Source organism: Indicator indicator, chromosome 4 (assembly GCF_027791375.1).
Source record: "Indicator indicator isolate 239-I01 chromosome 4, UM_Iind_1.1, whole genome shotgun sequence".
Taxonomy (NCBI): Eukaryota; Metazoa; Chordata; class Aves; order Piciformes; family Indicatoridae; genus Indicator; species Indicator indicator.
The window spans coordinates 4,268,861-4,400,381 of record NC_072013.1 but is presented as its reverse complement, the minus strand read 5'-3'; the positions used below and the strand labels follow the sequence as shown (position 1 = coordinate 4,400,381).

Sequence of the window (131,521 nt, the reverse complement as noted above, 5' to 3'; positions counted from 1 at the left end):
AATTGCCTTGTGCAGATTCCTGCCTCAAGGTGGAGGGTGGAGAAGGATGAGATGTGCGACCCTAACTAGTCCTGAGAAGGACTGGGGATGCCTTGTCAAGAGATGCTGGGCAGCCAGGTGGGGAAATCTCTTTTCAGTAGTATGCCCACACCACCTGGCCTGGTCAAGGCCTGCCCACCCTAGTAATACCGCCCAAGCTCAAACCACACCAGCAGCTTCTGGAAGAGCTGAGGGAACCTAATGTGACAGTGGTAGCTTGGGAGAAGTCCCCAGGCTATGTCTGGTGGTGTAAGTGGGAGCTGAAGTTCATCTTTTAGGTATGTTTGCAGATGGCACCAAACTCCATGGGAGTGTTGATCTGCCTGAAGGGAGAAAGGCTCTTCAGAGGGATCTGGACAGGCTGGATTGATGAACTGAGGTCAGTTGTATGAGGTTTAACAAGGCTAGCTGCTGGGTCCTGCACTTGGGTCACAGCAAACCCATGCAATGCTACAGGCTTGGGGCAGAGTGGCTGGAAATCTGGCTGGTAGAAAAAGGACCTGGAGGTGCTGGTTGACAGACAATTGAATATGAATCAGCAATGTGCACAGGTGGCCAAGAGGACAAACAGCATCCTGCCTGTATCAGCAATAGTGTGGCTATCAGGAGTAGGATAGTGATCATCCCCCTGTACTTGGCACCCATGAAGCCACAGATTGAATACTGCCTTGAGTTTTGGGTCCCTCACTACAAGAAAGACAATGAGTTGCTGGACTGTGTCCAGAGAAGGGCAACAAAGCTGGTGAAAGGTCTAGAGAACAAGTTTTATGAGGAGTAGCTGAGGGAACTGGGGATGTGTTTAGTCTGGAGGAGGCTGAGGAGACCTACCTGAAAGGAGGTTGTAGTGAGGTGGGTCTTAATCTCTTCTCCCACGTGGATAGGATGAGAGGAAATGGCCTCAAAATGTGGCAGGGGAGATTTAGATTATATATTAAGAAAAAAAAATTACAGAAAGAGTGGTCAGGCATCGGAATAGGCTGTCCAGGGAGGTGGTGGAGTCACTGTCCCTGGAAGTGTTCAAACAACATGTAGACATGGCACTTTGGAATGTGATTTAGTGGGCATGGTGGTGTTGGGTTGATGGTTGGGCTTGGTGATCTTGGAGGTTTTTCCAACGTTAATGATTCTATGATTCTGTATGAGGCAATACTTGGCTGTTGTGTGGCAGAGGAGTTAGGAACTCAGCTCATGGCTCCTATCTACTATGCTCCTGCTACACTATCACATCAGGCACTGCTGTTCTGGAGTACTGTTTTCCTGCTATCATCAGGGAATTAAGCCCTCCTGCAGGGACCCACAGAGTGCTTTGAGAAGAAAGGGAACTGAGGTTGATTTCCTGTAGTTACATGCCAAGAAATGTGAGCATTTCTGTGAGTGAGGGTCTGCTCAGGAGCACCAAAGGACCTGACCACTACCTTCCCATGAATTGGCACTGCAGAGAGGCATTCAGTTTTGTAGATCAGTTTCTTAGGCACCTTTTCTAAACCCTCCCCTGGAATGAAAAAAAAAAAAAAAAAAAGGAAAACTAATGAGACAAAGGGGCATTTATTCCTTGTTCATACCACAGCATGAAGAGAAAATGTGTCCAGGAATAGACTGTGCAAGAGCTGTGGATAGGTGTTGTGGCAGGACTGTTGGGAAAGGGTAAGGCTGGTGGCTGTTGAAGCATGTGTTGACCTTGTACTTCTGAAGCACCTTAGGCCTGTGCAGCAGAGGGACCTGTAGTTGTGGGAGCAGAGACCTTAACCCTGGCTGGTTCTTGAGAGGTGGAGGTGATAAGAGTGGGAGAGAGCTGAAGGAACATGAGTTGCTCGGCCCATACGTGCTGGGTATCACGCAGGGGCAAGGGTGCTGTGCGGCAGGAGATGCAGCCTGCGTGTGTGGGTACACAGGCAGAGTGCTGCCTGTGCTGTGTGCAGGGCAGATGTGCTGAGAATGGCTGCATGAAATAACAACACAAGAGGCTACTTTGCAGTTAAATGAGGTGAAGAATTACCATGGTGACCACACTTTCCCTGCCTGGCTCCAAGGCAGTAGTGTTTGTGTGGCATTATAAAAGCCGCAAACTCACTCTTCCTCTTTTGAGAATGAGTGAGGACCATGTTGCCCCCTCTCCAGACTGGGAGAAGGGTAGATGCTGAGATATGGAGGTGGTTTCTGCACACTCCATCTTTCAGTAGAAGGGGGTCACTTTCTGGGTACCTCTTACACCGGTGGCTGCTGCAGTGCAAAGATAGAAGGGCTGTGGTTTGAATTACTGTGGTACATTATGGTTCTTCCACTCTTTGTCCACACAGTGCCCTCAAGAGCAGTGAAAACTGAGCAAGTTCCCAGTTCTTAGGCTGTGCAGAAAGCTGTCAGTGGACCTTGCACCCATACTGCAACAGAGGTGCTCCTGGGAGCATCACAGGAGACAACTGCAACCCTAGAACCACTCGGAGCTTGGAGCTCACCAGCAATAGGTGCGGCAAGACTCCAGAGACAGAAGGCAAATGTACACCAGAACATAAACCTTCCTTGTGCCTAGCATGCTCACACTTGCTGTTAGTGCTCACATAGAGTATGTTTTCTGTTCTTAGTCAGTTGGATCAAATCATGTGCTGGGCTGTAGCCCCTGGCAAACAAAGCACAGCTGCATCTTTCAGGTACCACAGGAGCTAAGGCGAGTTCCTCAGAGACCTTATTCCTTTCATTTTCAGAGGCCTTATTTCTTTCATCAGCTCTCTAGGTTTAGTGCTCAATGGTCTGTGAAGCCATATAAATCGTATCTCTTGTGTACTCTCAGAGATTTGGGGAGATGGTTGGTTTGCAGCCTGTAGGGAGAACTTGGAGGAGGAAAGGCTTTGTGTCTTAAAATGTTTGGGGAGGACTACTGAAGCATCCTGCACACACCCATATGCAAAAGCTAGAAAGGGCAAACCAAGTAGAGGGTCATGCTGATCCTGTGTAGGCTGCTGTGCCTCAGGAGACCAGAGAGGTACTGTACACCAGCAGATGTGCCATCATGTCAGTTCTGCTGCTTCTGGTGGTCTTCCTCACCAACTTGCCTGTTGCATCATCTTCCCTTGAGTGTACTCATCTTTTCCGTTCAAGGGTTTTTGTTTAAAGCACAAAAAACCATGGTGGACACTGACAAACAGGTATCATCATCTTGCAGAGGGCTGGCAAAAGAATAAATAGCTGCACTTCAGTAGAGGTGAAGCAGTATTTCCAGACAACAGAGATTTGCTAATTTGCACGATCATAAGGTCTCATTTGAAAGATATTTTTAAATGACAAAGCAAGGAAATTAGGCAAAATAGAATTGAGCATATTCCAGGAGATAGTTAAATTTTTCATAGTGAAAAACGATAATGTCTGTGTGCTGGGAACATCTCATCACAAAAATACATCACAAGAGGCTTCTGCTATCTATTCTTGGCTGAGCACTGACCTTGACTATTAGATCTCAATAAGCAAGTATGTGACTAATATTTCTCTCTCTCCCACTTTTCTGTTGCAGAAAATTAATCAAGCACTGAGTACCTGCACACTTGCACTCCAGATAGGAACTATGGTTTCTCAGTAGGTTCTATGTTACCTGAAAAAACATCATTTCTTGTGTGAATTCCAGGGAAGAGAAATATTAAGTATCTGTGGAGCCAGGGATTACAGCACTGAGCAGCCTCTTGTTCAGAACAGTGTGCAGTGGTACAGCTACAGGAAAGGAGTGAGTAGGCCACAGGGACCAGAAAGAGCATGCCTTAGCTTCACTTCTTTACACTTGCTCACATAGGATCAATCTTCTAATTTCTCATTGTCCTGGGAGAATGGAAGAAGTACAAGTGGATTAGACAGGGGTAATAGTAGGACTGTGTAGGTCTTGCCTTGCTGCATATGACCCCTGTATAAGCCAGGAGATGTCTCCAGACTGGTTCCACTTTCAGCCCAGGTAAACGCTGAAGCATCAAAACAATGTGCCGAACTTGTATTTCTCCTGGAGCACAATTACAGCAGTACACCAGGAAGGGCTTGGAGATCATATCTCTACACTCATATTTGACATCCAGTAGCAGCTCTCAATGACAGGAGCAGCCACAGAAACAGTTGTTGGGAGAGGTGTGCTTCTGCTGCTGACAAGTAAGGATAGGGCATGAGGAGGGGATGAAGAGTTCTCTGCCCACTAATTACCTGTGTTGTCTATGACTGGGATTCAGGCAGGGAACAGGTGACATAGCAGGATCTGAGCTGAGATACAAAGATGGAGAAAGCAACAGGGAAAGGACAGATTTTTCTTATTCTAGCAGCACTTGGAGGCAGGAGGAAGAGTGAGGGGAAAATTAGGATTGTGGACAAGGATGTCCTGTCTCCTAGAAACTGCCAGTCCTGTTGGATGTTGCTTTGTTACCAGCCTTGTTGAGGATTCTAAGCAGTAATATCAGTGTGAAGAACAGAAGATAGATCTCCCACATAGTGGGACAAACCCCTTGCTTTGAAAGGACCTCTGGCATGTTTTCAGCTGTCTGGGCTGAGAAGGGCTTATTTGCATGCAGCATTCAGCTGGGTTTAGAATGGCTACAGATGATTTGCAGTATTGATGCTTAAGTCTTTCTGTCCCTGTTGTAGACACCTGACAATGAGCATTTCTGCAAATTCAGATTTCATCATAGCAGTGAGAAGAAGCTGACAAACTCAAACCAGCTATTACAAGACTGGTACTGTTCTCTGACAGTCTTTCTGTGTACTGGCAGTATTTGACAAAAGATCAGACTAACATCTGATTAATCTTAGAGGAATGCTGTCTGAAAAGCCAAGGGGGAAAAGGCCAGTGTACATTAAAGTGTGCTAACTGGAGTGGCAGGAAGCTGTACCTAAGGTTGATCTCAGCTACTGGGACAAGACAACATCAGACCAATTCTTTCTGTTCTAGAAAAGATAGTGTGTGCTGTGCATTGAGTGGGAGTAAGAAAGGTGTTAGATCGTGGTGCCTCCCAGTGTATGTTGTTTATTTTTTCTCTTTTTCTCTGCCTGCTTGGCTATGCGCAGTGACACTTCATCTTTTCCATTATTTTCAACCATTATTTGTTACCACTACTGCTAAGAATTCTCAATGCTCTGTTCGGGTTTACTTTTGTTCAGCTTCATCCCATGATTCCTAGCTCCACAATCTCAAGATTTGTTTAAGGAGCTATGAACTAGGGAGTCTTTCCAAAATTTAAATTCTATCTGAAAATAAAGCTAACTCGGAAGCTTCAGCAATGAGCAACACCACTGCCTAGACTGATTGTTTTTAAGCAAGAACAGTGCTTTGAAAAATGAATCTCCTTTCCGAGCTGTGTGCTCTCCTTTGTCTCCTCCATCATTACAAAAATCAATATCTGTCTCTGATTGCTCCCCTCCAGACCCTGCTCTTTGCTACCTCATTTCGGTTTTAATTTGCCACACCAAAACTGCAGTCATTCCCCCCCCATCCTAATTAAGAATCCTGTCCATTAAGGAGAAAGAAACAAAAACAAACCCACCTTATCTAAGCCCTTAGCACAGAAGAGAGACAGAAATGATTGGTGAGATGATCACCTCTAGAAAGCCAAGGTCTTTATTGATTCTTCTGGCCTTCCTCAGTAAATACAGAATGAGTTTTAAATTCACCTAGAAGGAAGCTAAAAGCTAATGTCAAGTGCTGACTTCCCAAGCAGCAGAGAAGAAAGGCAGTATGTCTTCTAGGTTTACTCGTTGTTTACTCTCTATATATAGTTTCAAAAGGAGTAGGTGGAGAATGTTTCATTGTACCTCATTGAATCATTTAGGTTGGAAAAGACTCTTATCCAACCATAAACCTAACACTGCCAAGTCCACCACTATATTCCTAAGTGCCATGTAAACATGTTGAGTGCCACCTCACCTTACTTCCATTTATTTTCCCTCAATTTTGATATAATTTGGCCTTGCTACTTGACCAGGTAATAGTCTTGACCTACCTTTTGGAAAAGCTTTGAGATCCTTTGAGTGGCCTTGAAATAAACACACAATTATCTTCTTGTAATCAACTCATTAAGCTTCTTGCAGAATTGCTCCACCTGATCTCTTCTTTCTCTCCCTTCAGGTGGGCAGAGTAGGACAGAGAATCATAGGATGGTTTGGGTTGAAAGGGATCTTAAAGGTAATTTAGTTCCAACCACCCTGCTATAGGCAGGAATACCTTCCACTAGACCAGGTTAGTCAAAGCCCCACCCAGCCTGGCCTTGCACACTGAAGATGGGAGCATCCACAACTGTGGTTTGCTTATTTGTACTCTTCTGTGGTCACAGAATCAATGCTTCTGCTAGGCTGACAGTTCAGGAAATTCTCCCTTCTTAGAGTTGTTCCTTTGTACTTCCCCCCCCCCCCCCCCCCCCCCGTGTCGTTTCCCTCATGCCCATTTCTGGGTCACAGACTTTTCATTTTCTGGGTGTATGATACAGAATTAGATCAGAGCTGCCTCTCACTCACAGTGGCCTGACTGCAAATCAGTAACTCAGCAAATTCTCACCTCCCTTGCATTTAAACATAAGGCTTCAATGGACTGGATACTTGCTATGCCCAAGTGCTAGCAGTATTTTGCAGCATTTACTAGTTGCAAAGTGCGGATGATAAACAGCATGGTTTCTCATCCTGGAATCACAGAACAATTAACTGCTGGAATAAATGATTGCTGGTAATCTGTTACATATTTTTAGAGAACTGAAGACCTAGGAAATGAGAACCATGAATTTAAACCTCAGCTTGTGACAGGAAGAAACCAGTTCCAGTTCATGGTGATCTAGTTCCATGACTCCATCTTCTCTCATCTTCAATGCTGAATGAGTTGGCAGATCTTTGCTCCCCTCTTAAGAGTGAAGGACAGTCAGTCTGCCTTCTCACTGTTAAAATACAAACCAAATACTTTCCTTCCCTTATGCACCTTCAGGTGCCACTAAGGGAGCTTTGCTGTATTCTGGGACTTACTTAACCAACCCTCCTTTCTGGTCACATTGTAACCTCTCTGCATAACAGTATTCACTCTCCCAGACCTCAGCTGTAAATACACCAGGCCTAGGATACAGGAAGGACACATTTCTGTCATAGAATAAGATACTAAACCCCACATCCGATTATTTCAGACATGAAATTACTGAGCTCTCTTTGCAGTATTGTAAAAGGAATTAATTGCACACATACACACATTCACCTGCTATGAAATAAGCACACAGACATGCTTTCCCCATGAGGAAAAGCTGCCACTTACATATTAAATTGCATACTGCAGGCAACACCTCTCTGCCACTACCTAACAAATCCTGAACTGCCTGTAAGCAAAGCAGCCCTGCAGACACATACAGGGTTCCTCCACCAGAGGTGGCAGATGGAAGAGGCAGTAGATTCAAAAGAAGCCTGGAAGGAACAGCACAAGGGATGCAAGAGCATTAACAATACACTGAAATAGCTAACAGGAAAAAAGAAATTAAGAAAAAGCCAGCCCAAAACTGATAGAGATCTTTAATTTAAAACTGAGTAAGTTCATTCGTTGAGAAAGTGCAACAAAATACCCCAGGCACAGTGCATTCAACTCCAACAATTAAAATTGCATTAAAAAGCAGATAGGAAGGTCTGAGTCTTAAAAGAACCGGCACAAAAGCTAGTCCTTTTCTTTGTTTCAATATATCTTTGGGTGGCAGAGATAGTCACTGATTAATTTTTTTTAGGTATTTAATTTACAACTTCATTGCTTCTACTTGCAAGTCATTCTCTTCCTTAAAGATGCTAGCTTGGGAGTGGAGGACCATAATCTTCAGGCACTTAACTGGGCAGTTTTGAAAGGAGGAGGATGTAGGGCTCAGCCACATATTTACTGTTAGGAGGAGATTCAGCTGGGACCTACTACATACTGCAAGTAGATATTGCCCCCAGTTGTTTCTCTCTAAAATCTGAGGTATGCAAATGAAGTCCAGTTCCACTCATAACACTGCTCACCTTCTGCTGCAGGTGAGAGGGTGCAAGCAGGCAAAAGGCTGCTAAAGTAAACTTATAGCAGGTGTTGCTCATGGGAGCTGCTACCTTCTGATTACTGAACCAATTTTTGCTGTAGAAGTAATTCTGGAATTGCTGCAGGTAGATCTCACACCCATAGGAGCCTATGCTCATTGATACCTGTCACTGCACTTCAGCTGAGCTTTACAAGCCCAACAGGATTCTTAACATTGCAATTATAAATCTTTTGCTAGCATTTTCTGCCTGCCCAGTGATTACAGAACACTTTATGAACCAAGCTTACAATTCTGTATTTTTAAGGGAACAGAGCACAGTAAACCTCTGCAACAAAATACCAATGTAGTTCATATCCTGAGTCCTGGTCCTGAACTTCCCTTTCTTTCCTTTTAAATTCTCTTTCTTCCCCAACCCATTTCTTACAGCAAGAAGAACCACATTTTCTGTGCAGAAGTTTATTAACTCACAGACAGACCAGTGACTTCTAGTATGACTACTTCAGTTCCCAATTCCATATGGAGGTTGCCTGTCCAGTTTATATCAGCATGATCTCCCGGTCTCAGCTGTCTGTATTTGGTTTATGCCTCTTGGCTCTGCTGTTCTGCTGTTGGTGACTGTCTTCAGAGAATGCTTGGCTCTTTCCATACGTCCCAGATTCCTCTGGAAATTTCTGGCCCTCAGCCAGCACCTGCCGAATAGTCATGTTAATGCGGGAAGATTGCAAGTACTTGGCACAGACCTGCCAGTCCTCATCAGAGCTGTGCTCAATAACTGAGCCACCAGGAAGGTCTGAAGAAAGTGCTTGGTCCAGGCATGAAGGCAAAACTGTCCCTTCAAGGTTGGGGAGGACCCGGGGTACAGCATGGTACAGCAGGCGGCTGAAGCCAGACATCACCATGATATCTCCGCTGTGCATAAACATCGCTGTTGGGGCTTCTTCCCGCTTCAGGCCCCCAAGCAAAAATATTGAGGATTGCCCAAAACTAGAGATGGTATGAGCGAGGGAGAGAAAAGAGAAAATAAATGATTATATGTACAGTAAAGAAGTACTAGCAGCTAAAGCCCTTTATGAAAAATAATATAATCTAGAACGAGATAACCAGATGGAATCCTAGCAACAACTTTACAATGAGAACATGGAATATAAGACTAAGAGGAGGCCTAGTTCAAGGTATGAATAGTGTAAGCAGTTGCCTCACCAGGGTTGAAGCTCTGCTCAGGTATTTCATCTTTGCCTGATAGTACCCAATTGCCACTCTGCTGCTTTAGAACAGAATTGTGCTCTGTGCAAAAAGCTCTTCCACTCCAGATGCCACATCCATGCTGTTTAAGCAGTCTTCAAAGAAAAAATTATGCCCTTGAGCTACAGCCTCCTACTATTCAAATCTTCAGAGAGCAAACATTATATATCCAATTAACCAACTACACCATACCAACTTCCTATAACCATATGCAACCAGAGGAAATAAAAAAGCCAGCAATCCTTCCACAACACTTTCCTTGACTCACCTGAATGATAAAAGGGGCCGAGAATGGTCTAGTTCAGACTCATCTACGTGAATTCCCAGTGAAGAGTCAAAATGATAGTAGTTCAAGATTCCTGCTTGGGCTTGGAAACCTCGGAACCCACAGGCTGCGGCCACTTGTTCCGACAGGAATGCAAGGTCTGAGGGGAAAGGAGTGTGGTGATTTGCTGAGTACTTCTGGAGGAAGGAAAGTGGAAAGAAAAAACAAACCACACCCAGAACATCAGAGCAGCAAATACAACTGGAAGCAAACATTGAATGAGAACTCTAGATTGGCTGATAGTCATGGAGAAGGACTGGAAAATGACTACAACGTAGGCAGAACCACAGCAAGTTTATCTCTTGTCATTTAATTTTGGGCCTACACCAAGACTGCCAGGGAGTTAAAAATTGTATCTGTATGGCAAATTTGAACTCAGTAAGGTTAGTACCAACATCCTGAGGATCTAGTTAGTCACTGCCTAAAGCCACCAATGGATAGGCAGTTCTGTATTTCATCAACAGAGCTCTGAAACAAGCATCTTTGTTCCTTGAAGAATAAGGCAAACTGGAATAATTGCAAACCTACCTTTTCTGTCTTGTGTAAGTAATTCTGAGAGGGCTGGAAGGGAATAGCCAAGTTTTTATTAAGGCCACCCAACAATAGGCTGACCTGGTAAATATAAGGCTGCAAGCAGATTTATCAGCATATTGCAGGTACTGGACCAAGACTGCATATTCACTCTGCCATCCTTTCTCAGCCTCTATCGGGCTCAGTCTCATGAAAGTTTAATTTTGGTCAAGAGCCCCAAATTAGCTGTTGGTTGGTGAGACTGTACTATCCTGGCTTACTCTTAAGTTCAAAATCACATCAGCAGCAGTCTCCTCCTGCTCTCACTCGCCCCTCCAAAGAGGGGGTTTCTCATAAATAGCTGTCTCCAAGCTCTCAGGGTCATTCTCCCCTTAACAGCCGGATAAAACAGGTCTAGAGCCAAGTACGTGCTACCACACTACTATTCAAAGGAAGGAATGCAGCAATGAACTTTTGCTGTAAAACCCTTCACAGTAAGCTAACACAGATAAAAACGTTCTTACAAGCGTGGTTCGTTGATGCCTTTCCTCAAGGCTGTTTTGTACAATTGTAAGCATTTTATGGCATGATACCCTCCTGTTTGAGAAGAGAAGAATTTCATTTCAATACCTTAGTATCCCAATTATAATGGTACCCAAGGGTCACCCAGCGCAGCTTCTCCAGTAAGCTTCTGGGCTCCCGTTTACTGGAACCTTTCCTTCTGCAAAGACAAAACGAAAAGAAATCGGCTATGTGTTAATTTCTGAGTGGTTTTCTGGTAGTGCAGCACCCATGACAACCTATTAAAACCATCACTGCTTAACTTTTATTTTCAGTGCCACTACATTTTTCCTCTACAAGACTCTGAAAATTCAGTTCATGCACTTTGTGCAAACTATAGGGTCTGCTGCCAACTGCTGTCAGGCAGGAGGAGCCCTGCTATGGCCTGTGGAAAAGGTATATTGCTGTATCAAATCAGATGGAAACATGCTAGTGCCACATAAAAAGAGGAGGGTACACATCTATCTTCTAAGAATTTCAGCTTCTTTTCTCAAGTTATGTGTTACGATAAAGAAAGAAAAAAAAAAAGGAAGTGCACTCAGAACATCATGAGAAATAGTAGCATCAGATGGTTTGTTCTCATTTATAGCCTCATTACTTCAGTAAGACATGCTCTGTTACAAACCAGGTTTCATATTTGTGCTGCCATGGTCAAGCCTCAGCCAAGAATCTGCATTTAATGTGCATTTCTACCTGAATTTCTACAACTTTTTTCTGCCCTTCGCTTATACCATACTGATAGCTCCTATGCTAAAGGAGGAACAGGAATAAAAGACCAGTTTCTTTACCTTTAGTACTTTTTCATAGCTCACTGATTATTGAAAGAAAGTAATTTTTTCAGTTTCCATCTTTGTCATAGAATAATAGTAGCTGCAATTACCATAATGCAGCAACACAGTAACTGTCAAATACATGCTGACTGGAACAACCTATGGCACCCACAAGCAGGCAACACAGCATTTAGACAAGGGAGAGCCCATAGCTCATTCCTCTGTATCTTTGAGCTGACAAATTTAATGTTCATAACTAAGCATTTTTAGCATGTGCCTTTTGAAAGTGCCCTTTTTCTTTCACTACAGTGCTGGAGTGTTGGCATAACAGTAGGAGCCCTAACATGCTCAGTAGGGCCTTAGTCCCAGAACTTAATTTTGTGTGTGATTTCACATGTGAGTGCTAAGGAGAGGAAAGTCTGAGTGCATCTGGAAACAATGAGTTCCTAGAGCTGTAGCAGCAGGTTCTCCTACGAGAAAAACACAGAAAAATTCTGGTACAACTATACTAGAAAGAGAACAAGACTGAACAGCAGGGGTACTTTGGTCTGAAGCTTCCTTTATTCACTGGTACATTACTGCATCTGTAAAATCCCCCCAGCCTTTTCATTATACTCAAGGATATGCTTTTAATTGTCCCCAGCACTAAAGAAAAATCCCCAAACTCCTCTTTGTGAAGACAGCATAGCACATCACACATTTCTAGGAACTGTATAGACTTTGTGATACCTACATCCTGAAAAGAGCAGATGAGCCACAATGCAAGCATATTTATGCATCTTCCTGATGGCTTTAAGAAGTATGACAGTTTTGTCAAACCTTGGAAGCAGATCTCTTTTTAGCTAAGCACTCGTTTCTGGCCTCCCTGAAAGGCGCTCAGGCAAGTTGGCTAGTTTGATCCATTGTCTCCCAAGTAAAAGCACAAATGCAGCAGTCTGCTCACTTGAAGACTTAGACAAGTGCTTAATAAAACTGCCAGTGTTTCTGCCAGCCATCACTCTTCTAAACACTGTTTTCAGCTGCAAATTAACCTCTACTCCAATAATTCTCTGTGTGCACAGGAGGGACTGGTGAGAAACAACTGTCAAGGTGGAACAGTGCCCCACTTTTTCCAGCTGTAGGGCACAATACTTTCAAAGAACAATTTTGTCATGCTTGATTGAACACAAATAAGGTCTGAATTTCTGTTACTAATTCTGACTGAGCCTGGAAAACACAACGGGGGGCATAACTTCTATGTAGAAATATTTAGAAGTAGAAATCTTGCTTTTGCTGTTCCATATCTTGTAGATGTCACGAGTGTTTTTGAAGAAAAATCTCAAGCATCTCCATTTTACTATGAAACTGAGGTGGAAGATGAGAGTTGTAGGAAACTCTGGTCTCTCCATTACAACAACTGTTAGGAAAAATGAGCAGTGAAATTGACAAGGTAATGACAAATACCCAAAGAGCTAAAAGATTGTGTATTGCAAAGAGCATCTATCTTGTATGCATTTTAACAGGTGACTTCCATTAAAAAAAAAAAAAAAAGTCTTCAAAACTTTCTGTTTGAATTCAAAATTTGGACAAATTCTTCATTAACTTTCAAATCAGTTAGAGGAAAGGCAGCTATGTCTGCCACAGACCTCTGAACCTGTTGGAATCTTCAAAAGTAAACAGGATTGCCATTACAATGGTACATTTAATCACCATCTCAGACTGAATAAAAAAACCAAAAAAACAAAACAAAAAACCCACAAACCAACCAACCCCACCAAACCAAACAAAGACTCTGGAAAACAAACCCACAGGAACTATCTGGCTTAAGAAGCAAGTTACAGTATACTAGGTCTGACACCCGACTGGGAAGAAGAGCTAGCATGAGTAGGGTATTTGGAAAGATCTCTTTTGCCTTAGGAAAACTGAGGACCATAGGGCCTCATGGTTCCACTTGCAGCTGAGCTTAGGAAGCTTCCAAGCACCATGATACTAGCCAGGGTCACTATTTTACATCTGACTGATGGCTATGGAATAATTTGCTATGCAAAATCCCATTGAGAGTGTGAAAGCAGAGAGTAACAAGGATGCACATCAAGCCTTCAGAAATACAACTTTAACTTGGCATGTCTGACACCATCTGCATACTTCCACCTTGTACACAATCTTTTCCAGCTTCCCTCTTTCTGCTCATTTTTCTTAGACCTTATCAGAGCTGAGACCTTCTGGCCAAAGGTTATTGTGGACTTACTTCAGCTGCTCCTTGCTCTGTCCCCACAGGTCAGTGGTTTTCTCAGGAGCCATGTGCAGGTCCAGGTTGCAGACATTGGGTTTCTGGGGGTAGAGCTTGAGACACTGTTTCACCCAGTGCCGCTGGCAGCCCGGGAGGAAAGGGTTTAGAATGAAAATAAATCCTGATCACAGAGGAAAAAAGGGATAGGGGAGAAAGTATGATTAGGCCTTTCTCTGTTTTTGTTTGTTTGTTTGTTTTTCTTCTAGAACTAGAGCAAAGGACAGGGATTGGTGGCATAAAAAACACCTCAGATATAAAACCACTGCTGATGAAATCTAATAACAGGTCAAAATAATTAAGTTAAAATTTGTTGGGTTTTTTCAGTGCAAACAAATGGTAGTGACAAGGTAGGAAGCAGGGAGGGAAGCCAATGCTGGTCCAAATGAAAAAAATTACAATAAAGGAAGTATCTCTGTAAAGCACATGGGACAATAGTTTCAAACTAGAGAAGAGTAGATTTAGACTAGATGTTAGGAACATGTTCTTTACCTTGAGAGTGCTGGAGCACTGGTATGGGTTGCCCAGGGAGGTGGTTGAGGCCACATCCCTGGAGATATTCAAGGTGAGGCTAGACAGGGCTCTGGGCAACTGAGGATGCCCCTGCTTACTGCAGAGGGGGTTGAACTAGATGGCCTTTGGAGGTTACTTCCAACCCAAACCATTCTATGATTACAGGAAGATAAAGCAGTAAGACCTTGGAAAACCAATTGCTTTGAAATATAGTTGATCTTCAAATGTTTCAGCAAAATTCTTCTCTTGAACCCTGCAAAATTTAAGTAATTCTGGCCTAGTTTTTCTAGACTTCAAACTAACCTTGTTGCTGCCTGTGAACCTGTACCATCTTCTTATTGTTATGTAGTGTCATGAACTGCAGAGAGCACTTCGCAGGATGAGCAAATCTCTAGTATTGTAACTGTCCTCTCTTTTGCTTCATGCTTATTTTCAGGTAAGTCTCATTGTATCCATCTTTTTGGTATAGCAATACTCTGATGGGATGAAAGTCAAATTATATCCCAAGCTGCCTGTTGCTGACTGCAAATACTTTGCAGCCATTGTTAATTAACAAAAAATAAACACGTAGCTAGTCTACACTCACTCAGCCAGGCACCTCAGAAAGAGTTCAAGCAAGAATTCAGGTAAGAGGGTTAGCAGAGATACAATGGATTGATTTGGTCTCTATCTTAATGGACAAGAGTCCTTGACATAAGAGCCTCCATCACCAGGAGTGCTAGCAGGTTTCTTCACTGTAATTTCCTCCCTAGGCCAGGGCCAGCCATCAGTTATTGATGAGTAAGTCTCTGTCAGGAATATGCTGCTAATCTGTACTGTACCTACTTGGAGAACAAGGCACTCAAAGACTGTCAATTCAGTAAGACTCATCAAGACAAAATTTACTTACAACAAGAGATAAGGGCATAGGAGGAACAAAGGAAAAGGAGGTTTTGAGGTTTTACCCTACTGTGTCTTTTTGAACTTCTCAGTCACACGAAGTCAAATACAGACAAAAATAGATGAAAAAGGAAGAAGCAAGGCTAGAAATGTCAGTAGGATACAAGCTTGCCTTGTGGCCTTATAGAAGTGGTGATAAAAGCACATAAAATGCTTCCTGCCAGCATATCTCACAGACCTCACAAGACTAAATTAACTAGTTAGAAAGAGCCTTCAGTGTGCTAATAACACACTGTCATTCTTTTCCCTCCATTCCCTGCTCCTTCAGAGTATGGCAGCCTTCCGATAGGTTTGCTTACAGGAAGTTTCTTTGCCAGAAGCATTAACTGTACTTTCTTTTGGCCTCTGCATAGAACATAATGATAATATTGCCCTTCCTGTCTACAGCTTTTGATGTGGGATTCTGAAAGCATTTGACTACATTCATGAAATTATGCTCTACTGTGTATGTTTTATTTCTAGGTATTAACGAAGGAATTGAAGGCTGTACACACAGAACTGAGAACCAGAATCCAAATTTTATGATTCTTGCATCAGAAGCTCAGAACATGCTTATGTGTCTCCAAACCTTTTACAGTGTGCTCCTAAGAAAACCAGATCAGTCTAGATTTACAAAAGTGAGAACAACTAAAATGTGAATTACTGCTTTGTTTCTGATGTCAAGAAAGACAGAAAACCTTGAATTTCTAAGAGTTGCAGAGTTTTGCTATAAAATTCTACACTAACTTTCAAGACAAACAGTTCCTGGGAGGACCAATAGTGCTATTCAGTGACCTTCCACACATGGGAGGAAGAAGAGTGAGAAATGTATTTCTGTAGCAATCTTTATGAGCTAAATAAAGAATGCCACTGACAAGCACAATTGAACCTCTTGGTTTAGACAGAGTTGGTCTGAGTGGAATGGTCAAAAGTCAAATTCTTTGGTGATCTGTATACTAAAGGAATCTGTCTTGAGGAAGAAGATGCAGTTCTCTCACTGCAGAAAAATCTTGCAGCACACTAGGAATTAATTTATAGCGATGGAAAGTGATCCCCCTGCTGCAATGTAATTTCTGGGAAAGACGTTTAGACAGACATCAAATGACAAGTCAGACCAAGCAAGGGCAGCTCTAATATGACAGGTAAATGGAATAAAAAAACTCAACCCAACCAAACAAAAAGAGAGTTCTGTTGAAGCCTTTCTGCTGAAGTTATTCAGTTCCCCCTGTATTAACCATACCAGCTGGCTAGTGTGGCTGCCTCAGTTATAGAAATAGGCTGCCTTTATGCAACCCAGAATGACATTGACTGCAGTCCCAATGAACTAAAAGAAATGTGAGGGGGAAAAAAATTAATCTATCAGTTAATCAATTACACAAAAATCCTTGAAATAAGGAAGAACTGAGAACTACACACTCATCAGCCTTACTAACGCCCCTGGCAAGATTATGGAGCAAACTTTAATGACAGCCATTTCCAGACACAAGCTGGTTGAGAACACACAGCATGGATTTACTGAAGGGAAATTTTGTCAAATCAACCTCACTGGCTGCTACACTCAGATGCCAGAGAGTGGGGAATACTGTTTACCTTGGCTTTAGCAAAGTTTTCCAGTCTGTCTCCATCAGCATCGTGGCCAAACTGGGGGCTCATGGATTACATGAATAAACTAAAAGAATGAGCAAATGCTGGCTGGGCCACCAGGCTTAAAGAATAGTGATTTGATGGTTCAGTCTAACCAGTGGCTGTTGTGAACTGCATTCTTCAGTTTAATACTGGGACCAAGGCTGGTAACTATATCTACATCAACAACCTGGCTAACAGGACATTCCCTTTCATTACACTTAGAGATAATACTATCTTGGGACAGCAGTTGGTACGCTGGATACTACTACTGCTACCGCTGGGACAACACCATGCAACAGCACAGCCTGAGGGCAAGGAGCAGCTCTAAATCAAAGGACCAGGGGTAGATGAGTCTGTAGCGCACCCTTGCGGCAATAAAGGCTGATTACACACTGGCCTCTATCAGTAACAGCTACCTAAAGGGGCAACACAGGGAAGGTGGAGCCAGAGTCTTCTCACAGGTGCACAGCACGACTGTAAGAGGCGAGAGTCACACATTACAGCAAGGCAAATTTTGATTAGATGGAAAGTGGGAAAAAAATTTAAAAAGATTACAAAAAAAAAACCTGTAGCCAAACAGTGGAACATGGGGACAGAGAAGGTGTCTAAACTCTAAGCACATGGAGGAAAAAATTATCAGGAGTAGTCCATATGGATTCACACACATAGGGAAATGATGCTTGACCAATCTAAAAGCCTTCTGTCATGGTGTGACCAGCTGGGTAGATGAAGGGAGAGCAGCAGATGTTTACTACCTCGACTTCAGCAAGTTTTTGACACCCTCCCGTAACATACTCACACATCAGCTTAGGAAGCGTGGGCTAGATGAGTGAACAGTGAGATGGACTGAGAACTGGATGAATGATAGAGCTCAGAGGGTTGTGATCAATGGTGTGGGGTCTAGTATTGTGTCCAGTTCTGCAGTCTGCACTTCAAGATGGACAGGGAACTACTGAAGAGAGTCCCACAGAGGGCCACAAAGATGACTGGGGGACTGGAGCATCTCACTTACAAGGAGAGGCTGAGACACCTGGAGATCTTTAGCCTGGAAAAGAGAAGACTGAGAGGGGATCTTATCAATGCATATCAGTATCTAAAAGGGTGGAGATCATGAAGGATGGGGCTGGGCACCTCACAGTAGTGGGAAGTGATAGAAGTGATAGGACAAGGGGCAACAGGTTGTTTTTAATTTTTCTTCAAATCAGAATTACCTACCTGGATATCCCTTGAGGCCATAGGCTTTCCACTGGCTAACTGGCTGTAATCCTGCTCTGTAGGCATCTTGATCACTGACTGAAGAAACACTGAGCTGTGATCTGAACACCTGGTACAAGAAAATGGATCTGGTTAAAAAAACAAATAAATGCCCAAACAACAAAACCAAACCAAACCAGATCCCCACACTCCCAAAATGAAGAAATACTAAATTATCCAAAAAGAGCCCCTGTAAGGAAGAGTGCTACCGTACTCCAAGGCAAGTCTTACAGAAATGCCAACTGGATCACACAACTACTGTCTAAGTAGCTGTGACCAGAACAGGGCATGCTGCTAACAGAGCCACCATGTACTCAACACATGAATCAAAGAGAACCTACAGTTTTCACGGTACCTGAGGATCAGATGTTCTCCATTCATAAACAAAACCCCAAACGACTTATACCAATGAGAAAACAATTTTACACAGAACAGCCTTATCATTAGAATACATTCCGGTCATTATCAGCATCCACTAGAAAGCAATAATTGGTACCCCTAACACTTTATACTGTTGTAGAATGTTCCAAATAACAAGTTGGTCATGATTCCATAGGGCAGATGCCTATTCTTATCTGTAATTTAGAGGAGAAGTACAATGATGAAGTGGCCAAAGTTGTGTGATGTGAAGTACTGCTGAAACCCTGTAAATTCTGAATAAAACATCGCCACACTCTGCTTTTCAACAGCAGGGTCAACAACTCAAGGCTTAGCAAGATGTATTGACCTGATAGACTCTCTTGGGTCGCAACAATGTTTGTATTTAAGCTGCAATAAGCAACACTTGCTGAAAAAATCTCAAACTTACCCACTGTGTTCCCATCCCTTCTTTTGGGACTGAGAAACACCTTAGAGAGGGCAGGGTAGAGGAAGGTTCCCCAGTCCAGCTCTCCATGTGATTGTGCAAAAGCACAGGCTCAAAAAGGGAAAGAGCTGGCCAGGTATTGTGGGAGTAAGCAGGTAGAGACAGAAAAGACTTTATAATAATTTAAAGTGCTTATGAAATTAAGACCTTTGCACACAGACTCTGTGTAAATAAAGTCTCTTTGCAGGTTAACAGCTCTGGTTAATGTCTTCTAAGCAATAGGGTCTAAATTACGTACACAGAATTTGTAAGAAAACTCTACTACAGGGCAGAAGCTTCTGGCAACGTGCTCAGTTTTACCAATTTTTCAGCTTTCTGCCAAAGCAGCTCTGTGACTGCTACCTTTGAAGAATTTAGTTCACAGTCCTGTCTGCAGAACGTCCCCAGGAAGGCTCTTCCTTCAATTAAGTCTCTGCTACTTTTCTGCTGTCTCAAACTGCTTCCCAACCAGCTGCTGCCAGGGCTCCCGGAGAACAGAAGCTGTTTCTGCACTGAAGAATTACAAGTGCTGAATCAGTTAAATAAGCCTGGTAGCAGGGCAGCTGGGGTATGTCACACTTCACTGAAGAGCTCAATCACTTGAAGCACTTTTCTCAGAGAAAAGCGACAATTCTGAGCCAATCTGCCTGGCCTGCGGTTCTTAAAGAGAAAAGCCAGATGTTTTCCACCTGGGAGAAAGCTTTCACCAGGAAACCATCAACTGATCTTAGAAGGTAACAGGCATAAAAAGAATGCTATGAAGAGGAGACAGATACTTGTGATGCTTTCAAGTACTTCAGATTTCCCAGAAGAGCTGTAATGTTGCAATCCTGTATTTGATAAAAGACTGCTTTGATGCTCAAGAAAGGATAAAATGTTAACAACTACCTTGTTTAATGCTAACACCTTGAACAATGTCATATGGGTCTGGTTTTGTGTCTGTTAATATCAAAATTCTAGTCTGAAGAGCCACGAGAAAATATATTCTAACAGAACACTAAAAAGAAAAGCAAGCATTCGAATATGGAAAATTAGGCAAAGTTTCATTTTAACTATATTCCCTACTCTCTTCTTCCATATAAGCTCATACATAGAAAATCCCTGGTTAACAACATCCACTATCCCTTTGGGAGGTGACAAAACAGAAGATGAGTTTGAAGGATCACTTCTCCATCACTCAAGACATGGTACGTTACTAATTATGACAGCTACCACCTTCAGATGTGCTCCCGACATCATGCCCCAGTTTAGTGCAGTGCTTAGACGTGCCCTGATGCCAAATGTTTATTATATGCGAGTAAGGAAGATAAAACTTCACCAAGGGGGAGGCAGCAAGAACCCTGGGCACACACTGCACAGCAGGGAGCTGATCTCAGCTCTTACTCGAGCTCACTCAAGTAGTTCAGCGCCAAGACAAGGATTAGTAGAGCCAGGAAACAGCATCAGCTTCAGAAGTGAAACTTTTTTTTTCACCACCCAGGTGTTCCCTCGCTCCCAGTAACACGCGGTTCTAGCAGAAGCTTTGGAGATCCCTTGCTACCGTGTAGGGCCCCAACTGAACGTTGTAAACCTAAGCAAAAAGTGGTAAATCTGTGAATAAGGGACACGCTGGCCAAGGGCAGCTGGGATAGCGCCTGTGCCCTGGAGCACAGTCCCGTAAGCCCATGGCAGCAGGCCCAAAGGGACCCTAGGCAAGCCTGCTTCTAGGTGCTGCGGGCAGAGGGGCGCGGGGCCCGCAAACCCGCACGCCTCTGCTTCACTGCCGCACGACGAGTTTTTAACGCCATTGGGACCCAGAAGAGGCTCAGCGTTGGAGAGCAGCACCTTCTAGCTAGTAACAGAACGGCGTTAGAGACTTGACATTAAGCACAAGGGGAGAGAACAGGTTGCATCAACGCTACTACAGCACCACTCAAAGCGCAGGGCAAGCCCGGAGCGCGCCGCCCGCTGCGCCCAGCCCCTTGCCGAGAACAGGAGAAAGTCAGCATTACCTGACCCCCCGGCACGGAGAAGTCCACCACACCCCGCAAATCCGACACATCGCGTTGCCGGTAGAAGCGAAAAAGCCGGCGGAAGGCGTCCTCCCCGCCCTCTCGGGTCAGGGCCGCCGCCGCCATCTTGGCCAGGCCGCGGCGAGCGGCGCTGCGCAGTGCCGGGGCGGGGCCGGCCGCCCCGTTTCCCGCTGCAGCTTTCAAGATGGCAGTCCCTAGCGCGGTGCGGGCGGTGGGGCGCGGCTCAAGGAAGATCTTTGACATCTTCGTGGCTGAGGTTCCGTGGACGGTGTCGAGCAGTAAGTCTGCGCTGTCCTCCTCTTCCCTTCCCCGGCTGACGGGGACTGGGCAGCGCGGGAGGAGGCGGCCCCGCCGCATGTGATGGCACAGGCCGCGGAAACAGGGTCACGGCAGTGGCGGCTGCGCGGGGGTGCCGCAGCCCTCTTAACGAAGTGTGCGTTTCTCCCACAGAGGAGCTGAAGGAGTACTTTTCCCAGTTCGGGTCAGTACAGAGGTGCCAGCTGCCGTTTGTGAGTACCTGTTAATCCTCCAGGCCGCTGCTGTGTCTTCTCGATAAAACTAGGAAGAGCTGCCGGCTGGCTCTTGCCGGGTCCCGGCGGGGTGATCCTGTTGTTGGGGCTCGGACTGCTTTCTAGAAGCTTCTTCTTGTATTTTAGTCAGATTTTCAGTGCTCTTCACCCTTAGTTCCTTCTCCTAATGGGTGCCGCAGCTTGTCTGCGAGCTGCAGGCTTCACTGAAGCTTGGTGGTTTCCGTGGGCTTTGAAAGGGTTTTTAGAAAGCTTCTTGATGCTGCCACTTCTGAATAATTAACCCAAAACTTGAGCTTTTCTTCGTAGTGTTACTCTTTCTGACAATGAATAAGGTGTTTATGTGCCTGATCTCACTGGCCTAAAAAAAAAAAATCTAAAGGTTTGAGTATGAATTTAGAGCCTTCTGTGAGTGTTCATACTCGATCCAGAGTGCAGAAGCTAACACATAAACGGCAGCCTCTTCAGGGTGTTCCCAAGCCTCTGGTTCATGCCTCTCCTCTTTAAGTTAGTTATCTTCTGAGGTCAGGGATAATATTACCAAGTATAGTTTCTAAAAGATGAAACAGTCAAAAGTGTTCCATTCCCACTCTGAGTTTCAAGCTATGGCTGGTGAGTAGAGGTTCTCATGCCTGTTTTATGTTTCTCCAGGTGAAGTACTGGTCTGTTAAATTAGCCTCAGCATATAGTGAACTTCAGTTGGTGAGCTGATGGGTTCTCTATCAGTTGAGGACTAGCTTGGAAATGGAGAGATAATTTGAAACAGTTCATTTCTGAACACTAAAGCTTAGATGTCTGCAAGCCATGCTTTGTGCCTCAGGCCCAGGACAGAATGCGTTGCTTCACTGAAAAGGCTGGCAGCTTCCCATAAACTTGCCTCTATTACAGATTAAAGCTGAACTGATCAGTGATTACTTTGTGAACATTCATTAATACTTAAAACTGCCAGAGGTATAAAAATCTGCCAGTGGTGTAAGACACGCTAATTAAGACATCACTGGAATATTGAAGCAAGGTGTTTGGAGGTGCTGCCAGTCATGCCTGCTGATCAGTGTGGTAGAGCTGCTGTGAACTCTGATGGGGATCATCTGGGATAAAAGGCACTTGGGTAGACCTGGCTTTTCTTCATTAGCTTCTATTTACTGGCAACTGTCAATTCCAACTGGCAAATTAGTCTTAAAAATAACTTTCCCTTTTTGTAATGCTGTTAGTGCTTGTCATCTTGAATTGCAGCCTGCTTTCCTAGTATTTTAAGAAGCTGCTTTATTGTGCTGAATGCCTTTGAAGTACTGTGGCAGGCTTATTTTTGAATCGGACAGACATTTAAATGTCAGTTCTGTTGTGCCTGGCTTAATAGTAGGTAACAACTGTAGTTTGAAATAACTGGCTGTGCATTATTCCAGTCTTCAACTGTAACTTAAAATCTTGATCTGTTTTATAATCGTTGGACTCAAACTGAGACAGGGATGCAGACCAGCCTCTGCTAGGCCCCCATGCACTATCAGTGCAAGTAAATGTCTTAAGAGTATGAAAAAGGCTTCTGAAACAGTAAGTGTGCCAATTCCTGATAATTTTTGAATCCTTAAATTGTTTATCGGTATAAAGATTTTAGCAGCCTATGTGTTTCCTACAGTAACTGGATTTTCTTTTTTGAACTGGTAACTAGGACAAAGATACAGGCTTTCACAAACGTTACTGTTGGATTAAATTCTCGACTCCACAAGATGTTCAGAATGTGTTTCAGAAGGACATCCACATACTTGAAGGCGCCAAGGTAATGTGTTGATTCCTTTAATAAAGTAACGAGTTGAGCTCTTTAATTCTGCCTTTGGTTGGACACTGTAACATCCCAATAGTGCCACCCTCATTCCAAATGTGATTAAGCATTTTGACACTTCCATGTGCTTTTAGTGTTTCTTAAATCATTAACACTTTGGTTCATTCCCCCGTCTCAACCCCACAGGTTAGGTTCTGAGAGCAAATGGATACCACATAGACCATATACCAGAGATCAAAGCTTCTTGCTATGCTAAGCTAAAGAACAGAAATGCAGCATAACTGTTCAGGAGCTGCCATGTAACAAATTACTTGTAGTACAGGTTTCTGTAGGTGGATTCCAGCATCTGATGTGGATGTTGGGTGGCAGGAGGAAGATGACATAGCATAAAGCTTAAGCTTTGAACTTTAGCCAAAATTCCTTTGTTTTTTCTTTCAGTTGTCATTTCATACAGGAAAAATCAGCTGCCTGCTTTTGTGTGTTTAAAGTAGCTCTTCAGTAAGCTTTAGTGTAGCTTCTTCCTTGCCATCTCCAACATTGTTAATAAAGGAAAAAATATGATCGTGTCAATCAGCGTCAGTGCATTAGTGAACGGTAGCAAGAGACTGTTCACCATAAGTTAAAAACCTTTGGTCAAGTACCCATAAAAATGTCTGTCATTAACTAATGTCAGAGCCAGACAACTGTCTAGTGTCACTGCCACAAACAGAGCAAAGAAACTGGCCATCCCACCACCTTCCAAACATTTAGTGTGCAGTGATGTTGACAGGTAAGGATAAAAGGACAGTGAGTCAATGGCTGCCCAAAGCCATTAATGAGTAACAGGCCTCATGTCAAAATCAGTAGAAAGTCACATTTAGTATGTTCACTAAATAGGGGCAAAATACTGAGGGGATTTTCTTGTAGAGTTACATGTGCTTCAGCTGACCTAGCTACTCAGACCTAGTACCGAATGAGACCATGAGCCACAAGCAGGCTGGTTTCTCGTTTTGAGACTTTCAGTGCTAGGAGATGGCTGGAGTAAAACGAATTGGCAAGAGACTTCAGGGATGCAGTGCGTTATTTGTGCTAAAGAATTTGGCTTGACACTGGTCATACTACTGCAGAAGCCTTCATTGGTTGTGGTTTTCAGTACCTATTGTTAAGAAGAGCGGACCTGTGAGTTACAGCTGTGGTGAAAATAATGGAGTGGTTCGACAACTTCAGTCTTAAAATTATGACAAGCCAGGCAATAGGCTGAAGGTCCCTCAAATTGGGCTGAAGATATCTAGGATGTTACCTGTATTCAAGTATCAAAACATTTGTACTATAGATAGCATGAATGAGTGTTTAGCATCAACGTTGTGGAAATTATTTTGCTGCTTTTTTTATTCTTGAAGCTGTAAGACAGCCACCTTGTCTTTGATGCCCAGGCTTTGAGGACTGTACTCTCAAGAAGTACAAGAATTAAGTACAAGTGTTTTATATTGAAATAAAAAGCAGAAGGCAGACAGTATTTAGCTTTCTTAATTTCTTCAAAAATACAAGCTTCTCTAGAAGAAAAATATGAGCACTTCTCCCACTTTGTTCTAGGCTAGGTTTAGACAGTTACCTTCTTTTAGTTCCACTTGAAAGCACAAGCTTTTAAGATGCATTTTGCTGACACAACTAGCAATTGGTGTGCAAATGATAGTCAACTTTCCCTGGCAGGAGCTTAACGTGTGGGGTTATGGCTCATGATATGAACCCATTATAAACCCATCTTCTGCCTTCCATATCAATGTTTTAGAAGTCCAGAAGTGAAAAATACCAAACCTTCTTGCCTAACTAATTTGAATAATTTCCATTGTTTTCAGCTCACTCTCAAAAAGCAGTCTCAGAGAAGATACAGTCAAAGGAGGAATCCAAATGAGTGAGCAGTGGAAGGAGGCTTTATTTCACTACATGTAAAGAAACAAAAATAAAGATTGAGAAACTATGAATGTTTGTTTTAAAACCAAATACAGCTGTTTTCCCTCCTTGTTCAAACAAAAACTGTACAGCCACAGTAATGGAACACCAAATCAAACTCCCTAGCATCCGTTACAGCGTAAGACCATAATTATATACAGCAGGAAAGCTTTCAAGAGATGAAGTAAAGCTACCCACAAACACTAAAGCTGGAGGAAGGGGCTACATCCTTACCCCAAGATGCTGGGCAACAGGGAATCAAAGTCAGAGTACTTGCTAAAGAAAAATTCTCCTGTGAAATGTTTCAAAGTGGTCTCTCTTCCTCTACTCTCCAGGGGCAGCTGTCCTATGCAGAGCACTTTATGTGCGTATATACGTCCACACAAGAGTGGTGAACTGCTGTGTTACAATGCCGTCCCCTTATACACCTGGTCTTAAAAATGCCTTCTGTGTCAAGTGCAAGCTTGTAGTCCATTTCTCTACCTCTCAAGGAGCACAGGCATTCAGTCCTTCCTCCTCTTTTTACTATCATGCTCATGTTCTTTAGGACGGCTGCTATCTGATGGCCTTTTAGATCCACCGTGTTGCTTAGCTTCTTCCAGAAACTTGTCCAACCCAAAGGGATCTTCTTCAAATTGAACTGGTCCATCTCTGCCCCTCCCTCTTGTGTTACGATCTGAGTTAGAAAACTCTTTTTCAGAGACAAACCTGCAAAAGAAGAGGTGATACTGAGCGGATTGTCTCTTCAAAGTGGTAATTAAGAATATTTCTTAACTTTATTTTCTTACCTGTTGGTCTTTATTCGAGTCTCTAGATCATCACCATACATGTCCTTATCCAGATTTTTACTTGGTCTGTAGATACTTTGGGCCATATCCTTGCCACTTCTCCATGGCTGGTCATAAACATTATAAATTTCATCCTCTCCTCCAGCAAAGCCACTGTCCATACCCTGTGAAGAAGAACGAACAGCAGTGTAACACAAATGAGTCTGCAAAACTTCTGCTAATTCATTTTAACATCAAGATACACCGATGGTGTCGCAGATACTAAATCACACAATACCACTTAGTGTATCTATTTCAAATTAGTTGAAGCACGTAATTGGAATCTGAATGAGTCTGGGTCTGGGATTAAGTCCAGAGACCATGACACAATCATTGCAAGCCTCAATCAGGGCCACTCTGACTCTTCCAGAAAGTGATGGGCAGGATTACAGGCCATGTAATTACAGAATAATGAATCGTTTCAAGTCTTTCTTGCAAGTACAGCTGTATATAATAGCCAAGTACAACTGTACAGAAATGCGTATTATTCAGAATTTCTGGAAAACACGATTAAAGCTGGTTGATGCAGATGACACAGAGGCTTATGTGCAAGCAGAAGTGCCTGCTTGTTCACTTTTGATTCATCAGCTTTCCCTTTGGCCTGCAACTCTTTCACTGGAGATGTGAAAAAATGATCGACAAACTGCAAGTCTATTCAGGGCTTTTCTGAAGCCTAATCTGGGTTTTTCATCTCTGAATAGTAAAAAGTTCAGGAAAAACAAACATTGTGTTAACTATAGCTTCAGAAGGATTTTAAACATAAGCAGTAATGGGAATAGAAACTAGTTACTGGCTTCTGAGAGCAGATTTCCCTTATTCAATCAGTACTTTGTACAAAAGAAAGTGAGGTCACTGCAGCTTGAAGGCAGAATAGCCTCTTGTCACTCCCCAGTGAAGAAAAACCCACAAAAAACCACTTGAATTCAGTTAAACATTCAGAACACTTCTGTTGCATCAGCCATGGATAAAGGAGATCAACTGACCAATTAATGTAGAGACTTCTCTCAGAGTGTATCCACACCAACCCAAAGAACACTGAAGGGACCCTGTTCTGGACATACCCACTAAGGAAGGATGAACATGTTTTCATAGAAAGCTACACAGCTGTGGAAAGGTATTTTTACCTTGCTTTGGTTGAATAGCCTCTGGTCATACTGGATTTCATTGGATGGCCTGGGATTGGGTACCCCTAGGGCAATAACTTCACTGATATCTCTGTTCTCATTTCTCTGCAGCTTTGACCTGAATTAAAAAATTTAAGTCAGTAAATAATATTTGTTGACATACTCAACTGCAACTTGATCTTGCATTAGCTGCTAACATTTTCCTCAGAAGCCATATTTTGACTGTTGCCCTTCCTTACTGGGTAACATTTAAGATTTGTCTCCTGGCAAATGAAACATTTGGGAAAGTTATGTTCAGCTGGGCATGACATTTAAATTTGCTTTCCACTATCTGCAATTTACATCAAGCTGACTTGATGTAAAATGTCATATTTGTTTTTTTTGCAAGAACCAGTGTAATTATATCCTGGGAAGGCCAAGCAATCTAATTTGAAGATATTAAAGATTTTAAGCCTCCAGAAACCATTTGTGCTCAGAAATATCACTGTCCTGGCCAAGCAAGGTACTTCAGCCTCCATGCATAAATCTCAGCTTACTTCAAAAGGAACAGCTTCAAAAACCAAAGCCACTAATGGTACTCAGGTCTCAAGTTATATGATCCAGCTTTCAACCTTTGCTGTCAACATGTTAACTAAATCGGAATATACTAAAGTTCTGCTAAAGGAAAACCCACCCAAGCCCAAAAATCTGCCCCCCACCCTTCCTCCATTGATCTGGAAGATTCTAAATTTAGAAGAGTACTGCAGTGCACTAACACAGCAATACCATTTTATACAATGAATGAACAGTGCTTCATACCAGTAAGCATCTTTACAAGGTAAAATTCAGGCACTGACATCAAGCAAAAAGAAGCCCAGCGTAATAGTTGCCTTTGTGGGGAAGCCAGTGTCAGTACAGGAATAACACAGCTTTTTTGTGACTCACCTTTTGTCAGGGGCTGCCCTGGAAAGATTTCTGTCATGCTGCCTCTCTTTGCGCCGGTCATGTCTAATTTCATCTCTTTCTCTGGCTTCTCCATCCTCTGAACAAATCCAAGATTACTCATTATAGTTAATTCAAACATAAAAAAAAAATTGTCTAAGCCACAGATGTTGGCACAATGACTCTTTTACTGAACTTTTCAACAACTTGAACATGTGGAAAACCACAGCTTTTTATGCCACAAGTAATTAACTGCCCTTGACAAGCAGACATAGCCCACAACTATGTTTTCTCATTTTTCCATCTAGGAAATGGAAATACATGTCCTTCTAGGAATTAATATCCTAAAACACCTACAGATTATTCTATCATGCCTTTATAGTGTGGAAATACCATTCAAACACACAGGCATCTAAGTGCTTTGAAGAACATTCCATGACTCAGTATCAGAGAACCACTCAGGTTGGAAGGGAGTCTAGTTCATCCTCCTGAAAACAGGATCAACAAATATAAGCTATGTTGCCCAGGGCTTTGCCTATGCAGGTGGGGAAAACCTCCAAGGACAGAGTCTGCCAGACTCCCTGGGCAACCTGTTCCACGGCTGCTTGTCCTCATGAATGTTGTTCTCCTCACATGTAATTGGAATTTCCTGCTTTGACTTCTGACCACTGTCTCATTCTTCCACTGTGCAGCTTATTGAAGAGCTCTGAGCTCTCTGCAGATATGGGAAAGCTCCCATTAGGTGCCCACAAAGCCACACCTTCTCTTGGCAGAACGTGCTTCATTCTCTCAGCATCTCCTGACTATCCAGATGCTCGAGACCCCTGACAATTCTGATGGCCCTCCACTGAACTCACACTAATTTATCCATGTCTGTATTTTACCTAGGGGTCCGTAACTGCCACAGCATTCCAGATACAGTCCTACAGGTCACCGGTAAAAGGAAATGGTTATTTCTCAACCTGCTGGTTACACTTCTGCAGCTGTATCTTAGCATGCCCCTCGCATGACTGCTGCCAGGGCACACTGTTGGCTTATATTTAGCATACTGTCCCCTAGGACTTCCAGGTCCTTTCCAAGAGAGCTGCTATCCAGCCAGCCAGTTTCCAGCCTGTTGGGAAGAGGTTTAGTCCTTCCCAGCTGCAGGACTTGACATTTTATGATTACATCCTCCACCTTCTAGACAGATCATAACCGCTCTGCAAGTTCAGCATCTTGATTTTGGAAGTGTCATTTCAGTCAAAACATAAAACTACAACGGTTATCAATTAGTTCACTGGTTTAGGGCCTACCAATTGACAGAACTACAGTTTTGCAAGACCAGTCAGAACAATGCAATTACAATCTTTGAAAACTTAAAAGATACATCAGTTCTTGTAAACAAAGTTGCCACAAGCCTTTTCAAAAGACAACAGCAAAAACCCCAACACCCTCTGAAATTCTTAATAATGTCCTAAATCCGTATACACTGACATACTGCTGTGAGGTTCAAATCCAAATGCCATCAAACCAGCCAGTGAATTAATCAAATTCAGTGGCTGATCACATGAATACTTGGAAGAATAGATGTCATGCTTAGAAATCAGGTTACTTCTCCAAGCCCACACTTCATAGGGTGCTAGAAAACCCCACAACATACCTTTTTCAACATGGGTTTTGATCCCTGCTCTTCTTTCCCTGGCTTTCTGAGCCATTTCTCGGAGCTTTTCCTCATGTTTTTCCTTTTCTTTCTGAGCCATCTTCCTCTCCACCTGGGCACGCATCTCGACAGCCTCACGAGCCTGCACACATAAGATACAGTTAAAAAGACAGAAAAGTAGCACCTGGGATGCAAGCAGATCTTCTGTCATGGAGTCACCCAGTAAACAGGGCAAGAATCAAGCCACAAAGAGGAAGTTCAAAGCCAAACAGCCACAGCAGCTAGAGCTGCAAAATAAGACCCACAACCACTAATAATTAAACCCACACTGAGCCACTGAATCTAAGGTATTGGGGGGGTAAGACTGTATGTCTTCAGTTAGCCAAGAAGCAGGACAAGTGAAAAAATAACCTATTCATGCTTGATTTTCCTAAGGAAATAAACATTCAAAGAAGGTAAAAACCACATGGAAAAAAAGAGTTTAAAACTGACCTTTCTGTCAGCTATATAGAGAGCCTCGGCAAGCTTGGCAAAATTTTCATTGATATGAACAGTCTGCAATCCTCTGCCATCTGCAGCCAGACGCTTATCTAATGGAATGGTGTAACCCTACAGCGGAAACAGAAAGTTAGTTTGTCACAGAAACTAATATTATTTGTAATAACAAACATTATGATGTTAATTTTATAAGAAAATAAACACACACACAAAACTCAGAGCCCATCATTAATATGCCTCAATGGACCTCCTTTATAAGTGCCTTCAAATTCATACCAGGCAGTCCGAAGCTTTGCTCCAATTCTACACTGCCCCCAAATCTGAATCGCAATTTCCCTTTAACTTAGTTTGAGTTCTAGTCTTTGCCTTGTGTTAAGAACTACAGATAGTAACTCTCCCAGCCTCTGAGCTCTTTTACCATTTGTGCTTAAAAATTGTTTTCCCTAGTCTGTTTTCATACCTGTTAAGAGCTGATTCAGAATAAGAAGGTAAGGGGCAGAGCTGCCACAATATAAGAAACAACAAATACTGATTTTGCTCTCAAATGCTGAAATCTAAAATTATTTATAGATGATATTTTAAGATTCTTTAGTGAGCTCTGAAAAAAAAAAATGCTTTGGTTTTAGCATCTGTAACCTAAAATTTGATCTACTAATTATCATCAGTCCTAGTTATACAGCTGTGTTGGGATATGGAAAAAAATCTTAACAAAAATCCAACATCCGAATATGCAGCTTTTCCTTCTTCCATTTGAGAAGGCTGCCTCACAAGAGCAGCTTGCTAAGTTTGAGAATGATTAGACCAGTTACTGCAGCAAATTATAAATTCTTCCTTCTCTCTGAATAAAAACTTACTGGCTGATAAAAATCAAAGCATCAGGACATACCTACTCCAACAAGAAATAAAAACAGCTAAGCTAACCAGTGATGAAATCTAGTTAGTGAAAGAATGAAGCAAGTGGTACTTTCCATGAACTTGGGACTGCAGTATTAAAAAGAAACATGCTTGGTTCTCTGTAAATTGCCCTTCCCTTTTTCAGTTTAGATGAACTTACTTTTTGAGCTCCAGGAACTTTGGTTTCAGAGTCCATGCATTGCACTATTATGGGGATTTTAACTAATGCCTTTTTTAGGCTCTCAAAAATCTCTGCCATGAAGCAATATATTCTCACTTCTGCACTCTTGTCAATTTGACAAGTCTTACATGCCAGAGAGAAAAACCGAGTTGTACAATCACGTGTTCTCCATGCTGGAAGCAGCCAGTTTACCTAACTCTAGAGGTTTAAGCCCAGTATTATTCAAGCTGATACCACGCACAGAAGTCTCCCAGCAGGGTGCAACACTAGAAAGATGAATTTATGACAATTTAATTACCTTTGCATTCTTCCAGTTTGAAATGCATGGAGGAATCTTCCACTCTTGCTGCTCTTTCACAGTCATCTGGATTTAACAGAAAAAGCAAAGTAATCTTTAGATTTACAGCAGAAGGAAATACTGTTTTCATTCTCAAATGCAGCTATGAAAACTACTGAAATAAATTACAGCACAAAGTTCAGACTACTGCTACAAACCCGCAACGCTCCTAGCAGCAGTAAGATGCTAATTTTTGCACTGTACCTTTGCCAACACTGAATAAAGCCACAACAGTTTTTCAACTGTCCTCTTAACTTTCTTCACACAGGCCATAACTCACAGCCAGCCTGCTAACTTTTGCACTTCTAATGGCAGTCAGAGTTGCAGGAAACTGATGAACACACATCTCTCAGGAGGAACTAATCCTTGATAACACAAATCAGTGTTGTCAAGGATTAGCTTGTAATGTTGCCCAAAAGCAGTATCAGTGTACCAAGGCTAAAGCCTCAGTCAACTCATCCATGTCAGGAACAAATCCAACAATGCAGCCCTGCATATAATATATGAGAAATCTACTCAACCTTTGACAAGGTACATGGGAAGACAGCTACTTCCACAACTGCTCAAACAAACAATACCAACCAAAAAGACTGCCCTGTGCACTGAGATTAGCACTTAACATCACATCAAAAAAACACTAAGAAGGTATAAAGAAATGAGCTACATGGAAGTTGGATTTATGAACCCACGCAGAACTTAAAACTGGAAAGAACTATGGCATTTCATACCTTTCTACTAGGGGAGTGCATTACAGGTGCTGGAGGAGAAGGTGGTCCCCGGGGAATCTTCTTATTAATTCTGAACAATTAAGAAAATACTTACAATCAGCATGCTGTGTTGAAATACACTTCAGAATCTTCCGCCACAAACAAGTTTTGTATACTTACTTGAATCTTGGAGGCTCCATAGGATCCTTTTGCATTTCCACCATGCGAATAACTCTCTGTTTTGCTCCAGAGTTGAAGGCAACACCTTGCTGAGACGGTGTGTACCTGAATAACACAATCAAAGTGTTCAGTTCTCTGCATACAGCCAGATATTCCCTGCCCACCATTTTTATCCAGTTCACTACTCTAGCTGCATTTTCAGTTTACCCACACCAGTTTAAGACTATTCCACTGTGAACACTAGGAACAGGTAACTGTACAGAGGATACTGGACTGAATGCAGAGAGTCAATTACACCAGACAGAATCTGTCTCCCTGGGGCTATATTCCCCAGTTTCAGCCCAGATTCTGAAGTAGAAGAAACTTAGTAGACTACACAGAGGATGCCACAATGCTCTTTACCTATGTGTGAATCCCAGGTGAGTACTTACTGGTTATTTAAAAACTTCTTCACATAGTTTTCTTTTTCAGAATTCACCTCAGGCCAAGTCTAACCCTGCCATGTAATTTTTCTGTTTGTGGAAAATCATCATAAATATCAGCCTCCTAGTAATTCCATTTCCAAATGCTCATTTTATGTAAGAGAATAACTTTGTTACATGCCTTGTCTTGAAACTTCCAGTAAAGACTGCTTTCAGGGCAGCATCATTAATAGTGCTCCCTGACAAACCTGTATTTTCTTGCTAAAACAACATCTTCACAAAGTGCCACAACTCATGACATGTTCATCACACTTCAAGCTAGGTTCTCGTTAGTAAGGTAATTCAAAATATAAAAGCCAGTTTCATATTATTTCCATAAGAGCAGAATTTAAGAGGAATTTGTTTGCAGAAATTCTTCGAGGAATATCCCAATTTTAATCCATTTTATACAAAACACCTTACATACACCCCAGCACGACATACCGAATGTACTGTGCAGGAGCTAGTTTGTCAGCTGCTCGAACTGGCATGGCTGCTGCAACTTTTTGGGAGACTGACTTCTCCAAGGCTGCTCTTGTCTTCTCTGTTATCTGAAGACAAAAAATACCACAGCATGTATCTTGTCATATATGCAAGACATACAATATATCACTCATAACGAGGCACATCCATGCATATAGTACCTCTCTAATTGCCTCCTCATCTGGTCTTTGCAGTTCAGGATCATCCACGTTCATGACCTCTTTTGGCACAAGGTCTGTGTATTTGCTGTAAATAACCTGGAAGACATTGTATTTTATTAGTGCCAGTGAACAGGAATAAAGGTACACATATCAAAAGGAATTTTTCAGGCCTGGGTTATACTGTAGGTACTAATTAAAACTTGCATAGAACTCTAAATGCGTTACAATTACATACTCTTCAATGACTCCCCCAGAACAAGAATATACTCAGGACACCATTTACTTAAAGAAAATAAGGAATCTGATTAACATAATTACATAAATCACTCTCTGAGCTGGGATTAGACATCAGTTTCTTGCTTCCCTTTCCTATTCTTTTCCTTTTTCAGGTTCCCCAAACGAGATAAAAAATACTTAAGAATTTGATACAAGACTTTTTCAGCAGCTACATTTTTACAACTTCATTGTTTGCTATTTTCTTGAAATAATAAATGATTCAGAAATCTGTTCTTGACAATCTCCCTTATATAGGTACTTCAGTCTTCATACAAGATGCAGCTAAAATTGGGGCTTACGGCTGCTAACAGTTAAACACAGCGGAAGAACAGTATTAGATGGTTACAGAAAAAAAAAATTAAAATTATTGCATTAATGCTTCACATTTGTCCACAAAATAACATCAGAAAGTCTTAGTTCAAAAGGTTAAAAGTCATTACAACTATTATTTCAAGTTCATTCTGTGTCCAACTATGAAACTGACCTTTAGCCTCAGCATTGATTTGTCATACAACAGCCATTTACTGCTGCTCACCCTTCACTCCTAAAATTTCAGTCCTTTGAATTAGTATCAGTAATATCCTAGCTTCCCAGATGCTGAAAGACATCTGAAGAGCAGTATTCCTCTAAGGTAATTAAATCCAAGTGTCTTGCTGCATGAAGAACTAAGTATGCTGAAAGAATCCCAGAAGACAAAAAAAAAAAAAAAGGTCTAAGAGGTGCTCTAAGATCTACAGTAAAATGAGGTACAAAGGAGATGCATGAACTATTTAAACTCTGAATTATTGCACACAAAGGGTAAGCTGCATTAATATGGAAGAAATCCATAATATAGATTAGAACAGGCTGAAAATACAAAAACTTTTGTCTCCATCAAAAACCTGATACAGCTGCATGTTCTAACTGAAGCTGGTTTTTGAGATAAGGACAGGCAGATAAAAATGTTGCACTATGTTGTTTTTCTAAATATTTACCTTCTTTTCAGTAATGTTGAGATATTTTATTAATTTAAGATAAAGAGAAGACTTAGGTTGTTTGGTATTGTAGGATGCCCACCCACTCCCATTTTTCATCTACCAAATTTCAAATGAAGCATCAGCCTGTGTTTCAGATATGTTATTTTAACTGCTACTGAAAAGCAGAATCTTCTTCTAGGGGGAAACAATATTCTCAATTTTTGGTTCTCTCAGGCAGTCTTAACAGGCAGCAATTAGAGATCTGCATGCCATCAGAAAAAGAACCATCTTACCTAACTACTTGTACAAGATACTGTAGCTTATTGGCAATATTTAGATACCACTCACGTTCAGTTTCACAAGACACCTGACAGACATGAGGGTCTTGTCAGAAAAGTCTTAATTTGTAACACATAAATCTCTCCCATTCACATACTCTATACAGCCAGGGCAGTCCTGTACAGTACTCATCAATCCTACAAGTAGATCAAGAAGCTAACATCAGGCATTGCAGAATGAATGGTTTCTTCATATGAAGCATAAAACATTTTAGAAGTCATTACAATTACCTGGTTGTAAGCCTGGCACATATACAAAAAAAAAATTTGGCAATAAGCTCTCAAACCAAGCTCTATCACCAAAGGCAAATAGATGAGTAAAGACCATTTCTGATTACTGAAGCTATATTCCTGTTCTCTTGGCACGTTCTGTCACTAGTGACAGGAATCCCTTCAAAAATTGACTCTCTCTTGTAATCACACAGTAACAGAATGGCAGGGGTTGGAAGGGACCTCTAGAAATCATCTAGTCCAACCCCCCTACTAAAACTGGTGCACCTAGAGCAGGTTGCTCAGGAACATATCTAGGTATGTTTTGAAAGTCTCCAGAAAAGGAGACTCCACAATCTCTCTGGGTATCCCGTTTCAGTGCTCTGTCACCCTCAAGGTGAAGAAGTGATTTGTCAGGCTTTGTGGAACTTCTGTGTTCCAGTTTGTTCCTGCTCCCTCTTCTATCACTGAGCACCACTGAAAAGAGTCTGGCCCCATTCTCTTGACACCCACTCTTTAAATATTTGCATGCATTTATAAGATCCTCTCTTGGTCTTCAGCCAGGCTAAAGAGCCCCAGGTCTGTCAGTCTCTTTGTGAGAGAGATACTTCAGCCTCTCATCATCTTTGTGGCACTCTGTTGGACTCTCTCCAGTAGTTCCCTGTTTCTTTTGAACTAGGGAGCCCAGAACTCGACACAGCACTCCAGATGTGGCCTTACTATTGTAGAGGGGTAGGAGAACCTTCCTCCAAAATGTTTCAGTTGAATGCCAAATCTTGAGAAAAAAAAAAAATAAGATTTGTGATTTTTTTCTCCTCTATGCCACATCCTTGGGCCACCAAGAAGAAATCCAACTCATGTACAGAAAAATCATCTTTGCCAAAAAAGAAAAAACAAACCAACCAGAAGAGTTCCATTCCTTAATTTCACTCATTCTTGCCTCTTAATAAAAACACTGGAGATAGTTTTATGTCCTTATTGTCCTAATTATGGGGCCAGAGCACAAGTCTTACCAAAATATATCAATTATTGATGCATTATTTTAGCCTGGGTTTTAGTAATGTGAGTAAATAGTGTTGAAAGAACCTATAGCAGCATAAGAGGTAAGCACACCTCCTTCCAGCTAATGCTGAAATCCTTCATCTGGACAACCAGACAGAATTCCATCCTTAGATCCTTGAGGTCACGCATTTAGATTCATCGATGTTATCCAGCACTTCATGCCCAGAAGAATTCCTGCCAGCCCCAAACAGGAGGCTTGTCAGACTATCTCATTTATGTCAGCATTTTCCAAGGAAAATTATCTGAAGCAACTGTATTTTTAAATATGTAAGAGAACAGATGCAAGAGAGATGAACCAGTGCAACAGCAGAAATTGCTGACAAGCCATCCAGATACAGGGTGTAGGTGATGGAACTGCTGCCTCTACAAGAAGTCAGAACACTAAATTCAGTCTCAAAAATCCATAAACTGTAGCAAAAGCAAAATTTGCTTAACCCAGACCAAACAAGTAGCTCACAGAATAGGATCAGAAACTCAGTCTTGCTTCTGACATGTTGCCAAGTAACTACTTCTCTTAGCATAAAGTATTAAGACTGAAGAAATATTTCAATTAATACTACAGCCTTCAGGATAATGAAGCTTCTGTATGTAATCCTACTGACACCATACTGTCACAAGTTCTCACAGAGATTATCCCACATTATTCAAGACAGATCACTTAAGAACTATTCCTTATGTCATCTCTGCCAATACTTTTTCTCTCCTGAAAGACAAATCAAGCAATAGTAGTTCTGCTACTTCCAATGAAATAGATTCAAATTACCTAATTTTTCCAAGTTTTACTCCCTCTTGAGTCACAATACTTGATCTTTACTCTCAACATTTATATCCAGCTGGATGCAATCAGAATCAAGATGACCAAAAAGGCAGATCTCAGGATTAGAAAACTGTAATTTCACTTCTACAGAGACCAGATTTGGAAAAGCCAGACATCTCTTCTATCCTGGTAAATATGGCTACAAAATTAGAGTAATACTGCTTCAATATAGATGCCATATGGGATGCTAATGAATGCTGCTACAGATCTTCATGAATCAAACAGTGAATCAATGTCAAATATTAATAGATTGAATTTAACTTTACCTGTTCTATTTTTCTAACTCTGAACCAAATGAGGCACGGAGAAAGATCAGTCATTTTTGCCTAAAGCCTGCTATCATTTCTAGTTCTTTTTCAAATGCACTTAGATCCAAATCTGAGCAGTTCTGTTATATAAAAGGTAAATCTTGTCCTACAGTTAAGATGTATTTGACAAGTCATAAAAATGAGGGTTTAACTGCATTTTCCCCCCCCACTTGCCCTGCATCTTCCCCCAAATCACTCTTTTTACTTTTCTACTGATGTGCTCCAATTTTTTATGCATTGGGATAACTCAAATTTCTCTTTAGTATGAATTATTTGGTTATCAAGTATCAAAAATTTAGTCACAAACCCCTTTAAATGTAATTAGTATTTTACCACCCTCCTCTTAATGATTCAAGGCACTACATAAACCCTGACAGAACCCCAATGCAAGTCCCTTCAATAAAAATATTGCCACTGCTGTTTGTTTAGTCTGACTCTTTCTACTACATGAGAGCAGGGAGACTGATTTGAACCCACTTTTTTCCAAAGGTACTGCAGTAACTTATGATGCATAGGATAAGGATATGCTAGGTGTGACAACTTTTTTGACACTCAACAGAATACTAGTTAAATATAAAATCCTATCTTTCTGCAACTTTGGCAACTGTAGGATCCGTCTCAAACCACAACAACAACAACAACAAAAAATTATTTGTTTAAAAAGAAACATCTCCCCTGATATTCTTGGAATGCTCACCCTATTTTTTGTTTTAAAAGTGCGGCTTCGTTTTTAGCTTTTCTGTTAGATAGGTTTCCCCCCTTCCTCATTTCAGTAAGGCATGAAGCATTCAAGGCATCCTAAACTAAAGCAGAAGTCAAATTATTCTGAAAACTATTCATATCTATCAACTGAAACTCCTCAAGTGGACTTAGGAGACCCAAGCCTCTGGTCTCAATCCTAGTCAAGGCATCAAGATACAGTGTCACCTCTGTTTTTAGAGAGGCTACTGTATACCCGAAATTGAAGTTGGTTCCCATTGAAGTGGATGAGAACCCTGCCATCACTGAACTTAGCACAAAAAATGTGAAGCATAACTACTGGCAATACTTTCTGCAGCAATTAAGAAAGAAAAGAGCACCCAACAGTATTGAAAACAGCCAGAAGCATCCAACGTTTAGTAGGATACTAGGTGTAGTATTCTGAAAGCTGAACTGTGTTTTCTGTCTTTTTGCCCTCTCTCTACACACTGAAACAAAGCTGCCTGTCTTCAGGCTTGTTTTGAGTTTCTTGCCTCCACTGGAAAGCTCTCTATGGAAAACTGCTAAACTATCAACTAAGTTTTGTGTAGCAACTCTCACCATTTCTACCTTACTTTTTAATTACATAACAGAAGATCACACAGTGATCCCAGTCAAAATTCTTTTGTCTGCCTGACATTATTTCAGTTCTTAAAGTTTAAGAAAACAGTACACAATCCACTTGGTTAATGCCAGACCAATGATTTTAAGTATATACAATATGCATATACAACTTTTCCAGGTATACATGCCAATCTACACATCTGAAGAAGCATTACCTTGTCCTTCGATTGTCCTTGGCGAGCAATTGCATCGTACTTGATTTTTCCTTCTGCATCCACCTGAACAGCCAAAGCATTGGACATTTTCTTCTTCCGGCCCATATCCAATGGATACTGGGCCACATGAATTTCTGGGAAAGCACCCCCATCTCCAAAATCCTAGACAAAAGAAAAAGTATTGAATGATTGAAATACCCCCCCAAAAAAAAAATATTTCCCAGGGTGGGGAATGGAATGAAAGAGTGAATTGATTTTAACAAAACAAAACATTGCCAGAATACTCTAGTTAACTTTATTTCAGCTGATAAGAGAATAGTGCACTATAGAACTGACACTTATCAAAAGACACTGAAGTGCATAGACATCTTGCAGTAATTATTCCCTGCACAAAGCAACAGTTCTTATCATGTGACTAGAATGCACAGTCACTACATCCGACCAACAGTACATGATTAAGTATTTAATTCATATACAAGTTATTTATTAGAATTTCAAAAGCTTATCTTCTGTAATAAAGGAATTGTGGAAATACTGAAATTACAAAAATTTTTGGATGAAAATAACTACTTGTTATTTGTTGCTTTTCACACCATAATGAAGTTAAAAAAGCCTTCTGTTACTTTCAAAGCCTGCAGCTTTACAATCACATAAATGCCAGGCTATACCACTTCCTTACTTTGACCTAGCAAAGTAGGCCAGCACCCAACAGCCCAACATTCTTAAAGTTTCCTTCCTCTCTCATTCAATGTGTTGCTGTAAAAGCATTTAATGAACAGGTAACAAAAACTTCTTAAAGCAGACCATCCTGACACAGCAACACCAAGCAGGCACAAAGAATTGATACTATTCATAAACCAACTTCAGGCTATGTTTTCAAATGCAATTCTTTAGAGAAAGCCTCTGCTTAAAGCAGCATGAGTATCACCCCCTCTCTCTGCTGCAATGGCACTACTCATGTGGAGTCTGGTAACAAATCAGACTGAACCATCTCCGTGTCCACCATGTGACCAAATAGCTAACACCACTGCAACAGAATGTAGTCTGAGGCTGGAATGAATGAGCAGAATACTTTCAAAGAACATGCCTATGCCATCTTTAAGTGCTCACTGAAATAGAGCTTCAGGTATTAAATGTCTTTCACTGGGTGTCCTGCATTCAACATTTAGTTACAGAATGAAAGTTCAAGTATTCACCAAAACAAGTCAGTCATTTCTCAAGACAGAATAAGGATTAAAATATTAACTTCAGTAATCACTAATGTAGCGAGGGAGCTCTATACTGGGTATAATAAAGGTAAAATCTTTAACATCCTATGATTTATTAAATGCTAAACCTACATAAAGATGTTTTCTGGAGCTACTATTTGAAGCCACCTTATCTAGCACTGATGAATCACCATGGCACAATGCTGGCTCCCTCTTTAAGAAACTGAGACTCAAATAAATAAGGACAAAGCTGTTAACAGCTCATGAAATCAGGGTATTTGGGAACAATGAAGAATCATACACAAAATATTGTAGCAAAACCACAACAGTGTGCCTTGTCCTGAGAGCACCGGCTTGTGACTCACCATAGCAGGTCTCAGACATTACTGCCAAACTTTTGAAAATCTGCAAGGTCCTATCTCACAGTCAGAAAATATACTAAACCAGTTTTGTAATCGGAGCTATAAGTCTGTATTTTCCCTTCTACCTTTTAACATTTCCAGTTGAAATTAAGTTAAGCCGGCAAGGATTACAACACAGACGACATTGTCCAAAAGCCTTCTGCCATACCTTAACAATAAGGATGTGACAAATTTTTAAGTTTCCTTCCAACTCTAACAGTTTTCTGTTCCAACTGCAGCTATCTGTTGTTATGTTAAGAGCAAAATACAAGAGTGTTCTCTGATTATACTCCCCTTCACTTATTCCAGATAAAACCTGGAAGGAACGTTTAACAAATCACAGAGAAACAATATAGATGTCTCTCAGAGGATCCTGGCATTTGGACATTGTAAATTGAAAATACCACAGATGTATTTCCATATTACAGCATAATCTCTGAAGGGAAGAATCCTTATAACATCCTCTTTATCATCAAATGTTTTAAGCAATCTGGTGAACTACAACTTCCCCCAACCCAAGAATATATCAAGCAATTTGGATGGAAGTAACACACATGGTACGGTTTTGCACACTTCTGAGCTATGCTCAAGATGCTTAAGAATTTACGTCTACTCCTGAAAATATACTCTTTCTCTTCTGATTAGCAGACACACTACTACAGTCTGAATTTAGTATCTACCTCTAGGACCCGTGGTATCCATCCTTTCCGGTAACCATAGGGGGGAGGTTCCCTTCGTGATGAGACTAGAGCAGTCTGCCTAGATCTTTGAGCTCTTGCTCTTTCTTCCAGTTCTAGCTGGTCTTGAGACAGCTGCGTTGGAGCTGGCAAAAAACTACATATGCCCAGACAGACAAGAAAGAAAAAAAAACACAGAAAACGTTAATTATCATAAATTCACTTGGTGACACTCAACTATGCTTCAGTCTAGTACTAAATTATTGCTTTCTCTACAATCACTCTATACAGATTAAGAAAATTTAAGAAACTTGAGTACTGCATTCATAAATCTAAGAGCAGTAGCTTCTGAGATTTTAAGGCCAAAACCAATGTGTGCTGTCTCAGTATCCTGGAAGATTCCTATAAAAACTGATGCTAAATTCATCCACATTCACATCACGTCTGAATAGGAGTGTGACAATGCCCATTAACCAACAGGAACATTACATATGACTGTGTACTCTTTCCACCACGGAGCAGAAAAATAAAGTATGCCCCTAGCGCCAGCAAGTCGGCCTTCTTTTCCCACAAGGCAAATGCTCACAAAGAGACATGTCAACAACCTCCCCCCGTAACACCAGATACCTCCCGGCAAAAACTAAGAAGCTAAACCTCCATTTCTTGACTTCCCACTTTCATCTCGTCTAGGTTACAGAGTCTTTTTACGCGTTTATTAACGAAGCGCCCAATTCCGAAAACGTCTGCATTCTGGAACAGCCACTGAAGTTGTACTCCCGAGCCTTGCGAGAACCGCAAATAGCTTGTAACAAAGACCCGCCGCCCTCATTCACGGCAAGGAAACTTCGACAAAACCCCCACGGATCCGATCACCTCCGGCCGAAGCGGAGACGCTCCTTCTTTGCGCAGAAAACACGCGAAGGACCCAAAGCCCCGAACCAGCGGCAGTCCCGAACACCCACTCCCACCAAAACATGACAAGAGCAGGGCAGGGCGGCTCCCCCACATCCGACTCGGCCCGACCCTCACCGCCCTGCCTCAGACCGCGGCCTGGCCACCTCGCGGCTGCTGGCCCCACTACCCAGCAGAGGCAGCGGCCGCGCAGCGCGCTCCTCACGCTCAGTCTCTCTCGTCAGCCGGAACCTCGCACAGGCGCTGAGAAGCTCTATGCAGACCCAGAAGAGCAGTCACCCAAAGCAGGCCGGGCAGTGCCAGCCAGACCTACCTGGTGAGCGCCATCTTGCAGCCTCCGTCGTCTTCTCAGAAGCTAGGCCGCGGTGGAGGGGGGCGGGTGTGGGGTGACGGCAGCTGCGCATGCACCAAGCCCCGCGGTTGGTAGCTGGGATTGCGGTCTGGGTGACGGTGACGCGCACGAACGCAAGGTCCGGCGAGAGGTGTCGTTCTTCCGTCTCCGCGGCGCTGGGTGCCGTTAGGGCAGCTGCCTGCTTTGGGGCGCACAGGACTGAAGAACGGACTCTCTCCGTACAGGCTGATGGCGAGGCTGCAGCCACCCCCGAGCTTGACAGCCGGCTGAGCTATGCGGTGCCCGCGAGAGCGGGCCCGGGTCTGCCGTCTGACGGCCACAATCTAACGAATCCTCCCTCAGCCAACATGCACAGTGTTTGGCCCGCTTGTACATCTTCTCAGGCATTCGTGGCCTCTTGGGCAGCGGAGATGAGCCCGATGGAAATGGCCCAATCCCAAGAACACCATACGAGAAGAGCAAGAACAATACTGATCCTTTAGTAGGCGCAACTGTTTAATATCTTTATCAATGACCTTGAGGAGGAGATTGAGAGCACCCTCAGTAAGTTTGCAGATGACACTGAATTAGGTGGGAGTGTTGATCCGTTGAGAGGGTAGGAAGGCTCTTCACAAGGACCTGGACAGGCTGGATTGGGCTAGGGGGAATGGAACAAAGCTGGAAGTGGGTGGATTCAGACTGGACGTAAGGAAGAAGTTCTTCACCATGAGAGTGGTGAGACCCTGGAATGGGTTGCCCAGGGAGGTGGTTGAGGACCCATCCCTGGAGGTGTTTAAGGCCAGGCTGGATGAGGCTCTATAGACAGCCTGATGTGGTGTGAGGTGTCCCTGCCCGTGGCAGGGGTGTTGGAACTATATGATTCTTGTGGTCCCTTCCAACCGGGACTGATTCTATGATTCATGAGCTACAGCCAATCATATGGACTTCAAGGCCAAGTGCTGGGTCCTCTAATTTGATCACAGTAACCACATATAACACTACAGGCTTGGGGCTGAGTGGCTGGAAAGTTGCCTGGCACAAAGGGACCTGAGTACGTTGATGGTCAGCTGGATGAATGTGGTGGGTTGAAATTACCCCACCAACATAAAATTGCCAGACCAGCTTCATTAAAAGAAATGAAGCTGTATTTACAAGCACAGCTACAATCTAGAAATATGGAATGTAATGAATATGTAAAAAATATACAATATTTACATATATTTATAAGCAGCAAGAACCCCCCTGGAAAAGACCAGGGGGCTACCAACAGCTTTTCTCCCTGCTCCCTTCCCTCCCCTTTGTACATGGGACAAGAGAAAGGAGAAAAGCAGAGAGTTGCTATTAGTACTTACAATAGCAAGTAAGCTGTCTTCTCCAAGACAGCTGGTCTCTTACGAGCACTTGAGACAAAGCTAAAGATACAAGACTTAGACATATATTGTTTATCAATAATTTCCTTGAACAAAACTCATCTGTCATCTACCTACTTCTGTCAGTCATTTAGCAGCACAATTGCTGTTGTCAAAACTGGCAAAATTACCTTCTGATTCAAGAGCTTCCTTTCACTGCTGGAAGGTGCCAGGGTCTCTGTTTCCAGTCTCAGCTGGAAAAACAATAATCTTTTCTCCCTTCTGCTATGACATTTCTCCTCATCCGTTGCTGTGATGCATTATTTAATGCTAAATGTAAATATGCAACTTTGTGAGCTGTTTCACAAGCCAGTTTAGCAGGCAGCCACAATACAGGATCATTGTTTAGAAGGTAAAATTACAGGTGAGCGGCCTGCCTCCACTCCTGCACTAGGAAGATGTTCCTTTGGTTTCCTCAGTCTCATGGCTTGTTCCAAGAACTGTGCAGTTGCTTTCTCTGCAGACCATGAGCTGTTTGTGCATCCAGATGTTTATAGCTGTCTGGCTATAAGCAATGCTGGTTCTTTTTAATACTTTATTTTCTTCTCTTTGAACTTGTTTCTTTCTGCGGTTTAATTTTGATGTCTCAGTTGCTTAAAACATATCACAGTCTTTATTTTACACGTGCTGCTAATCCAGCTGTGAAAAACTTCTTGTCCCTCCTCTGCATTACTTAGCGCCTATCAAACCTAGAAAAGGCTTATATATATGGTTTAACTGATGGAAAATGCTTACTGGGATGTTCACAAAAATGTTTACTTTTGAGAAGTTCTGAACTCCAAAACTTCAGGAAGTTTGGAAAGTTTGAATATTTTTAAACATTTGCCAAATGAATTATTAAAATTTCGGTGTAAGGTAGTGTTTGTTGACCAAGTGTAGTCTGAATGTGCTTACTTTTTTGAAAGTGGGAAAATCCTTAAACCCAGAATGTGTTTAATTTCTGAACTACTGTTTTTTGATGTTGGTTTTATGTTTATTCTTTCTTTCCTTCTTTTTAAAAAATATATGTATATAGAATGTTGTTTAGTTTGTTTTGTTTTGTTCCCCCCCCAACACCACTTTTTTCCTAGAGTGAGGAACCCATTAATTTTGTATGTTAGGTTAGCCACCAGACCAAAGAAATGTATTATTCATACAGCTGACCTTGAAAATGACCTGGTACACCTCCCATTACTTACATCTTCTGCTTTTCAGGACATTTTGATTAAATTAGCACTATGTAACAACTGAAGACATATGGTACCTGGGTGAGAACTGGCTGGCATTTCAAAAAGCAAAGGATCACCAGTACCTAAGGGTTTTTCTGAGGAAATCACAGAGAAAGGGACACGCAGACTTACACTAGTCACCATTTTCATCAGCTTGGAATCAATATGGAATTGCTGTTTATAGAATGTGTTAGTTTCAAAATGAATAGCAAAATGTTCAGTTATACTGAGAGGAGAGTATTACAGCATGATCTAGGTTACATGTTAAGTAGAATTAATGTAAACAAGATGTGTTTTAATATCACATTGTGCAAATGTCTACGTTTGGAAATAAGAAATGGGGGGTTAAGTACAGACTGTCCTGGGAAACAGTGGTTCTGAAAAGAGTTCAGGAGGGTTATGAGAGAGAAGCAGTTTAGCATAAATTTCTTGTGCTGGGGTTTTGTCCATGGGGACATAGAGGTAGGGACATGGTGAACTCTGCAGGGACTCTGAGTTGTCCTGGTGTTCAAGCTTTGAAAACAGTGCTGGAAGATAGAAGAAGGTTAGGAGAAAACAAGGATAATACAAGGCTAGTGTTAATTGGAAGCGTAGGGCGAATACAATAAGTAAACTGTGTTGAAGTTTTAAGAGGTAAATGTTAACATTGTCAGATTAGAATGAGGTAAACTCCATTTATATGTGCTTATGGTCAATTATATTACAAGGAGAAATTATCTTAGCGACTAAACGAAGACATTTACTATGTTTTGCTCATTACAAAAAGAGATTAGACCTTCCTGTATGTGTACCTGTGCAAGTTAGAAACGCAAGATCTGAAGGTACTCTTTAACCTCATAGAGGAAGGCAAAACAAGAACCATTAACTGGAAGGGGAAATTATGAAAATTCAAATGAGAAATTACACATAAATATTTGAGAGTAATTAACCTTTGGAAAACTGTGGGAGGTGCTCAGTTTTCAATTTCTTATCTTCTAATCAAAGCTGAAGTCTCATGGGAACAGTTTCATTATTGTAAGATCTGCTTTGGGCATGCCCGAGCAACCAGGGCCCATACAGGAATAGCCAAGGAAAACTTATGTGTCACAATATATACAGCATCAGATAAGAAAAGTTGGTATTCTCTTCTGAATTAACCCTCTCTGTGTGTCTTTATGTATCTCCTAGTTCTAGACATTTTCTGAACCAGACCTGGTAATGGTTCAGACACCACGTCTGGCAGAGCTCTGATAAAAAGAAATATTAGGCAAGGAATGGTTCTGACATCCTCAAACACGTTTCCCCCAAATATAAATCTGTCTCTAAGAAATAAGGATGAATTCCTTTTTGGTTTTACCATGATAATTTTCGATTAACATTTATGGGCAATATTGCTATCAGATTGCCACATACAGCTCTTTTCACAAAACAATCATGCCAGGATTATCCTCTGTACAGTGAGTAAGGGTTCAGGCTCTGTGGAGGATTTAATGCATGGCATGGCTGTCAGCAGGGACATTTTCAGTTTGATGCGAATACCATACCTGGTTTTGAGAACACAGTTGTGATGCATTCCAAGGAGTCTTTTGGGGTAGATTTAGATTGTTGAATCCTCTGCACTTTTTTTTTTAAATCTACTTCAGCACTTTTCACATTTGCAAATGCAGAATTAAATGGTTCATGAAATATCTTGTAGCAAATGAAGATGACAATTCAAAGTAATGGAATAAGCTCTTGTTAATATCAGATATCTGTATGCCCGCACATCGTAGGACAAAAACGATCAAAATAAATGACACTTCTTAACTCAAGGGATAAATTATGCCACAGGTAAGATGCTAAACAGTGAAAAGAAGAGATTTACCTAGATGGAAAGGTTCAGTCGCATCAGCAACCCTCACATTTCACATTCCCTTAAGGATTACAGGCAGCATTCAGAAGGAATAATGGTAGCTGAGGGAGAAAGATCAGAAGGTTTATTAGTGCTTTTGTAAAAATCTTTAAATTCTTCAAGCCATGTCTGTATTCTCTGGAATGACTGAAATGGAGGATGGTTTAATTTCTGTTATTTGTTTTACTTTTTTACAAAGTACACTTTCTCAAATAGTCAAAAATGATCTCATGCTTCTGTAACTTTCCAGACTCCACGTTTTTGCAAATGTTTTGGAAACATTCCACTCCTGGATGCTAAAGATCTGTTCACACAGTACATAGTGGCCCAAGGATACTTCCCACAACTGCTAGAAGTGGAGGTTAGCCACCAACAGGTTTAGCAAACAAAGTAAAGCGGATTTTTTTTGCTAACAGAAATTAGAGGAGAGAGGTATGGAGGTGGCCTGCAAGAAAAACTGGAAAATATTTCGTATGTACAGCTCTGTAGCAGAAAAGATCCCACCAGCTAGATCTTCAACATATATGAATTGGCATTGCTACAGTGAGTTTTAGAGATGAACTTGCTTATAGTTGCAGAAGATAGATCTGCCTTAATATTTGTATTGCTGAACATCCACAGAATGGCAGGACAGATCAGAGTGAAGAAGAACCTGCTGGGTCAAGCTGTTCTTCCCACTGCACTGGTAGCAACTTCTCCCCATACCTTTTTGTGTCTCATTGTTAAACTTGTTCTTTGGGTCCACAAAATCACAGGACCACCTGCTTTCTGGGACTGTTTGATCTCTTTTACTGTGCTTCCTCTCCTACATGAGGAAGGTCTGAAGTGAGACTTTCCAGATATCATGCCACGTTCTTCATCAAAGCAAATCTAAAAAAAAGAGGTTGATTCTCAGTAAGGTGAGCTGATACTGACCACCTGTCCTCTGTTCAGGCAGTCTGGCTGCTCTTCCTCTGCTGGTGCTTGGCACAGAGAGGTCTGAGTCTTTTGGTTTGTTTCTGCATTTCATGAAATTCACACCTGGGATGCAAATGTCTTCACCAAGAATGAAAAGGAAATGCTTTTTGCTTTTCATCTTTCACAGCAATTTGGGGTAATCTGAGATTTAATTTATTCACCAGTTGAAATGAAAAGGAAAATCAAGCCAGCATCTTTCTTTTGAGCCAGGCTTTTTCTTGCCTTATGCCTGTGCAGGCTCACACAAAAGAGCTCTGATCACTCTAACTAGGTGCTTGTTCTAATTATAGAAAGATTTAGCATTGGTTACATAATTGCCCACTGCACAGCAGCACACAGCATTGTTACATGACAAAAGCCTCTTTTTTATTCCTCCTCTCCACAGCAGACCCAGCATCGGCCTGTTTAACTGAGAGCTACAAGGAACAGAATTAAACTGAAGCAGCCTCCAATAGGTTTTCCAGGAGAGGCCATCAAAAATGAGATACTGACCTGCTCAGTTTGCTGGGAGCTTTGCCAGCACATGTGATCTAGCAGTTAAAGCAGGGGATTGATAGCCTGGGCCACAGTCTTAAGCATCCCAGGTAGAAGCAGCAGGCTGTGTCTGTGATCAGGAATTTGTGGTTGTGCTGAGGTTAGTCTCTGTTTTGGATTTTTGTGCGGAGTAGCACAGTAGCCTTAAATGGAGACAGCACTATTATGGCCAGTATCAGCCTGAGCCATAAAGGTACTGAATTTGCCAAGACAAAAATGCACAGCAATACTTACACAGGCTCTATAAAATACAGGAGTAGTAGATCTTTTCCCCATGTTTCTAAGTTTATTTTATTCTGTCATCCAGAGTGGTTATTTCATGTTCAGCCTGCACTCATCTCTCTCAGAAGTACGTCACACACACGTCTCCCTGGCTTTTTATTTTCTTCCTCTGTTAACATCACCCTTTAAACTGTAAACTTATCTTCCAAGAACAGGCTTTCCTACACAATTTGTAATGGTCCAAGACTAAGATAGGATGCATCACTGCCTCCCATCAGTTCAAAAGCTCCCATCTGTCCCAAAAGGGAAACATTTATGGGACTGTAGCCAGTTTGGCGATCATGTGGCTGATGCAGCAACTGGCCATGTGGACCCTGAATCCTCTGTGTGCTGGTAGGGTACTCCCCCTCAACTCTGCCCTTCACAATTTGTAATTGCTCTGTTGCACAGAGAGAGTATTTAGCAGGAAGCTCACACAGGGCAGGCATTTATGTTAATGTCTGCTGCAGGGGACAGGTAAGGAAAATTAAAGTGAAGTCAGATGCAAACAAAAGGGGTACCCAGCAAATATTCCCAATATTATGTTGATCTTTTAGGAAAAAATTAATACACCGTTGTCCCACAGGTAGTGAGCAAGTGGACAGGTTACCTTTACAGCACGCTGCACGGGGGCTTGAATGAAAAATCTGTTCATCCCAGAAGAGCAACTGGTCTCAGGAACTTTCCTTGAGCTCAGTGTTCTGGTTTATTACTTCTAGAAGTGGAGACCTTTTGCTTCAAGTGTTTGTAGATCCCTTTTATCCTTGTCTCTACTTTTTTTGGGTGCAGCTGTATCTCTGCAGATATGGATGGAAATGCAGTGTGGTGATGCTTCCCCAGATTCGTTTTAGTGTTTCCAGGATCTTCCAGGAAATGGTAACTCAAAGAATTAAGAGCCTTTTGGTCTCATTCTGGTTTTGGTCTCTGGCATCTTTTTAAAGTATTAAGAACTAATCATGGTATCTGTGCCCTTAACTCTGGCCCAAATACTTCCAGTTTTCCTGTAGGGTTCACAGGTGTTACTGAATTAGTTTATTTTTATCAGGAAGATAATGACTGGGAACAACACTGAGTTTCCTTCTTTTCACAATGGGAGAAATGAGAAATACCAAGTTTCAGGAATATGAATCTTAGAATATTTCTGATGATTCATCAACGTTTTTTCATTCTCTGCTCTGTTCTTTCTTTTACTGTAATCTTTATTGCAAGAGGACTCTGATGAAGAGGTTAGTTTTGCATTGGATCTTCAATATGATAAAATTTATTGTAATTTCTATTTCTTATAGTAAGGAGCTAAAAGCTAGCTGCAGATAAAGGTTTTTTTAAATTTGGAAATTATTATTCCTTGTGACAAACAGCTCTTTTATTCTTGATGAACACAGGATCATTCTGTTGATGGAGAACAGCAGTTTCTGAAATATTTATGATACACATCTCTTTGGCCTTTGCCATTATACCTTTAAATATAAGCTGGTATTAAGCACCCATGTGTTCAGGTCACCAAATAATGAAAGCAAAGTATAACAGCATAGTTTATGCTATCAGTTTGTGCTGCTTGGGGATCAGACCACATGTCAACACAAGCAGGACAAATGTTCTACTCTATGTCCAGAAGCCCTCAGCTAAGCACACTTCTGCAGCACTGGGCACAGACACGGCATCACCAGCTCATGTACTACGGCTGTGGGGGTGACTGTGCTCACACCTAATCCCGATGTGTTGCAATCACAGTCTGGGAATGTCCATGGTGCCCTGGTCAAACCCACACCCTTTACTAAAGCGCAGTTGTGATCCCTAGTCAATAAAAGTGTCAGCGCCCCTCCAGCACCTATCGTAGAATGTAGAAAAGAAGTGCTCCGAGTTTGGTATTTCTACCTTCTTTCATGATTTCTGATACATGGATGTACGTCTGCAGGTCTTCTTCCTGCCGCAGGGTTCCAGTGAGAGCGCACTGAGTACCATAAAGTCTCAGGTGCTTTTAAGAACGTAGCAGAGGCATTTCTGGACAGCCGTGCCAGGCCGAGAGCCCCACTGAAACAGCGGAGACCGCGTTACCCTGTTGTACGCTGTACTGGTTCCCGGCACCTGCCGCCCCCTTGGCAGTCGCGTGTACCCAGCACGGGGTCCTCCCCCGCCGCTCCCCGGTGGACTCGCCCAGGGGCCGTCTCGTGAAGTCCCACCGCACCGCCGCCGCTTCTAGCAGCTGTGGCCGCGTACTACATTTCCCTGCATGCGGCGCGGGAAGGACCGTACCATATGCGAGGAGGAGGGGACATAGGCGGCTTGAGCGCGCGGGAGTTGAAGTGCCGCCGTGCCGGCAAGGCGGTAAGTGCCGGTTCCGTGCGCTGGCGGAGGGGTCGATGCGGTCGGCGGAGGTTGTGGCGGGTCCAGAGAGGGGTGGGAGTCAGACTCTCATCGGGACCCGGACCCTCGCTGTCCTCCCCCCCTCACTGCAGTTACAGGCGCCTCGGCCCGTTCGAGTTCTCCGCGCCCCGGCTGGTGCCGGCGGACGAGGGGGGCCCGGGCCTAGGTAGTGGTTGTCCTCTGCAGGCGCGGCCCCGGGAGCGGAGGCCCAGTTGCCGCGGGGCACGGCGGCGACCGGGTCGTTTCAGAAGGCAGGAGCCGCTCGAGCGCTGCCTCTGCAGGCGCGGGGCGGCTCGTCTCGCCTGAAGGAGAACCGAAAGCAGCTGGACCCGGCCCCTTGTGTCCTTCACGGGTAGACTTTGAGCCACGCTGCTGGGGTATTCCTAAGGGCTTCGCGGTGGAACGGGTGCGTTGTCCTCATTGTCCCTCGGGGATAGTCGGCGCGCTCTGCGGCTCCCTGGGCCTCGTGAGGGCACGACCTCCCGGGCAGCGCTGCCGCGCTGGGGCACAGGCCTGGGCAGGTGACAGTGGTGGGCCTGTGGTGGGCAGAGTCACCTCCCGGGTTCCAGGAGAAAACACATTGACCTCCTGTCCGGTCCTGGCTCACCCGAGTGGAATTAGGAAAGTCATGGCGCCTGGCTGTCACGGGAGAGAACCTAACGTGTGTGAAAGTCAAAGAAGGCAGCTCACCTTGATGATTCATCATCGCCGGCCTTAATAATGAGAGGCAGTGACATCCTGAGCCCTATTTCACAGCTGACAGGGTCTTTAAGATACCCCTAGGGATGCTATAATGGCTCATTTACATGGAAAAGGCTCTTCAGCACCTTATGCAAAACTTTGAAATACAATTGATTTCTGACAGTTTCATTTCTATACCTTATACTGAGGAGTTTTAATTCTTCCCTTTTTATTAGTGTAGCACATTAAGCATGAAAGTAGAAACTTTGTCAGCTGCTCTGCCCATTTGCTAGCTAAAGTTCCCATCTTCTGTCCGTGACGTACAGCTGGCGGGTATGGCATTAGATGTGATGTCACAAACTGCAGATTATAGCTTCGGGTAGTAATAAGATGCAAGAACAGATGGACTTGCATCCTGCTTTCAAACAAATGTTCTTTTAGTAATAAAGAATGTGAAGGAAAAATAATGAAAAAGAGAGGTATGTTTTCTGTGTTAAAAAAAAGTCCCTTTTGCACCTTTAACTTCCCAGTAAGTTAAATTCTACAAAAATGTAGAAATAGCTTAATTACACCTTTTGAAGGTGACAGAGGATACAAGAGATTTCTGTACAAAAAGACCAGTCCTCCAGGAAGAAGCCTCCAAATTTCTGGAACTGCAGTGACATGTGTTCATTTGACTGCAGTCAAGAGGCCAGGCTTGTTTTCTCTCAAATTCAGTTATAGGTTTGGAGGAGTTTGCATCATTGATCTACCCCTTCTGAAAGGAGAAAGAGCTGGGGTGCTGTAGGCAGCTCTGACAGGTGCTGACAGAATATATGTCAGCTTTTCTGCCTCAAAGTTACGTACGGCTTGTAAGGAAATAAAAGGAAATAATAAAGTTTATCTAAGGTTCATGTACAGAGGTCTTGTTTCTTGTTTATTGTAACCACCATACATTTGCTGGGCTGAGTGTAACTTTGTGTACTTTATATCTGCGTTGGTGTTAGTTTGGCTGTTTTGTTTAATCTGTCTTCTCTGCTTTTGCTGATTCCCCTTCTCTGCTGGGGGAGGTGGGCTGTCATTGGATGATAGAGCAGTGGCTATAGTTTAGCCCCAGATATGGGTGAAATGTAGAGAGGGGTAAAAGCTTGCACTCTCTCAAGGATGCTCTTGAGAGCCTGTCTATTAGGTGAGCCATGCTTCTTGATTTGAGGTGCACACAGAAGGAATCATCAAACATATTTTCTATTGAATACCAGCTAAAGGACAAGGGAAGAAATACCACCTACTCTGTATACTATAAGGAAGGAATGCATTGCTCCAAAGTGCTTAGTGGGGTAAATGTGTGTTCTGTGCCCTTGTCACCCAGAGAAAAAGTCAATGAGAAGTGTCTTACAGTGGGCTTGTGCTGGGCCAGTGACAGAGCTAGGATTAGGCTGTTGATTCCTGCAGATGTCTGTTCAGCTAGTGCAGTGCCTGTCTTGCACTTGAACAGGATGGGCATGATAAGAAAACAAATCTCACTGGGTCACTGATCAGGTCCCCCATCCCTTGTGTTGCATGTAGCTGTCTGCCACTGGTTGCTGGAGTTCCATGCAACTTCCAGGAATGCAGTGCCTCTTCCCCCCAAACTGATTAGCAGTGAGGCACTTTAACAGCTAGTCTGGCAGAAAGGTTTCCAGCTTTTGGGCACTCTTGATGTTGCAAGAGCTCTTTTTGATCTCTGCTTTCTTATATCTTCTCTTACCCACTTGCAATCCGCCTACATTGTGTTATCTTCTAAACATTTGCATTGAGGAGGCAGCCTATTGCTGAGATCAGAGTTGACCTTTGATGAGCTTGGGACCATGAACAGTTGTTTTGCTCCAGGTACACAAGGTCTAGTGTTGAGTTACTTCTGGGTGTGTGGCCTGTAGACACCATTGAGTTAGGAATAGCAGAGTCAGAGCACAACAGCTTATATTTGATTGCTGTGTGTTTGCTTGAGCTCTTGGCTGTGGGCAGTGGTAGCAATGCATCACTAACAAAGGAGCATTTAAAAGTTGGATTGACAGGTCCTTTAAGTGTGTGGGCATCAGGTCACTAGGGCCTGCTATGTTACAGTTGCTGTTTTGTATCTCAGCAGGGTTCATCAGTCATGGCACGAAGAGTCTTGAAACTTACCTCATTGGTAGCAGCTGCTTCTGGCATCTACCTTTATGGAAACAAGTTCCTGGATCCCAATGATTTTGGAGTTGTTCGTGTGGGCCGAGCCATTGCCACAGTAAGTTTCACACTAGTAGTGTGCAGGAGGATTCCTAGCTGGGTAATGGAATTTGAGTTCACAAGAACTTGGTATTTCTTGTATTCCCATTCTGCATTTTCAGTTGAGAGCTGGCTCCAGGAGTCAGAAGGTCAATAAGGACCTCTTCAAGTTGTTGGCACTGAGGGGTAAAACAGAACTGTCTTTTGCACATTTTGGAAAGGAACAACGAAAGAGATTGAGCTGCAGAGACCTGTCTCTACTTCCCTGGATGGAACCTTCAGAGCAAGGGCTTACTTTGGGCTTCAAGGCCAGGGACCTGGGTGCAGTGTCCTATTGCCTTTAACAGTGACCTAATTCAGACTGCCTTGTCTGCATGTGCCATTTTTGACACTGGAACTTTTTTTTTCTTTTAAGGATTGTGGTTGTTGTATTAGTAGGAATGGTAGCCATTGCCTGGTGAGATCTGGGGAGAGAGGGCAGGTGTTTTGAGAATCATTTCCAAAGCAAGGGTAAAGTGAGGATGGGAGGTGATGTACTTCTGAGATTGGATTGGTTTTCAGATTTGTGAAATAAGCACTACACCTGCCTTCCATCACTGTTATTTCACCTTTGTTGATCATCACTCCAGAAAACCTGAGAATGGAGACTGCCAGCCAAACAGGTTGCTGCCTTCTGGAGGATATTAATTGATGAATCCATGAGAAGCCAGGAACAAGGACAACAGAGAACTCTGTCTCCCTGTACCTCACTTGCATTACATATCTGTCACTTCAGGCCATGACCTCCATCATTTAGAGACCCCAGTAGTAGGCAGCTGTCTGTCCGCATGTTTTATGACTTTTAAGCACTTCATTAATGAGTTTTAGAGGGAGTTGGCTCCTAAGGGTGCATGCAATAAGAAACAAGATCTGTGGGTTGGCTTAGGTGCCTCACTGTTTGTATGTGTGAGCTGCACCATGAACTATTGTGAGAAATGAATGTTTACACAGTATCACAGTATCACAGTATATCAGAGCTTGGAAGGGACCTCAAGAGATCATCAGGTCCAACCCCGAAAGAGTGAGGACAGAAATACAAACTGTCATCTTTCCTTCCTACCTAACAAGTGCTGAGCTTTGTGCTCCATTCCTGAACATAGAGTAGTGCTGCATGGTTGCAGAGAGCAGCTCTCTCCCTTTTACTGCACAGGAAACCAAGGCATGGAGATGAAACACAATTATTGGGTGGAGGGGATTCCTCTATTCAAGCTTTTGGGGCTCTCCAGTCTGTCCTTGAGTTCTGCCTGCTTGACCAGTGTTGCTCAGTCTTTTGATACCAGTGTTTTTGTGGCTGACTTCCATTTAACACAAAAGTAAGTGAGATGAGTCTGTGCAGATGGTCTGTGTTTTGAGTGACCAGGAGAAATTACTTTTCTGATGAATACGAAGTAGAGGAAGGGAGGTTTTCTTTGCTTTAGATGCTGATGAATCTAAAGACATGCTTGACTTTCACATCCTCTGCCTTCAGGGATGTCACAAGTCACAGGCTGTAAAGCACTTCATTGTCCTTGCTCTTACATGCATTGCAGGGTTATGCACCCATAGCAGTGACCCCCAAAACCAGCTATCAATGCTCAGTCTTCTGTGGGTGATAGCAGCATGTGTTTATGTGTATACTTTTCAAACAATTTTCTGTCTCTTTTTCAATTCTGTGTTCTCTCATATATAAGACTCTGGTTAGGTTGCTTCCAAGACTCTTTAGTCCTGCTGTACCTTCAGCTCGAAGTCTGCTCCTTGTTGGAAAGGTAGAGGTCATCTCTTGTCTGAGCACTGGCAGCCCAAATGACTCCCATTCCTTAGCCATGGACCGAGTGAAGTCAATAGAGCAATTAGACATGTTAATTTCTAAGAAGCTCAGCTTCTTGGGCTTGCTCTTTTTTAAATGAATGCTGAGACTCTGTAGTACTGCAAACAAGTGATTTTGATATTGGTGGCATCTACATGGACCTCAAGTGTCAGTCCTTCAATCCTAGCCCTTCCCAGACTTTTTATCTGGGTGCTTGATCTGATCATTGGACCATAGCCAGGCAAAAGCAGGCTGCAATTGAGAGTCTGTAATTCTTAAGAGCTAAATGCAGCAGTAGCAGACACAAGAATTCAAGACAAGTTATGGTGTGGCAAACAAAACGAAGCAAAAGCCTGGAGGAAAGAACATGCAGAGATCAAGAAATCTGACCTAGAACTACAGGACTGTGGGCAGATTTTATCTGAGCTTGATAAGAAAGATTTGAGTCTATTTGTATTTTAAGTGTACTGGTTCAGTAGTCCTCTGCAGACTTTCCTAAGAAACTTGATGCAAATGTCTTCCTGAACCTCAGTTCAGGCAACTGCCCCTGGCGTGTGGGTAGACAACTATTCAGAGGGAACATTGCACCATGACTTGGTAAGATCTGAGGATAGTTTTAACAGTGGTGGAAGAGTACAAGGTGTTGAGAATTCGTTGATGCAAAATGGAAGCCCTGTTCTTTGGGACATTTAACACTGGCCTGCATACAAGATCAGCTAAGTAATCTGGCATTTGTAAGGGGAGTGACTGGTTGATCTTGTAGGTTGTCTTATGTGCCTGAAATTCAGTCTCACACTGTAACAGGAATGACAGCACTAGTCTTAGGTGAGAATGAAGTCAGTGGCATGGGCAACATCACATTTCAGATGGTTTCTGGTAAAATTAGAAGCCTGGCAGAGCAGTTGTGCATTTGCTGTATTTCACTGAGGGTATCACACTTTTTCTGGATATATGGAAGAGATGTTATGTGTAGTAGCTGGAATACATCTCAGACACTAGCAGGAATTTGGCAATGTCAGAGTTGCCTATCAGGATCATTATAATACTAATTTAGTGTTTAAGATTACAATGTAATTAGCAACCACTTAATTAATTCCCTCTTCCTCTGTAATACAGGCCAATCTGTTAGCTGCTTCTTTTCAAGTTGGAGGTGATAATTACCCTCGTGGACCAGAGATAAAATAGGAACCAACTCAAGACTTCATGCAAGGCTGATAAGAGCCTCCCTCCACTTTAAAGTTGTTCTTTGAGGTTGTGAAGATGCTTTGAATAATCTTTTTTTTCTGAAGGGTCTTTATGTAGGTGTGTAGCTTCTGAGTTCACTGGGGGGCAAGAGAGCCTAAAAGGCAGAAAATAAAATGCTGTTCTCCATTTCCAATTTGGGAAACAGGGAACAAGAGAAACCTAACCTTCACAAGTAAAGAGTCTGTCTGTCTGTAACTGATTCCTAGCTCAATCCCCTCTTGAATGCATCTCTGAGCTTTGGACTGTTTCCCTATTGTCAGTTCTAGTGACTTTGTCTCAAACCAAATTTGATTCCCTTGCTTTCCTGGCTTTCATGATACATCAGTTGTGCTTTATGTTCTTCCTAGGCATGTTTGGATGAAAGGTCAGGCTAGTATGTGTCCCAGGATGTGATGTTTCCTCTTCAGTGCAAAGACGGTAGGAAATCTGACTTTATATCTGAGTTCTGCAAATGGTTCTATATGGCTAGGATCATGAAACTCAAATGGCAGGGTACTGGACAGGCTCACCTAGATGTACATTCCTTTCTCTCCCTCCAAGTAAACTTAGTAAACATGACATATGTTTCTGTTCCATTTGCTGGCATTCTGACTGTGGAAAGAGAAGAACTTTAGTCATAGGATAAAATTGTGAAATATCCACTTTCAGACATTGTGAAGGCACTTAGGAATCTAATTTCATTGTTTGTGGCTATGTCTGGCTAACAAGCTTTATTGTTTTGTAATTGGGTATCTGACGCTTTAGCACTCTAGTCCTGTGTACAGTTGAAAATCTCCAAAAGTATACTGCTGGTGCTAATTGGGGAGCTTGTCTTCAGTTACTCTGCTCTCTGCTGAGCCAGCAACACATAGTGAGCTCAGTGTGCACCAGCATAGTTAGGCAGTTTGGATGGTGTGAGATAACTGATGGGGCACAAAGAGGCTATTCGTAGCCTCTGTTGCTATCAGTGACTTTATTGTGAAAGCCCCAGATGGTTGACTGAGAATGGGAGTCTGCTGTGCAAGGTGCTGTACAGAGATTATGAAAATGCTTTGAGCTTCTCAAATAGAGAATAGTACAGGAGTGTCAGGTGTTGCTTATTTTTAATAACTACACATCAGTGAGGTTGCTGCACTGCTTTCTATAAATGTGCATTGAAATAGGAATATTTTAATTTAATTTCTTAAGAGTGTGGCCATAAACTTCACTATGGAGACTAAACTTTGGAGCTTAAGCTACATACATTCTCCTTAACAGAGGTCTTGGTCTTTTGATAACTGCAGAGCTTGCTCAACATCTGTGTTTTCATTTGCAGACAGCAATTATCAGCTATGACTACCTCTCCTCTCTTCGGAGTGTCCCATATGGATCAGAGGAGTATGACATCCTCAGATCACAGGTAGGTGATAGCATTGGACTGTGTTCCTTGGAAATTCTGCAAGGCACAGGACAGGTGTGTTACCAAATTCATTACTGTAAAGCAAACCGTCAAGCTGTCTGCTTAATAATCCAGTATGCCTTCTAACAAATTGTTAACAGCAAACTGTGCTGCACGTTAGATGAAATTCTTGCAGGACTTGCGTTGCCCAACGGATAAACCACATGCAACCAGTGCTCACTTACATCCTTTAGAGATTCAAGTGCTTGGTGTATTGGGTAAGATGCATTTGGGCTTTGTCACCAGTCCTCTGTTGCCTAGACTGGTTGTGTGAAAGTTGGCTGCTGAGAAGGGACTGGCAGTGGTTTATTACCCTGCTTATTGGTTGGTAGTGGCCATAACATGAAGGCTGAGGGACTTAAAGTAAAAGGAGTGTGTTGGAGGAGGAGTAATAGGGATGAATTAGGCTTGCAGATCTCCAAAGAAATAAGAATTGGGCAAAGAAATGTTCATCTCATTGCAAAACACATTGTTGTGTTTTGATACCAGTAATTAACACAAATAGAGAGGGCATTTCTAGTGAGAAGGACGATGAGCACCCATATTACTCCTCTCAGTCTTGTGCTGCACCTTTCACTCCAGCCTATAGCCCTACAATACCTTGAGCTGTCAGTGACATTTAAGTTTTAGCTGTGTGAACGTGGTATATATGCCAGGGTCTCTCTGCTATTTCAGCTCAAGGCCTCTTTAGAGTGGGAAATACGGCTTGTGCCAAATGATACCATTCTGCATAGTGCATTTGAAGGTCTTTAACTGCATTTTTTCTCTTGGTGCTTAGGCTGCTGATGTGGTTGCATGGGGTGGTGCACTCCAGGGACTCTCACACTGGAGGGACTCAGAACTCTAAAGCTGTAATCAGCAGTGGACCAGATAAAAATCAGTGGCACTGGACTCCAGGGTGTTTTTTTTGTTTCTCTGGCAGAAAATCCACACCATCTGTACGGTATTAGAGTATTTGGAATAGTTTGTAGGGTGGTTTCCTTGGACTTGTTCTCATCCTCTCCCATCCTCTTAGCTTAAAGATGCTAAGCTGTTCTGTAGCTCCCCATCCCAGGTGAATGGCACTGCCTCTCTGGCATAAACTGGAGATAGATGTGTTGGAGTTTAGTTCTTCACTTTGCATCTGCCCATGTCTCTGCCATGTACCTTTGAAACCTGGTTTGCAGAAAGGCTGCTTGTAGCTTTCTTGAGCAACACCCAAGTTATGGAGTTACCAGTGCTGTGGACAGCTTGTCATTTGGCAGCAGTTTGCAGCAGCCTTTGCAAATTCCTGATCTTTTGCCATGTCTCCTCATGACTTCATTAACCTCTGTCATGCAGGTTGTGATGGTTTGCCCCAGGCAGCAAGAAAGGGCCCTCTTTGCTGGCAATGCACAGGTCTGTGCCTTCCCTGCTTGGCAGCCAGGACTAGCTGAGTCAGTCCCTGCACATGGCAGAGCCAGTGGCAAGCACAGCATGTCAGCGTGACACAAGACCACTCTGTGGCATGGCCAGCGCTAGCCTTTGTCTGCCTAAAGGGGAATGAGCTGGGACACAGGAGGAAGAAGATGCACACATAGCAGGAGTTAGTAAAACTCGGCCTATGAAGGCCTGTTCTGCTGTTGGCAGATGTTATGGAGGGCTACCACTAAGCCTGACAGTGTCAGCAATGGTGGGTTCCTCAGTAACATCTCTGTAGAGCTTGTGCTAGCAGATCATCAGTTTGCATAGGAGAACTTTTTGTCTTTGAGCAATTACATATCAAACCCTTGATCTCAGTGCAACTTTAGTGGGTGGCAACCAAGTCTGTACCACCTTGCAGCTCTTTTAACGCTCTGGTCTAGCACTAGTTCAGAATGATTTGTAAGAAGTTGCCCCATTGGAGGCGGTACTAGAGATTAGTCACTGTAAGAGGTCAAGAGGATGTGCCTTTCCCAAGTAAGTGGTGTATGTGAAGGGTACTTATCCAGATGTTGCTCATACTGCTCTGTCCTTCTTTGGACTCTCTTTCATTTCTGTCCTTTCAGAGAGGGTATCTTAACCTCCTCTTTGTGTGCTGAGAGTCTGGAATTTTCTTTTAAGCATGTGTATGAATTGGTTACTGATTTCTAGCCTCACTGTTGGTACTGTGGCTAGAAGAGAGATTCTCTGAAGCAGGAACTTGGTGACTCTGGGGCTGCAAATAGTGCCAGCAGATCTGGGTGCAGCTGCTGTGCCTCTTTTCCAGTGTGGGGGGGTGCAGCTGCATGTGTGTCTGGGATGGGGTTGCAGCCAGTTGCATGCACTTTTTCCATGCATCTCCTCCTAGTACTGGGTGCTACTCCAGTGGAAATAAAGTCTAACTTCCTCTCCACAGATTCCCAGTTAACTGTTAAACTGAAGACTCTAAATAGCCCATGGCCTCAGATGAGAGATGGGAAGCCTTGGTAGCAGCCCTGAGCGTGTTGGGGCCAAACAGGGATGTAGTCATTAGGAAGCAATGAAATGCAAAGCAGATTAAGAAGTAAATGGGTTCCCCTGGGGCTTTTAGCCAGGTTCCTGCTTAGCTCCAAGGAATTCTCTTCAATCTTACTCTACTTTTCTGTCCCTTGTGGACCACTTTTGATGCTAATGCTCTCAGCTCCTCAGTTCTCAGCACCCTTTTATGGCCAGCAGGCTGGGGATGCTTTCTAATTTCCAAGAGGCAGGAAGCAGTATCTGGGAATTCACTGTGTCCGCCTGGGGTTGGTTTGCCTCTCTGCTTCTCCTGCCAGTCAGAAGATAGGAGGATCCACTTGCTGATGTCACTCAAAGCCCTTCCTCAGCAGCAGCCAATGGAAAAAAAAATCAAAATATTTTTCCATTTCTGCTCCTGACTTAACATGGAATATAAACTTGCTTAAGTGGTCAGGCTTTATGTCTGTCCCAGTGGTTGTTTCATCTCACTACTAGTGGCTTGACCATGTAGGTAACTTGATCTTTCTCCTGAGTTAAGAATCTTTTCCTGGGGTGTCTGCCATTTTTCTACATTTAATGATAATGCCAGCATATTAATGTCAAGGCCAGTGGTAGCCATGGTTAGCCCCAAGACATTGGCTGTCTGTAGTTTTAGTGTCATGAACATTAGGGGACATAAGAGCTTTCTTTGTGTCTGTCTCTGCTGTCATGGCCATCTTTGCACCTGTAAGCTTGGGTATTTCTTCCTGTTTCTGCCCCTGCTTGTATTGGTTCAGAGGAGGAAGGAAGGCAGCCTGCTCAGTGACGTTTCCTTACAACAAACCATTTCTGTAGAGGGTTGCATTTCTCTGACATTCTTCTGCCTCCTTGAGTATTTGCGTCCTCAGTTCAAGTCAGGATATCCTTTGACATTTCCAGTCTGACTTTCATTGTAGCATCTGGATGTCTGGGTTGAAACTTCCTATATTGCTGTGATCAATTTCTGTTGACCCCACTGTCTGTCAATCAAGATCTCACAACATGCAGTTTGTTTAAGGGCTGGCATCAGTGGGATTCCAAGTTGCCACCACTGTGGTAAGAGGATTGCAATGGGTTGCTCATTTTGCAGATTTCAGCACAAGCAGTCATAATTGAAAATCATGAGCAGGAAATTTTTTGTTTTCCTCAGTAAAACAAAAGGTTGCTGCTGCAAATGTGGATGCAGGTTTTTTTTTTTTTTTTAGTAGAGAGGAAATAGCAAGGAGAGAAAGGATCTGTGGTCAAGGTGTCTCGGGAGACAGTGGGAATCCATTCTTGAATTAACTTTGGCTACAGAATTGCTTTGTCAGGGAAAAGGCATTTGGGAAGGTTAATTAATTTTCCCTTTTTTTTTTTTTTTAGAGCAGAATGAGGATGCTCTCATTCAAACTCCTGGTTATTGGGCTGTCAGTATCTGGGCAAATATTTGAAAGGTGTAACCTTGTGCCATCATTATACAGAATATGATTTCCTGTTCCATGGAGGCTATTCATAGTGTTTGTTGTGTTTGCTTCTCACGATGGGGTGGATGTTTTCACAATAAGCTGTATCTCACAGTGAAGCTGATTGTCTGAAGGATGCTGGAAAGAAAATGAGTGGGTGTATGTGTGCATGTGTTTTGAAAAAATAACCTACCGTTTCTGGATAATTCAGACCAATGGAATAGCCTGTGTCTTTGGATTTCCTTCATGAGTCAGTAACACTGTGTACCTTAGATAATAGGAACTTATATCCTAAAATAGTTTCTTTGTGATGGAGGTGGACTATCTCTGCAGAGAAAACCCTATGAGCTCTCCATGGCATTCCTTCAAAAAGGGGACTGTGAGCTGTTCTACACCATGGTTAGCACCTGTGGAGGTGGCTGTCTTTGCTTGTGCTTCAACCGGTGGTGAACTGGGTAAGAAGCAAATAAACTTCCCTGTAAGATGGAAAAGCCAATAGGTGGCAGTGACTTTCTGTCACCAATCTAAATGGGAACCAGTAATAGAGAGGGGAAGAGCTTCACAGCCCATCCACAGTCCCTGAGCTCATCATATTTGGTTGCCCTATTACGTGCTCCCCAGGATTTCTCTTAATCTAAAAGGCATGCTCAGGCTTAATCTAAAGGCATGCCATCTAAAAAAGCTACTAGCAAGGGCCAGCTGGTGGCTTCATGACTCTGGATTTGAGCACTGCTGTCTAGTAAACTTCCTGCCAACACATTAAGCATGAAGGCTTTGCACTGAAAACACATAACAAGCTGTAAAATAAGTCTTTATCATTATAAAACACTTCCTTTTCCTCCTTACACTTTCTAGAGTGGTGTCATCTGAATACTATGGACGCAGCATCTCTAGGTTTTCATTTTATAGAATTAGGAAGGTGTGTTTTGGGGGGTGGGGGAAGTGTGCCTATGGAAAAGATGTGTTTTCTGTCCTGTCCAGTGATTTATTCAGAGAAATGGGCCATCTCAATGTGACATTTTTGGAGGAACAAGTGAGGAGAAAGAGACAGTGCCTGGCTGCATATTTTTTCCTGGCTGCACACCCTCATTCCTGAAGTTCTTCACTCTAGGAGTATGAGTGTGAGGTGTTAGGCACTTGCCTAAACGTCCTACATCTTTATTGCACCCCCTCATCAGGAGTTAGATTAACTCCTTGCCTTGGGAGCATTTAGTCTTCTGCCCTCCAGGTGGGGCTATCCCTTTTCGTTTGAATCCCTGAAGACCTCATTACTTTTGTTTCTTTGTAGCTGCTGCTGAAGTACGTAATAGTTGAAGTAATCTCTGAAGAACATCTCTACCGGTACACTGAGGAAGCCCTTGAAGGATGTAGGTTGCAAGGAGCCTACAGCAGGAGGAGCACTATAAAAAGAGTAAATGGGAACTTAAGATGTAATCTTATTTAGCATTTGGATGGTGCCTTGAGTCCCAGTGTGAAATGAACAATTCATCAATGCAAAGTTAAGAGTTATGGCAAGAGATGGTATTTTTTCTGTAGCGATTTATTTACATGCCTAGATTTTCCCCCTAGATGCGAGTGGCACAAGTAGGTATGAACATAGGATTTCTCAGAGTTGTGAAGGTCTGTGTAAAGACAGAAGGAAACAAAAAGAAGCAGTTGCTTTAGGATGCCACTCTAAGTAACTTAAGTCTGGTCCCATTGACTTTGAATCTGGCCATAATTAAGGATGTTTTTTTGAACTACTGGCCAGTTTGTGTGACTTGGGTTTTGGAGGCCACCTGTAAAATCAATATTGCTGACAGGTAGCCTGTGCTTTATCTATTTTAATATCAGGAAAACAGCTGGGTTGAGAATTGAAATAATCCTATTTGAGAGTAGGAAAAATGTATGCCTGAAAGATTCATTTAGGGGTAGAGACACATCAGTACTTGCAGTGACAAAGTAAGTGTTCTGTTTGTCTTTTGTGTCCTTAAGACCTACGTCATGGAATCTGTTCACTTTTCTAAAGTTACTGTGGTCAGCTTGCAATGGAACACCAACTTGAAGTACCCTAAATTAGGAGGGTAAGATTAGCATGATGTGCAGAGGGTACTTCTTGTATCAGGCCAGGTTGGAATTTCAAAGCAGGGCTGAATACTGCAGATTTGCTCTGCTAAACCAGTGACCTTATCACATTCTCCCCAAAGTGTATCTGATGAAAGAATGTGCTGGAGGTTAGCACACAATTATGTTACTCGTCAAGCCAGTGTCTTCATTTAGTCTTTTAAACCAGTGTTGAGAGAATTGCCGTGGAATCTTGCAAACACTTCTCTGGGCTTTTTATCAATGGTGAAGGTCCACTAGTGGGTTCCAGGCAAACTGTTTTACCTATGTGGGGGCCACTCTGTTGCATACTTGAGGGAGAAGTGTCTCTGTAAGGAGCTCTGCTGTCTTTCTCCATCTGGTGCCCTAAGACCAGGCAGATCTCTGCCAGGTTGAGGAAACCCTGGGGACTAAGAAAGAAGGAAGCTATTTTTCTCTTGAGTTGAAGCAGTTGCTGATTTATTTTCAGAACAAAACTGTGTCCAGTTCTGGGCTCCTCAATTTAAGAAGGACATTGAAATACTCGAATGTGTCCAGAGAAGGGCAATGAGGCTGGTGAGAGGTCTCGAGCACAAGCCCTATGAGGAGAGGTTGAGGGAGCTGGGGTTCTTGAGCCTGGAGAAGAGAAGACTCAGGGGAGACCTTATTGCTGTCTACAACTACCTGAAAGGAGGTTGTAGCCAGGTGGGAGTTGGTCTCTTCTCCCAGGCAACCAGTGGCAGAACAAGAGGACACAGTCTCAAGCTGTGCCAGGGAAAGTTTAGGCTTAAGGTGAGGAGAAAGTTCTTCACAGAAAGAGTAACTGGCCAGTGGAATGGGCTGCCCAGGGAGGTGGTGGAGTCACCATCCCTGGAGGTGTTCAAAAAAAGATTGGATGTGGCACTTGGAGCCATGGTTTAGTTGTCAGGAGGTGTTAGGTATTAGGTAGTAGGTTGGACTTCATGATCTCTGGGGTCTTTTCCAACCTGGTTGATTTTGTGATTCTGTGAAAATGTAAAGTTCAGTGCCAGGTTTGGAAGCTACCTCTTACTTTATTTGCAGGTGTCTTCAGGTGCCCTGCCTAGAAATTTGCTGATGTGAGCAAGTGCCTGTGTTTTTATACATGTGGACAGACACAGACCTGCTTGTGGACATGTGCCTGTATGTTCAGGTGTGAGTTCTTCTGTTGAAGTAGCCACTTCTGAAACAGCGTCCAAGGTTCAAAGATGGCTTTGGAGAAGTGAATCCAAGGTGATAATCACATTCACTGCTAGCCTAGTTAAGGCAGTTATTGGTCCTATAGAAGTGGTTTGCATTTTGTTGTTGGTGGTTTTTTTGTTTAGTGTCGTTTTTGTTTTTGACTTGAGAGTTCTGTCTCAGTGGCTGCAGATTCTGCTGATGATGCAGCTTGCTGCTCCTTCCTCTGCAGCAGCATCATTTTGGCAATTCTGACACCAGTAACAACTTGTTTTTGTCACTGTACTGAGTTGATGTGACTTGGAAGGGACCCACAGGAAGCAGATAAACATAGTGACAAGGGTTGTCTTTATACAGCTTCCACTCCATTCCTAGCTCCACTTGAACAATGAATCTGCATGTGAGCCTGCACATTTACACACATGCACAGTGCTTTATGAAATGCCTCCTGCCAAGCCTGGATCCATTTACTGACTCACCAGTTTTGCTGAGTTTAGAGGTAAATTCACTGATAAGGTCACTAGCAGAGCTGCTTTTTGAAAAAAACCCCAGTTCCTAAATTGTCTATGCTGTCCCTGCAGTCTCTGTTTGAAAATGTAGGGTTTTGGGTTGTCTGTGAACTCTGTAACAGTGCAGCCTGTTTGTTACTGTAGGGTGCTCTGAACACAAGCTGTTTTTTACAGGATTGCTGAAGGGCAGCAGGCTTTGCACTCCCATTTGTTTATCACAGGACTGTTGTGTGAAGAGAAGTGGGGAAGATACTTTCTTCCCTGAAGCTCTTTCCTTTGTGTTCACAGTCAGGCAGCACAGATGGGCATTTCCAGAGCTCAGCAGGAACTGTTTAATCTCTGCAGTGCCCTATACCGTCTCTCCACTTCTCTCCAGGACAGCTTCCCTATTTCTCTTTCTTCCAGTAAGCTGAGGTTTTGCACTGGCAGTCTGAATTGGGTTTTATTCGTTGCCAATATATGAAGTGGTGATCCTTGACTGGGGAATATTGTTATAATGAAATGATGGCTCCTGCGTGATGGGCAATGAGAAATAGCAAGGCTGGTAGCTGGAATCATCCTTTCCTTGCTCTGAGCATGTAGTGGACTGTGTCCCTGAGGACAAGAAGTGCGTGCAGCCTCTCATGCATGTGAAGAACTCCCATGAACTGCACAAACTCCTGCCACCCTGACCATCACAATTAGATCCATTGCAACTTTCCTTGACCTCTGTTGGCCCTAAAGGCCACAGAGTAGTGGGGCTGAGTCTGTACCAGTAGGGAGTCTGATGTTTGAGTCTTTTAAACCTGTGTTTTGACTTTCCGGTAGTAAGTGCTTGACAATGTGATTGAGAACTGAGCAAAATGCATTTGCAGAAGTAGCTTCATGCACTTCTGGTGCATCCCCATCTGTAGCTTTTCACGCTGACCCTGCACAGCTGACCTCTCTTTCACTTGCACTGCCACTGAACTGAATCAACTTCCTGCTCTCCTGATTCTCCTGCAGCCTGCCCCAGCTCTGCCTTTACTTCTCCCCACTGATGCCTCAGCTCTGGCCACCACCTGCCTGGCCCGCACTATGCTGCTGATAGATTGGATACAGACTTACTTCGCTCAGCCTTGCATTCATTCGTAACTCTCATGACAAAGATTTGCCACAATCTTAATTTTCAGAGAAAACTGAGACCCCAGGCGGGAAAGCCCTCACAGGCTGCAGCTTTGCACACCTTTGTCACTGGCAGTTGAGCCAGCAGGATGCCTCAGTCCCTTCTGGAGTAGGATTCCCAGCTCTGGCAGAGCTTGGTCCTCACCTGGAAAGGTGAGCTCCACATTGTGTGTGTCTTATCTTCATTCCTGGAAATCCCGCTTCAGAAACAGATGTCAGATTCTGTAACATGCTGAAATCCAGTAAGCTCACAACCCAAGGAGCTCTTCAATTTACAAATAACCTGGAAACCCATTATATTTCATATTAGCATTAAAAGACTAATGCAGGCATCTTTAAATAGCATTCACTGCTTATAATTGTTAGATGTGTAGTAAATGAAGGAAGAAGTGATACATAGGTAAGACTACCTCCCCACGCAACCTCCATCCCAGTGGCAGATGCACCTCCTTCCACCTGCATTGCTCAACAAATTTAATCTCAAGAGGAGAAATGAATTCTCAGTTGCACCATGCCTGGTAATTAACTGCACTCTAATTCTGATTGCAGTGCTGTCACCCACCATCGGGTGGGAGTGGAAAAGACACTGCATTTTGTTGATGGTTGAACATTTGTTTTCCTCATCATTTTGACACCAGAGGTAATTGCCATTCCTGAAATATTCTCTTGCTACCATTACAAAGCAACTGTTAGGGACAAATTAATTATGAAGAATCTCGTTATGACAGATTAATAGGCCAACAGAAGACATTTCTTTCTTTTTCTTCTTTCAGGCAACTGAATAGTAAAATTTAACAGCTCCTGTGTAACTGCTAGAGACATGTGCTTCTCTGTAAGCCAATATAGTTTGTTCGAGATGGGGGATTTGCAAAATTAGGACTAAAGTATAGAGGGGGTTTCCAAGCTTGCTTTTATTGAGCTTTTGGTTTCCTGATATCATGTGCCAAAATGAGTTTGAGCCTGGGCATTGCCATATGGAAGGGAGGTCTTCCTGGTTGGTATTAGACCAGTATCTTCTGTCTGGGTCATGGTTGAGCAGCATTGTGAAGGCTTGGAAGTGAGAAACGCTGGACTTGTGGATTTGATAGATTTGAGAACAAGACATAAAGTCGTCATTTGGACTGCTTTGTTGCCACGGAGGGTTTCCTGTTTAAGTGAAGTTCCACTCTTTTCCAGAGAACAAATCAAGACCATGTTTATCCCATTTTCGTTCCTGCTGATGTCAACTCCTAGTTTCACTGTGACTTCATCCTTCTTTGTAGGATCTCTGTGGTCCTTTTTGTCATGTAAAATTTTTCTTTGAGGCTAAACACAGTGACTGAATTTTGCCAGCAAGGTCTGATTCTTTGGAGGATCTTCAACAGTATTTTTTTTTCTGTCAGATTTTGCTCTGATCGCCTTTCTGGAAGGCCTTTTGCTTTGAGTTTATTATTCACCTTCTACCCAAGGTTTGAAATTAGTTGCCTTTGATTAACCTGTTGATGGAAATTGCCTCTTGCCTGTTATCTCTGCTGCTGTGTTAGTGTTCGTGTCATTATTTTTTTTTCTTGTCCAGTGTAAGTCTCTTATACCTGGTTCTCCCCCTATTGACAAAGAAACCTTAACTTTTGCTCTTGTGAGATTCAGACTGAACCTGTGGATTCCTAGATGAGGCTTTCTTTTTAAAATTGTGGCAAGTGCTGCCTGCTTTGCAGTTGTCTCCACAGAGAAGTTTTAACTGGGTAGTGATGGATTAGGTTTCACTTACCCTACCCTTTGGAGTACTTGCACAGGGGATCTGTAGTAATCAGCATCTTTTAAATCAAGAGAAAATTTACCCTAGATACCCATTTCATGCTGTTTGTAGTTGCTTCTCTGGAAAGCTGGAGGATAAGGGTTAGGGATATTCCTTCATAGGCAAATGTGCAGAAATCTATTTTGTAATGTTCTAGACTGAACTGTTCTTAAATATTGAATATTAAATATTTACTTTAATACTGGGTGGGATAGGTAACCTGGAGGTGGAGACTTTCAGCTCCTTTTCTTCTTGGCTCTGTGCCCAGCTCATCACACACCAAGTGTTTCCTTTTGCACCCAATTCTTTGTAAATAAAATCAGGGTTAACAGTGAGTCTGCAGCTGGAGGGACATTCAGTTTTCTTAAAATTGGAATGAAACATGATACTCAACAGCTTTACTGACGATTTTACTCTAGGTTCTTGTAATATGTTTGACATTTACCAATGCAGCATCTCCGCCACGTGGATGCTCATTCATCTCTTAGATAAGAGGGAAAACTCAAGAACTGGCAATGGAAAGGGCAAAATGTTGAATATGTAATTGTAGACAAGGATGGTCTCACTTTTATTCCCTTCACAACCTTGGTGAGCCACAGCCAAGTGCAGGAGGGACATGCACAATGCTGTTCATTGTGATACCAGCTGCAATAAAAGCAGTTGCCTCTGTTGCTGCTGGGGGTAATTCCTTCTGCTTATTGTGGCAGCAAAAGTAATCCGCTCTGGATAATGAATAACCAACATGCAGCATCACCTGGGCTCTGCTTTTGTTCATCTCAGTTTGGTGCCATGTCAAATATTCATTTTTACTTTATTAAACTGCTATCTCTTGCTATTTTGAAGTGGCACTCTCAAAACCAATATAGACTCTCTGTTGCCTATGTTCCCAGCAGCTGTAAGGATTCAGTAGACTCAATGCTGCCTTCACTGGCACCCACATAAGAATTTCCAAATTCTGCTTCCACTGACACCTGCACAAACCTATTGTTTTCAGTGAGAAAGCACAAGAGTGGCCGTGAGGAAGGATCTGAGCTTCTAATTGTAGTTTAGTAAGTCTATTGATTGTATATGAATCAGAAGAGACATCAGTCTCCCATAGTGGTGACATTGCTGGGACTGTCTGCCTTTCTTGGTGTAGAGCTATGTGATGATAACCAGTTGAAAAAGCTAGAGTCATTTATATATATATGTGTGTGTGTGTGTATGTGTTATCGTTTTTTCCACTGAAGTCAGCAGCTCTGGTACTTGGAAAGGAATAGGCCTTCTGAATAACAAGGCCTTTTGGTTTGAGCATAGGCACTTTTAGAAGACCTGCACTTTGCCATTGATGGTGGCTTACTGGCACTGTAGCCAACTCTATCTGTTGGATGTGGTGCTGTGACAGTCACACACACTGCAGGCTTTTGGAACTGATGGCATAATACCATGGTTATTTTTCCTGACTTCTTTGTCAATCCAACTGAATCACTTCTAGGTATTTCATGTGTTACTGTCTCTTCTTCAGGCATCCTGTTCTTATGGGAAGAGGTCTGTACTTTAAAGGTCAGAGCTTCTCAGGTTGAAGAAGGGGGAAGGAATCTGTCTCTCTGTTTGGTAAGGGGCTGTACTGAGATCTCTGCAGAGCCTGCAGTAGAAACCCTTCTTTCTGTGTTCTGTGACCAAGCTGAATGCTGGTACCTGTCTGTGTGGCTGTAAGAGAGGGAGCCTGCTTGTTGTGCTCCCCTGGCCGTTGGAGTGGCCTGCCAGGAGAGAAGTTGCATATGTACAAGGGAGAGAAGCTGCTGTTGCATAGTTTAATCGCCTGACGTTGACTCAGATAGGTCCTGACTGGAGGTCAGCTGTGACATGCAGCTGGTAGGGTGGGATTCGACTGTTGGGAAGAGAAAAACGTCAGCCCAGATTCTTTGGCGCTGACAAAGTGGATGTGACGATTTCTCCCTCCAGCTGCAACGGCTGCCTCTGTGCCTCCTTCTTTCCTGCACACCCACACTAGGAGAGCAGACTGTATAAAGCTACCCTGTCATGACCCTCAGCTGCTGAATTAGATGAGGCTTAGCTGAGCTTTCTCCATCTTTCCTTCTATGCTTTGGCCATCCATCTTGAAGTGCTGAAAGACATACTGAAAAGCGAGGTTTATCTTTTGTCTGTCAGTGCTTGGCTTTTCCATGGCTTTTCCAGCTGCATTTTATTGCAGAATGGTGTGTGTGGACTAAGGGAAGAGGCTGTCAAATGTCCATCATCATCCCTGCTGCTGGGTTCTTACACTTTTCTTTGAAGGCCAGGAATGTTTTCCTTCACATTTACAGTATTCGACCTCTTGAGTAGTTGGAAAATGTTGCCAGGTCAGCCTTTTGACAACATCTCATTTTATTATTGAGGGTAAACCATTAAACTCTCTCTCTTTTATACCATACTGGTTCATCTGTCTTGCAGTGGTTCCTGATGTATTCTTCCTTGTTTGTTTTGCTCTCTCTGCTCCCTTTGAGACTTAAAACCTTTTTTTAAGTGAAGGCACTATCTCTACATCCCTCTCCCCTATGTGAAGCCTACATATGCATAGCTGCTACTGTATAAGCTTCAGTAAGAGACAATTCCTACTGTGGCATTGTTTGAGCTTTTTACCACAACTTCCTCATGGCTCAGGTCCTCACTTCCCATTCTACTGCCTTCTCAGGGTCTCCTTACATAGACATAGCTGTCTGTGGCTTGCTCTCCCTTCAGGGTATCTTTGCTGCACATCATCTCTTGCTGTTCAGTCAATAGTCTGTGATTTCTGTAGGATGTGGCAGCAGCTCCTGTTTATGGGACACTCCTGAACATGGCATCTCAGTTGATCTTGTTCCTTACAGCAACTGGAAACAGTAAATAAAACAGGGCTTAATATGCCTGATGGCTGGGAGTGCCCCCTACTGCAGCTAAACACAAAGATGTGTAAGATGGTGTCTTTACAGCCCTCAGCTTATTTTCATCACCATCTCACATAGTCTAATCCAAACTGAGCTGAATTAATTTTGTTTGGAAGATTTTGAGAGATACTGTGTCAAATTTATTATAATTTCACCTGCCTCTGTAACAGGAGCTGCAGGCACTGTGATCAATGGATTGAGACATGTGCCTAATTTCCCTGCAGCTTCTATAAATGTCAATGTACCTTCTGCAGCCACACTGCTGAATTTCTTCTTAGCCTCCATGGGTGCTCTGTAATGAAGCACAGGACAGAGCTCTTTGTACACCAACCTTATCTGAACTGCAAGGCACTTAGGGCAATTTTGGGAATCTGCTACCTTTGCAAGTATTGTACGTTTGTGTATGCATAGGTCTGGTCCTTCCTTCTCGTGCAATATCCTTGTGTGTAAGTACCATTCACATAAGTGTATATGCCCCAGAAGAACATGTTGTACAGTCACAAGGTAAAACAGCTTCAAGAGCAGAATCATGTTCACTGGAGGTGATGTCTGTAGATGTAAAGGACTCGGCCTGGCTCCCAGATTCCTGTATTCAGCAGTTTGATCTAGAACTGTTAGTGGGAGAGAGGAGACAGGCAATGCTATAGCCATGGGAGTGCTTCATCACAGTTGTTTTAACATGTTATTTTCCTTTTGTCTCTGACCATCCCTCTGTGGTCCTTGTTCTCCCTGCTGAGGACACTTAGTTGGAATCATGCATTATATCACAGAGGTGTCTAGAGGGGAAACAGCTGCTCCCTTCTGATTTTTCTCTTGAACTGCCCCACAGATAACTAATTGCAGCTCAGTTGCTTCTATTAGCTATTTACCTAAAATTGAGCTGGCTAATGAAAATGTTTCTAATTAATATGAGGCAGATTAAAACTCATTACAGCAAGGTCGTCAGTAATGGGAGATAATCAGAACACAAATGACCAAGCTTGGAGCAAAACGAAGATGGAACATGAGCAGGCAATTGGTTCTGGCTGTGCATGCACCAGCCAGCAAGGGCAGGGTTCAGCAAGGTGACTCCTGGTGCCCTGGACTGCAGTTGAGAAACACTGCTTCCTCCTCTCCAGGGCAGCTTGGGAAGTGACTGCCTGAAGAGATGGACCTCAGTCCAGCATAAATGTTTCCTGAACCGAGTGACATCTCAGAGCAGAAGTTTGTGCTAGGCCGCCCCTTTACTCACCTGTATGGATTATTAGGAACCATGTTGTCAATCAGAGTATTAGTGGGAAGAGTATGGGGGTATGTGTAACACAGGTGGGAGGTCAATATATTTGTGTGGATTTTCAGAGTCTTGATGACTTGAATAGTGGGAGCTTGCACGTCTGTTCAGTGTGAAATGGGCTGGCATTGGTTTGGAAAAGTCCCTTTTGATCTTCAGGGAAGGTTTGCACAAATCATGAAAAGTGTTTGCTTTAACTTCAGCTGTCTTTAGCTCTAGGGATACAAGGCTCTAGCACCAAGGCCAGATTTCAGCTGTCTGATGCAGGCTTACTGTGTATATCCTTCCATTTGTACTGAATTCCCTGTCCATCCTGCTGGTTGTCTGACTCCTTCTTTCTTTGATTGTGAAACTGCGAAGTAAGAAATCTAAGTGATCGTCTCTGTCATAGAATCATAGATTGACAGGGTTTGTGAGGGACTTCTGGAGATCATTTAGTCCAACACCCCTGCTAAAGCAGGTTTGCCTAGATCAGGTTGCACAGGAATGCATCCAGATGAGTTTTGAAAGTTTCCACAGAAGGAGACTTCACAACCTCCTTGGGCAGCCTGGTTGAGTGCTCTGTCACCTCAAAGTAAAGAAAGAAGTTTCAGGTGAAACCTGGTTCTAGTTTGTGCCCATTGTCCTTTGTCCTATCACTGGCAACCACTCAGAGCAGAGCCCCATCCTCATGACCTTTACCTTTTAGGTATTTATATGTGTTGATAAGATCCCCTCTCAATCTTCTCCTTGCCAGGCTGAATAGCCCCAGGTCTCTCAGTAAGTGAGATGCTCCAGTCCCCTAATCATCTTTGTAGCCTTCTGGTGGGCTCTCTTTAGTAGTTCCCTCTGCTTCTTGAACTGTCCTTTATCCTTTGCAAGCTATAAAGCTCTCTTTCTTGCTTCCTGGCTGTTGCACTGGCAACCAGCTCTTGTGGTAGAATTTCTGAAGGATCGTGATTTGTGCTGAGACTATTTTGAGCTGTGGAAGTCAAAACTGAGGATTAGGGGAATGCCTTTTAAACCAGGATTTGTACCAGGGCAAACTTAAAATTGTAGGTCTGAAGAGATAACAATATAGTTGCCTAAATGGGAACACAGGGAATGCCCTACTCTCATATGGGCAAGCAGGAACCCGTAGGTAATTCCTAAGGGATGTAATACATAATGTACACAAATAATCAAGCCTTAAGCAGTAGGGTAGATTGCAGGAGGAATTATTCAAATTCCAAAGACATGGATCTATCTGTGATTAGCAGTATTACCAGTTAGTATTGGTGTAAGGAAACATTTGAATGGAAAGTATCTGGTGTGCTGTGGAATGAGCTTTTTTACAACAGATAGGCAGGGAAGTGAGTACAAAAGGAAGCAGTAACAGTTCAATTTAGAGTTGTGTGTCTCCCTGCAGCATCCCTGCTGTCAGTCAGCTTGATTACTGGGTGGATAACATTAGAGAAGGCTACAGGAGTTTATATTAGCTGTATGCTTATTAGGATTCCTTGAAAGAGGAGAGAATAGCCCCTTAGATGCACCTAGACTGTCATTGCAATGGGTTCTAGGTTTTCTATTGCTGTTTTTAAGGCACCCAAGTAGCCTAGTAACTTCACCAGTAGTTGTATCCTCTCTAAAAGTCTTCACTAATCTTTTGGCACAGACTTCATTTCAGTCTCTCACTGTGTTAAGCTGAGTTGGACATCCTTTCATTCCTTTCTGGTTTGTGCTGTCTTGGGTCATCTAAAGCTGTAGTTTTATTAGCCATGGACATACGACCCTGTCATTATCAGAGATGGAAGAGAAAAGGACTGTGACCACATTCCTTTCCTATCTTCTCTGACACTTCTTTTCTTCCTCCTCAACTTACTGTATTTTGGGGATACCCACTACAGAAGTGTGATGACATCATCTCTTCTCTCTGTATGGAGTCCAAGGGACAGCCTGGGTCATCCACTCCAGTTTCCTGCTGCTTCAGGCATTCCTGGAAAAGCTGTCTCTTCCTGGACAACGCTGACAGCATTTGTCCTGCTGAAATTCAGAGAAGGGGGTTGACACTCAAAGAGTTGCCCATGCCAGAGTAAAGAACCATATACGCAGTCAGATGCTATTTGTGATCTGAAGTGCTTCCTGAGGGAGGCTTATTCTTGGTAATCCTCAGTATGTGAAATGCTTCCCTTCTCTGCAGTAAGCTCCTGGGCATAATGCAGATCCATGTCTAACTAGCTGTTGTTCCCAGTTCTTTTTCCTGATGAGAAGAGTCTTCAAGGTATTGCTTGTGCAACAAAGAGCAATATCTTGTGAGATTCCTTGGAGAACAGGTTTGAGCTGTTCTGGGTGTTTCCATTTACTGTGCAGCTTCTTCAAGGTAGGACAGAAGTGTGGGTCAACAATACTGGACAGAGTAGTGGGTATGTGGCACTCTTGCTTTTGATTAGGGGAATGTCATCTACCAGAGAAACAAGTGCTCTATCTAGACTGTGACCTAGCTTGGGGAGATTCAGACAATTAATAAATCCTGACCTGGCTGCAAAAAGCAGCTTTGAAAGCTGCATTCACAGTCCTGCTTCATTCTCACTGTACTTCTGCTGCTTATGTGACCTAGGGCTACAGATATATTTCCTTCTTCTGCGATAGATTTCTTGGTCATCCTCTTTCTCCTTGGGAGGGACAGGAGCTGATATTCTCTGGTCTGGTCAGCGAGCCAGGGCAGCTGTCTCTTAGGAGCTACAACCAAGCCAGTTGTGAGAGTGTGGTGGAGGATGCAGTGCATGAGAGTTTTGTTCTGTTTTGTTCCTGTAGTTCTCTGTGAGGATGCACTAGTCTGCCTTGGCCAGGACTACTGTGCCCATGAGGCCGACTGACCTCTCTACAGGATGGCTAAGTCTGGGAGGGCTAAAATTTCCTCTCTTCTTGTGTTAGCGAAGAGAGAGGCTATTTCTGTTTCCTTCTCAGCTGTGACTGACATGAAATGGATGTTTCATCCAAGTGTGTCTACAGCAAGTTGCATTTTCAGCTAATTGAGTTTTCCATCCTGTTTTTTCCATTTCTCTTGGTGATCTGCATGGGGATCTGTAGGTGTATTGGAGCCAGCAGCTCTACCCCAGCCTGGCTGCCCAGCCTCATGCCCAACACAGTGCTAGAGCTCCAGGATTGCTGCCCTCTGCTCTGAGCCATGCTTCAGCCTGAAGTTATTTGATGGCTCCTGCTGTGCCTGTGGGAGGTCGCAGGGTCCTGTGCTGGCCCATACTGACTGCTGGGTTTTTAGGAATACATCTGCGAGGAGCCTTGCCACTGTTTCCTGCTGGTGCCCTGGGCTATGGCTGCCTGATGCTTAGCAGGGGGGTGGCAGGCCACCATCCCCTTCAGTGCTGGCAGGGGGTTTTCCTCCACGACTGAAGGCAGCGGGCAGAAGGCGATTATCAGAGCTGCATAAAAGCTGTTTCCCTGTAATGGGCTGTACTCGTAGTGCTGTCACAAACTACCCAGCTGCTCTAGCTCCTTTCCTCCCACTGCTTTTCTCTTTCAGCCTGTTATGCCCTCCCTGCTTTTCTTGCTCTCTTGTTCTCTTTCACAGCTTCCTCTCCTTGTCCCCTTGTGGCTTACTTTTAGCCCTGCCAGACACAGGGGAGGAGAGCAGGGGAAACAGCCAGGGCAGAGGCTGGCTTGTTAGAGCAGGAGCTTTGAAGCTGGTGTGTAAAATGCAGCATGATAGTGTGGGAGACGCTAGGCATGCTGATGGATGCTATTTTGACGAGTCCTTCTGAGCAGGCAATATGCTGGGGGAAGCTCACTTTCCTAGCGTGAGTTATGGTTGCCTGTGCATGCCCACTTGGGGAAGTGCGTGTGTGTGTTGTCTGTGTGCATCAAGCTGTCAAGTCTCGCACACGGAGTGTGAGACTTGCACATTAGGCTTTCTCCTCACAGTCCCCTAGGCCTGCGTTTCATGCACTTGCGCCTCAGCACCCAGTCTGCCCCCTGGTGTGTTCCCAAATGTGAGACACTCGCCCTCTCCCATGATGTGACACAGCACTGCTTTGCATGGCAGGCAAAGGCAGCTGCTAAATGGGGTGGCTGTGTGTGGTGTTCGTGCATGTTTGCCATGGTGTTCCTTTCTGCCACATACCTTGAGGCTTTTAGTAGAGTCTCTTGCTACAGGATCTTGTGCAGATGAGGTCTGCAGGCAAAGGATTTGACCTTCAGCAGAAGCTGGAGGAATTGGAAGCCTCCATGCAGATAGGTGTCAGATGTTAACAGGAGATCGGTGCAGAGTTATTTTTTGTCATTGATTCATGCTTAGATTTTATTAATGTATCAGACTAAACTTATCTGAAGTTTATTAAAGAATATTGAGTATATCTGTGTCCTTGGCAGGAGGCTTTTCTAGTGAGACTAATAAAGGCAGAATAAATCATTGTCACTGAAGGATGTGGTGTCTTGTCTGCTCTTCAGAGGCAGAATGAACCTCAGGAGCTGAAATCCAGAAGAGGCGAGTGGTTGGTGATGGGTTTTGTTATTTGTTGGCTGCATTTTGGCAAAAGTGAGCAAAGCTGGCAAGTCTTCTAATTATTAATTTATAAAGCCAGTGTCACTGCAGGGGTTTTTGGCAATGCAAGGAGTAAGACCAAGACCTAGCTGGACTAGAGGGATGTACTTTCTCCTTGTGATGTGAGCTGAGAAGTATTGAAGGACTTCTCATATAGTGTCCTCCTTACTGCCAAATAGGCATATGAAGTTCTGATTTTTAACAGGTTCTTCTTCCAGGTTCCTGAAAGTTTCTGGGATGGTATCTGTGATTTTCTTCTCTCTTTAGTTCATCACACACCATCAGTCTAGAATACGTAGTTGTGGTCCCTGAATAGGGATTCTCAAACTGCACAGTGTAGTGGTGGATCACAGTGACAAACCAGTGCTGCCTTATGGCTAGATCTCTTATTCTGCACAACGATGTAGCTCTGGATAGGGCCAAAACCTGATGCGCTGTCACTGATGCTGGTGCCGGTGTCAAAACCCCTTTATACTCTGGAGCTTCTCGTCTGGTTCAGCCCCTCTAAATCAAGTCATAGTCCTAATACTTAGCTGACACATTGGATGATGATACCCAAAGTCAAGAAAGGAAATCTCTGGTCTGTTTAAGTAGTGGACAAATGAAAGGTACATCTGTGGGTGTGTGCATGTAACAGACAGCAAAAGGCCTTGGCTGATGTTCTGGTCTCTCCCCAGGTGCATCTGCGCTCTGCTGAGCGCCTACGTGAGCTGTGCTGCGCCAACCGAGGCACCTTCATCAAGGTGGGACAGCACCTGGGAGCACTGGACTACCTGCTGCCTGAGGAGTACACACGCACCCTCAAAGTGTTGCACAGCCAAGCCCCACAGAGCACCAGACAGGAGATAGAGCAAGTTATCCGTGAGGATCTGGGCAAAGAGGTAAGGGCAGCCAATAGCCTATTGCCTACTTAGGCTTCCGCAAGCCCAGGATAACTAAAGGAAGAAAAACAGGAGGTCCTTGGTGGTTCTGAGGTACAAGGGATACCAAGGGAAGATCTCTGCTTGCCTCTGGGAGAATGCCGTGCTAATATTCCCTGTCTATTGATGGGCATTACTGATTGGTAAGCGTAGGAAAGGAGAAGATAACACAGGATTAAGGATGTGAAAGCTGCTAGGTGGAAATGGCAGGACCCAGCAGAACAGCATACCTCAGAGGTTATGCCGAGGCTAAGAGAGTTGCTGGAGGTCAGGGTGAAGGGTCGTCTGCCACACTGAGAGGTGGGATCTGGAGGTGTTGATGTTCACAGCAAAGATGTATTAGCAGAACACTGTGAGGGATGACTGCTCTCCCCTGGCTGCATTAGACCAATTCCAGCTGGCACTGACAGCCCTTTACTTTCTGGAGCCCCTAATTAACCCCCAAAGAAAATAATAGCATAAATCATTTCTGTTGCTTGCAGTCAGGTAATACAGTAGCTGAGGAAACTCTGTCACCATTAACCCTCAGCAGCCCACAGCACTGACATCAGTGTTCATTAGATACAAGGGAAGTAATTGCAGTATTTAGAGAGGGCATTCTGCTGTTTTGCATCTTGCCCCTTACAAAAGAGATCCTCTCACTCCAGCCTAGGTTGAGGAGAAGTGTTTCAAGGATCACAGCCGACATGGCGAGGGAGGCAGAAAGCAACAATGTGCAAAAGCAATGAGAGAGAAAGGTACGTGAGGGGGAGTAAGACAGGAGGCTGAAGAAGGGAAGCTGTTACTGCTCATATAGAGAAGTTTATGGGACTGTTTTGGGTTGTTCTGGGCTCCCTGACTATGTGATAAGGAGGTACTGGGGGAACACAATGGGATAAGTGAAGTATTTGCACCTAGTTGGTATATTATGGGCAGATTTGGATGTGGTGAGTCTGCCTTTGTATAGTTTTAGGGTCTAGGTATCATCTAGTCAGGAGTGACAATTAATATTTCCCTGCAGTTTAATTGCAGGGTTAATACCAGCCCCTGACCTGCAAGAGGCTCCCTCCCTCAGCACGCTGCATCTTTGTAGGATGGCTGGTATCAGCTGTGTTTCATAGCTCAGTGGATAGATGGAGCAGGGTAGACTGATGGACTCCTGCTGCTCCGTGGGCCTCCATCTGGCAGTCTCCCTCTACATGAGTCATGGAAAGACACCTCGAGATTAGCATCCACTAAATTGCCACAGCAGCCACCTCTGGTTCAGTTTGTGAGGCATCTTTCAGAGGTTGAGGCAGGTGCTCAGAGGTCAGCCCCTTCCTTTTCTCTCAAGTGTGTGTTTAGCTGCCACTGATACTCCCTGGTTTATTTCAGCTTTTCTGAACCTAGATGAGCCCTCCATACCTCATTGGTTCAAATCCAGTCTCCACAGCAGCCTTCTATCTTAGTGTTCATTTCACCCACATTTGCAGTGCTGGGCAATATTTAAAGAGATAGAGAAAGGGAGGTAAAAATGGTAGAAGTGGGGAGAAAGAGACAGAAAAGAAATGCTAATTAGAGGATGGTAAAAGAGAAAAATGAAGAGAATGAAAAGTACAGAAATAAAGGAGCTGGTGAAACTGGGCAGTATTAAATGCCAAGGTAAATGCCTATATCTGTTAGTTACAAGGTGTCAGTTCAAAGTATTTGAAAACAAAAAGGGTTTGGGGAACATAATGCACCAAAGTTGTCTCTACTGGAGCCCAGAAGATTTAATGGGGTTCCTTCAGGAACAATTTTATTTCCCATGTAGCTACATCCTCAGTACATTTAAAATATGATATACATGGCAGAAGAGCAAGGTGGAGTGTCAGGGCAGAGGAGGGTGCAAAGGGGGATCCCAAAACCACTCCCCTTGGGGCCTGCATCACAGCTGGGAACTTGCAGATGAATTCAAATAGAAGAGAAAATGATAGAGAGGGAACTTTCCCAGGGTGCCTATGCCTAACCTTACAGCTCTTGAATTCAGTGGTAATACTTCCAGTTCCCCTATCAGGTGCAGGAGCAGGCTCCTCAGATGAATCCCAAGTGTAAGCAAGAAGTAATTACATACAGTTAGGGTCAGTGCAGAACAAATGGGAGAAACAGTAACTGGAAATACAGAGATACATAGGGAGGAATGTGACAGGCTGACAAATTAGGCAAAAGCTTGCAAAAGGTCATGAAAGTATGAAGATCAAAAAGCCAATTTCTTGTACAGAAACATTGTATCTTCAGTCAGTTAGAAATAGCCTGTTGTGATCTACTCCTGAAAATCTTGTCAGAGGCTTGGCTGTTTGACAGATGGAGTGATTTTGTGGGAAAAGTGGTGTGAAGTGAGACCATGACAATGGGACTGATCTTGGAGCAAAGACAGAGCGCTTGTGAATTAGCTTTACAGCAGTTCAGCATGGTTCTTTGCTCACCATGCAGATCTGTGTGACACACCGCTGCTGGGACAATCTCCCATTCTAGGCCAGCATCGTGGCTTGAAGCTGAGAGCTGTAGCATATAGCTGTGCTGCATGGGCCAGGGAAATGACACGTGTGCTGCTCTGACACTGAAGGAAGAGCATCCTGCATGCTTACTGATGGGTTGCCCTGTCAAACCCTGGTTTAAGTCTAAGGGGAATCTTTGTAGCTATTGGGGATCGTTTGGATAAAAACAATCAGTAGTGAGAAAATGTTGTCTTTCTAGTAGCCACAGTGGTTTAGCTAAGTGATGGTGGGAAGTGATCTGTTCTCTTGAGTGTTGTATGCAAGAGGCTGAGATGGCATTCTCAGGGCGATATAAGTAGTATCTGTGGGAGGGGCAGCACAAAGAAATCTTTACAAGTCCTGTAAACAATCACCAAGATCATAGAGTAAGAGTCTTCTGGGGAGTCAGTGGAGATACCATAGGTTGGGTTTGAGTAGTTGGGAAAAGCTGTATGCATAATAATAGCTGATGAGATATGGTTGAAGGAGTTTCTTCTACCTCTCTTTTCATCTTCCTTGCTTGAAGAAGGTTCTGAAAGTGAAAAGGTGTCGTGTGGAAAATGAAAGCAAAATGAGTATGTTACCTACCCCATAATTGTTATTTTCTCTGCAAAGCTATTAATGACTCAAGGAAAGACAGCTGATTCAGCTAAGCTCTCTAGCTCAACCAAGGGCATGCAGAGGAGAGCCAGGCAAATTCTGGTGAAACATGGACACCAGACATTTAGGGAGAAAGACTGATGAGGGGCTCTGGAAGAGAAACCTCTCTGAATGGCTGCACCTTAAAACCACTAAATCATTGGGAATGATTTGGAATATAGAAATGATGGAAGAAATGTTTTGCCAGGCCTGGGATTAGGGGCATTTCCTTCCTCTGGCAGGTCTGTTGGAAGGAACTGGCCTGTGGTTGTGGGTTACAGGGATGCTGCTCATCTGCTTCCAGCCCATCCTTGTACATCAGAGTTTTGTAATGAAATGTGGTTCTTTCAGTTTTGCTCCTTTCTGTCAGGCTGATTCTCTGGTCCCTCTTCCTGTGCAGTTGAGGGTTAGGACAAGGATGAATTTAGCATCCCCATGAGGCCACTCTGGTTCCAGGTAGGGTCTTTCTCATGCTGGTAGGGCACCTGTGCTGTGTGGCTACCAAGTGCTCTGTGTCCAGGTTGCCTCTTTGCCTGCAGGGCAAGGGGTAGGTGTAGGGCACAGGGCCAGCCTTGCTTGTCATGGGAGTGAAGGTCTGTCCTTCCTTCTTGCCTCTTGACTTGGCTTCAACAGCTGTTAGCAAGAGATATGAGGATGTTGCAACAGAGATGAGTGGAAATTGCCAAAGCTGAGCAGTCCCAGATGCTGTGAAGTGATGGATCCCAAGAAATCCTGACCCCAGGCATCCACATCTACAGATATACCATTGCTGGTGAGTTTGTGGCACTCCAGGAAGGCTGAGAGGCTAAACAGGCTCCACGGGGAGAACATATTAGTGATTGAATGTGTTGGTTCCAGTGCTTGCTTTGCTCAAAGCTGGGAGAAAGGGCTTGTGAGTGCCCAGAGGTCAAGGCTTGTCTCTGCTGAAACCAAATTGTATAAAGGACTTGGAGATGGAAAGAGTCATTTGGAAGGATGTCAGTTTAGCTCTGCTTTGTGGGAGTGCAGGTAATGGGAAGCAGTTTCTAATTGCTTGATTAGCTAGCACCTCCAAGGAGACCATCCTTTTCATCCACACTTAATTGCAGCTTTTACCTGTTTTTCAAGGACTATTTTGCCATTTGCAAGAAGCCTCCTGCAGCCATACAGTAATGGAGGCTGCTGATGGAGCAGGGCAAGATATGTCAATAGTTTGGCTGTGATTTGTAAGCAAAGCACATGTGGTAGAGGAACCCCCTGTGCTGTGGTTTGTGAAGCAGGATGCATTTACACAGTGTTTGGAGGACTCAGCCTTAGGTTGGAAGGCTTTGCTCTCCTTAAATTCCTACTCTTGTAGCTGGCATGGCATCAGTGCTGTGCAGTAAGAAACAGATACTGCTTACCTAAGAAGTTACTGTCCCTGCAGCAAAACTGTGACTAAGAAGAATACTGCCCTTTGTGCCCCTGCTTAAAATTGCTTCTAAGGTTCCCAAAGTGTCTTCAAGTTTGGGTACATGAGTGTTACTCCTCCAGCTGAAGTGTAGCCATGTGGATGGGAGCATAGTCACTGCAGTGGTGTGCAGCAATGCCACATGGCCATTTGACAGGGACGGACAAAAATCCTATGCCTGTGTGAACGTACCATTGAAAAGATTTAGAGTGAGACCACAGCAAGGTGCTAGTCCACACAGCAAGAGACTTCCCTTGATCTGTTGGAGTGTAAGAAAAGACACAGAGAAGAGATTTTTATTTACACTCCTGTTTCTGTACTCATTCTTGGTACAGTTTGGCAGCCTTTGCTGTGTCAGTAATAGGGAGGGTGGACTGATTCCCTTCCCTTTGTAACTGTTGATTAGCATTTTAAGCTCTGACGAGACATATGCTTACTTCTTATTTGCAAAGCTATTGAAGGAGTGCTCAGCCCTGTGGGAGAGCATTTAGGCTTTCAGTAGGCTGTTGGGTATTATGCTGCATGTCCTACAGCATCCAAGCTGTTCCCAAGGGAGTATGAGCCACATACTGGCTCTGGATGTTGCTTTACAGAGGATTCATTTACCCTGCTAGATCACAAGGTCTTCAGGCCGTGATGCTGCAGATCCCGTTATGGGCCCAGAAAGCCTCTTCCCAGGCTGGCAGTGTTGTCCAGCCCATCCAGGATGCCAGGACATGTGCCTGCTTCCTCAAGTGTTGCACAGCCTGTGGTGAAGCATTCTACCCAGAAGCACTGATGTCAGTGCATGTTTGCTGTCATGATTGCTTGGGGCCATGGGGCTGATGCTGAATGGCTCTGTCAAAGACCTAGATCTCTCCCATAGCTTGTGACCTTGATTCTGTCCTGAAGTACCCCACTCTAGCAACACTGTGCTGCGGTGCTTTGTCAAGTTGGCTCTCATGTTCCTCACTAGCAGACAAAGGGAAACTAGGTTTAGGTCAGCGATAGCTTCTTCTGCCTGCTCTGAGTGTTATGTCCATCACAGGAAATCTCTTCCTCCACGATGTTACCCACCAGAGTGGAGGCAGGGCTGTGATGGCCATTACTCTGACAGTGTGAAGTGCTAGGAAATGAAATGGAAGGATCTTGCCCTTCTCACAGCCCTCTGAGTCTCTCTCAGTAGGCCTGTCAGGGCTTCCAAGGAGCTGTCAATAAAAAACACATTTGTATTAAAACTGTAATGAGGAGTAAAAAACCTTCACATTTTTTGCAATAACTTGGAATATAAAAAAGAGATTTTTATCAATTATGAAAAGGATTTTGGCCATAAAAAGGTAATTTAAAGAGTCTGAGATGGATGGCGAATAGCATTAATGTCACCCAGAACAAATGGGCCTGCATTACTCAATTGAAAGGCAGGAGCGGCTGCTGCAGCCTCTGCGGTGCTCTCCCTGCCCTGTCTCTGGTAAGAGGCTCCAGTTGCTGGTGCATCTCTGTGTGGCTGCCTCTACACCAAGCTCTCATGTGGGCAATAGCTGCTCAGAACTGCTGCTTCACTGCCAAGACCAGGTAGGGAAGACAAACAGGAACCTTTGTGTGGCTCAGGTGGTCCACCTTGCTTTGTTCCCTGTATTTAGGGTCCAGTGTTAGTGATCCTTAGTGTCACGCCAACAACACTGAAATGTTCCCTAGTGTCCTTGTGGCGGGGAAGCTTTGGAACAGGGTACTTCCTCCTTCCAGGGGTTTTCTCTCTGTTCACAGCTCCTGGGAGAGGATCTGAGTCTTGCTCATGGCAGCCTCTTCCTGGGTGCTCTAAGCCTCATGTCTAAGTGAAGGAAGGTTTTGTGAATAGATTAGAGGATAATCTTCTTTGGCTTCTTTCAAGATAATAAGATTTACCATCCAGAAAGTTGGACAATAGATTTTCTGAAGCTTTTTTTTTTTTTTTTGAGGGCCTTCTGCAAGAAAGTGAAAGATTTGAGATCAGAAAATGCAATGGCAAATGGCCTACTATAAAGAGTAGTTCTCCTCTCCATATTTAGTGACTTTTTGCTTTAATTTACAATTTTTTTAGGTGCCTGGGGGTCAGTATATACCATACCTACACAGAATTTGTTGGCTCACAGTGTCTTGTGTGCAGGTGGTAATCTTTCTTCACTTTCTCAAGAGTTTTGATGACACTTGAAATGTTGCTCTGATGCAAATAAAGCTCACGTTCAGTATCCATGTCCTGCAGAGGATGTGCTGCACAGCAGTGCTCTAGCCATCAGCAGAAACTACCTGTCAGCCATGGGTAACTCTTCCAGTTCCAAACAATCACTGGAAATTGCTATCTGTAACTGGGGTTCTTATGTGATCTTCTTGCATACAGAGACTTCCCTTTTTTTGAACATGATATGTGTCTCCTTTGCTCAGCGGCCTCTATTCATTTATGACGTAGCAGGATCTGGGCAGTGGCAGAAGCACCCAGCTGCCACGTGGAGGGACGGGCTTCTGCCTCAAAGTCTGCTGGTGGTACTCTCAGAAATAGTCTTACTCAATACTCTGATCTAGACTCAGGCTGGGTTTACTGTTTTTCTGATGCAGCAGGGAATCCTGTCTTCTGCCTACCCACTGATATTTTAATGTCTTGTCTCCAGTTTTGTCTGTGAATTTTACATCTGCACAGTTACTTGGCTCTTGACCCATCTGAAACATGACAACATGATGCAGTGTGTTGGGTGACTTGTGGCAGTAGGTTATTTGTAGATGAAACCAATGACATAAAATGAAATAAGGAGTTACAGGACCTAACTTTGGCACAACTCTATATTCCTAAGACACAGAATAGACACATAGTGTTTTTATGAATTTTTAAGATGTACACTGATCTAATGGGCTCTGTTTTATGGCACTTCTGGGATCTGTCTGGGAGACAGCTCCTGATTCCATAGAAGGATGCTGAGCTTCAACTGTGCTGGCAGAGTGAAAAAGCCGCTGTGGATGAGAACATTGAAAATTCCCCTCGTGGGAAGCCTCCCAGTCAATATGCTTTTGTGTTTTGAGAATTGAAGTGAAAATTAGGATTTAAGGGGTCTCAAAGGTCTTTTTTTCCAATGAGCAAAGTGTGTCAGTCCCTAGTAGGCAGGCTGGCCTGAGAGGGCGAAAAGTTTTCTCCTGTTCCCTTTGGAAAAATCAAATTATGTTTGTGAACATTAAGCACGTTTTGCACTTCTTTTCTGTAAGCTTTGTAGTGCTTTGTTTCTACAAGGTGTATGGTTCAGAGCCAAACCCGTGAAGCTGTCTGTAACAACTGAAGCAATAAACTCACATGACCTATTGCCTGTGCCAGAAAAGCTCAGCTGTTACAAACCCATGAGTTTCTCCTTTACAAAGCTCACGTAACTACTCTATCTCAAATGGGCAAGTTCTTGGAAGAGGCTGTTCAGCACCAACCCTTCCAAATTTCAAATGATTAGTAGAAAATACCCATTAGGTGGCTCATTTCAGATAATGAATGAAACTGAGGTGGTATCAGTTGGAGAGGAGAACAAAGCTAATTTTGCCAAACAGCTTATTGGATGTAACTGATTGGTTTCAGGTCTATTAATTGTTATTCCCATTTATCAAGAAAGGCTAGAAGAAGGCTAGAGCATTTAAAATTACTTGGGCTTATTAAAAGGGGTTATACTGAGGAAGACTCTCCATGTAACTTTTCCTGCCCTCTCCTTTGTGAACTGCTAGTGTTTTTTGCCCTCGCTGCTAAAAAAACCTCTAAGTCCACACCATCCTGTCCCAGGCTGTCTTTTGTCCTTTGGATTGTAGCCTCACTTTTTTTTCCCCCCTTTCTGTTGGCTGTCCCAAGCTGAACGTTTAAGACACTGGGTGGTTCTCTGTGAGTGGGCAGGGGGAAGGGGAAGGGAAAGGGTATGGACTACAGTGGTTCTATGGGCTTTAGCTCTCTGTTGTCTGCACAGCCATAGCACTCTGATGACAGTGTTTTGGGTGGAGCATCTCCAGTGACCTTGATGAAGAAGGAGGTGCAGCTTGACCAGTAGCAGGCTCTGGGCTACTCTATTCTGGCTTTGCTCTCCTTGGGGCACATCTGGAGTGAGTCACAGTCCTTGGCCTTTCTTTGGTGAGGCGACTCCTTTGGTTATGATGAGTTGTGTTTTGAGATGTGTGCCCCTACTTACATTAGATAGAATCCCCCAAATGTCTTTGCTTCATCTACAGGAGCCCAGTGATTCTGAACTATACGAAACAGAGCTAGGTATCAGTTGGTGTTTAGAAGCTCCTTGTCCTGTTCCTATTCCAGAGACTGACTCTACTGCTCCATCTGTCTTTGACTTGCATCAACTCTAGGAAGTAAAGTAGGGCAGCTGAATTTTGGCTCTAGAATAGTGGGTTGCTGGATTGCTCGGAAATGCTTGTATATTAATCAAAATTAACCCCCTACCTTTGTTACCTTAGCCCACTTTTCTCCTTGTAACAACCTCTAGCAGTACCCCCTGGGGGTGCCAGAAGAGAACTTACATTCAAGGTGGAAGACAAACAAGCAGTTTCCCACTGCACCCTGGACTGGCAGCCCTTCCTTTGCAGTGCTTGTCACCATGCAGTGGCAGCAGCAATGCTAGGCCTGTAAGTGTAGTTGATTTATGTTAACTGTTGAAACGATAATGTTTAATCTGTAAAGTGCTAATCTATTTTTTATGTTGATTATGAATAGGCCAGCTGTGCCTACTTCCCTATTCATAGAGTTTAGTGAACAAGCCCATTTCACAGGCTGGGTTTGGAGGGTGATTTACATGAGAGCAGACTCTGCTTTAAGGAGAGTAAATCAGCTGAGTTGCACCACTGAACCAGGAACCTTGCAGCCCAACAAGATCATCTCGGGGCAAAAGACTACTCCACTCTGGTGAGATCCCACCTGGAGTACTGCGTCCAGTTCTGGAGCCCCTATTACAAGAAAGATGTGGACGTGCTGGGAGGTGTCCAGAGAAGGGCCACCAGGATGATCAGAGGGCTGGAGCACCTCTCCTATGAGGACAGACTGAAAGAGTTGGGGCTGTTCAGTCTGGAGAAGAGAAGGCTCCTAGGAGACCTTATTGTGGCCTTCCAGTATCTGAAGGGGGCCTACAAGAAAGCTGGGGAGGGACTTTTCAGGGTGTCAGGTAGTGATAGGACCAGGAGCAATGGATCCAAGCTAGAGGAGGAGAGATTGAGACTGGATGTTAGGAAGAAATTCTTCACCATAAGGGTGGTGAGACACTGGAACAGGTTGCTCAGGGAGGTGGTGGAAGCCTCCACCCTGGAGGTTTTTAAGGCCAGGCTGGATGTGGCTCTGGGCAACCTGATCTAGTGGGAGGTGTCCCTGACCATGGCAGGGGGGTTGGAACTAGGTGATCCTTGAGGTCCCTTCTAATCCTAACAATTCTATGATTCTATGACAAAACACGGGGAGAAAGAAGAGAGATAATATATAAACTGTAGGAAGAGCAAAGCAGAGTTGTGAAAACAGGGAAAATATGGACAGGAGAAGAAAGGAGAGATTGACAAGGAGGGAACAGGAAATAATTTACCTGGCTAAGCAGAGGACATTTCTCTTTGGATCAGTGCAGAGAACTCCACAATTTATGTAACTGGTCATTAGGGAATGCATGGAACCCTTTCCCCAGCATGGTGTCAGTGATACTGTTGGCAGAGTTGCTTGTGGATTTAATTTGCCATGCAGTTGACTCTCTCAAATTGCTTTTCTGGATCTCTACTTTTTCTGAGAACAGGCTGCAAAGGATACAAACTTTAGGGTCCCATCCAGATCCCTTTGTTAAGTCATTCTTTCTTGCATTCTCTTCAGTCCCTGCACGTTTTTCTTGGTGGTGTGGGCTGCTGTATGGCTGTGCGTCTTGCACTGGCTGTTTTGCCAGGTGTGTCAGTATTTCAGTATTCCACCAAGGCACAGTCAGCACCAGTAACTGGATTAGAAGCTTTACATCTTCAGCAGAGCTTTACTACTTTAGCAAATTTCTTCTAATATAGTGACCTCATTATATCCTGTTCTTGATATGAGTTCAGTTCTGACAGAGCTGCCCACATCTGCCAGGCTACAGGTACTTCCATGTCCACTTCAGATCCTCACTTATTTCTCTCTTTTATTATTCTGGAGCTATGTTGTTCTTCAATAAAACTTTATCATGCTTGCATTGATGTAATTCTGGCCAAAGCCTGGGCAGTTTGACTGGGGCTGGGCTTTGCTCTCTGTTGTGTTTTTATTGTACTGTTCATTTATCCACTGTGATTACTTCATAGTGCAATGCTGCTTTTGTAATTTCTGCTCTTTATCTCAGGCCTAGAACCACTTTTCCATCATCTGTTTCTGAGAAGACACCTAAGAGCATTCCACATAGTACTCATGGGAGTATGCCTCTCAGGAGCTGGAGTAGGAGGGTCTGTTAGCATAGCATATACCCACATGTACGCAGTGCTGTCCTGCCAGATAGGTACTCTTGCAACACAGCTCTCCGCTCCCTCTGTACACCCTGCCTCTACACCCACACACCTGTTCTGACCCTGCCTCTCTGCGGATGGAGGGTTTTGCTCCACACAAGCTGCGCGCACAGATGCGCTGCCCTGTGCCCCCTGCTTAACTCTCTGCACAAGCTGTTGCACAGCTTTGCTTGCTGATGAGATGTTTGTAGCCCACCTCTTCCAAACATACCTCTAGACATCCCCTTGCCACTCTCTGTATGGTCACGTAAACCTGCCCATAGACATTTCTTCTTCACCACCCCTTCTCTCCTGTGCTTTTCAAAGACCCCAGGCTTTCACAGCTGACTCAGAGGCATTTGAGATGAGGCACAGGTGATGTGTGTTCCCGGAGGTCCCTATATATTCTCAGGCTCTGGCAGCTGGTTATTTCTCACAGGACTGCTGCTGTTGTGCAGGCTTACTGCTGACAAGGCCCTCGGGGCATCTCAGCAGAGTCTCCCTCTGCCTGGCTGTGACTAACTGTGGAACCTGTTTATTGTGGGTCTGTTGACCCTTCTCATGTTTCAGCCAGTACCTGGCAGGGATGTGTTTATGCCTGAAGTCAAAATAGTCTTGGAAATTCATTTGCTTATGGATACCTTCTTGCTTAATGTGCCAGCTGGCTCAATCTTTGTGGCATGTCTTCTCTGTGGCAACCTCACATCTCAATACAAGAGAGTTTTTTTTATGTTGAGAACTATCAATCATGGGAATAACCTTGGTTGTTTGTTTTTTTTTTTTTTTTTTTTTTTTTTTTTTTTTGTGGAAGGGTCCCCATTATTGAAATTTTTCAAGATGTGGTAATCTCATCTAGGCTCCTTTCCCATGAAAAGTTGGACCACATGGCCTTTTGAGATCCCTTCCAACCTGGGATATTCTGTGATTTGGTCATTCTTTCCAAATGTGCTGTCTTTGTCACAGGCTATTGGCATCTGTAGAAGTGATATGTCATTTGGGAGTATGTCTGCAGGAATTCGGACAAGGGGTTCTGGGTATGCAAGGGACTCTTACATGCCTTACTACATGTGTGGCTCCAGAGAAACGGGAAATTTGGGGAGAACAGTTGGATCGTTGTCTCCTATCACTTGTGAGCATTAGCACTCTGTGTCTAGTACTAGATTGAGACTAGTCCGGAAATGACATAGGTCAGTGTTGATGACAAGGCAAACTCAGTATGCATGCTTGTCAGAAACTTTGTGTCATTTTCCGTTGTGATGGAAAAGAGATAAGGAGGGATGGTTTGAGACTGTTAGAAATTGTGCTTTTGCTTTGTTGAATATGAACAGAGAGACCACTACCTGAAAGAAGATGTCTGAAACAAGCTGAAATTGTAGTTTGGCTAGAAGTAGCCTATATTTGTGTTCACTACAAGTCACCAGAAAGGAGGTGGAATTTTACGTGAGCTATTATCTAGATGCAGTGGTGAGGCTAGGGGCTGTGAGCAGAGCTTTGTGGAACATCTCCAGAAAGCTGGGGAAGGGGTAAGGAAGCTGCTCAGATACACTGACAGAGCCATTAAAAGAGCATAAGTCTGGGGAAACTGCTGCCTTCCTTAGGAACTACAGGGATGTTCCTGCTATGTTAGCACTTTCAGCTCTGTTGCTTAGGAGCTGAGCAGCTGCAGAGAACACAGTAAGCCACAAAGATCTTGGGAGAAAGAGATCACCACCACTCCTCCTGAACCGTGGAATCCCTTAGGGCAGATAGCATGCAGAAAGAAGTTTATTGGCTGCAAGAGAATTGTCTTCTGCCCTGCTCTCACTACATGCTGGTATAACAAGTGAGAGCCTCCTTGGTTAGCAGGGGGAGAGAGAGAGTGAGTGCTTTCAGCTAAAACACTAAAAATGACTGGGGGTGGAGAAGTTGTGTGCTGTTGAAGGACTATGACTCCAGTCTGTCTGAATAACTGACAAGTGTGGCTCCATCCTTGCAGGCAGGAGAGATGCAGGCGAAGCAACATTTCTCCAAAAAGAGAGGGAAGAGTAGATTCAATGAGCATTGTTCAAGTGAGAGACAGCTCAAGATGGAAGAGCAAATTAAGATAAAGGGAAGTCTTTATGTGCAAGGGAAGGGCAGAGAACGTGAGGTAGCCCCACAGCCTGCATGATTGCAGGGAATAAGTCACTCACAAGTCACTACTTTCTTTTTCAGCATGATGAAAAGGAAGGAAGTGACCAAGTGTGTATATAAATGTCTGTGCATTTTGCATAGGTTATAAGATGCTTAGATCATGCAAAACAGAGAGCACAGTGACAGTATTTAGTGTGCACTTTGAAAGACTATCATTTTCCACCTGCTCTCTCCACATAAGCAGTGTTGCTGGTGGACTTTGGCTTGACTCTCTGGATCAGGAAACAGTGGCTGCTGGTGGTGACCAATCACAGGCAGACTGGGTTGTGGAAGTGTTTTAGGGTAGTGGAAAATCAACAAGCTGCACAAGATGTTTTTTCTCAAGTGGAAAGAAATGGGATGCTGAACAGGCCAGGTCATTGTGCTGATTAACTGCCTCTGAAAACAGGAAATGAGCATTTTCCCAATGGCCACATCAGAATTAGAGGGACTGATGTTTTGTTATCACTGAGGAAATCACGGACTTCAGTAGTGCAAGGTTCTTCCACCTTCTTGCTTCTCTATGAGATCTGGAATTGCATCTCAAAATTATGATGTAGCTTCTGACAGCAAAATTTTTCCTTTGGTAATGGACGTTTTGCAAAGAAACTGCTTCTTGGAATTTAATTATGAGCATGGGATTACAGGCATGGGCAAAGCTATCTGCATTGTCTGAAGTGGAGTACCAGGAATCATGTCCATACTGGTGGATAGGTTAGAGACCTACTCTGAGACATCCCAGTTTTGTGGTTTCCTCTCTCTGTTTTGCTGTAACGTGCTTGTGCTACTGGAGATGTTGGACTGGCTGTACAAGTAATAGCTAGTCTCTGTTTTTCTACTATCCAGCTTAATATCTGCCTTATAATAGTCTGATGTGCAGTGTCTCTTCTTTCAGAGTGCTTTGTAAAACCAACATCTGGACAAAAAAACAGCTGATTGAAGCTGAGCATGGAGGAGGCTGCTGTGATGCTGTGAAAAACTTGTACAACTCCACCTGTTGTGAAAGCACAGGGTGATGAGCTAGTCAGTTAATCTTAGTATCCTATGTCTCTGGAAGGTAGCAAGACACCCAATAGCTTAATTGATGAAGGACATTTATCTCCTTGTGCCAGACAGAGGATGTTCCTGAGCCAGTGAGGTTCTAGTCTGACCATGGCAATCCTTGCTTTTTATTGGACTGAATTTTTTTTTTTTTTGGGGTGAGCCATGGGTAACTGACTTACGCTTCAGAGAGATGGAAGATGAGGTCCACCTCACAGGTAGGATCTCAGGAGATGTACATCATCTCTGTCTGCTCCTTGATGTTACTGCCTGTTGTAGCGGTCACCACTGAGATTGGTTTTGATCCAGGATGAGTGATATTCTCAGACAGTTCTGTCTTGTCTTAAGGATCTGACTTTATTCAAGAAAATAAATGAACCTACCATGAGTGTGTCTGAGCACAGACAAGCAAGAACCATCAGGAATGGAAAAAAAAAAGGCACTTTTCCTTAAATATGGCTCTGTAGCAATTAGATGTACTATAGCAAGTAGACTGATACTGTTATTGTACAGTTCACTGAATGAATGAGATAAAAGCAAGAGTGGCTTCATGTAGGGTCTCCCACTGCATTTCTATCCAGAAGAGACTGAAGAGGATGATAGGTGAGTGGAACAGGGAATAGCCAGGGTCCTAGGTATCAAAGTGAGGTTCAACAGGGCTCTGGGCAGAAGGGCTTAAACTGGATGACCTTCGGAGGTCCCTTCCAGCCCAACCCATTCTATGATTCTATGAGCAGGCAGGGAATGAGTGAGCCAGCTTTGGTCTCTAGATGATGTGATCAAGAGTTCAGATGGCAGAGTTCCTTTTCTGTAAGATTCATGGCTTTACACTGGGAAATGCTGTTGGTAGGATCCCAGAGAAGATTCTAAGTGATATAGCTAGTAGTGGAATGCAGAGTACCGAAGTGGTACCAGGTAGAAAAAAAAGGAAAAGTGCCTCACAGCCCTTTCTCAGAAGAAAGGCTGATAGCTGATGGACAGCCCTGGTGTTGTGCTGTTGATTAGCAGTGATAAACCAAGTTAGCAGTGATCAATGTGCCAGGAGCAAATGCATACCACTGGCAGATGAAGTTTGATGTCTTTGGCTCTGTGTGTAATAATTGCTGTGTGTATTAATTCCACAGGTAAGGTTTTTTTTTGTTTGTTTTTGTTTTTTTAGAAAAGATACTGAAGTTAGAAATTTGGTCCTTAGAAATTAAGCAAGAGCTCATTTATAGCTAATTGGACAGCCCTAATTCTGCTCGTCTGTGCATGAGCTCTGCAGCATGGTATGGTCCAGCATCATGTGGGATATCACAGAGAGCCAGTGTAAGAGCTCAGCTCTAACAAATTCTAGGTAGGCACATCTCCCCTTGAGATGGACCACATTGCTTTTCCATCCTGTGCACTGAAAGATGTGGGGATTTGGTGTAGTAAGCTGTATCTAATTGTTTCAGTGCATCAGAATGCATGCTTGCCTTTTACCTGTGCATTTGTGTGGTGTATACCTCTCTGTATGTGCACACTTACATGTGTTTGAACACCAGGGAACCCATTTGGAACAAAGCCACTATTCTGTGTATATCTACAGTATTAATAAAAATATTGAGTTAATAAATACTTGTTTTTGACAGATGCATTTAGGAGCCATCAATTAGGTTTGGCATTCATTAGGTGGGGAGAAGTCCAATCAGATTTCACTGACTTAACAAAGCCGCCTGTAAATTGTGGGCTGTTTGTTCTGACGTTTGATGAATTATTCTTCATAATCCACTGTCTGCTGTGATAAATCTAATCTTTCAGTTTTTGCTGCCTTAATAATTCTTGGAGCAATACTGTGACATTTTGTTTTTGTAGTGGGGATAGAAAGGCTGGGACAATGGAAAAAACCCTCATTTGCTCGCTGGGAAGTAGATCGCTGTACTCCGAGGTAACATTTTCTCATTCCTAGAACCTTTGGTCTGACAGACTTGCAGGGATTGGTAAGTCCTTGGTGCCATGGACCGTTATGTTCTTGAAAAGGTGACCAACCTAGGATGAAGTTCACATCTCTCAAACCTACTCCAGGAAAGGCTGTCAGATTTTTGAGAGCAGTGGGATCCTAGTGTAAATAAAGTGAATTCCAAAAGTTCTGGGAACCACAAGCCTTAGCTACAGAACTGATTAACTCTTCAGTTATTCTGCCACATGAAATAGAGGGGACATTGTTACTAGGATGGCAGATGCAGCCCTCAAAACTCCCCTGGGAAACCTGCTGTCTTCCCAGAGTGGTATTGTGTTGGTCTGTTTTCCAACAAGCTCACAAATCCCACTGTCACAGTGCCCCATGCTGTCTTGAGTGGGAGGCTGCAGACTGCATGATCCCTGTGTAAATCTCAGAAAGGTCCTGTAGATTGAGCTCACCTTAGCAGATCATCATCCGTGTAGCTGTGATTAAGAGGAGACTGTTCAGTGCTGTCTCTGTCAGGAATGGAGTAATTGTATGAATCGAATCACCTCATCAAGGGAATTCCATTGAAGAATCACAGCACAAGGAGATGTGCAAAATTTACCTACTGTAATCACTTACTTTTTGTCTGCTTCTGATATGTACCTGTCTCCCAACTGGATGATTCCCTTTGTCTTGAATGGATTTAGCCCAGCTCTCCTGTTTGCATTTTCCTGTGCATGGCATCAAAATGCTAGGAGACTGAGCTACTACAGGCCATTGTAACACAGTACTATTAATGAAGCTCTGTTGTATCATGGCCCGTGATGAGTATCCTGGAGGCAAGAAGTTCAAGTTGATCCTGTGTTGCCTCATCAGTCCCTTCTAAAATAGCAGGAAATCCAATATATTGCTATTTCCAAATATAAAGTGCAAGACTCTCAGGATCTTACAGGATCTCTCAGTTACTTTCTAGGCTGTCAAACAGCAACTGAGTCCCAAGCTAGCAGCCTGTGAAGTTAAGCTTTACCTGGTATCATCTTCCTGGTTCCAGTAATCCGAAGGTTAGATTTTCTGGGCTCGAGATTGTATATTGGTGTTTAATAACTTGTGATTTTCTTCAGTGATTTATCTACCCAGCTGTACTTCTGGTATTCATAACATTCTGTGGCAATAAATTGTCCACCTTATTTGGAGTGAGGAAAAAACCCCTTCTTGCTTTACTCCTGCCATTTGGTAATCTTGTGTGCTAATTGACAATTTGTTGCCCCCAAGTTCTTCTATGGAGTGAATGAGCATTCCCAATCCCATTTTACATGACAGAAGTAATTTCATAGAGCTCTGTGACATTCCCTCCCCATTGTCTATCTTTCCAGGCTGAAGGGTCCTTTGAAGTCCTGGAAAATATTTGAGGGCAGTTTTCAAAATGATTTGGTGAAGGACTCTCTTCCCCTGGGAAGTACTGAGCATTTGGAAGTCTCTTTACTGACACCACCTGTACTGGGCTGGTTCAGCTGTGGCAGAGTAGAGGAAAGATTCTTTGTAAGTGATTGTGGAAAGGTGGAATTTTGAAAACTCTAATGGACTCTTCTGGAGAACTCCTGGATAGGATTTGTAATGCAAAATATTCTTACTTAGACCCTGTAGTGGCCTTATTCGGGCTGCACTATATACAGGGCTCTGGAGCACCATGCTGGAAGGGATTCAGCCTGCCAGCTAAACAGGGCTGGGCTGTTGAGACATCTTCTATTAGTGATCCTTCATCCCAATGCATCCTAAATTTGTCCTAACAAACTTGTGCCATATGACATGGTGCTTCATCTGCTGTGGTCACTGTGTCAGAGTGCAGCCACCACATTCCACTCAGGATGATATCACTGGGTCAGGAAGGGGCATCATGATTTCAGCTCCTGCTCCAGGGTACCTTGTTAGCAGCCTTTCTGGAAAGGCAAAGGAATGTGCCTCTCTCTGGAGTGGGCAGGTTGAAGCCAGGCAGTAATATTTTGCTGCAGCAGATGGATATAAAAAGGTTGGGATTAAGAGGAAGTATATTTCAAAAGAAATTAGCTAGCAAGACACGCACATTTAATGTTTATGGTTTGGAGATTAAGACATCAGGCTGGAACTTGGGATATCTGGGTTAAATCCCAGCTCTGTCAAAGGCTTCTCATAACATGCTGGGCAGGTCATGTAAGGTAATACTTTCAGAAAGGACTCAGGATTTGGGAGCTTAAATCCAATTGACTTTGAGTAACTTCCTCAGTGTTTAAGGACAGATGCACAAAAATACTGAGGCCTTCTGGTACTCAGCATTGCAGCATAGCTGGTGTATGCCACAGACGTCAGGCAAAGCATTGTGTGCTTTGGGAAGCACTTCAGCATGTGAGGAGGCCTGGAGGTGACAGCTGGGGACTCCCATAAAGCTGAGTTTGTGGAGGGCCTGCAGTGGATGTGCACCTCATACAACAACACTCAAGGCTCAGTGATGGTCTCTAGGTACAACCCAGCACAAATACATACTAATGAGGGCCTAAGTAGATAGATCCCGTTAGAGCTTTTGTATCGTCTCCCTGAGGAGTGAATGCTAATACCAACAATCATGAAAAGATTTTGCATATTTAAAATTAAACAAGTTTCATTCTTTAAATGGGGAGGACTCTGTTTCCAGCCAGTGAAGTACACAAGACACCTTCATTTGCTGGTTGAGCACATACCTGATGGGAACTGGCTGTGCAGAAGGCTGGTGAGGGAAACTAATGCGTGCAGGGACACTGCTCACCTGTACAGCTGTAAACCTGCAGCTGGCTGTCCTGCTCCTTTTTAAAAGAGCAGCCCTAAAATTCCTTTTCACTTTTAAACATTTATTAAACCTGTCTGGAAACTATGCTTGTTTCGTCTCCTGCCAAGATTACAGATGATAAAAGCCAGTTTGATAAGGCCCTTTGAGACCAGCTGTGGCCTGAAAGAAGCCTGAGAGTTGCGTATCGGGTGGGCTCTGAGACTATCCTAGACCTTTGCTTGCTAATTACACATCCTGAAACCATGGTTAGAGTTTTTGTTAAGGGCGTTTATTAACTAGGTGCTTGTGAGCAGGAAGAGCCTGCAGCCTGCTCCAGGAACTCACTGCCCGCATGAAATGGCTGCAGCCTCCGCCCCTTGGGAAGGAACCTGCTCTCTGGCAGGCAGCATGGGGGCCTTGCTCACCTCTGCTCCCATGTCATACAAGACTCTTGCTTGCTTTTGCCTGTCTGGGACACACAGCTTGCATCAGAGGCACTAACTGCCTCCAGCGAGCTGTGAAAGGAGAATTTCATAATGAATGAGGGTGATTTGCTAAGTGGGGGGTCCTGGAACCCAGCTGTAATTGTGCTGCTGCTTTATCTCAGCCTCACAGCTGCTCGTGTAATGGCCTGACTGTGATCTGCTCCCTCCCCCTTATGCCCGCTCTACCCTTAGGCTCCTGGAGGAGCTGTCAATTCGCAGGCCCTGTTGCAGTCCCTCACCTTGCTGCCCTCACCTGCAGCCTGTGGGTCTACACAGATTCCCTCTTGAATTGCGGTTGAATTGTGACTGCTAACCTGACTATCATATTTTAAATATCAAGCTTTTAAATGAAATACTTAAGCCCAAAAGAACTCTTGAAGACAGCTGTCTTCAAATGATGTCTCCTTAGAAGATGTAGTGACACAAGAATATTGTCTGTATTATTCCCCTTAAGATATCCTCTCTTCAGCTGATAGACAAACTTCACATAAAGGAAAAAGTCTTCCTTTTTACTGAACTGAAACAAGAGCCTCAAAATGCAGAAGTGAGTTAGAAAAAAAGGGTGAGGGTTTAAGAGAGAAAACCCTTTTTTCTCTTGAGACATGAATGTCAATAGGTTTGAATTATGGGCCTGATGTAATTAAAAAACACATAACTAGTTGTTTTTAAGTGCAGTTGTTTTTACTTAATTGATTTTGCTGCCACGACTAAAGGGAATTAATTAAATAAATAAAATGCACCTTCCTAGTGAATTACTGGAGACAGCTGAGTCTCTGTTGGAATCTAATTGCTGCAAATGCTCCAGTTTGTTGCCAGCAATAGTTTTCTGTAGAAGGTGCTGGGAGAGAAGGGGTAGGGTGGTGTGGGAGGGGGCTCATTCCCTAGCAGCTGCAGGAGGGAACAGTCTGCTCCTTGTATAGTATTTTTCTTCGTTGTCAGCAAAAAGAATATTCCTTCAAATGCTTTGCATGAAGACTTTGCTTAGAAAGTCTTTATTCATAGTTAATTACTAGCTCTCCGCAGCTCCCATCTTTAATTACCTTTTAAAATGCAGGTTACAAAAATGCACTGACATTCCTTCTTTTTTGTTACTGCATAAATTAGAAGCTTCTCAGCTGCTTGCCTGAAACCAGGCCAGCCTGCAGGAAGAGTGGGACAGGTTCCCTTTGTTGACTTACTGATACCTCAGAGCTTATTTGCACCTTGCTCTACAGAGCAAGACAGAAACCCTCAACTAGCATTACGTGAACTAGCTCCATGCCTGAAGCTTCATGACCATGTTGGCACTCCCTCTGAGCTAACTAACAGTGCAGAGTCACTAGGCTGATGCCACACTACTGTGGTTATAGTGTTTCTAGGGCCCAAACTACCCAGTGCTGCACGCTGAGAGTCTCTAACAGGGTGCTGTGTTATGCAGGGCAGATGAGCCTTTGCCCACCTCCCATTGCCACATCCATGGCTGCCTAGGTTTTTGCTTTCCGTTCATTCGCCTGGTAAATCTATTTCTTCATCTGCAACTTTCCTTATAGTCTAGTTCTGAATTTCACAGCTAGAACTTGGACTTGATCTTGAAGGTCTTTCCCAACCTGGTTAATTCTGTGAACTGCTAATAATTTCCTCTCCTGCTCAGGAAGTGCTTTGCTGTCCCCGCTTGGTGCTTTTTCTGAGCACTGGTTAGTTTATTGGATGTGTGAGAAAGTCCATCATGCTGTCTTTATTTAGCCAATTGTTCTGTTACTCAGTGACACCCCATATCCCTAGGAAGAGAAACTGGGAAAAGGAAAAGGCACACATGGACTGAAATGGAAACAGATTTGACAAAATAAAATAATAACCCCCTTAATACTAACAGAAATTCTATTCAGGCAGTGTGGTGGTCACAAGCTGTGCACTTGCAGTGAACACAAGATGTCAAGCACTCTGAACACCACAGCTCTAGTGAAAATGCTGAGGGTCACAGGGAACAGGAATGTCAGTTTTGGGACTCAGAATGATGGGTGAGACTCTCCAGGGACTGTCTTTATAATGAGTGTGATGTTTATGGTATGGAATACTTGAGTGGGCCTGCTTTTGCTCCTCCTAGCTTTAGCATCTGTCTAACTTAAAGCTGCTAAAGACCTTGATAATTATGGAGACCTGCATACCATGGCTGGCCATGAACAAAACAATGGTGTCTTACCAACTTTGTTCTCACTCAATGGGGTGCTGCAGTCTTCTCAGAAATGCTCTTTTCCTGGGTAGAAAACTGATTCTGATTCTAACCCAGTGAAACCAGGTCATACATAAAAGATATTTTCAGGGCAAATCATCAAAGGTGCAAACTGCAAATTTTGTCCCCCTGCCCACCCCCTTACCACTGCTACCAGTCATGTGCTGGCTCTGACCAAGTAAGCTCACTGCTGCTGCTGTAATGCATGGGAAAAATGCACTGTCAGGTTTTAGGGGGTGATGGTAGGTGGCATTTAATATATGCAAAAGAAATACATGCAAAAGGACAGCTGTTGACTTCTGTATGCAGTAACAAGCAAGGATGCTAAATATTATTTCTTCAAGACATGTTCAGGACAGTGTGGAGGGGTCCTTCACTTGCTGCCTGACCACTCCATGTCCTAGATGAAATGTGCAGCTGGGGTCTGCCCCAGGTTTCCATAAATAAAATATCTCCAGGGCACTTCCATGCTTGGCACGTTTTACTGGGAGGCCAAGCAGTGACAAGGTTCAGGTCTTGTGAGAGGAAGAATCAAAGGGGTGAGCCTCCCCAGCTTTGGCACTTGCCATCTTTGGCCTGTGGCAGGGCTTTCTTTAGGACAATGTCTGGTACCCGAAAGCTGATACCTCTGTCTCTTTTCCTGGCAGATAGAAGAGCTCTTTGTGAGTTTTGAGGACACTCCCTTAGGAGCAGCATCACTAGCCCAGGTGCACAAGGCAGTCCTGCAGGATGGAAGAACAGTGGCAGTGAAAATCCAGCACCCAAAGGTCCAAGCCCAGAGCTCCAAGGATATTTTGCTTATGGAGGTAAAAATAGCTATTGATTTGATTGACATAGCAATTGCCATCAAAACCTGTGGGAGGCACATTTAAATGTGATGTAAACAGGTATAACATCACCATCCTGTAGCTTTGAAACCTCCAAATATAAGAGCTGTCTTATGGGAATAATACAGAAAGTTGATGAGGATTACATTGCAGGTGATTGCGTGGAAGGAGAAGCTGAACAAGAAGGTAAGAGTGAAGGAAGGCAGAATGAGATGCTTAGGTAAACATGAATGACAACAAATTAAGTCCATATGAAATTTAAGAACTAGAATATGAGTCCTGAAGCCTCTCTTCAGCCTGTGTGCCCATCAACTGGTTGATTAAACAGGTCTTGGTTGTCCTCGCATTCAGGACTGTGTGGCCAAGGAATAATAATTCTTTGTTTAGCATGTTTTCAGTTATATTCCAATATGGATTCAACAGTGGCTGAGGTTACTGTGATTTAGTTTTGTTTCTTGATCAGCAGCTTAGTGCTCAATTGGTTGATGCTGGAAACAAACACAGTCAAACATGGAGAGGATCATCCAGTGCAGGCAGACACACAAATGAGGGATTCAGCTAGGCAAAAAGCGTCAATGCCTGTCTCCTGTTCCTCTGCTGAATGGTGGGTACCATTCATGTTCCCAGTACAATGCTGTAGCTTCTCCCAAACTTCCCTTTGTTGAAGGGGGGAGCTGGAGAAAAGCTGTGGCACAACACTGCATTGCAGTAGTCAAATATGCCAGTGATATGGTAGGGAACAGGAAATGGGGACAAGACTGAGGTGGAGGAGTGGCGAAGGATTAGGTCTGTAAACGGTAATGCTAAAGCTAAGAGCTCTCCTAATAGGCATGTCCATATATGTAGTGCAGTAATATACACATCCACTGGCATACAGGTACACCCAGGGGAATAAAGAGGGGAACCTTAAGCTGAGGAAGGTCTAATAAGTTTTTAGAGGGTGCTGCTGATACAGTGACACAGAGTTCTCCATCACAGGAGATCAGGAATCAAAGATGCTGCCAACACCCTCTCAGGGAAGAATGTAATTGAAGCTTCTTTGGGCAGCTAAAACACTCTGCTTTGAGCAATCCTGGCTAGTCTGCAAAGAAGAACAGCTGGCTCCAGCTGGAGCACATACTTTTTTGCAGCAACTTTCAACATTTATCTTGAACTCATAGTGAAAGAAAATGTTTGGTTCAATAAAGATATCCCAGTTAGATGAGATAGGGCTGTTGCAGTGCTTCTTTGAGAGCACATAACTGTTTGAACTGGCTTTGGGTCCAGCTGTGGATTGGTATTTGATTCAGGTCCTCTTCAGGACTGACTGCAGCGATCTGCCCAGAGTTTGCTTTTGTGAATCATCACAGGTACAGCAGTTCTCAAGGGGCTTATGGTATCTTTCACTCCTGTCCAGGACAGGATGGCAGAAACTAAGCAGTTAAAGAGGAAGGATGAGCAGGTAATGAAAGATTATGAGACCAGGACAATAAGAGAATTGTGTATGAATGAGCCACCCACCTAGACCCACCTTGGGATGTTTGTCCTTTTAACAGTGTGTATCACAGGAAAAGTCTTCCCTCACACCATGCTGCTGTGATTCCTGACTATATTGGCAAGCACATTTAAACAATTTGAGAATGATTCCTTTATTTTCTGGTTTTAGACTAATCCTCATGGAAAACATGAAACTAAACCAGTGTGTTTGCTTTTTTTTTTTTTGCAATATATTATTGTCCTTCTTCTACAGACAGTCTAGCTTGTCATTCTTGAGATCTGTGGAGAAGTAGCTCACAACATGACACATGCAGTCTTGTTTTTAAAGAGTCTCTTGTGGAGTGCTGGCTTACATGCTTAATTGTATCCTTGTGTGAGACTATTTTTGTGTAGGCTGAAGTGAAAGCCAGATGAATATGCACTGAGGGTCTGGTTCTTTGAGAATCAGACAGACATTCCAGTTAGATGGGAGGTTGATTTAAATATTGAAGCAGATGGTCTTATTTAGAGACCAATGGGAAGGAACCTGAATGGAAAAAGCTAGATGGAAGATTCCTAAATTCATTTGAAGTTTCATAGCATCAGTACTGACTCTTTAAAAATTGGTGCAGCATCTGATAAATCAGAGAGAGATACCTCACTGCTCTTATATTGGTACTTATTTCAAGACAAAATGTCAGAAAAAGGACAGGCCAAATATTTGTTAAATATGTCCCTGCTGATGGTCAAGTTGGCAAATGGGTTCAAACGAGCATTTTAAGAAAGCAAAAAACAATGTATGACTTTTCTCACATTGGACACCAATAAAATAATTGTGCAGCCTCTGTAAAGTTTATGTATATGTTCATGAAGATTGCTGGTTATATTTCATTTGGGTGACATAGATTTGAAAGGATTTATGCCTCTATCTGTGACAGTAGAAAAATCATTCAATAGTGTCTGGAACCTGGTGATTACGTTTTTAAAGGAACACTGAGTTTGAAACTTACATTTAGATAAGAGAAGTAGAGACAGGGGTGGAGAACAAAATGCTTTCACACTGCTGAACAGGAGCAGTGATGGTTCATAAATTTATTTCTTGCCATGCATTTCAATGATAGCAGCTTTCTGTGTGTTTTTCAAATGTTCCTCCTGCAGTGCAGGAATTCCCACCTCAGTGGTGAAGATCTAGAAAGTGAAACTGCCCCGAAACACACATTGACAAGTCTATTTTAATTTTCAGATGGATGTACAGAACAAGTAAGATAAAGACAGTAATGTGCTTTGCATTTTTATGTTTTATTCCTGTTTTATGACTCAGATAGTTAGAAAAAAAGCCCACAAAATGTTTTATTCTCCCTAAGATGTGGTCCAAACTGTCAGCTTGTGTCAGTTTGTGACTGGTTCTGAAACTGGCCCTTCACTGGAACAGAAAACATGCTTGACTGCTGTGCAGCTTTGATTATGCATTCCAGTCACATAGTCTTCATTTTCTTCAGGAAGGACTGGCCATTACTCACCCCTTAAATGTTGCTTTAACCAAAATTTTCCAGAAACACCTTGGCTGAGCTTTTTGAGGCCCTGTCTAGCAGAATCCTAATTCCTTTAAGAAGAAGAGGATGCCAGCTGGTCAATATGCAGTACGTGGAAAACGTCACCTCAGCATTGCTGAGGATGGCTGTGACTGATGCTGAGGAGCAGTGTGCCCTCTGACCCTCACCAGAAGTTTCCTTTAAAGATCTGTAGCCTACTACCTGTATCCAAATGCCACTGCCAGGTCTGTGAACTGGCCAGTGAATTTTCTGTGCTAGCAAAATTCTTGCTTAGCAGTGGAATAAGTAATGTTAAATGTCAGCACTCAGAAGAGAGTTGCTCTTAGGCTGAGCCCTTGGTGAGATCTATCCAGGTGGTCTTTTCTCCAGGGCTTTGCTCTTTTTCTTCTAGGCAGCAAGCAGCTGGGCTCCCTGTGATGTCTGTGCTGTCATTTAACTCTTAGGTGTGCCTATGTGGAAGGGCAAGTCAAAGTTTGTGTTGCATGACCAAAGAATGACACAATGTGTTGCATTGTGAACCCTACAGGCACTTGGGGCATAGGTTGGGGATGTTATAAATGACATGGAAGAGTCCTTTTCAAAGCAGCATTATCTATAGCTGCGTGATTTTCGAGCCAGGATGCAGCTGATTGTTTCCTTCTTCTCAGGTTCTCCTCTTGGTTGTGAAGCAGATCTTTCCAGATTTTGAGTTCATGTGGCTGGTGGAAGAAGCTAAGAAGAATCTGCCCTTGGAGCTGGATTTCCTCAATGAAGGCAGAAATGCTGAGAAGGTTGCTGATATGCTCAAGAATTTTGACTTCCTGAAGGTGAGGAAACACTTATTTCCATGTATGTATGTGCATTAATAGTCTGACTTTAGCCACCTTGTGCACCTCATTCACCACTTAGAGGAAGCATACAGAGGGAGAATGGAGCTCAGTTCCTGTGTGTTGTTCATCCTCAACTGCTCTGCTGATACCAACCAGAAACTTCTCTGAGACAGGCATCATCCTTATCAGTTTCCTACTGTAGGCACCATATACTGGATGAGGAGTGGTGACTTGGGGCCAGTTGTCTCTGGATCCTGCTACTTGTTTTCCCAAAGAGTGTTTCTGAACTTCTCCAGAGACTTGTGAATTTTCCACACTTTATTGAGCCATCTGATGGTGCCCTTTCCTGGGCTTTATCTCAGCTGAAGACATGGGATATGGACATGCTGGAGCGTGTGCAGAGAAAGGCCACCAGGATGATCAGAGGGCTGGAGCACCTCTCCTATGAGGACAGACTGAAAGAGTTGGGGCTGTTCAGTCTGGAGAAGAGAAGGCTCCAAGGTGACCTTCTTGTGGCCTTCCAGTATCTGAAGAGGGCCTACAAGAAAGCTGGGGAGGGACTTTTTAGGCTCTCAGGTAGTGATAGGACTAGGGGGAATGGAATAAAGCTGGGAGTGGGGAGAATCAGGCTGGAAGTGAGGAAGAAGTTCTTCACCATGAGAGTGGTGAGAGCCTGGAATGGGTTGTCCAGGGAGGTGGTTGAGGCCCCGTCCCTGGAGGTGTTTGCAGCCAGGCTGGATGAGGCTCTGGCCAGCCTGATGTAGTGGGAGGTGTCCCTGCCCACGGCAGGGGGGTTGGAACTAGATGATCCTTGTGGTCCCTTCCAACCCTGACTGATTCTATGATTCTATGAAATGGATATAAACCAGAAAAGCTAGACTGAAGCTGATGGTGTCAAGCAGGACTGGGAATGCTGTGTATCTCAGGGGGAAGCATGATCTTTTCTCCTTCAAAAAAGCACATTCTCAATATGGAATTGAGCATTCAGCCTTCATACGTGTTCATGGCTTATGTATTCATGTTACCTGCATACAAAAAGTCAATTGCACCAACCTTGTGCTCTCCCCCACGGACATGCTTGTCCCACCTGCCCTGCTACTTCACTGACTAAGGTCACTGACAAATGTGTCAAGTACAGCCAGTCAAGTAAATATCTCATTCTTGGAAGGACCTGAGCCCCTATCTTGAAGCTTGCACATGCACACCTCTCGTGCTGATGCACAAGAGGCAGAAGCCTCCACTGTGTGTATTCTGGAAATACACAAGTATGATCAAGCACACATAGTGCTCTGGGCACAGTCATTTGATGTACCTGCTTTTGCACATGCACAAAGGCAGTAAAAAATGACCCCCCCTTGGGACCTTCCTGCATACACGCATCAAAATGAGGTTCTCAGTTCATGTTTATGCAGAAGCCCCAAAATGGAAGTGACAAATATCTGAAATAAGGTGAGTTTTGTTAGACTTTGCAGGCTGGTGCATCTTTTTATCCTTGCTTCCCCCCTTGCTTCCTTGTTACCTGATGCCAGCTTTGGGGAAGTCCTGGAGCCCCATAGCAGCAGTGGCCTTCCCTTAGACACAGGTAGCTAAAAGCCACCAGGGCTACAGAAGGTCAAAGGACAACGATTTTGCTGAGTGGGCGCTTCTCAGAAGTGATGCACCTTGAAGAGCTGTATCCATTGCAGCTGTAACTAGGATACTGTGAAGTAAATCCTCATGGAGACAGCCAATTACCTCCTCACTGGGTTGAGGAGCTATCATGGTATCAATATGTGTAACAATAACAAATGGCTTGAGATGGCTAAATAATGGATCCTTCTGTCTGACCTGCCAATTCAGAGACATGTTCATCACCCAAAGGCAACAGAAGAATTGGGCTCCTGTATCATTAATTTTCCTAAACATGCTAGAAAGCTGAGAAGTAGATTTTGTGCTGTGAACCTGTTTGAGCTTTTAAAGCCAGAGATAAATTGTTTCCATGCACTAGCATTACAGGCAAACATCTGTGAGTAATTAAAAAAATCACTGAAGTATTTGGCTGTGAGTGAGAAATCCAAATGCATGGATAGTGCTTTACAAGCCCACTGACTTACATCTGTAAATCTTGAGACAAGAATGAGTGTCATCTGAAATGATCTAAGGTGGCAGGGATCAGTGAGCTGGATGGTCTGGGGAACTGTTTTGGTTTGCTTTCTCACCAATCTGACTGTAAAGAATGGACATCCAGATAAGCGGGGAAGGCTGTGAGATACTGACTCCCCCTTGCTCATAGCAGATCTCTAGTATCAAAGCTTGTGGAAGGTTCAAATGCGAAGTATGCCAGAAGTTTTGAACAGTGAGATGAGGAACACTGGAATTGCTCAGTAAAGGAGTTTGATCTAAAGTGGCACACATATAGTAGGGTAGAAGTGAGTGACATTGGAAAAATGATCTCTCTAGGACAGGAACAGTGTGGGAGGCAGATAGTCTGTGAGGGACTGAGACACTGTCAGTTGCTACAATCAGAGCATAAAACAAATGTTCATGAGTTACAATGAGCTACAGTGGCCTGGCTGGTTCCTCTGGTTTTTTGTCATGCCAGATGGACAGCACCTCTTAATTCTTCTTGTCCTGCCCCAAGATGGTATACCCTTGCAGTGTGTGAGTCCTGAGTCCATGGATGAGTCAGGCAGGTAAGGAGAGGGGTCTACACAGCTGTCTCTCCCTTTAGAGGATCCAAAACGTGCAACTCTGTACTGGGGCATAGTAATGGAAATGAGTGGAGCTCCCTTATACCGTAGTGAAATGTGCCTATGTGGCTTCACCCATGTGCAAAAGCAAAGCTTGATAGCTTGGGAAGATGGTCAGCATAGTGATGTGAGCAATATCCAAGGGGAACGTCAGCAAGGGACTCTTTACAGTAGAGGCTGCAGCATGAAAAGAATGTGGCAGGAGAAAGAAGCTAGAAAAGGGGGAGCCAGCCTGGGCAACCTCTGTGTCACTGCCTCTCTGGGTGACACTAGGCCTCTTACTGTTATCTCACCTCAGCTTGATTTACTGCGGATTGAATGACAAGTGCTTTGACATTTTACACTTGTTGCTGTGTCACACTGACAGTAAGATAGTTAAGGATCTCCCAGGGCTTCTGTGACAAGCCCCTTATTTGTGACACTTGGTTTTCAATTGCAGATGACCTCACTATGCAGGGTTTGTCAGCTCAAAGGCATTTGTGTTCCATGGGGCACTGCAGAGGTACGGTTTATGGTGATGATTTATCATTTTTAGAGCTGCTTGAGTAGGCCCTGGGCATAGCAAACGAGATGCAGTTTCTGTGTAAAGGACCTGAGTGGATGATTCAGAACTTGACATAGATACTAGTTAGGCAGCCCAGCTAGAGGAGCTGCAGAGCAGATAAAGCCCTTAGAAATCAGTGGAAGTGGGAGGTGGTCAAAATCTTGTGGAGCATGGCCAGAAATGTGCCATAAGGACATATCCTGCTGTTGTTGAATTGATGTGTTACCCTGGCACACATCATTGCTGTCCTGGGGAACAGGCCTATAAATGGATTTAGATCCCTTGTTCTCAGGGAAAAAAGAAGTCCTCATTTCAGCCTGTTCCAATTTTACTTTTTCTGGGCTTTGTGTTATATATTCTCCTTGCTTTCCCAACCTGTTGTTTGACCTAACCCATCTGTTCCTGTTTCAGGTCCCCAGGATCTACTGGGAGCTCTCGTCAAGGCGTGTCCTTCTCATGGAATTTATGGAAGGGGGACAAGTGAATGATAGGGCCTACATGGAGAGGAATGGCATCAATGTCAATGAGGTAGCTACTCAGCCATCTCTGAGTTGGGTGAGGTGGGAAAAGCAAAACTGATGTTGACATCAGCTGACAGTGATCCAAAACAGAGGCTAACGTGACAGGAGGGGACAGAAAAGAGAGCACGTACGGATGCAAACAGAGCCATCAAAGAGGTCTCAGTTCTTGTGCTTCTGAGAAAAGTCCATAACCCCTTTTGGGGAACACTGTCCTGTACACCGCACAAAAGATCTTTAAGAAGTCAGACAGCAAAAGATGACCATGCTCTTATACCCCATACACCCACAGTTTGTTCCAGAATGACAGTTCCTGTTCTCCTGAAGGAACAACTTCAGCTTCTGGTTCATTTTGTCTCTCTTTCTTCCCTCTTTCTTCTGCATTTACTTTCTCCTGGACAAATGCAGCTATTACCTTATGCAGGAGATACAGGTTTTACGTGATCATTTATTAGAGTGCTGGAGCCCTTGGCCATGGTATAATATTCTGACATAGATTGTTTTCTTCTGTTTTCCAAAGTCTCCTTTTTTCTTTTGGATGCAGTGGATTTCTTCATTGCTTCCTTGTCCTACATTGCTGTGTAGTTTTGCAGTTCTTCATTAAACAGACTTCATCCCCCCAGTGAATGTGAGTTTGTGTGTGAGGCATGAAGTTAGAAGAGCACTTTGGATTCTTTGTGACTGAAGGATTCTTGAGGAAAAGAAGGCATTACATCCCAGAAGGGTTGAGAATATGCCAAGGGAGAGGGTTTTCAGCTGTTGGACAGTGTGTCAAGCCGCCCCTCCCAGTGAGTGAGCGCTGATTGAGGCATTGCTGCTTGCTGCTTCCCTTGTGCCGTGTGGATGAGCCTCAAAGCTGCACTTGGTTGCCTGGCCATCCTAGAGCTACAGCATAAAATCAACTGTACTTAGTTTGTCCATCCACTTACCTCTGAAATCTGAAAGTTCCTCTCTCTCTGCTCTTCCTCCTCTCTGCCCCCTTTCTATCCACGGCAAAGTTCATGTGCCATCAATTAGAGACATGCCAAAGACCTCTCAAGGGAGGGGAGATTTGAGGTTGAGTTTGCCCCAAAAGGGTTAACTGTATTTTCTCAGCTGCCTTCCTATGTCAGCAGGTGGCTTTTTCTCTGCCTAAAGAGCTCAGCCAAATTAGAGGTGGAGGACTGAGTAACCTGCCTCTTCCTCTGCCTGTTTCTCTTCATCTCCTCCTCTGCTCTTGCACCTTGCGGAACTGAATGAGAGATTTTCTGGTAAGCTCTGCAGGCCGAAAGGCAGGCATCTTTTCACACGTTTCTCCACTGAAACACAGGAGGGAAAAGTTTTCTGTTGTAACTGTGATGAGCAAGCCAAGGTCAGTGGGTAATACTGAATGATGCTTTCTTCCCATGTGGCCCATTTTCATTCAAGGGACTTCTTAAATTAATAGAAGATCGCCATAGATAGTGTAGTCTCTCATGTCTCCTTCAGCAAGAATTTGGAGCGTTTATGTCACTGTTTCTCTTCTTCCCTCTCATCAGGGTATCTCCGAGGTGATTGTCAGCTGATCAGAGGTAGACACAATTCCTTCTCTGTTTTGTGCTGATGATCTTTCTTTGTATTTACCACAGTACCTGAATGCATCTGGTCTACCAAGAACACCATAGTGTGACTGTTGACAACATGGCAGCTCATGCAATTTACTATCAAGAGAGATTTAAGAAGGCCTTGTCCATGGCAGAACACACAGTCAGCTCCGTTCACCTGGAGAAGTCAACTGGTCAGAAGCAAGAGAGTCACTAATTTGAGTTAATCCTAGCCCTTTTTTTCTACAATAAAGACAGGTCAGGTCTAGCCCACAGCACTCAAATACATCAGTGACTATTTTGAGCTGTGCTTCCTCACGGTACTTCAACAGGTACTTGAGGTAGCTAGGATAGTGTAGCTCCCTGGGACTTCAGCTTCTACTTTGGATTTTTTTAAACTGATGCAAACAGCAAAATTGTCTGGAGAAGCCTGGGAAAGAACATTCTTTGCAATCTTCTGTAGCTTTCTGCAACCCGTCATGGCGGAGAATTCAGTGACTTCAGCCTTTCAGTGGGATATTTTCTGCCAATATGTGCCAAAATAAAGTAGAAAAGCAGCTAATTTCAGTTCTTCTAGCTTGCAGAGGGTTTTTCTTCCAGTATGAGAGATTTTGGGTAAAAATTCATCTCCTTTTTTTGATCATTCATGCCTTTGGGAAGGTAATTTTGGTGACATTTTGGCACAATAGGTTCTGTGCAACAATGAAACCACATATTTTGCTGATTCTGAGCTGGTCTCTAAGCGATGGCTAAGATGTAATTTAAAAAAGGTTGGCAGCAGGCTTCTACCGCAAAGATGAAGCTTCAGAAGTTCTGGCAGTCTCTCACGTATAGGATGTTACTCAGCTCAGTGGTAGGACTGAGCTTCTGCCAACACTGTCAGTGCCTGCATTGAGCTGTTCATTCTTCCTCTGCTCTTTTCACACCCGAATTTTAATGATTAATTTTTACTGATTACCGATAAAGCAACAGTAGAAAGGAGGGAATACCAAGCATGTCAGAGTCATGTGATGGGGAATGAGGTCTGTTATTATGGGCACAGTAAAATGAGGCAGGAGCAGTGCACATCACAGATTTATCCTCTGGCAAGGTGCAGCAGGTGGGGACAAATATGACCAAGGTCCATTATCAGTTGCTGCTGTTAATATTTCGGGTAAAGAACTGCATGACATGGTGGTGAAGTGAGCAAAAGGCATCAAATACTGAAAGGACCATGAGGAGGGGTTTCAAAACTATGACATGGCTTATAAGATTCTGGCTTTCAAGAGATGCATTAGCTCACTATGAATCACCTCAATCTGTTTATCTATTGACCCCTCTGTCATCATACTCCATTTTGTTTTATTGGGTGGAAGAAGAGTTTTCACTAAGCAGGATTTCTCTTGTCTGACAATGCAGCCTTGAAAAGCAAGCTGAGCCACCCTCCTCTAAATGGAAAGGATCCCTGAGGTGAAAGCTCCCTTCAAACCAGGTTACTGACATTTACTTAATACCGTCTGTAGCAGGATTATCATTAAAGCTGCCCAAAAGCACATTAATCTCTCTGGATCCGTGCAAGCGCTGGATTGTAATGGCATTTAATCAGAGAAGGCTTTGATTTCTAAAGACAAGTGCAAACACTGAAATATCTGCCTGTGGAACAGTTACTTATTCATGTGCAAGTGTAGCTGAGGATGAGCGTGCAGCTAGGATATTGACAGTGGGAAGGAAGCCTGGGGAGTAGCGTTAGCAAGAAACGAGCTGGCATGAGTTTTGAGGGGAGACTGGGCCATGGCAGGGTTAAGGGGGACACGTAGAACCTAGGCAGTTCCTGTTTTAAGACACAAGAGCATTTACAATTTTGGTTAGGAAGATACATTTGGCAGAGGTGAGTAGAAAGGGGAAGGAGGGAAACCAGACTGAGGAGATCCCAAGATGTTTATAGCATACTGTATGCAGGAGGGAAGGAAGGCTACGTGGAGGGAGCATGGACTTTTAAAGAGGATCCCAAATGGCTTGTTTTGCACCCGCTCTGATCTTACCTGATTTAATTAGAGAGATCTTGTGTCTGTGTACATATCGTATCATTATCTCTGATCCACTGCTTGGGTCCTCACTGTCCCTCTTTGTGGATGCTCTGCTTGCCTCTAGAGAGGCTGCAGAGTCAGCAGGCTGTGAGAGCTGTGGAGCTTACCAGATGCACTCATGCCATGTCCTCCAGCTAACCAGACAGCTTAGTTAGCCAAGTGCATAGTCCCCCATTATCACCCTGGCTTCGACTTCAGTCAGGGAAAGGAAATGATGCCATGTACTTCAGCTCACTAAGAGCCTGGTGATGAGCTGTGGATGATTCAGAACTCTGGAAAAGTGTTTTGTCCAGCTGAGAAGTGAAAGCAAACAGCTAAGGTACTTAAGATGAGCTATTGTGTGCAATTATTGCCATCTGTCACCCCATCCTTCTGTGGCTTTTTGCTTCCTTCTGTTACTGAATGGGTTCTGCACTGGAATGATATCTCTTAGTTCAATAAAGAGCCAAGCTACCTTCTCATGGTTGACAGCTTTGCAACTTGAAGTATGCTTTCAGTGTGGGATTTACTCTTCTGCCAAGAGGCAGGAGCTGCTGCCTTGTAGCTGTTGAAATTTAAGTGGGATTTCCCAGGGTGGGATCCCTTTGTCAGCACAAGTGTGGAAACCTCTCATGTCTCAAGTATTTGTGCTTATAACACTCAAGTGTTAGATGAAATGGAGCATGGAGAAGAACACTGTTTCTGGGCAAAAAGGCTTTTCTTGCTCTTTGCACCTACTGATTTAGTCTGGGGAGAGGTTTCCTTGCATATCCTTCTACATTTCCTCTTGTCTGAAGCTTGATGAAAACTCACATGGCACTGGTAAGCAAGGATGATGACCTCCAGCATTTCCAACCTCTGAAACGTAAAAAGATACCAGGTAAAAGAATTAAATTACACACAAACCTGTTCCTTACTGAAAGTCAGTCTGAAGCATCAGTGTCAGTCCATTGCTCAAATCTCAGAAACAAGATTTACATTAAATCCAAGGAAATACAACTACATTTACAGCCAAAGGAAAATGATCCTCATGGCTATTTTGCATTTGAGAGAGATACAAGAAGCAATTAAATAAATGAGCGGTCTGCTCTACCTGTGTGCTTTTGAGAATCTGTAGAAACTGACCAAGTTAATCCCTCAGTTCCCTGAGCAGATGAGTCTAAATATTGTTCCCCACTTAAATGCCATGGAAGATGGGGCACTGAGCAGGAAAATAATTTCCTCAGTCCCCAACAGGGAGTGTGGTATATGCTGTGAGTACACTCTAGGAGTCCTAAAAACTACTCCTGTATCTTAGTGATGTCATGTGTGTCCAGAGATCACCTTGCTGTGGTGGTAGATCAATGCATAGAGCTAGCACTGCGTCCCAGAGCACTGGGTTTTGATCCTCACAACTGGATCACAGAGGGTAGAGTGTGAAATCTGATCTCTTGTGCGTAGCCATCCTAATCTGCTGTGGACAAGAGCCATTTCAGAGCAGAGACACAGAACAGACTCCAAACTGTGGCTGTTCTCTATCCACACCCTTTGCTAATTTGACACCATTTTAATTGGGCAGGATTGCCCTAGCAGGATTAAGCAAACTCTTGGATGAAGGCTGTAATAACAACGATGAAAGAAAGCAAAAACCCAATACACTCTTCAATCCAATTAACCTTCGATTAAGGTTCCAAAATCAATGCTATTATTTTGGCCTGAGGAGGTAATATTGAGCCCTGAGAAATGAGCTGCACAACGACCTTTACTTTTAATGAGATCAATAGAAGTTAGTGTCGCCATCTCTTAAAATAATTGGCAAATATTACAGCCAAATTAAGGTCAGAGACTAGTATCTGTTCCTTATCTAAAGAGACAGTCACAGATGGAGGTGGGATAGGAAGGCATGATACCCTATCTGGCAGTTTCATCTGAGACTTACCAGGGGCAGGCGGTGAGATCAGGTCTACAGGACCACGTCACAAGATTTTTTCGTTTGCCTTTCTTCTTCATGTCAGTCAGAGGCATGAAGCCAGGTCCGGCTTGCTCACAAGGCCAGGAAAGTATGAGTGACTTGCCCTGGATAACCCAGGTTGGTTTTTCATGTTGCAGCTGTGAGCATGATCACAGTATCACAGTATATCAGAGGTTGGAAGGGACCTCAAGAGATCATCAGGTCCAACCCCTCTGCCAGAGCAGGATCACTTAGGATAGTCTACACAGGAATGCATCCAGGTGGGTTTTGAAAGTCTCCAGAGAAGGAGACTTTCTGTAAAGAACTGTAAAGAAGTTTCTCCTCATGTTGAGGTGAAATCTTCTATGTTCTAGTTTGAACCCATTGTTCCTTGTCTTACCACTGTGAACCACCAAAAAGAGCCTGGCCACTTGACACCCACCCCTCACATATTTATAGATACTGATCAGATCCCCTCTCAGTCTTCTCTTCTCCAGACTAAATAGCCCCAGGGATCTCAGTCTCTTTTCATAGGGGAGGTGTTCAAGTCCCCTAATCATCCTTGTGGCTCTCTGTTGGATTCTCTCCAGCAGGTCTCTGTCTCTCTTGAACTGGACACAGTATTCCAGGTGTGGTCTCACCAGGGTGGAGTAGAGAGGTATATGATGAGTAGAGACACATATATCATCTTTTTACTGTATTCATAAGCTCAAATTTGCACACATTCTTTTCTTCCTGAGAGGTTTCTTGCTAACTATTGCATATTGGTGTTTGTAAGATACTAATTTATGATGAGCTTTCCAGTATTTTGTTATTGTCAGATGGGCATGCTGATTTGTTAAAAGGAGAGTTGCATACAGGGACTAGTGTGTGTCCAGAAGTTTGCTGCTATGGGGCTGTACGCACGGGACTATAATACAGCTTCATCCAAAGTAGCTCCTAGTGCATTGATCAGGGGAGGGTAACAGGTTGTCTAGGCTTTCAAAACAGAGGGCAGCAACAGTTTGCATCTGTGTATGCATACAAGAAATAGATCACTGCTGCTCCCTGTACTACAGCTTGTGATCCTCTGAATTATGTGACAGAAATGCAGTAGGTGTGCTTGGTAAAACACTTGGTGCTCTGGATGTGAATCAGTTAACTAGAAAATGTGGGGATTAGTAAGGAAACTGCCAAGTAGTTAAGAAGCTGAGAGAGGCAATGATGGAGAAAAATTACTGTAGTGGAGTTTTGTGAGGTTTGCTCTGCAAACTGATCTTATTTAATAGATTCAGTGATGACCTTGACATGAACAGAACTGTGTGAAGAAGGTTGTTGATGATACCAAGTTGGGAGGTTATGTCATTGTAGAGGAGGACCAGAGTAGCAATAGCACTTGGTGGCTTTGGGGACTGAAGTGATAGAAAGAGAAAAAAAATGAGCAAAGACTTGCACTTAAGAACTAATAAGAAGAATTTCTGAAATATGCTGGGCATTTATCAGAGGGAACTGACATACTAGAACTAGCTTTGGGATATTAGTCAATCACAAGGTAAGTGTGTGTTTCCATTGCAGTGTGATTGAGGAAAAGCAGGTTGACTCCTAGGACATAGCAGATAAATGAGGATCCTGTGGAAATGGGCAGTATTTATGCTCTATTTATGATGATCATTATCTTACTGGAAACACATTGGAGTTGTAAATGCTGGAGAGGAAAGGAGCTAGTTAAGCTCTAGGGTTATGTTAGTTAAGGAAACTATTTAAACTGGACATCGTTAAGATAAGGCTGGGATTTAGGGGAACGGTTTTGACCATCTAGAGAGTGTAATTTTGGAAGAGCCTTCAAAGTCATACTTTCTGTCTTACCTATTTCCAACGAAGTTGACCAGTTTATAGAGAGACTGATACTGCACAGTAACAATCCTCGATGTCTGCACTGCATTCTAGTTCTGTATTTGCTTGTAACTCACAGGGTATTGTTTGTGACCATGGTTTGCCATATTGAATACATAAAATGAACCTTGTGTGTTTAGTTTGGTGAAGAGTTACTCCAAATCTGGCTGTTATACATGTATCTGGCACTCCATTGTTTGGCCCAGGCTGCTGACTCTCCATTTTGTCATCTGCAATCTACTTATTCCTCAGCTACACTTTTTTCAGAATGAACAGGTTGAGCTGAAAATGTGTGATTTGCCTGACACAGTGTCATGGTCATGTCACATAATGTAGCAATGGCAGATTGCTATCTGCAATGACTCCTTTTAGGCAGTAACACACCAAAAGGCAAGGATGTGCCTCTGGCAAGTGGCACTGTGTGGCATCATTGTGATGGATCCAGCTCGGGTCTGCTTACTGACTAGCATGGGTTTTTTCTTATGTGTTATGGATAAATCATGCCATTCTTGATTACACCCCCTCTGCCCAGTTGTATTTCTTGTAGCACATCCAGTGCTACAAGTGCTTTTGTTTCCTTTCTGTTCAAATCTTCTAATATTGCTAGACTGCCCCTCCTTTGCCATTCCATAGCCAACTTTGGAATCTTAATCTTTCATATTTAATATTGTAATATTTTCCCCAAATTTTAAATATTTTTCCCAAGTAAATTCCTCCTGCATCCTGGTAATTTATTGCTTTCTCTGAACTCACTCTCTGTAGTCTGCATCTCTCTGTTAATGAGGTGTCTGGAAATGAATGCAGGATTCCAAGGGTGATTATCATTGTTTTACAGTGTGCATCAGAACAGTGCTGGGGGACCCTGGTAATGATAAAGATCTTGTTGTGTTGGATGCTAAACAGAGAAAGGAATGATGACCTCTCCATGTCATAACAAAATGCTTGCGTGTTTATTTTGGTCTTTGATTCTGTAAAGCACTGCAACCTTTTGTCTAATTTGTGAAGCACCTTCACCCCGAGGTCTTACACAGCTTAAATGCATGCTGAATTCCTCCTGAGCAGAGGTTTTCACTTGTTTCTTTTCTCATTCTTCCTAACTGCATTCTTCCAAAGTGAATTCTGCATATGTTATAATGAGGCTCATGGTGATGGGGCACAGTACTGGAGAATTAATGGTTTCATGTTTTTTTTCCCCTAAACTTCTATAGAAACATGAACTCTTTTTATCTAAATTATAATGATAGGTCACTATTCACATATTACACTTAGCCCTAGAAATATAACCTTTCTCAGTTTTGTTTTTGTTTGTTTAGAATTCAACAGTATTGGTGCTTTCTATAGTAATTTAATTTTGATCATATTTTAGAGGTAATTCAACATAGAAAAGTAAGCAAAAATATTTTACTGTGCAGCACAGCTCTTACACTGTGCTTTTATTTTTTTTTTCAAAAGCAATGACTTTATGTGTTTTTATATCCTAAATCCCTGTAACATATCTTCTGTATGCTAACTCAGTTATACAGACTGCATTTCTCTTTCTTAAAGAAGTCATAAAGTCTGGTTTTGGTGAACTAACTACTGCAGATACTCAAGGTTGTATGCTGGGGAAGAGGTAAATATAAATACAGCTGAGAAGGGATAGAGGATGGGGATCTTACAGGGAAGATTGTCTTGTACTCATGATCCAGCCTGAGGATCTGAACAAGTCTGTGATCCCTCTGTTTTCATGGTGAGATGAATCCTGAGCTTCTTTTGTGTTGCATCATGGGGTGCAAAAGGCTAAGACTGCGGGTCTGTTTAGTCACCTCTCTGCTGATGGTGACTCCAGATCTCTGCACCTGGAGCCTACAGCCATACCATATAGTGCTGTTATGTGTATGGCATGGATGACTTGGTGAGAGGTGTTTTTGTAGGGTCCTAGGATTTTTGAGATTGGAGGGAACATCAGAAGGTGTCCTATCAAACTTCCTGTTAAGGCAGAATCAGCTATGAGACCAGACCTGTTTACTCAAGGTGTTATCAGCACTGGTCTTCAAAACTTCCAGTGATGTAGATTCCACAGCCTCTCTGGGAAGCTTGTTCCCCTGCTTGACTTTCCCAGCCCTCAGGAGGGTTGGGAGAAGAATCTGCTGTCTTTGAGAAGCCCATACTCCAGTGTCCAGGCTTTACCCATAACCAGCCAACACATCTACAGAACAGTCAGACCTTGTCTGGACTTTTATTTAGGGGGTTTGAGGCAGCATATTGTACCTCAGACTGTCTCCAAATTCTCATCTTCAATAATTCTGTACTCTTCCAGGTCTCCGTAAGGCAAACGGCTGAGGCAGAGAGGGCAAAATGGGGTTTGCTTAGTCTGCACACAGGTGTCATGGTTGATACCATGATCAGTCATCATGGCCACATCTATTCCTCCTGGTGTACAGGTCCTTGGGAGGCTGTGTGAATGAATGACTGGCTTAAAACAGACTATCTGGCATGTCCTTGGGCTGTCAGCAAGTGCTCAGCTCTTCTGGGAGGTTACAGCACCTGGTACTTTCATCCTGTCCATTTTAGTACTTGTTGATCTAGGAGATCTATAAAGGTCACTCTGGTGATCTTTGCTGATGATTCAGAAAGGAAACATCATTCCTCTCAGTCACTGCTCACAGTGACACCTGTTACTAGGGGAGCTGTCATCCACCATAGGGCCAGCGTTCTCCATTATTTCAGCAATGGCTCCAGGTCCCACTTGAGGGACAGAGGGTTGTCCAACCATGTCCTACAGCCATTCTTGTTGCTGCAGGAAGGTTCCATTCTTTCTCCTCATTTGTAATTACTTGGGCATTATTTATAATATATGCTTTTCTCAGAGATGGCCATGCTGCAGAGATGGTTAAACCTTTCCCTGACTGGTTTTCTGCAGGACAAGCTGTCATTAGTACCCCTGTTACTTCTTCTACCACCTCTGCTGATGGGGACAGCTGTCTCTTTGCTGCTTCCATTATGTGTCTGGGGACATGCTTGGAATCATTTATAATGATTGTCTTTTAATTGCTTGTTCAGCACTCCACTGTGGAGCACTGTGCTGCTCTCTGATGGCAGGGAGGGCTGGCAGTGGGATGTCAGGGCAAGGCTCCTGTGTTAGTGCATGGTGAGGGATTGATGCCAGGCCCTGGGAATGTTTGCTTGCTCCTGGGAGATTTTTAACTTCGATAACATCTGTTGATGATAAGGAGCAGCAGCATGGAGGGGACATAGCAATGACAGGATAATTTAAACAGTCTTTCTGTGCTGCTTTGTGTTCACAGATATTGCATGTGTTCTCAGATTAACATGGGTCTGAGGGAAGTAAGGGGGAAAGTAGGGAACAGTGTGATGGAGGGAGGGAAGAGGGAACTCTTTCTGTGCCTTCTCTGTGAGTGCCTGTCTGCACTACCTGCTTTCTCACTTCCCTCCTCGTTAGCAGAAACTTTGTTCCTACCCACAAATATTTTCTCACTTTTATGCTAGGCAAGTGTCCTTATATAACTCCTGACCCCGCAAACACCTTCATGATATCCTTGCAAAGATTTTTTTTCCCTGAATGTCCTGAATCACCATGTAGTAGATGCTGGCAGCCATCCTGTGTGTTTGTTGGTGTGAAGAGCTGCAAGAGCTCTGTGTGGGGACATTGGCACATACCAGAGCCTCACTTACTGCAGTGTTGGCATGCAGGGGGCTGCTTCCCCTCCCCAGCAGGCACCCTGCTGTGAGTGGCGGTGTGTGACCATCTCCTGTCTCCTCACAGATCTCTCGAAACCTGGGGAAACTCTACAGCGAAATGATCTTTGTGAATGGCTTTGTGCACTGTGACCCACACCCAGGCAATGTGCTAGTGAAGAAGTGCCCAGCCTCTGGCAAGGCCCACATTATCCTCCTGGACCATGGGCTCTACCAGGTATGTAGCAATGGGGAGCTTTCAGGCTGTTTGTGGATGTCAGGCTGAAAGAGCACATCCAGCTGCAGCCTTGCCCCCCACAAGCCCATATGAATACATTTTTCCTATTAATTCCATCACCCTCCAAGCCCTGAAATGGAAGATAGGGCAATCTAGGGGGCACAAGGCTTTCCCCTCTAGATCCCTGTCCTCCATGGACTTCTAGGGGCCATGTCTCACTCCCCAGGTGCTGAGTGAGTCATTCCGCATGGACTACTGCCACCTTTGGCAGGCCCTCATCAAGGCTGACATGAAGAGAGTGCAGAAGTACAGCCGGCGGCTCGGGGCAGGGGATTTGTACCCTCTCTTCGCCTGCATGCTGACTGCCAGGTCCTGGGAGTCTGTCAACAGGGGCATTGATCGGTCACCGGTCTCAGCCAGCGAGGTAGGTCCTCTCTGCCCTTTTCTATTGTTGTCCTTTCTTCTCCTCCTTTCTTGGTTGTCACCTCCTGATGTTGCAGCGATGCTGAGCAACCCCTGGCAGCTCTGTAGCAAATTTTGCATTGATAGCTGAGCTAGAAAAAGCCAGGACTCCTCCTGCAATGTGTTGTGTCGTGGCTGAACTTAATTTCCCTAATACACTTATTATAGGCCGCTTGAATTTTGTATAGTATTTGAATGGCTAAGTGTTCACCAGTTCTGACATTTGTAGTCAGCCTTTTCCTTAAAAAAGTGTTGAATGCAGCTGTGCAGGGAACCATCAAGGAGGACAGGTTAAGGTAGAGGAGACATAAAGGCATAGTGAGAAGACATGAGAAGGATAATGCATTATCACTATTCATGCAAATGACTATCAGCACTGATACAAACTCCTAAAAACCCTTGGAAATTACCACCCAATCAGAAACCCTATTAACTTGGAGTCAAGGTTGCTTAACTGCAGATCCTGTCAACTCAATCACTACAAATCTAGGAAATTGCCACTTACATTCTCCACCCTTTCCTATCCACACATTCTGGATCCTTCTGAAGTCCTCTCACACTCCTGACACTTGAACACTGCCTTAAGGGTAGTTGGAGCCACTGCCAGCTATGCTGTTCTTAGATGCAGATATAATGATGTGTTTGCAGCCAATGGACTAGGGCAGAAACATGTTGGTTTGATCTGCATGCATTTGTAGTAGAAAGGATTAAATTCATTTAGGTAGTGTTACAATATTGTCCTGTGAAATTCTCTTCTGGAAATTCCTTTGGGTTGGCATTTCATTTTGATGGATGTGGCAGAATTTGCTGCACTGGCTTGCCATTATCCATAGCAATGAGCAGGTCAGATACCTTGGGTAATGGACCCCCCGCCCAGTAATTTGATTGCTTCTTACATGAGTTAATTTTCTGCAGATCAGAAATAATATAGTGACTGTCTAGCAGATCTGTGCTTGATCTGGTGAGTTCTTGTGCTGTAGCTCCAGAAAAAAATTCAGAGGCACCAAAGCAAATTGACACAGAGCTGGTTCCAGTACTACAAGGCTGGTGTTGAATCTGAGTTAGGAAGGAATGCTTATCCTGAAGTGGCTTGTGAAGGTTATGCCAGAAGTGCAACTGCAACTGCATGCTGCCTTGTGTGGGCTAATGAACTTTGTCACTGAGTCGAATTGTGTCTATGGAGCAAGATTTGTTGTCCTTGCCTACATGACACAATTAATGCTGAAACTGGATAATCCTGCAGCAGATAATGGGGAGATGAGCAGATTTGCTGTGGCATTAGGAAATGAGCTGCTGCTTGCCCTTAGTTTAGAGGTGAATTTGAAAGATTGTATCAGCGGCAAGAGCGAGCATTGTGTAGGCAGGTACCATCGGCACAGAGCTCCAGAGGAGGTGCTTGAGGATGTATTGATGTGAGAGTAGCCTGTGAGACAAGGAAGCAACCCTCCTGGAACAAAATCTTATCTCTAGTGCTCTGTCCAGACTGGGGCACCGCATCTCAAGAAAGTTTCCATGACACTGCGGCAAGTCCAGTAGGAAGCTAGAAGGACTAGTGGTCAAGCAGATGCAGCCCATGAGGTAAGTCTGAGCAAGTTAGGGCAGAAAACACCTAGAAGAGCACAGGTTGAAAAGAGTTGTGGTAGTGATTTTCACATCTGTTGAGGACTGCTGTAAACAGGACAAGAAGTAATGAGTTTTAAATTCAGCAAAGGACGTTGGGGTTAACCTGAGAAAAAACAGATCTAACATCAAGGCCAGTGAAACACTGGTACAGGTGAGGGGAGGGGAGGCTTTAAGTCACAGCACTGCAGTGTTTTAGGAGCAGGGCAGGAAAATGTGTGAGGATTGCCATAGGTGTAGCTGTTCCCATCTTAAGCCAGGGCCAGGCAGCTGACCCTCATCTCATCTGATTTTATGATTATGTTTTGCTTGAGTCCTGTAGCAGCTTCTGTGACTGCAGCCAAGGGGCTTTTCTCAGGTCCTGTGGCATAGCTCATTTCTTCCTCTGCACACAGCCTTCGCCCTTGACAGAAAATGACAGTTCTGATGACAGGTCATGTGGTTGTTTTGTGATGTGGACAAGCAGTTGGAGCTAAAAATAAAAGGAAAATAAATAGCAAATAAAACCTGTGTGTGGAAAATAAGTAGGCTCTGCAGTGATACTGAGTAGGATAATGGATAAGAGATAATCGAGAGGAATTTTCTGCCAACAGATAATAGAACAAAACATTTAATGTTTAGGACAGCTTAAACATCTTTTTGCTGCAGCTTTGTGTATCTGTTCAGTGATGGAGGCAGGAGGATACAAACATTTACTTGTCAGCAGCAAAGCAACTGTGATGGTGTCTGAGCTGTGCACGTCTCTGACACTGTGACCTACACACTTGATTTGCACAGAACTGTTACTTTATAAGTCTGAAGTTCACAAAGAGTGAATATGGGATCCGATGTCATGAAATGTAGGTCAGCTGTCCCTCATTACAGGGAGAAGGTTTTAGAGCTGTCCTTTCCCACAAAGGAGCCTCCGTCTTGTAAGAAGCCATTTGCTGTTCTCTGCATGTGTTCTGGTGGATTCTGGATATCTGAGGTGTTCAAGGGACTTCTGTGTTGATTTGCTGATTCGTGTCATGGCTCTGTAGGGAGAGGCAGGGACATGGTATGTGTATGAGATCGGCTCCACACCACACTGTGCTATGTTTACTAAGATTGTGGGAGAACTCTCAGATCTAAAAGGAGAAGGAGAGTGGGGGTTGACTATGTTGCATGCTGTGGTGGCTCGTGTTTGCAGGGGACCTCATCGTAAGTGGCTCAGGCTATTACCACTGAGATCATCCTGTGGGATAGTGTATTTATTGGAAGGTGGGCAACCAAGGAATATGAAGGATCACTGTGTGTCTGCCTTGATCTTGCACTCTTTCGTCAATTGCCTACTACTGGCTTCTGCCAGACAGGATATGGGCCTGGATATACCCTTAGTCTGACAGATGACAGTTTTTAATCTTTTGGGTTAACATGGCGCATGACTGCATGATGTTTCTCACCTCCTCTGTGTTGTGTGGAGGACAGAGGACTAACCTAGGCCTTGGAAACAGCTTCATAAGTATAGCAAAAAGCTATCAGTTGCATGGAACAGCAAGACAAGCAGCAGCCTGGTTGTCCTTGCAGCACGCCCTCACCTTCCTGAGCAGTCCTGTGCTACATGCAGCTTTGCCAGCATTGGGGCTGGTGAGGGAGACTCAGTCAGTAGGCTGCAAGGGCAGTAATGAGACATGGCTGCTGCAGGGGTGCCTAGAGCTAAGAACTGAGATAGCGGCGAGTGCCCTGGTCTCCTGAGAGACTATGAATCCTGCCAGTGAGGGCACAAGTCCTTATGTCACTGGGGGGCAGGTGAGAATATGGCAAATGTGATCGGTGACTGTGCTGTGAGTGCTTGGGACTGCTGGGTGTCTGCCAGAAAGCAGGACAAAATGCTCTTTAGGTTCTGGTCTAGAGTCATAGTCTGGAATAACACCATCTGCCCCTGCCAGATCTCAGCTGCATCCATACCTGGGTTTGCCATGCACTCTCAGCTTCTCCCTCCTTTCTCTCTGACATGACCTGGCTGGCCGCAGGATGTGGAGATTCGTTCCAATGCTGCTGCTTACCTGCCCCAGATCACTCAGCTCCTCAACAATGTCCCCCGCCAGATGCTGCTGCTGCTGAAGACCAATGACTTGTTAAGGGGAATCGAGGCAGCCCTGCACACGCGGGCCAGTGCCAGCTCCTTCCTCAACATGTCTCGCTGCTGCATCAGAGCCGTTTCCACGTGAGTCTCTTCTCCAGGCACCAGAGGCCAGACATGGAGCAACAGGGGCAGGCTGGCCTTGGGGGCCAGGAGTCAGGGAGGACCCTGGGGCCAGCAAGACAGTCAGGGTCCAGTCTCACAGCATCTGAGCAAGGTGAGCGAGACAGACGCAGAGGTGATGGTGAAGTCCAGTCAACAGCCTGTATCATAATGCAACATCATGGTGACAGAAGAGGTCCAAAGTCAAACCAGAAAGTCAGTCTGTAGATCAGGTCCAGGTCTAGCGCTTGTCAGGCAGGTGCATGGTGATAACACATGGCTGAGGACAAGTCAAGAGGTCACTTTGTGAGTTAAGGTCCAGATCAAGGGGCGTCACAGCAGGTCATGAGCTGCGGACCATTACTTTGGTGGGGATTGAAGATGAAGGCCAGAGTGTAACTGGAGCTCCTTGGCCTATGAGCAGTGGATTGGGGGAGGAAGTCCCAGGCTAGTCAGGGCCCTTAAGGCCCAGGGATAGGGTTGGAGGTCTTATGGTAGGGGTTTAGGGTTTAGCCCCTTCAGACAGGGAAAGGGGCTTACTGCCTATTACATGCATAACCACTGGAAAATATTTGTGGGTAGAAAAGACCTGCCATTTCTCTGCTGCCAGTTTCTGCAGCATGATTTAGGGACTAGGGCTGACTGTGAAGATCAGGTTGATGTTTAAAAGCCAGGAACAGGAGTCATGCAAGAGATTTCCATCTGTGAATCTTATGAGTCAATGCACTGTTGCCTCAGATTCCTCGTTCTTGCAGAAGAAGTAACAGTTATTTCTCTGGCTGATGAGGGACCACAAAGCCCAGTTAACCTCTGCTTCTAAAGAAAGGTGGAGAACTGCATTTCCTGGAATCAGTATGTCAGAATTGCTGGACCCTTATGAGTGTGCTGCCAGGAAAGGCTATGGGAGCATGCACCCGTCTTTGTTAGCTGAAGTGAAGCTGGGCATAGAAGCAGAGGATGGTATCTTACACAGTCACTACATGCAGTGGGAAGAGAACGGGGCTTACAGGGGAGCAGGCTGGCTTTTCTGCCAGATTCCTGCTAGGAAGGCAGTCCCCAGCTCCTCAGGAACATCACTTGGAGACAGTCCCTACTCCCAGGGTTCCCCACTGTTCATGAATTCTCTAGATGTGGGATGTTCACCTCCTCTAGGGAGGGTTGGTTGTCCTGAAGATGTAGGACAGGCCTCCTTCCTGCTGGGCTGTATCCTGTTGGATCTAATGCAGCTGTTTTTCTTCTTCTAGGTACCAGAGGAGCAAGAGTCACTCACTTTACAGGAGGGCCCAGATCTCACTCACAGAGTCCCTGAGCCTGTGGCAGATCAACTTGTATGAACTGTTCCTGTGGCTGAAAGGGTCCCACCTGGGAAAGCTGGTCCTTGCTGTCCTGAGTCGGATGCACCATTCCATGTACTGACCTGAACTGGTGGGAGAGATCTGGGTGCTCTCCCTCCCTCCGTTCTGCTCACCACAGCACATTTGCCTTTCTGACTGTGTTTGTTTATTCTGTGGGCTATTTTGGTGTCTTGTTCCACATTACAGGCTGCACTGTCCTTACCTGCTACAGCACTAGCTCTCTCTCTGGCGCTGGAACGTGGAGTTGGTCCTGGAGCACTGCCATTTCATGGTTTAGGAAAAGGAGGTGAGGGATACCATGTGTCAGGAAGAGCAGAATGCTTTCTTTCCCCATCTGAGCAGAATAAACTCCACTCAGATTCTAGTGGGACAGCACTGGAAGCAAAAACCTTTCCTTAAAGAATTGTACAAAATTTAAGAGAATCCCCACCCTGCCTAGAATGCCTGAAAACATTTCTCAGACCCTTAGAGAGGTGGAAAGTCCATTTAAAATCCAACAGGCTTTATATTAGTTTTAGCAATCTCCTTAGTCTGATTTCTGTTCAGGTGTTCAGGGCTCTGAAACTGTTGGTAATAATGTATATGGCTGTACAGTGTTGCCACACAGCAAAATAAATGTGTTGGCTCAAAGACTTTTGGGAGATGGATGCTTGGCTCTGCACTCAGGATGATGTTTGGGCCTCTGACATCAGCCCTGTTTCCATTTCTCCACTGAGTGATGCCAGACATCCCTGTTAACTCCTTGCAAGCAAAATGAAATGGCCTCTTCATCTTTGCTCAAGAGGTTTGTTCCACATCTGGTTTCTCTGGTGCTGTGTTAGTGTGTGTTGGGATGGAATAGAGGAGCATGTGTTAATCTGCTGAGAGAATGCACCGCTCCTTTCCATCCAAATCCACCCTGATCCTGCCTTCTCCCTGTCTGTGGGAGCATGCCACAGTGCATCTATAAGACGTCACCATCTCTGTGCCACACACCAAGCATGTCACCTTGTCACTACCTGTGACATTTTGCTGCTCCTGCCTCAAATGAAAACCTGCAACTTGCTTGGTGGTGCAAGTGACAGGTCTGATGGTTCTGGCTTTGCAGCTATGGGATGGCTACCAGGAAGTCTCACCTAGAGGCCTCCTTTATGTGAGACGTATTTGGGATCCTGGGAGACATCCCTGCTGCTTCTGAGGATCCTGTAGCCAGGAAGGGTGGATGGAAGTGACTGCTCAGATAATTTCAGCTTTCTCATACACTGTCTTGGTGAAAAGGGACATGAAAGACAGGACAGGAATGTCCCTCTACTGCCAGCAAGCTTGCTAAGCTGAGGGTTGTCACTCAGGCCCCTGGCTGTGCTCGAGAGCAAGCCACAAGGTGACCATGCTTTCTGCCACTTTGCGTAGAGTTTGCCAGCCTGCACAGATGGGAGACTTCAACTTGCACTGAGTCCATCTGCATGGGAAGGAAAGCAGTCAGTCTCCTGACCCTGATGTTAACTCTCTGAGCCCTTCCTACTGTGGAGGCAGCAGTGGGAGTGATGTGCTGTCCCATCTTTGCTAAGAACTGAAACCATAAACCCTGGTAAGACTGAGTGCCCTGACTCTGGTTGTGTGGTGGTGTCAGGCAATAGAGTGGTGGTAATTGCAGTGACGAGATCCTGAGTCGACAAGGAGTCATAGGGGCCCTGGGGTATTGGTCCTGCAGCCTGTACATGAGTAATCTTTGCTCATGTGAGCAGTTGGGCTGAATTGGTGCCTTGCTTAGGCACTTTCAGCGTCTAGGCTGGCTGGAGTGTGTGGGCCTGTCTTGTTCTCCTCACAAGCAGAGCTGTGGTCAGAAAATTGGACTGACTGAAGTCCAAGAGACACTCTAGCAAAGGTTCATTGGCTTTACATCTTCATCTTGTAGCTGCCCCTATCCATGTCTGGATATACCAACCAGAGTTTGGGTTTCATTAACACCTCTGTGTAAAAGTGCATCTCACAGTGAGGCCCTGGTTGTATTCCTCATTTCTGGAAGATGCTGTGTTGTGGAGAGGCTCTGCAAAGTTGACATGTGCTTTGACTACTGAGCCCCCAGCCCACTTTCTGCCATGCCTGTTCATTTACCCCTTCTAAATCCCACCATGCCACTGCTAGTCCTGCTGCCTGAGGAAGGTTCTGGCTCTAAAAGTGGTAGGGAACCAGCAATCTCTCACATTGTTGTTTTTGGCAACATGCAGCAGGCAGAGAGCGAGATGTATTTGGAAGAGCTTTGTCTGTTGTCATTGGTCTGTGCCAGGAGGCTGCATGCTTCAGTGTTAGCAGTGGGACTCCTCTGTCAGTTGTGCTCAGCTCTCACCCTTCCCACAGTCAATCAATGAGAGTTTGCCTGAGGAAAGACCCAGAGTTTGACCCTTTAACATTCCTGCCTTGTCTTTTTGCTGAAAGCTCTCAAAGGTGAATGTGTTAAAAGTGTTTTGAAAAGACACTTTCTCATCCCAATTTGCGGTTGTCAGACATGAATGACCTGAATCAGCTCTGGGCACTTGGCCTTTCCTTCCAACCTGCATTTACTGGTGTTTTCACCACTAGAAACATAGCCTCTGCTGCTCTGCTTGCAGGCAGTGCACAGGCTGCTGTCTGCCTGACTTCAGCTGTGAGCAAACTGAAGTTTGGTGCAGGCATTAAAACGTTGGCCTTATAGCATACTTAGCAGACTTTTGAGCCCACCAACTCTTTCTTGGGACTAACAGGTGTGGTATAAGAGCCTAGGGTCGGAGAGGCAAAACTAATAGGTGACATTGTAAACTTATATTATCTCCCACCCTAAAGGCTGTCAGTACTTCTGGAAATGTTTGGCTTCCAGCAGTCTTTTCATCTAGCATTTAAACTTACCATCATTAGGTTGGCTGGAGGTGGAGAATGGGGCAGTCAGGGTATGATTTTTTACATCCAGCTGAAGAAAAAGCCAGAGAGAGCATGGCTAAACACCACAGCCTTTACCTAGCACATCCACTGAATTTTAACAGGTAGGTGGCATACAGATTTGCAGATCAAGGCTGCATGGTGCCTTCTGCTGTCTTGTAGGGGTGTATGAATATCATCCAGTTGCAACGTAGAAGCTTTCCACATGAACCACTCCCTGCATCCCATAGCAAATGCACTGTGACTGGCACGCAGCCTGGGCAGTGCCAGAATGAGTCCCCCTGGGTCCCTGTGGCTACCTTCCAATGCATCACTTGGCAGGGCTCTTACCCCACCACCACTGTGTATTTCCATGTCCCCTTAGCTCCTGGGTCCTGGAGCATGCAAGGAACCATCACACAGGAAAGGTAGCAACTGGAGCCTGTGAATTTTCTCATCACTTCTCTTTTAATGTCTGAAACAAAGCAGAAGGGCTGCTCTCTGCTCCACACCAAAAAGCCATCTCCTGCCTACTGCCTGCAGACCTAGCTGATAGTCTCAATGGCTGTAGAAGCACAGCAGCCCTCAGGAAATCCTGCTTGTAGCTCTGCTAGCCTGCTTCAGGCTCCAGGGCCACACACTTCTGCAGCTTTGTACCTTGGACAGGGCTGCAGCGTTGCTGGTGGATAGGGCCCCCATCAGTTCCTAGGGGGGAGCACCCCAGCCAGTGAGGTGCCAGCTGGTGATGCTTCTGGGGGCAAGCCACAGCCACTGCTCCATGCTTACTGCCTCATGCCATGCTGTAAGGAGCTTTGCAGAGCAGCAGGAGGATGTTCATATTTCTGTGTGTTGACTGCAACTAGTTTTTGCTAGTGAGGGATGAGGGTTTGGGAATAGGAGGGGTGGAGAGTTGCTGAAAGGAAAAGGGAAGGGGAAGGAAAAAGAAAAGGAAAAAAAGAAAAGGTGTCCCCCACCTTTTGGGTGTAAGTACCAAAATCGAGCATGGTTCTAAGTGGAGCTGTGATCTTTAAATGCTCTGGACTGCACTTGCTTTTCGTTTCACAGGTCACTCAGATGCTGTGGTTGGGGAGTTGCCATCTCTGTCACAACAGAGGGTTCCCCATTCCACCCACCCCCAACACAAGTACAGTGTGGCATGACACTTGCTGAGGTTCAGCAGTCTCTGCAAGGCAGTTCAGCAGCTTTTTTCAGCTCTCTTTCTGTGGAGCTCTCCTGTGGCTGTTTCCCTCACTGCCCTGGGCGGGACTCCTGGGCTTTTTTCGGTTGTTGTTCCAGATGATCAGCCAGCAGCTGTCACTTTGCTGGGGATGATGGGCTGGCAGATGCCCTCAGTTGGAAGGCAGCCTGGGTCCCTATTCCACCAGAGTACTGGGGCCACCAGGCTCCTGCTGGCATGGGGCTGGCCCTTGGTCAGCCATGATGAGGTTTCTTCAAGGTGGGGTTGTCCTCTTTCCTCCAGTGTTGCTCAAGTGCTGCCTGAGACTGTAAAAGAGCTGCACAGTGAGAGATTGACATTACCTAATTACTTTGCTGAGAAGAGTTATCCTTTCCAAGCACTATATAGGTGATAGTGGCACCCCCTAACATCTTACTCCATGAGGTATCACTAGGACCTTTTGGCTGAATAGAAAACCTAGTGGAGTAGCAGCCCTGCTGAAAAGGAGCATGAAAGAATTATAGGGGATCCCAGGTAAATATGGGCTTGCAGTGGAAAATATATCCTAGGCTACATCAGGAGGAATGTGGCGGGGGCGGCTACTTGTTCTCCTCCTCAGCTTGGTGCTTGCTAAGTCCAAAACTGAAACCACATCCTTTTTAATTTCTCTTAGTTGAAGAGGGATGTGGAAAAACTGGATTGGGTCTGGCGGAGGGCATGCAACATGGCCAGGACCTGCTGCCCATAGCCTGTAAGGGAGATGGGCTTGTTTTGTCTGGAAAGGAGGAAGCAAAGACATGAGCTGATAACGGCCGGTGGCTCTTTGAAAGAGTTAGAGAAGCAATAGAGCCAAACTCCTTCTAGCAGTGCCAGATGGCTTAGCAGGAGACAACAGGCACAAATTACAGCTTGGATAGTTAGATTGTGCACAGAGATGCATTTCACCAGGAGGGTGGTGCAGAGCTAGGACACGTCATGCGGAGCGGGGTCTCAATCCCTGGGAGGCTTCAAGGACCTCGCAGCCAAAGCGTGGCTCAGTTGGTCTGTGGGTGAGAGTCTCTCTTGGAGCAAGAGGGCAGATGCCCCGTTGCTCCTTCCAGCCAGGTTTCCCATGAAGCCATACATCCAGAGCACAAAGCAGGCGGAGGGCTGCCTCACATCACTGTCAAGTCAGCACTGTGGGATGAGGTTGGATCTGGGTTTCAGCCTTTTCAGCTCTCCCTCTGTGTCAATGTCTGTGCTCAGACATGAGACAGAGTGTCCCTGCCCAGGGATTGTTGATGCCCTGAAGCCCAAGCCAAAGCTTGCTGGCTCTTTTCATTTAGTTTGGTTGTGGACTGGGGCTGTGAGTCTGTCTGTCCTGGCAAATGGTAGCCTTGATAGCTTACCTGGCAGTTCTAATTGACCAGCCACCTCAGGTCCTTCTTGGACAAAACCTGCATGTTACAGTGCCTTCCTGAGAAGAGGCACTGTGAGCATTCTCCATGGTCCTAATGTGGCTACCTAAGATACCAAGTAGGCTTTAAACTGGGAGTAAATTCTTCTTACAACCAGCTGAAAGTCTCCTGTGCAGCCTGGAAGGATGCTAGGTGACCTCTGTGTGATGGTAGTCAGGTCCCATAGAGACAGTACTGAGTGTCCCTGGCTGAGGGCATTCAGCACACTGGGAGGTGTGAGCTGAGCCTGGCCTTTCCCTCGACGACTCGGAAAGCTGTAGCTGCTTCTCTGCCGAGTAGTGATCCGTGTCTTTGTCCCTTGCAGGGATCATTACCATCCATTTGCCTGCAGCTGTGACTGTGCACATAGCCACACACCTCCTGCTGACCT

The 131,521-nt window shown here is 44.0% G+C and overlaps 4 protein-coding genes across 5 annotated transcripts; 2 read left to right on the top strand and 2 right to left on the bottom strand.

The window, feature by feature from the left end:
- Positions 1 to 8,255: 8,255 nt before the first annotated feature.
- ALKBH1 (alkB homolog 1, histone H2A dioxygenase) lies at positions 8,256 to 20,967 on the bottom strand. Its single transcript, XM_054400296.1, has 6 exons — positions 20,842 to 20,967; positions 17,968 to 18,076; positions 13,657 to 13,819; positions 10,729 to 10,819; positions 9,532 to 9,725; positions 8,256 to 9,005 (listed from the first exon to the last, which is right to left on the bottom strand). Exons 1-6 carry the CDS (start codon positions 20,965 to 20,967, stop codon positions 8,582 to 8,584), a joined length of 1,107 nt encoding a protein of 368 aa, XP_054256271.1. The 3' UTR covers positions 8,256 to 8,581.
- Positions 20,968 to 21,027: 60 nt separating this feature from the next.
- On the top strand, positions 21,028 to 25,062 carry SLIRP (SRA stem-loop interacting RNA binding protein). Its single transcript, XM_054380660.1, has 4 exons — positions 21,028 to 21,140; positions 21,313 to 21,371; positions 23,056 to 23,163; positions 25,002 to 25,062. Exons 1-4 carry the CDS (start codon positions 21,047 to 21,049, stop codon positions 25,059 to 25,061), a joined length of 321 nt encoding a protein of 106 aa, XP_054236635.1. The 5' UTR covers positions 21,028 to 21,046; the 3' UTR covers position 25,062.
- Positions 25,063 to 25,590: 528 nt separating this feature from the next.
- SNW1 (SNW domain containing 1) lies at positions 25,591 to 41,443 on the bottom strand (the record flags this gene model as incomplete). Its single annotated transcript, XM_054380659.1, has 13 exons — positions 25,591 to 25,803; positions 25,884 to 26,047; positions 27,047 to 27,164; positions 27,971 to 28,067; positions 29,607 to 29,748; positions 30,099 to 30,215; positions 31,478 to 31,543; positions 32,245 to 32,314; positions 32,404 to 32,508; positions 33,309 to 33,415; positions 33,509 to 33,604; positions 38,993 to 39,154; positions 41,282 to 41,443. Coding segments are annotated over 13 exons (1,611 nt in total), but the record flags the coding sequence as incomplete, so codon positions are not given.
- A 12,478-nt stretch (positions 41,444 to 53,921) lies between these two features.
- ADCK1 (aarF domain containing kinase 1) lies at positions 53,922 to 126,228 on the top strand. Of its 2 annotated transcripts, XM_054400198.1 has the most exons (11): positions 53,922 to 54,047; positions 58,393 to 58,476; positions 78,444 to 78,647; positions 91,666 to 91,768; positions 100,898 to 101,052; positions 104,729 to 104,887; positions 108,575 to 108,691; positions 119,857 to 120,006; positions 120,233 to 120,430; positions 124,080 to 124,273; positions 125,536 to 126,228. In XM_054400198.1, the coding sequence occupies exons 1-11, from the start codon at positions 53,922 to 53,924 to the stop codon at positions 125,705 to 125,707; spliced, it is 1,662 nt and encodes a 553-aa protein (XP_054256173.1). In that variant the 3' UTR covers positions 125,708 to 126,228. The 2 variants fall into 2 exon arrangements, with proteins under 2 accessions (XP_054256173.1, XP_054256174.1); XM_054400199.1 differs by lacking the exon at positions 91,666 to 91,768 and having other exon boundaries at positions 100,894 to 101,052.
- The last annotated feature ends 5,293 nt before the right edge of the window (positions 126,229 to 131,521 follow it).

What these genes read in the sequence shown, in the direction of transcription:
- SLIRP (XM_054380660.1), top strand. Translation starts at nt 21,047, where the DNA reads ATGGCAGTCCCTAGCGCGGTGCGGGCGGTGGGGCGCGGCTCAAGGAAG. An exon ending in TCCGTGGACGGTGTCGAGCA is followed by an intron (nt 21,141 to 21,312) that starts GTAAGTCTGCGC and finishes TTTCTCCCACAG; the next exon opens with AGGAGCTGAAGGAGTACTTT. An exon ending in AGAGGTGCCAGCTGCCGTTT is followed by an intron (nt 21,372 to 23,055) that starts GTGAGTACCTGT and finishes ACTGGTAACTAG; the next exon opens with GACAAAGATACAGGCTTTCA.
- ADCK1 (XM_054400198.1), top strand. Translation starts at nt 53,922, where the DNA reads ATGGCACGAAGAGTCTTGAAACTTACCTCATTGGTAGCAGCTGCTTCT. An exon ending in TGGGCCGAGCCATTGCCACA is followed by an intron (nt 54,048 to 58,392) that starts GTAAGTTTCACA and finishes TTTCATTTGCAG; the next exon opens with ACAGCAATTATCAGCTATGA. An exon ending in CACCGGTCTCAGCCAGCGAG is followed by an intron (nt 120,431 to 124,079) that starts GTAGGTCCTCTC and finishes GGCTGGCCGCAG; the next exon opens with GATGTGGAGATTCGTTCCAA.
- ALKBH1 (XM_054400296.1), bottom strand. Translation starts at nt 20,967, where the DNA reads ATGGCGGCGGCGGCCCTGACCCGAGAGGGCGGGGAGGACGCCTTCCGC. An exon ending in TGGCCTCAAGGGATATCCAG is followed by an intron (nt 13,820 to 17,967) that starts GTAGGTAATTCT and finishes CTCTGTGATCAG; the next exon opens with GATTTATTTTCATTCTAAAC. An exon ending in CGGCCCCTTTTATCATTCAG is followed by an intron (nt 9,006 to 9,531) that starts GTGAGTCAAGGA and finishes TACCATCTCTAG; the next exon opens with TTTTGGGCAATCCTCAATAT.